We start from the raw sequence: 130,550 nt of genomic DNA on the forward strand, positions 1-130,550 counted from the left end.
AAAATTTTGATGTCACCATCATGTTCAGCATACTTTTTCTGTTAACTGTGCCAAATTTTGTCGAAAACAAATACCAATTTGGCCTGAAACGTCATTTAGATGACTTGCCAGTACTTAGGGAGTTTGGGTACGAAGTTTAAATCTGTGACGTTGCAATTGACCATTTGGGACAGGGTTAGTTAGTCAGTTATACCAATGCTATCCTCCTCTCAAATGAACGTGAAATCCCAGGGTCGATATTTTCTCAAAAAATGCTCCTAAAGAAAAAAACGACGGTTTTAAAGAATTTCATACGCCTTCGGGCGCGGAAATTCAATAAGGTAGATGTAAAAAAAAAATAAACAAATCTTGCTCTTTCTTCGATTAAAGTACAAACATGACATTTTCAGAAAAATACTTAAGTTTTAAATTAAAACCAACATATATTTTTCTTTTTAATTCTTGTTGTTATAAATGTGAAAGAAAAAGAGAGAAAAACGAAAGTTTCGTCGAAGTGTGTACTTAATTCATAACATCCAAATTTTTTTTCATTTTTTTAATGTAAATTTTGACATAAAAACCGAGGAGTCTGATAAAAGATTGCAACATATGCAAAGAAATGTTGCAACATTATGTTCTAACTTTTGACAACTTTCACAAACTTTCCTTATACGATTCCCCGTTGGAAACACAAGCAATACTTCATAGATCAAACGTAAGTCAAAATTATTCCAAATTTTATTAACAAAAACAAGGCCGTCAATATGATGCTAAAACTGGGGTGGGAGGGAGGAGGGGGCATATTTTAGTGACGAAGGAACTCCCTAACCATCGTGATTGGTTTCGACGCACATGCAAAAGGGCTTATATTTCACATTTTTAAATACCTCAAATGAACTCTCCCAACCCATTTCATGCAACTTTAATTAAGTATAGAGTGTTTATTTTTGACCAAAAGAGTAAGGAATGTATGTTTCAAATTATTACACACAAATCATATGAGTCATATTCAGTGTACTGAATGTATACCAACTAAACATTTATCAAACTCTTATTTTTATGTTTAAGCTTGAAAACAATATGTTACCAAGAGTATTTAATAATATGTTTCGGAAGATACAACATAAATATCCATCCAGATTTTCAATTAACAGTTTTTTTCAACCTAGGATTAATTATACAATCACAAAGTTCTCTATAACTAGCAGAGGACCTAAATTGTGGAATACATTTCTTGATAACGACATAAAAACTATTACATCACTTAACGAATTCAAACATAAACTAAAACATAAACTATTGACTACTGACAATCTATATTTATTTTAGAACACATGACAGTTACAACGTACGACACATATAACACAACTTCTCATCATCTTCAATGCTAACCTTTATATAGGTTGGGGGCTTGGTGATAAGGCTATTATAGCCTTCTTCTCGCTCCTGCCTTTTTCTCCCTCTCTAGCTAATATTTTTGGCATATGCAATCCTATCTTTAGATTATACGATATAATAGCTTAAGATTTGTATTTTATTCTTACTAAAAACTGTAAATTCTTCAACGGCGAAATAAAAAAATAAAAAATGAGCTATACACTTTTTTAATAACAAAACGTAAACTATTCAGAGAACAATATATTTACTTCCTTGTAGCTACATTTTGTATTTTACAATCATCTGTAGTAATTCGCAAAAATTGTTCAACTTGTTCATTGTGTTTCGATACAAACTTATTCCCCACTTGACTCATAACTAATTCGTCAGTTAACTTTTCATACGTAAATAAAAAATTATGACGTCACTTAAAGTATATCCGCCATTCCTATTTTTTTGTTAAAAAATACATTATATGGCAAAAAATTGTGTGCCTATGTTTATTTGGGAAATCGTACAGTTGAGGTGGGGAATATGACGCTAGGTCGCAAATGTTTTTGCTGCGGTCAAAATACTGACCGCGTTTCTTGATTGGTTACTTCTTTTTCTTTCCTCGCTTGGTCATTATCGGGAAATTTTTGTTTTGAGTACGAATGACCTTACTCACCTGAACAAATTTAATTAATTCCAGTACTATTAAGAGAGTAAGATGCGACCACACTGACTTTGTGGTCATTGGTTAATTTTAATTTGCGGTATGGTTTGAGAAATTTGAAATTTAGGGATTTGATCTGACATATTAGCTTGCGTCTATGCTTTTGTTTGAGTGAAAGATAATTTAATATCCGTAAAGAAAGTTTAGTTAACTAGGCGAAACTTCGATATCTGGCAAAGTTGAAAGTTTTGAGCAAAATACTTATTTTTTCTTAATCAACTTGAGTAAATTTAAATAATTCGAACACGGTTTCTTTTAACTAAAAATTTATGTTTGTAAGATCTGCCAGTGAGCATATCTGCCACCACTGCATAGAGGTCTCACTTTCTTAACATGGCTCTTATAACTAATAATAACTAATGTGGACTAGGTTTTAAATGTGAGGGGTGGGCGGAAGCCTCTATTTGGTCTAATTCGGTTACTTACCAACCTATTAATTACCATTTAGCGAAAAAGTGGCTGGGTTGTTGGTGTCGTAGACCCGGATTCAATGTCTATATTCGTTGTCAATGCTGTTATTCATTATTTTGCCTTCTCTTCTAGAGAATGATGCGAGCCCTCCATGCCCCCCATTCTTTTTTATAAACAAATAACAAGTTAATAAGAGATGAATTAAGACGGCACGGGCTTTCATCATAGGCTTACGTCACATACCGAAAGTTTAACCCAAAAGTGGTATACAAGCAAACGGTTGAAAAACACATGAAATTTACAAAGTAAAAGGTATATTGTTATACTCCAAACAAATATGGATAATATCTACATGATTTTTTTGATACGTGGGGTAAGTTTTAATGATGGTTAAGTATAGTTATTCACAGTTCTTTTAAATACTTTTTAGCGGCTCGCCTGCTAATTTTGTTCTTTTAACCATTCCAGAGAGTTTTTGGCATTTTAATTAAGGCCTAAATACACGACGCGACACAAAGTACCTGCAGTCTGTTTGACTATGCATAACGTTTTGTAGGCACGTGTGAGAGCAGGGGTGTTGCATTTTTTAAGACGGGGCAAAGTATTTGTGAATTTTGAAATGTGTTGACTTTTTAATGTACAATCATTTTAAGCTGCTGCATTTCTTACATAAATATATATTACGTATGCATGTTGCTCGTCAATTGGTTTCCAAGAGTTTGCTAAGGAATTATATGGGTAATACAGACGAGATTTGAAGAAAGTATTAAAGGTGGCAATATCCCCAAAAAGTACTTCCTTATTCATTTAATTTTCCTTATCCTATTAATATGCGGTCTAAGAAAGAAAAAAAAATACAATTATTTTTTCCAAAAAGTTCTTGTTGCCATGGTTACGGGCAACTAAAGGGAAAAATACATACCTTGTCCCGGCAGAAAAATCTAAAGATGGAATGGACAAAACTCCTTGAAATTTGCTACAAAGACAAATTAATAGTAGTTTTACACACTAAACTAAAAACATTTAATATAAATTTTCTAAAACAAAATGGCGGAGGTTTATATAAGAGCGAAATGTTTGTAAGACTTTTCAATAAAGCAAAAAAAATGTTTCTAATCTATATCTTTTAGTTAGGTGTATAGGACTTTCAGCCAAAAAGATGGTAACTTAAAAAACCTGTTTTGAGAAAAACGCGTTAAAAGATCAGTGATTATTAATCCAGCGGATTGGCGTCATTATATTTTTCTTTACCTCATACATCTTTAAATGCAATATTCTACAAACGTATGTAAGTTTAATGACATAAGCGTCAATATTTCAGGAAAAACAAAATCTATTTATCTGGTATCATTAAAAACTTTCTTGCGGTTGTGATGTCTTTGTTGATACCAATGCTGTCATTAAAACAAATTCTTTTCAATGTCCAATCATGTTTTGGTACACAGTCCTCGTGTCTACCAAGAATGAAGGCTGCAGCATCAGTAACACGTGATAAATTAAAGTATATTTGAAACTGAGGAAAATGGCCTATCTTATGTATGCGAGACGCCACTTCTGTTCCTCATGACTTGATTAGATAATTTTTTACCTGGAATAAGTTTGTATTGAGAAATTAGTAAACGGATAACTAAATTTAAAAAATCTGGTTCACAATTTCGCATCCATAGTCAGTATAATTTTTTCTGTTTTTGCGAATAATAAATAGAATGAAGGAGTAATGTATAAGAATGTATTTTTATCTACAGTTTTTTGTCCACTTAATTTACACACATACATACACATAAAGGTTTCCCAAAGTTATTACTAAAAACATTGGATCCTTGTTTGGCTGGAAGACGATATTCCATATATTCAAAAATGTAGGAATTTTTTGATGTTCATGGAAGGGAAGTGTTTAACACTTGAAAAAGAAGACTTTCGAACAGAAGAAACTTTATCAGGGGAAATAAAAAAAAAAAAATTACCAAACTTGCGTCTCAGACATTTTTTTTCAGCTGTTTTTAAGTCATTTAGCATGAAAGTTCTAAATGAAATAGCTTATTAACTTTCTCAGTGTCGATCCTACTGCTTTAATGTTAGAATAATATCTCCTATTATCTACTTTTCCCTGTACAGACAAAGAGACGAGAGTAAAGTATTATTATATGAGACTAGTTGTTATCCCACAGAAAGTATGCGTAGATTTTTTGGCTGTCTAGCATACATTATTTTGCTTTGATGTTTTGGCGCATCCTGAGTAAAACGTATTGACTTAAAAGCAATTTTGTAGAACATTAACAATAACTATTGTATATCTTAATCTTGTACAGAGATATTATTAATCCACCAGAATGCTTTGAAGATAGTTAGGACGTTTAAACGTGTGAATATTTTTGTCACTCGCTGCTGACTTTTGTATTAGATCTACTGACAACTACTTAGCTACAGCATATAATACTTTTATTTTTAAAACAGCTAATCCATATGCCATATGAAAAAAATCAATCCATAGTTTTTCACACAACGTGATGTTTTTAGTAGATTAGTCAAAAGCACTGATGTTGGAATGCTATTGTGGAGTATCTGTTAATAAGAATCTTAATTGAGAACTCCTATCTTTATTATAAGAATATTTTTATATGTACATTATTAGGACGTCATTTTAACACGAAGAACTAGCATCTCAATATTTTTTCTGAGGGCCATGCAATACGTCGTTCAGTCTGTCTATCTACCTGTGGAAAGTAGACAAATCTTTAGCAATTGAGACAGATAAACGTTAAAAGAGTTATAACAATTAACGCAACAATAGCGCTGCACTTACAATCTTGAGGTGACAACTTTTTCCTGCGTGGTAAAATAGGACATCCGAGACTTAAACCTGGGAGATCCACCAGTTTTATAAACCAAAAAACCTATAAACCTATCTTGTTTGTTAAAAGCACATGGTTCTTTATATTAGCTTTATGCTAATACCATTTTCACTTTATGGGGCGCAAAATCCATAACGATTAAGGTAAAGTATGGCTAACGGGGGTATTTCTGTAGTGTCACGTTTTTTGTTACAAACCTCCGTACAGCTTTAAAAAGAGGTGGGATCAAACTTAGCTGTGTAAACCAACCGATACATATTTTATTCAATCAACGTGTCTTTACCTTTCCCCGGGGGTCATTGTTGTTGCCTGACGGCCACGGTCCCAAGCAAGTGACGTTGAGGCCATTTCGAAAAAATGCAGTTGGACGTTATTTTGCTCAAAGTACAGGGAATAAAAAATTTATCCTCTGTACTTTGTATTCTAAACTTTTTTTCTAAACTGTTTTACAAGAATACCCAAACTCTAACCAGCCTGACCAGTATTCATATTTCTCTATTCTTCTAAGCAACAACAGACCTATTATTTTTACCTGAAATCTTAAAAAGAGTGTGAGCGTTGTTATTTTTGTTTTTAGGTTATGGTAATTTTACCATTATGTGTGGATAGACAGCTATGTGTATACAGAAGAGTCAGCATACTTGACGAGTACAAGAGATTGGCGCGTTACGTGTGTGTTTCAGTTTTTTACTTTAGTTTAACGTAATGAAAGTGATTTTAGTTTGAATTACATATTTAAATAACTATCATTTTTTGTTTTGCGTTCTTTGGCTTTTCATTATGCAGTCGCGCAATTTGTAAAACCGCAAATTAGCAGTCGTGAAAAAATTACGATAAAATTTTTTTTATTGCCTTTTAGAATCATTTTTGATGAAGTCAGCATAATAAAAACCATTACACCTCGTAAACCATGCTTATAGTCAGCTATCACAACCTCGTCCCAATCTGTGCTTTCTAAAGTTTTTAATTGTCAAATAAAAACAAAGTTGTGTTCTAGTATACCTAAGAATATTTTCCACAATTTTAGCGATTTGTTCGTCAACTGCAACAAGTTATCCTCTTAAAGTTAAAATATTTGTTATAAGATCGTGTCGACCTTACACCAGCTATGTTGTCTGCTGCCATTGTTGAAACTTAACAATCCTTCACCTTCGACTATTAGTACAGTTTTGGAAATTGAGTACCTTGTTGTTTTATGGACGTACCTTCATTTCCTCAATTTTGACTCGTACAATATTATTGCGTCGTACTTATTGAAGAAATTTGATTTCAACACAGGATAATTTTAACTATTTCGATTTCCCTGTGATAAGAAAAATCAAGCTGGGTCTTCTAGATAAACAAGACTTTGCAGATAAAACTGTATATCCAAAAATTCCCATATTCATTATGTTACAAAATATTTCTTGATATTTTATGTAGTCACCAGTCCTATAATAAACATAAGTTTTTAATATTATACAAGTAAAAATTTGAAAGTAAATCAGATAAAACAATTCTTTATTTATGGATCAATGGAAACAATATTTTTGTAGGAATGAAGACACCGTGCAAACGCATAACTTGAAATACAACGGAAGGCAAAATTTTTTTATTACATTGAGAAGGCAAGAACGGCTACACCAACACACTTGATGGACCGTGTGAAAAACAGTCAATAGAAACTCGTCTTTATTTAACCATTAATCCTCTAAATTAAAAGTTCTAAAGGCATCAACTTTTTTTGATTAATATAAAAGTAGGAAGTGTAGTGCATGTTCGAATCAAACATATATTTTAGCAATGTTTGCAGTTTTTTATATTTGCAGCGAACTCATCTAAAGAGAAGGTTGGTTTGAAAGGTTCAAACGTATGTTGTTAATGATGACTTAAATGATGTATACATGACGCAACGACTTAATAATCGTAAATGAGTTGAAAAATCTTGGGGTGATACGCAGTTTAGGAGAAGTTTCAAGATGTGTTTTTATGACACACAAGTTTGTACAAAACAGAAATAAGCATATGGATGAGGTACTCTGTATAATAATACGCTAAACTGGTCTTAGGCTTAAAATTTGGAAGTGGATGGCATTAAAATTTATATCCGTTGAAAGCACACGAACCTTTACCTTATCCCGATCAACGTTTTATGCTGTGCGCAATGGAGGGATCGGGTTAACAAAATTATGTGTATACAAGTCATTGATGGCGTCATTGTACTACATCAATGCAAATGTTTGCTTCTTTAATCAAGTGGATTTTCGAAGTAGAAATATCTATAATTATCTCATATATACATATAAATTTTGACGGCTGTATAAATGTGGTTCAAACTACGGCATTAGTTTCATGTTTGCTACCTGTCAATATCTTTTGACATTTTTCTTAACTGCTGACATCGTTATAAGCGGAACTAAAAAGGATGACATAACTGCGGTTAATATCATTATAAGGCATATATTGATCAAGATTGATGTTTTCTTTTCATGTGCATGACGATCTTATGCACGTCATTTTCTCTCTTTTGTTTTAATTAGCTCGTACCAATCAGTGTTGCGTTTTAAAAGGAGAAAACTGCTTAATTGTTGAAAAAGATATTTCTTGTTCGCCTTTATGGATGAAAGTGCATCGTGATTTATCCTATGTTAGCATACAGTATAATACTTAATTAGCTACCTTAACCAGGATATAACTCTAATATGTTTCTTTTAGTTGTAGTTAATCATTCAAAATGGAACTTGAGAAATTTATTCCCAATCCGAAGGTTTCTTATGTCAGATTCAATACTCCAAAAAGCAAGAAAACCCTGCGTATTCGAATTGGTATTGTTTTGTTTTTACTTTTGATAATAGCTGCTGTATTGTTGGCATTCCTTTTGCATAAAAGTAATGGTAAGTCAAACGAAATTAAAAGTCACGGCAATAAAACAATTGAAGACGATGGTCACAATGGAACAAAAATACACGAAGGCGATGGTCATAGTGGAAAGACAAAAGACAAAGAGGATGGTCACAGTGACACAAAAACTGATAAAGGCGATGGTCACAGTGGAAAAAAACACCATAAAGGCGATGGTCACAGTGGAAAAAAAACTGATAAAGGCGATAGTCACAGTGGAAAAAAAACTGATAAAGGCGATAGTCACAGTGGCAAGAAAACCCATAAAGGCGATAGTCACAGTGGAAAGAAAAAAGACAAAGAAGATGGTGACAGTGACACAAAAACTGATAAAGGCGATGGTCGTAGTGGCAAGAAAACACATAAAGGAGATGGTAATAAAAATTTCTGTAACACCACCATATGTAAACATGTGACATCACACTTCCTATCAGCTCTTGATAAATCTGTAAATCCATGCGATGACTTCTACCAATACGCATGTGGTGGATGGTTGTCAAAAAATCCAATCCCAAATGGAAAATCAGAAATTTCAACCATCACACAACTTCAAGAAAGGCTTTTCAAAATTGAGAAATCAATTTTAGAGAACAAGAAAATTGCAACGTTAGACAGCGAGGCAAAGAAAAATATGTTTCGATTATTTGAGAGTTGCATGGATGTAAAAGGAAAAAATAAATTGGGTACAACACCGATGGCAACATTATTAACAAAGTTAGGTGGATTTAAAACAGTTACATACAGCACCTATGATTATCAAAAGACAAGCAAAATCAATACATTAGCAAAAAAAGTCTTTAAAGAAGCAAGCATTTCTCCATTGTTTACATTTACTGTTGGTCCTGATCTAAAACGTTCGACCGAAAACATTATACAAGTAAGTAGATTGTATATTATAGGATGTTTTAAAGCATAAGCCTTTTAATGCATTTCAAAGTTATTTTTTTCCACGAAAAATATAAATTTCTTCAGAAATCACAAATAGACATTAATTGATATTACCAAAGTCCATCCCCCTTGCTTAGGAACCTTATAAATTCTTTTCTATATAATGAACTCTTGATACAGCGTACTTTCGATTTAACCAATTTAACGAGTCTAAATTTCATCACCCGAACTCAAACAACCTTGATAACAAATTCAAAGTACTAAATGCTGCAGAAAATAATAAAAAAATATGATCCATAAAATTTCTACCGTTATGATAACAGGGAATTCATCTTGTATAAGCATCTTGTAGATCACATTCAAAGCCATGTTAACAAAAGAACGTGTGAGCAAACAAAACAACTCAATGCTTATGAAGGCGTTGCACATTTTCGAGTTCATTATCATTTTGCTTTTAAACAGGATCTCACCTTTCGCTACAACGAACTCTCGATATAACGAAACCTTTTCTATTACCCTTGGGAAATTATATAGAGATTCCAGTGTACTTTTAACAATACAAATAACGTAGGCTTCTTTAAATGTAGTTTTACCACCCAGCTTGAAGACTTTTAACAAACTTATGTAGCAGGTGAGCAACACGCTTAATGGTTCCACAACTGTTTTTACCCTTAGCATTAAGAATGTAAAAAAGCAAGTTATAATCCTTGTTTTTAATGGATTAATTTGATCATTAGTGAAAAGTAAACAAGAGAATGTTGACAGTAAGGTTTTTGATTAAGCTTGCACAGTAACGTATTAAAATGAATAAAAAATTCTTCTTTAGTTCGGAAATCCTGGAAGTGTGTTTTTCGAGAAGGAAACGCTCAAAAGAGTTTCACATGAAGAAATCATGAGGATGTACAAAGACTTAATGCAAAAACTGGTGAAAGCATTTTCAGATGACATGACATATATGGAAAGCAGATTAATTGCTTCTGATATATACAATTTCGAACTGAGTCTTCAGCAGGTAAATCAAGAGTTTGTAATTCTTGATTTGTGTAAGAGCTTATTATATTAATATCCGCTGTTTGTCTTTGTGTAATTCTACAGTCCAGAAACTCAAACAAGGCGAGAAGAAAGACGGGCAAACCCGTATCCATGGCTTAACGATTAGTTATGGGTTGCGATGCGTGGGATTCACATTAAAGAATTATGTTTGACTTTTTAGTTAATATAAAAACTGTATTGGAAAAATAAATTGTTAAAAGTTGGATGTGTAAGCTTATGTGTGAAAGAGTTTTATCTGAAACATCAAAAATAGCAATAAATAATTTGTTTCTTTTTGCGCAAGGTACAAATGCTTTGGTTAAGGGCTTCGATGCCGTTGTAATGCTTGTTAAGGACAACTAATTATTATATACCATCAACCTGTGTTTATTGGGTAATTTTAGAAAATACAGACTACAAAATCATCCGTGTCTTACTACGCGACAACTGTTTCGTCATTGTCATCGTACATGTCAACTGTAAGTAGTGTAATAATTGAATAAAAAATTGGTGAGTTAGTTAAAATATTTCTTTTTTTGTGTGCTATGATGATGTATGCAAGGATTGTTTTAACATCAGTATCCAAAGATGTTCGTTTAATTTAGATTAATTGGTTGGACTTCTTAAATTCTGCATTTCAAGGCACTGGCAACAGAATTACATCACGAGAGAAAGTAGTTATAATAAATAGAGAATACTTCAAGACACTGGATTCTCTATTCAGAATAAAATCTTACAAGTAAGAAAAATTTTTTTTAAAACGCACACTTTCTGTCGCTAACTGAATTTAAAACATTTGGAAAGTAATGAGTACTTTTGTTGATGTAAAATTGTAGTACTGTAACGTATACTATCATCCACACTCAATATACATTGTTATATTCCTAATAAGTGTGGTTCACCAGCTTTGCCTGCAAGCTGTTCAACAGTTAATTTGTGAGTATTAATGAACAGTCCGATCACTGTTTCTCCCAGCTGTATTAAGTTGCAAGAGAACCATATCTTTTTTTGATCTGAAGATTCAGCTAAGAGACCATGGAGAGACTTGCTGAAGCGAAATAATTATGGTGCACAAGCGTGTGGGTAAATAATCGTGATTTGAAAAGTTGAAAATACTTTTTTTTAGATGTTGACGTTGAGGGCAGGACTGACATTTACCTTTGAATTTTTAAGTCATCCCATGATAGAAAATACTGATAATACTTTTAATCAGTAATAAAAATTAATTGCAACTTTTATAGCACAATCCATAATTATATGCTGATAAAAGTTGTTCTGCATTACTTGGATGCTTTACCCGATAATATTGTGAAGTTATTTACAAAGCTAACGACAGCAATAAGTGGTCCATTAAAACCTCGTCCTCAATGGCAAACATGCATATCAGTGACAGATAAGCATCTTGGATTAGCACTTGGGGCTGCGTTCGTCCAGAAAGTACACTTTTCAAAAGAAAGTCACGATGAAGTGAGTTTTTGTTCGTCGCCTTTTTTTTCGGCTTAAAGATTATTTCCATGTCTTTCTATACTTTTTTGTATGTCTATTCCTTTCTTTATTCGTTCAATATTAATTTTCATAAAATAGATCTCCTGTTGGTGTCAATTTTTATATATTTAGTTTTATATTTAATGAGGAGTAACCCATAAATGTCAATGATAATTTTAATAATATTAATAAAAGTTTCTATTTCGAAATACAGTGCTTTAATGCATGAATGAGGATTCACAATTTTCTACTACCTGGACTAATATTTCTTCCTGTTTGATATTAGCATATTTAAATTTCATGCATATGCATAGGCAAATAGAATGGTTGGTGATCTACGAAAAGCATTTAAAGAGATTTTACCCTCACTTACCTGGCTTGACAGTACAACACGAGAAGCTGCTAGTGAAAAGATTGACGCAATTGTTCAACAAATTGGCTACCCTCCGTATATTTTAAATCCACAAAAATTAGACAAAAAGTACAACGGGGTAAGTGCAGATATAAATAATAGAAATAATGTAACAGTAGCTAAGGAAGAAATTCTTAATTTTCAAGTTTTCACCATAAAGATATTATAAATATCTATATTTTTTTACTAATATTTAATAATTAATAAAACTGTAAATTGTGGGGCAAATCAATGTATTAACATTGTATATATTTTTCAAACTAACCAGCAAAGACAAAGGTTATATTCTTTTTTATTTTTTAAATATTTTTAAATATTGTTTCTGTTTTTTATATCTTATTTTTGTTATTGCCTTGTTTTTCAAATGGATGCCGCATGGATGTATAAATTTTTCCAACATTTTTTTAAACATGTAGCTACAGGAAATAAAAACGATGAAAATATTAAAACACAATGATACTAAGAAATATATGAGCTGTCTCTGTATTGTTATTTAGACTGCGAAAACGCATGTTGAAATCCAACTCAATCTTTAACTTAATGCAAATATCTCTATACAGATTTTTTTGCTTTCTTTTTTGGTGGATCTCTCATAACTGCTTGTGTGTTCTTATTGCTGTTATCCTTTAAGGCTGTAAGCCTTTTAAAAATTTAAAATTTATTTTTTACATAATTAGTTATGGGGGGTTATTCTCGGACTATATATCTATATTTTTTCTGTTAAAACACACTTGTCAAACAAATATTCAGCTTCGACAATTTAGTAGTGAAGTCAATAGTGAATAATCAATTCATTTTGACAGCGGCTGGATGCAGCATGATATGCTAGTAAGATTTCTTTCTTTCAAGTTTTCTTATAAAAAAAACCAAAAAACAAAAGTTTTCCGCACACCCTTTAAAATGACCAACCCAAGGTTTGTTTTCAAACAGAAGTCAATGGAAAATCATAAGGTAGTAAAAAATTGGAGCTCGTGAAAGCCACTTCCTTTCTTCTTAAATTAAAAAATTAAACAAAACTGCTTCTATGTGGCTGAAGGCTATGAAATAACAAAAAAAATTGTATAGATTATTTGGATTTGCAAGTATATGTGTAAACACGCGCTTAGAAAAACGCATGTACCAAGTGCTAACGCTTAATAATACGATTTGTATTATGACGTTATGCTAATATTGTATATCTAAATCCTTGAAATGTAATACTTCAATTAGCTGAAGATTGTTAGTTCGAGTTATTTTGACCACATTCTGTATCTGAATCGCTACAAAGTACTCAGTATGTTAAAGAACCTTGGGAAACCTGTCAATCGAAATACTTGGCTTCAAACCCCAGCGACAATTAATGCATACTACAACCCTCGAAGTAATCATATAGGTAATGAACCAATTATTTAGGACTATGACCACGAATCTACCTCCATGCTACGACCTATATTAAAATGTAGTTAATCTTCAATGATTCTAGCTAAAGGAAGTTTACGTCCATATTGATTTTACTAAACGATATAAAAACAGTAAAAGAGTAAGGAATAAAGCGCTATCTTTGCATTCTATATTTTCTTTTTCAGCCTTTCCTGCTGCTATTCTTCAACCACCTTATTTTGAGACAGACTACCCGAAAGCAGTAAATTATGGTTGCATAGGATCTGTTATTGGACATGAGATGACACATGGCTTTGATAACACAGGTGAGGGTAAAAGCTTAACATTGAGTTAAAATATACACCCAAATCAATAGGGAATTCCAGATCTATGGCAATGCTTCTTTTTACCATAATGTTACCTTATGTTATTATGCTCCATAAAAATATTCTTGTGTTAGGTCGATGGTTTGACAAGTATGGTAATCTTCGTGGCAGATACAATTCATGGTGGACTTACTCCTCTGTTGCGAATTTTGTTGACAGGAGTAAATGTTTCGTTAATCAATATTCTGCTGTGGAAGTAGCAGGTGATTATGTAAGTAGACTTGATATTTCAACCTGAACAAGAACTGTAAAGCATTATTAAGAGTAACAATTATGTTGCAACTAATGCCGTTATGCTATATTAATTCCATAAAAAAATATAGCAGAAGTTTTTTCCTGTGAAGGGTGAATTTGCTCATCATGTAAAGTGTCCCAAATTCCAACATTCGGGTGCAGATTAACTTTTTTTTAAATGAAAATATTTATTTCTACTAAAAAAATGAAACTGTTTTTAGAAAAGTTAATTAGGCTTAGATTTAGCTAAAATTTCCAATCATGATCATACTAGAGTAGTTTAACCAACAAACACGAGAATATCCCAAAAAAACCCAGCGTAATGGTAAGAAACCATCGCAAAATCGGAGAACTAATTTAATTTTAAAAATCCCTAAGATAAGCTTTCTTAACTAGGCTAACAAGAGAAAGAAAAATGCACTGAAAAAGTTGGAAAGTGTTCATTCACCTTTTTCAGGAATAACCAAAAAGTGGCACAAAACAAAAGCTTACTTGCATTTGTTCTTTGTGTTGTTTCCGTTTGTATTATTTACCCTGCGTTCCAGGGTCCTACCCTCTAGGTACACTGGAGCCCAGGTCCCACTTTTGACGTACGTTTTATTTTAAACTCACTAATTGCAGATTAAAGGAAAACAAACACTTGGGGAAAACATTGCAGATAACGGAGGAATTCAAATTGCATACAAGGTAAGTAATTATTTAATTCTTATCCTTTAAAAAATGTTATTCGAAATTAATATACACACATTCACATATAAAACAACCTTTTTTATCTACAATCTACAAATCTTCAGTTCAACAAAATGTAGATAGCGTTAAAGTTATAACTTCGCAGTTTAAACATAAACTTGCAGAAAAATGTTTTGATCGTATTGTTGACTCGTACTTTCTTTTTAATGATATTATTCTCGAAGTTTTCCCAATATTACTTATTGTTGTACTAAATATTTAGCATTTCTGTATGTGTATTATTCTTGCCGGAATATAGCCGTTGTTACATTTTTATAGGCTTATAAAGATTGGGAAAAAGAAAATGGGACACCGCCATTGCTAAAAGGAGTTGCAGATTCCAATGACCAATTATTTTTTCTTTCATATGCACAGGTAAGGAAAATTGAGAGTTGATCTGTACATATCCATAAACACCCATTGCAGCTATAACAATGCATTCATCAAAATTCTACATTCTTTCTTTAGTTTTTCTGTTCAGCTAAAACAGACAAAGCACTACTCAATCAACTTAAAACTGATGTACACAGTCCAAACATGGAAAGGTAAAAAAAATAATATTAAGCATTATAAAGTCTGAAATTATTCTTTGCGAATTGCAAGCCAGAGATTCCGAAAATATTTATATTGTTTTTTTAATAACTTATAGGGTTAGAGGAACAATACAAAACAATCCCGAGTTTGCAAAAGCATTTAACTGTCCTCGTGGTAGCAAAATGAATCCTTACAGAAAGTGCAAGCTGTGGTGAAGATCAATTAACACAGATTCATTACCACCTCAAAGTCAGAAGGCACGAAAATCCTACACAATAACAGTAGTTCTAACTTAACACAATTATTACATTTTTTACGATATAGTAAAGTTTGCATTAGGTATTAAAGCTATCATAGACAATATTACAATGTTAGAATGTTTGAAGTTGAGGTTATTAACTATGAGGATTATTTATCACTGCGGTGTGATGCAACATAGAGCTGCAGGGGAATATCTTAAAGGTCGTTGGACAAGCAATACACTCATTGTTCTCATTATTCCGAGGAGTTGTATATGCGTGTCTAAAAAAGGTATTTGTTTACATCCATTATCAAAACAAATTATTTACTGACATTTTGTTGGCAGTATTTTTTGAATTTTAGAACATAAAATGCACCGTTGTGGATAGGACCGTAATGCGGACATGCTGGAGACACTATTTAAACTGTGTATCTGCAAAATAAAGTTTTTTACAACCTTTTGAACAGTATTTAACTTTATTTAACCCCTGTATCAACCCACAAATATTTATAGTTGGTTTTATTTTAACACTTCTTTAGCTGTAATTATTCATTTAACATATTTTATATTTTTGTTATTTTAGTTGTAATCATAGCACGTGCTTTGTAAACCGTGATGTAATAAATATATACGGGGGTTGCGGGGCGGAGGACAAGACCCCTAGGTTCACAAGCGAAAAATTTTAGCTGTCAGTTTTGGTAGGAACCTATAAAAACCAAGTTCCCACTTGTTCTATTTGGTCCAATCAAACAATTTCTTCTTCGCCAAAACGAAAAAGGTTTGATTTGAAGTAATATGTACCGGGGCTTGTTAGAAAAATTTATTTAGAACCTGACGTATCAGAAACTGCTAAAAAATGTTGAACGAAGCAAGAATGCTATCCAGCATTGTTATACGGTTTCTTTAACCGGGAAATTATTTGTTTATATGATGGAAAATTATGACACCAGTTATTTTGATTAAATCCCCAAAATAAATGCGATATATATATTCTTTCTGTATGTGTTGACGATTACATAAAATCCGCTGGTCAGAATTTGAAAAGCCTCAGTAATTTTTTTAATTTTTTTTTTGCCAAATCCAATGGTCGAGGTTAGAAATTGCGGAAACCATACTAATCTACAAACACCTGAAAAAAAAAACTGGTTTCCTGACCGAAAATAATTTCAAAATTATTTTGCCGATATACAAAATGTTTTCAGATATAAAATAGTTCGGTCAAGTCACCTGTTATTGTGAAAAAATGTAATAGTTATTTGGCTTTTGTAGTCTTGTATACGGACTGTGCTAATTGTGTCTGTTGGTGAGTGTACGAATAACAAAAGGGAATTGCTAAAGTGGAAAACAGTATTTGATCAAAGTATAATAACTAACCTTAAGGCAAGGAAAATGTTGCTTCCTGTCAACCACTACCATTTCGCCTGTTTTCGCTTCCCTAATACCAATCGTAACTTCGTTTCGTTTGGAATGTGTAAAGGGAGTTAAACATGAAAGAGACAATGAACTTTGTGGCTTCCACATCCAAGAGACAGGATTTGTGTTAAGTACAATGTGGGAATCGACCTTCAGTAAGCTTGGATATGATCAACCTGGCCCTCAAAGGGAACCGTTTTGACAAGAGATTTATTTTAAATGAGCAATCAATTTCCATATTAACGTTTTGAAATCTTAAGTACGTTTCACCTATCACCATATGGTTCAATTTTCTTAAACATCTCCTATAAAAATGTTCTGCATTTTATTAGAGCTTTGCATAAGATCTTAATTGGTTAATTGCTTTGTTATAAATTACTGTACGGGTAAAGTCATGGGCAGACAACGTTGTTATATTGTGGATTCCTTTACAGGTTTTCGCTTAAAACGTTTTTTTTTCAGCCTATTTAATGAAATTATCAAAAAACACCTTTTTGTAATAAAAAGTGGATTCTTTCACAGGATTAGATAACTAGTTAGTTATAATAGTACTTAGCTCCTTGTTGCTGCAGCAATCTCAACCATATAATATTTTCTATAAATGTGTGACTACAAAAACAGCCAGTAATTCCTACTAGCATTTTAAGAGAGATACTATTAGTCAGGAGTTAGTCACTTCTCTGTTGTTTTGATAACGTTTTATTAGCTGCAAACACCCTAGCTAGTAACTCACATTTTCCCGCACGTCTATAAACATCTCAACCACAACTTTCTCTTTAACTCGAGTACTGTAATCCTCTCTATCATTTTAAACTCCATACTTATCTAACAACACCAACTAGCTACGTCTTCCACAAACATTTAATTCCAACTTTCTTTTCTTCATCTCTCTTCTCACAAGGAACTTCGCTTACTTAAGGTTTTCAGTCATGATGGTCTTGACGACCGATTGATGTGGACCGGTAATGCTTGTGGTCAACAGAAAAAGTAGCTTAAAATTTAAATAAGGAAAAAAACAAATTTCAAGAAGCATTAGAAAAACTTATACCTTATTGGTATAAAATTTGGCCCGTATAAATTTTACATGGTCTATATTAAAAGGTGAGATATCCAGTTTTATAAAAAATACTAAATGCAGGATGACCAATTTACGACAACCTCTCCTTTATTTCAAGACATAATCTTTGAGCGTTTTGGTTACCAAGGTAACATAAAAATCACTCATGTTATCCTTGGTTTTAGCTAATAGTTAAACTCTAGTTGCACATTCAACTTTACACACTCACCTGTTTAGAAGTATCAAATCTCTAAGCATTACGATTAGTTTATGAACTAATTTTACAGAGACTTTCGAATTTTACATACAATGTTTTTGTTTTTGTATTCAATTGTTTAGAATAGAATAATTGTTTAGAATAAAAATGTGTTTGTTTATGCACTGCTGCCATCAACAGAACTTCTATAACAATTAATTGTACTTCTGCTTATCGACTAGTCTCTTATAATAATACAAAACCTTTGTCTGCCCGTCTTAAACCACATAGAATGTCTTATTTGTTAGCTGTCTAGATGCTACGGAAGCACGTCAGTTTATTTAGACTGCCGTCAATAGCATTTTTGAAATTAGCGAAGCCATTGCACTGCAGTTTTAAGTTTAAGGCTTAATAACTTGGAAACGGGTGGAAATAACTGACGTCATCTCCTGCGTGGATGGCAATGCACCACCTAAGACCAAAGTAGTAACAATCTACTAAAGCTGGTTCAACCCAACTGTTTCGGAACACACGATGAGATCATGAACCTTTAAACCCTAATATCTCAGCAACCGTTTGTAAAAAAATATGATCCTATACATTTTTTGATCAGTATTTCAAGTTCTTAGCAATAGACGCAACAGGTAAACAAATTAACAAATTTCTAAAAAACTTTTTTTGTGTACATTGGTAGGTTTTTGCTGACATTGGCACACTTTGAAATCTTTATATCTCATTAAACGTTGGTTAAAAATGCACGATCTTATGTATTATTTTGATCCAAGTTTCAAGCTCTTCACAATAAATGCAAAATATTGACAGTTGTTTAATACACTGGCGACGAATGAACTGTGCGGCGACGAATGAACTGTGGTAGGGATGAATAGACTGTGGGGGCGACGAATGAACTGTGGGGGCGACGAATGAACTGTGGGGGGGGGCGACGAATGAACTGTGGGGGGGGGCGACGAATGAACTGTGGGAGCGACGAATGAACTGTGGGGGCGACGAATGAACTGTGGGAGCGACTACAACTATTGTTTAAATATAAAAAAAAAAGCATGAACGTATGATATGGAAAAAGTTGTGAGAAATTTTTAATCCTGCCTGGGACTAGGCGAACTCCTGTAGATTTTCACCCATAAATTATAGGAAATTACTTTTATTTGCTTATGCAATCTTACTTAAACGTGGTTTCAAATAATCTTTCGTGAAAAAATTAAAAAAATGACGACATCAACATGATGTTCAAGGTCTTCTAATTAACATCTTTATCTGGCGTTGCAATGATTATTCTCACTTTATCAATACTTATCACAGCTCGCAAATGTGAAACCTGTGACGTGTGTATTTCACGGACCAGATGTCGTCACTACGATTTTAATTATAATGTAATTCAATGATGGATTGATTTATGGTGTTCATAGTCTGCACGATACATGTACCAAAGACAGCAAATTTTGAAATAATATAGAATTTATTTACTCAAGCTTACATAAGTAACGGAATTGCTCTAGATGTCTATTTTCAATTTTTGCGATTATACACACCTTAGTGCGACTAAATAAGTTAGTTATGTTTTTTCTATACGCTACAAAGTGTCAATACCAAAAATATATTTGACGCATCGACATTCCTTAAACTCCAAACTGATGACTCCTTTTGCCCAATCTTGCTCTTCTCATAGATGTGCCTCCACCAACCTCAATAAGGTAAGGGCAACCAGGAACTAACGTTTGGCCATAGTATATATACACATTGTAGTTACCATCACGATACGGAAAAAACTTAATATCTCGGTTTAAAGGACTCACATGCTCCACATATGCAGTAACGCGTTCTCCAGCTGGACCAGTTACGATACAGGATAAAGCATTCTCGTAATTTTTAACCAGTCGTAACGAACTTAAATCCACAAATAAGTCTGCCATATTTTATAATTTGGGAACAAATCCCAAAGTTTTTTTAAGTACTCAGAATGTTGCTGTGGTGTATTTCAGATTTTTTATGTTGTTGCTTTCTTAAAGTAGAATTTTTATATTGTTATGAAAGTTGAGATGATAGCCTATTTATTAAATTTATGCTCAAGGGTATTACGACTCTATTGTTCTTGTCGATTATCTCTGACTATCAACTTTATGACACTTTGTGCTCAATTTAAATACAGCTCGAAAAAGATAATTAAATTTTTGTGTAACAGAAGTCATCGATTTCTTTGTCCGTGTAAAATCCACTAACAAAAAAATTCAATTTTATTGCTCTTTTTATCATAGAACGGTTTGTTGTTTATTTTGTCAGATAGGTGAGAACAAAAAAAAAAAAAAAATACAAAAAAAAATACAATGTTTACTGTCTATAACTGCCTATACATTTATTTACGTTATCAGCGGTAACGTTTTTAGGAAAAGTGACGGAATCTTTATTGAGTAATGGAAATATTTTCTGGTCAATAAGAATTTGCCCAAAGAGCGTGTTGATAGCTTCTAAAATCAGACGAAGGAATATCTTTCCTTGGTTTTGCATTCCCTGATCAAAAGATTAAACCATTGGCAAAAAAATATCAAACGCAGTAACGAATGATTGAATCAGAGAGGATTTAAGAATGAAAAAGCAATTGCAATCTTCCTCAAACGCTAGGCCACCGGTGCGATCTTTTTGTGTGCATGCAATGTGATTTTGTTGCATAAAACGCGTGTGTAGATAAATGCATGCAACAATATTTAATAAGTCTCTAAAGGAAGAATTATGGCTGTTTTGATATGCCTGAAGATGTGTAGATATATATTTCATGGAACATATTATAGTACACAGTGCCGTTTGTTATTTTGTTAGATAAATAAATTGAAAAAGAGAGTTGTCAATTCGCTCATAACTACATTAAAGAAAAAATGTGTGTAATTCTTTTTTCATGATCTTAGGATTAGTAAAGATCTTTAAGCTACGGGGACACGGCAACAATTTTCATGCGATTGCAACAAAAACAATTTTGTTGCAATTGCATGTAAAATTGTTTCCGTGTCGCATGACTTCCAGCACATGAAACAAAATTTATGAAAGTGAAACCAAAACATGTGACAGTGATTAATGATGGCCGTCGCAGTTGATCGAAGTATAATAATCGCTTCTATTGCACTTCTTCTTGATGAAGAAGAAACAAAGAAAAAACAATCCAAACGATCTATTTGGACACAGCCATGGTTACAACGACTTGTTTTCGGTATAAAATTTAATAAGTTCATTTTTTCTTCTTCCGAAAGTTTTTGCTTCGCTTGATCTTTCGCCATGTGGAAGTCTTGCCTAGTCTTGTCTAACTTGTTTTGATTGAAAAACTTTTGTTTTGATTTGTTTTTGAACAAATTTGATTGGTTAAAGTAAAAAATGTTGCAAAAATTCTCCTCAAAGTGCGGGGACACGAGAAATTTCCTGATCCTCATTTGCAACATGAAAATTTTGTTGCAGCAACAAAAAAAAATTGATTTGAATTTTTTTTGTTGTTGCAGCAATAAAAATTTTGAGCGAAAAATGTTGCAGAATGAGGATATTTGATGTGGGGACACAGTAAAACATTTTCATGCGATTGCAACAAAACAATTTTTTTGCTGCAATCGCATGGAAATTGTTGCCGTGTCCCCGTAGCTTTAAGGACGAGAATTTTAACGGAGTAACAGCACATAGTACCACCAATCAAACTTAAATGTTGTATTTAACTGTAACCTGTCTTATAAATCTTTTTGTAATAAAGGTCTGGTACCTAAGAACATCGTGAAAAAGTACCCGTACTGTTCTCCTTTGATTCGTTTGTCAAATTGTAGCACAGGACAAAGACGAAAGGTAAGATAGCTGATTCAGTACAAAATTCAGCAGTTTTACAAGTTTATGCAAAACACGTGACAGGACGCAAAATAAACAGCTAATTCAGTTTCTGACGTGACAAAAATGATCCTCTTTAAACACAGTAGAAGCTACTCAATCCAGTAAAGTCCGTTCCGGAGTGGTCAGCAAACCCCTCTCATTTGGCTTCAAAAATTACAATCAATAAGAACTACAAAAAATATCTACCAAAATGCAAATATAACATGCTAAACGAGGAATTTCCACTAGAAGAACTTAAAAATGCTTTTAAAAATCTAAGAGGTGAAGCTCTAGGTTATGACAACATTAGTATTGATATACATCAGACATTGTTTTACATCGATTAAACACATTATATATCATATTTTTCAGCAATCATTATCACAAGGCATATTTCCAGAGCTACCTAAAACTGCCAAGGTAGATCCAATACACAAATGATGTAATGCTGAGTTTGTATGAAATTACCGATCATTCTTAATATTTCCAGTGTTTTTAAAACTGTTGGAACAAATTATGTATAACTGAGTCTTTAATTAATTCACTAAAAACGAACTTTTCCACGACAACGATTTGCCTTCTGTAAGGAGCACTTGACAAAACATGCTGTTATGCAACTTGGGGAAGATATAAAAATAATTCATTTTTAAACGGAAAGTATGCCCAGGTGTAATTATCGACCTTTCGAAAGCTTTTGACAGGGTTAATCATAACATTTAAATAGACATACTATATGCTTATGGCATAAACGGAATTACACTAAAATGGTTAAAAGTTATCTTAAACAACAACAGTTTGTCGATGTCGAGAATGGAGAAAGAAGCAATAAACAGCTGATTAAATGTGGGGTTCCACAAGGCTCTATACAATATACTCTATACTTGATCCTCTCTGGTTTTTGATTTACATTAACGTTCTTAACGATTCCTAACCTTGTTTACCAAAAATATATCTATCTGTATATTTCCAAAAAATGATTCACACGACGCTTAAAGAGACTTTTATCTTCCTTTACACGCGAAAGGTCAATAAATTTGTAATTATAACGACAATTTTAAAAATAAAAAGACAAAAAATCACCAAGAGATATATTTTTTTCATGTCAACAACTCCTAAGATAATGACTACTTTGACAGACATCTTTTCTGAATTTTCTCATTGCATATCTTTTATTGGAAGAATAAATCAAAACCACCATAATATTTTAATTTATTGTTTCGATGTAACAATTTATGACTATGGCATTGTTTATGATAAACTTATGAATGTCTGGTTGTGATAAAAACTTTGGAAAGCCCCACCCTTTATCTCCGGACCTTTTAGTAGGTCTTTTTCCCCAGGTATCGTCATTAGCCGTGGATCTATCCAGACTATGAACGCGTTTTTCATTATCCATGCTGCAGCATTCAAATGAAACTTTCATGTTAAAAGGCCAAACAAGGTCATCGTCTCTTTCACCAACAAGAAGACCAAAAAATAATCCAAATTGTGTTTTATCTTTGCCGGTCCATTCGGCGTGAAGTAAACAGTTATATCCGTTCAACGTTACAAAAGGACAGCTCCCAATTCTTCCTTTAGAACATTTACGGGAATAATCTGTTATGTTCCATTGATAGTAGCCAACCAATTTCGTTTTAGTTGGAGATTTCAAAGATATGATCTGACCATTTAAATTTGCAATCAAGCGATACGAATCTTGCATTTGATTCTCACATATGCTCAATCTTTCAGTTAATTGGTTTACCAGTGATTCCAACTTTTTGATTTTGAGCTCTTGATTGACTCCCTGATTAGAAAAAAGATTAAAAGAAACATAAATATATTTCAGCTTAATGCCAGCATCATCACTTTGATAAAGACATAAATATTTATTTCGTTTAGGGTCGTTCACGAACAACATCCGTAGAGACGAACTTTTGTGAGTAGAAATATTTAAGCGATTTTTTAACACGCTATAGTCTTGATTTTCCAAATATTAGCCCAAATAAACTTTTTTTGTGAATACAAAATCCGCATTAGTATGTAGTTTGTAGACCTAAAAATAACTAAATATAACAAATATTAAAATTTCTACGATTTTTCGTTTCAAAATATTTTGGGCACTCAAACATTTGCGAACAAAAGAAGTTAAATTCTAACAATTTTGATTAAAAATCGTGAAAGTTCGTTTAACTTAAAGTTTTTGATGCTAGGTTTACCTATTCCACTTCAGAACAACATCCTTACCCTTTTTGTACAAGTTTGTTCGTGCCCTTTAAGTTCGTTTCTCGTAACTTTCTCTGTGCAACCATCATTGGGACAGGCGATAAGTTGGAACAAACATTCCCTGTCCAAATGGCCCTGAAAATGAATTTCTATTAATGACATTTCGAACGAACGAACGAACCGAACGATAATACTGTTAGGAAATTTAATTACTTGTAAGCATCGCAATTCATTAATCTATTTACATCCTCTGTCAAAATGATCACACTTCACTTGTAAATCTAGAATTTTTCTTTCAATGTCTTTGTCTGGAAAAACCTGAAAAACAACTACAACCTTAATTCTCACGAACATTAACATAATACCGTCTATGTGGATGTAATCCTGAATTTGGTATACTTTGTAAATCACGCTGGATGAACTTTCACCAATGCTGAAAACATTCTTAGACGCGCAATAGTAAAAAGAAAAAGCAACGGAAAGATCTAGAACCAAAAAATATTAAAATTATTTCTGGATTTAATATGAAAGAATGCAATATTTGCGTAAGTCTGTTCCATAAGGGTAGATTTCCATAGAGCAGATTTTTACGCCTGAGCGCAAATTGTGACGAAGATTTTTATCGCTTGTGTGATTTCCATTAAGCTCATATTCTATTTTGTTTTTAAATGCTGCAAGCGAGGTGAAGGGTGATGCAATCATTTTATTTTCAAGTGATCTAATTGGATATCGCTAAAAAGCTCCCTTACAAAGTGCAAGGGAGCTTTGTCTATTGCTCATACTCATACACAAGTAAATCGTCCGGGCGCAAGTTGGTCTATGAAAATTCACCTAAAGCGAATAGATATTATTGATTTCCGCCGGCGAGGGCGGAATCTTTAAAATCGCCTGGGGAGATAGAGAGAGAGATAGATAGATAGATAGAGACAGCCCAGAGCCTGGAGCCTAAAACTTATCCGGGCTAAAGCCTAAATTCTCGTTTTGACACATTTAGTTCTGAGAACGAGGCTATATTGCGTTTTAAACCAATAGAAATATATATACAAAGGGTAATTCCCTCCCACCCAGGGAATTTATTTAGGTAGCCAGAAAGTTTCATGCTGGTGAAAAGCAGTTTGCTGATTGAATTGATTTATTGCTAAACTAGCTATATATTTGATACTGTGAATACGATATAAATACATAAATATATATATACATAAGACACCCATCGTACTTCTGTTGTTGGTGTGCAGAAATTGTCGTCGACTGCTTCGGTAAGATTATTTATTTTGATACCCAAATTCTGAAACATTACTAAATTTAGCTAGCAAGCTTAAGAAGTGGACATGCCATAGCTTTCAGAAACCAGAGAATAATGTGATGTGAGTGCTAATAAGCTGCATATACCGTAAAAAGTGCAGGTAACACCACTGTTTGCACACAAAATTTATGTCAACTTTACTTCGTCTATCAACGAGCCTTTCATCATAGTGGAAAACTGTACGACATAAAGCCTCTCATACCCCAAAAGTCCTGCACATAACTTTAACGAAAAGCATATAAAAATCTAGGGCAGTTCTTAAGATATCAAATTTCAAAAACTTGCATGAGCACATAGGAAATTGACATGTTTTTCACAGGTGTAAATATTTTTTTATAATATATTAAAGATAAAAATAGGACTATGCAACATTAATTCAAGAATAATTTCAGAGTGAAACTTTTCAAGCATGTTTTTGTGTGGTATATAAAATACATGAGTAGGAGGTCACACTCATTGCTTTTTTGCTGAGACGTTGAAAGACAGAGATCGATAGAACGTTTACACAAGCACCAGTGTCTATTTTATACGTAATCATTGTATTATTGGTTGAGAGATCGATTATCTCTTTGGTTTACGTTGAGATAAATTTGATTAGATTTTCGACATTATTTAGAAAAGTGTCGTTTACTTTCACAGGTATTGCATATTTTGCCGTTCGCTGGGCACAGAATTTGCATTTCATGATTTCTTTGCTTTTTTGACGATGGATCATCTGATTGATATCAGAATTAGCAGTTGATGACGATTGAGTTGAGTCAGGCTTGTTGTGAGAATAGACTTAGTTTGCAACTTTGATACCGCACTAGCTCTGCAGTTCTTTTTCGAATGTGATGTCGTTTTCGCAGAGTAGGCGTTCTTTAAATTTTCTGTCTCTTAAACCGATATCGAACGTGTATTCCATAGACTTTAAAGGGAAAGACTCCTGTTAGGTAGAAGACCTTATATTTAGTAAGAAGTTGGGAATTATGAAACTTTTTCGTACAAAAAATTACATTTTATAATTGAGACTTGAAAAAGAAACTTTTCGTTTTTCGGGAAGTCAGCTGTACGAAGTTTGTACCCTGGGTCCATTGAACGTTGATGGCTGGTCCGTTAAATTTTTGAATTATAAAAGATTGAAATCGATTGCCACACATTGGACACGCATGCGACTTCGTGGTTTTGGGTGGTTCTGGGTGATTCTGGTAGCTTTTATTGTACTTTCTGTTTTTTCACATTTTAGGGAACCAGTCCCAAATTGTTCTATGATACAAAACATGTAGGCACGATTTCATTGAACTAATTTTGACCCAACAATTCACAATTTCAAGCGTCATTCAAACGTGATTTGCATGTGAAGATTTGTTGACAGAAGCGGTTAAAAAAAAAGATGGAACAATGATGAAACAGAAGAGCTTGCTGATTTTCTCGATTACCACTTTTTGTTGGATGCGTATAAAATAAGAATATATTCGTTAAATACAGATTATGAATTGAAATAAAAAATACTTGTAATAGCCTAATTTGTAAAGTATTTTTATATAATTCAGATTGACTTTCGTGGTAAAAAATCTCACGATTAGGGATTGGTCTAGGCTGAAATGTCTAAAAATGTGTAAAGTGTTATCTTTTTCGTTTAACATATATATAACTGTACAATTTTTTTCATTTGCAATCAGTTGCTAGTCTAACAACAACAACAACAATAATGATAAATATTTAAAGTGTTTCTAGCCCAGAAAATCACAAAAACCTATTGTTAGTGGATTATTTCCATTGGGGTCCACTGAGTCTGAGTGAAGCTAGCTTTCTCACATTTACGTTTAGTTTTAGCAGGGTTCTAGAAAACTAATCAAGACCAACGTTAGAGGTAGCTAAGGTTACAGATCAGATGAATTATTATTTTCCTTTTAAAATTTAATTTTAGAAGTATAATATCGTTTGTTCTTTGTTTTTTAGTGTCTATTTTACATTTCTAATAGTTGTCAACCATTTTTTTTGTGAAAACGAAAGTGAAATGTATGGTGTAGAAAAGCTCAAAATTTTAGTAGTAAAAAAAGTGGCAGCTACTAACTTATACGATAGAACGCTCGATAAGGGATACATGCAAACAGAAAAAGTAATTTTTAGGCAAAACTTTGCGTCAGAATGTTCCTGTACTGGTAAATTGTGAGCTAGCCATCCGGGGTTTTGTGGACCTTGCCGTCTGTTTAGGCTGCCCCGGTTAGAAACCAAAGGCGAAATAGTAGTCTATGGTCATCCTTCTTTAGTTTTAAAATAAAAAAATGTTAAATTTTCTTTTATTTGGACACTAAAACAAGATAATAGGGAGTGAGGTCAATATCGATGACGTCATAATCTTATGCCGTAGGCGCTTTTTTAAAAACAAATTTTTGGCGCATGCGCACATTTTTTTCCCTTAAAATCGCGGTTTGAACGACCGTGTTAAAAGCAACAAAAGCAAGCACGAGGAACCTGCGTACCCACTTCTGTATCTCCAACAGACAGACCTAGGAAAAACGGAAACCTCACAAGAGCTTATGAGTGTGGCGGAAATTGTTAAAGCCGGTCGGCTTCCTATATAACCGCCAGCGAAGGCGGAATCTTTAAAATCGGCTGAGGAGATAGACAGATAGATAGAGACAGCGCGGCTAGGCTGGACGTTTAGCGAGGCTAAAATGAATTTTAAGCCAATAAGAATCCTAACAGTGCAACAAATTGTTTTATTATCCAATGAACAATACTTTATTTTAAATTTTATACTTATGCTATCGAAAGATAACGCTTGTGCAGTGTAGCATAATGAAGATCGTCTTATATCTTTGATGTTATTAACGTTTCCCTTTAATAATTACGTCATTTCCTTCTGTACAATTTTGCAAGCACGTGGACTAAAGCTATATTAAGCAGAACTAACTAATTATTCACGATTTTTAATTTAAAGAGGAATTGTTGAGACTGAATATTTTTGGTGAAAGATAATGTATTATAGCTATAAAATCGTGACAAGTGTGTTGCAAAAGAAAAAATAAGAATATGTAGTCTGATGAAAATAACCTTTCGTAACTGATTATGTAAAAAAAAATTGCTGCCACCTTGAAAGATATTTTCCAAGTTGTTTCAACCTCGTCCCCAGGCCCATTTTTCTCTTTTTGACGATCTCGGACAGCGAGAAGAAATGACCCTGGGCCACACTGGTCAGTTCTGAGACCTGATTGGTTTCTCAAGTTTCCGTTAATTATGATATAAATTAATTTATGCGTAAAAGATTGAATAATAACAGAAAAACAATAATGGCAGCTAAGTTTATGTGCGAACGGGACTCTAGAATGTTTATGTTCTGCTGGACTGAATTTATTTTTGTGAAAAATAAAATATTTGGCATTGTTAGTATAGCTTAACGTGCAAACAAAATTAAATAGCTTTTAGTTGTACCCAGAGGCTGTTAAAGTAAACTTCTGTTTTTTTTGCAGTGCAGTGGAGGAGGTAGCTACTAGACTCTAAAGCTAGCTAGGTATGCTATCTTTTGTGCACAGGGTGTAGTAAAATACATAATGAAGGTTTCTTTGAAGACATGTTTAGCAGCTATCTAGCTAGCTTAAATACAACACAAGGTATATACAGGTATACATAACTAATCCTATTTCTCCCGAACAGATCTTCTTTTACACTCTAACTAATATTCTTTCGGTGCAGAACACATAAACAAAAAAATAAAATCATATGCTGTTGATTTGGTTGAAAAAGATTAAAAAAATGGATTAAGAAGTTCAAACCATTTAATTAACTAAATAGTTATACGCTTAATTAAATCGGTTAAGGATTAAATAACAATCGATTCTACAGATTAAAAACAATTTTCTCTGACTGCATGAAATGCAACATCCTATGTTTTATGACTTTAATCTCTTGGTAAAGTAACAAACATACATTTATTGAAAAAAGTCAATTGGTTTGACCATAGTGGCCACTTAGTTGTAAATGAGTTTCCAGGGACCCGTTTCGTGAAAACAAAAACTGCAATATGATAAAAAAGAAGGATGAAAAAGAAAGATATTAAGTTAAAACTTGTTAGAAGATGCTTTTAGGCTGGTCTGATGGGATTAGCATAAAAAATAATTCTGTAATAGCTATACTTTCCGAATTTGGGGATTTAAAGCAGGGCGATAAGATTTTTAAAGACAATTATAAATTTCGACCTAACAATTGTAAAAATTTTTAGACCATACGGTTTATTTAGGTGTATATGCACGTTACAACAATAACAGACAAAAGGAGCCAGTTATTATATACGTCAAAACGTATATATCTGATCTGTATATGACTGACACATGGTTACGTTGATAACTCAATACTAGTATAATATATAGCTACACCATGCCACTATAATGCCAGCGTGATAAAGCCTCAACTTAGGTTTATAGAGGTTCATATCAGACAAAAATGGAATTAGAAAGACTGCATGTGTCTAAAAAAAATACTAAAAACTTAACTAGGTAGCCTTGTGGTAGAGCGTTTGGTTTCAGTGCAGAAGGTCTTGGGTTCAATCCCCACGGAGTCATGTCTGAGACTATAAAAGTGTGAATCTATCCTTTCTGCCTAGCGTTTAGCATGAGATAGGATTGATATCCTAGGCGGTTGTCTAGTTGAGTGATTGCTGTGCTTGCACAACTTTCGTAGCTCAAATAGCTTTAAATGTGCTAGGACTTCTTTCGCAGGACCCTTGTTGATTGCAGTACCAACAGGAACTGAAGAGGCTATCCTGGGTAAATAATTTCAATAATAAAATAATAATAGGCATCTTCAGTAATTCTAATCACAAAACCCTCTGAGAATTCTGTGGTTTAATAGCTAGCTATAGATAGCTAAAAGTACTTTCACTTTTAACTATAATATGAAATAAAGATAGCTAAAAATCATAATTAAAAAACTGTATAGTTTGCACAACCTTTGTAGCTACAAAAGTACGTCTTGGACCTTTGCTAGCTAGCTAGATGGCTGAAAACTTTAAAATAAATATATATTTAAAATTTGTTTGTAGCCAAAAAAAGCGAAGGCAACACTGCAATCATGTTTTCTTGAAGCAAAAACTCAAGACACTTTAACTAGCTTGTTTCCGATTAAAAATAAAACTCTATCCTTGATTTCGATCCAAGATTGTTTTGCATAAATTATAGGAATACGGTGTTCTCAGCGGTCCGCATTCAATTCTTAAAGGGACTGTCCGGTGAAAAATTATTTTGAAATATTATTTGTAATTTAAAATTATGACATAGAAAAAACCTTTCTTTTTTGATATTATTCACTTAATCACATATATAAACAAACCTTTTTATCGTAGATGTTGTTAAAGCATGGCTTCGTCTCGTTGCTGCAAATGCGCGTAAAACGGCCTGGGTTAAAAATTTAATATGCGTAATTATGCATGTGACGTAGAACAGTGGTGAAAAACAGACTATGTAGCGAAAGTGTGTAGCGTTTTCAGTACAAAATATGAACCCCCCTAGAAGTTAACCGTTTAGAAACTTATTTAAAAAAACTTTTAATTTTAACTCTTCTCTACAAATTATGAAATACGATTATTAATATGTCTTCGTCGAACAAAAATTTCACGGTATTAGGATTTCAGTATGAACCAGAAAGATCAGATTCCGAAATAGCTTCACAGCCTAGGCGGGTTTTTAATGATGCTTTTGATGATCAGGCAGACTTCGATCCTCAGCAAAATCCTAGATTGTGTAAGCCTGTTACTGATTGGTGTCGTTGTGGTAAATGTGAGAGGACGCCGACAGAGAAAGAGTGTGTTTGCTGTGTTGAAATCGATGCCATAAAATACTTCAATCTTAATGGTAGCGATTTATTTTTATATATTTCCAAAAATAATAAGGGGAGTTTATATTTCCAGACTTTTTTCTAACTTCATGATAATTATTTTAAGATCAGGAATGCATCACACAGCATCCACATTTTAACTACATCGTGTTGCTCTTTGATACATGTTTCGTACACTAAGTAAGTTTTTTGCTTGCATGGCTCCATGTTTCGATGTTCAATACGTTCTTGTTCTTGTTCTTCGTCTTCTCCTTCATCCATCTCTTGACTAATTGAATAATTAGGGTCACTTTTATCAGCCCTGAAATAAGGAATATGCAAAAAATAGATTCATAAATACGACTTTATGGAAGTGGTTGGAAATTTATTTTTGTTTTGTTACCTCTCAAGAGATTTGACTAGCCATTCATCATCCTCACTCTCATTGTCGCCATCGGAAATTACGTCCTCGTCCAAATCGTGTCCCTCGTGTGAAAATTCAGAAGTTGGTGGTTCAATTAAATTCGACAATCCCAGCATTTTCAATGTGTTGCTTATATTACCTGAAGTATTAAATGAAGAAAAACGATATAAACAGTTCCTTCATTAATATTTTTTTCATTGTAAATTCGTGCACGTATAAGAAAATATTTACCTTTGTGTAGGATATTAAATGTACTGTTCAGAGCTGCTGCTGCGCTTTGTAGGTTCACGTCATCCAAATCGGAATTAAATGAGCAGTACAATTTGAATCTGAAAACATATACATTCTTAAAAATTACAAAATAATTTGCCACTTCGGTTAAAGCATGAAAATGAAATAAAGTCGAAGGCCATACCGTTATATGTGTCCGTTTCATTTTCAGTTTGACAAGAAGCATGTACAACAGCTACTTGGGTTAGCGTTTGCGCATCTGCTACAGAACACGACGTTTGTGTACATGTACTTCGTACTGACGTATCTTTATATGGGGTTGCACTCGTTTGTGTTTTTGGTATGGCCTGTATTCCAATTGATAATTTGGATTCAACTTCAAATTCAACTTCATTATCGATTAAACATAATTGCTCAGAATCTTCAACCAAGGCTGACTTCACCAACTAATAACGATCGAACGAAGTAATAAAAAGGAATGGGAACGAAGATGATATACTCGAGAAATGTTAAGAACATTCAAGGCTTTGTCAATACCAATAGCAAAATACGAGGAAATTAAGAATAATTTTCAAGATTAACATTCTTATAAAAAAACGGATTTGCTTACGTCTTTAGATTGACTTCGTTTGGCTCGCGATGTGGAGGATGAACGTTCCTTAGGGGCAGTCTTATGACAAAAAATTGTCGGCACAGAATTTGGAATCAACCGCCGTTTGCAAGGACGATCTTTATAAAATAATTCATTCTGAAGTTTCCAGCTTAGGTCAAAGCAGGTTTCTTCAAAATGGTCAGAGCATAGAAATACTTTAGCTGGCAGCTTTGTTCTGTTAATTGCGGCAATCCAGGCTTTGCTAACTTCAGGATTCTTTGGCATTAGAAAGAACCTTTTATCTTTGTTTGACTTAATGTTGTTTTTACAACCGTACACCGAACAGTAGGCCATACTAACAGCAAATTTTTGATCTTTCTCCGTTCAGAGTTGTTTCACAAAAAGAAACAAAAATGTTATTTAGTTTGCTTTCGAGGGAAAATTGCGTAATGTCGCGCTGAAGCGGCCTCTTTTACATTTTGATCTTTAAATTTTATCTTCAGCGAAGCGCCTTTAGCGAATAATAACAGAACCTGTGAAATCTGATAAATTATTTATAACACATTTCCGAATATATGCTACACGGGGGTATTAACTGACTTAGAAAATAATAAACGAAAATAAAATAAGTCAATAGATTTTTTGTTCCGGTCTATCCTTTAACGGGCTAGCGCGTTTTGTTTTGATTTTCTCACCATTGTGCTACGTCAGGGGAAACATGTGTGTTTAGCCTCTCATTCATGCTGAATTATTGAAACAAAATGGCGATCCAAAGGTGATGCTTCACGAGGGAATTGAAAAAAAAGAAAACAACTTACATAAGCGTATTAATATATTATGTTTTAAAAGATGCAGATATTCTTTAGTAATAAGTACATATTAGTTGATATAATAAAACTTATTTTTTTACCGGACAGTCCCTTTAACAAAATGGCCAAATTTTGCATAAATAAAAAATTTTAACCAGCCTGGCCCAGGGTCATTTCTTCGCGCCGTCTCGGACATCACAAAGCGAAAAATTGCCCTGGGTATGAGGTTGAAGTTATTTTTCAGAGAAAAAGAGAAAATAGATAAATTTTTAGCCTTGTCGTTATTCTTATTTTGTTTTTATTGTTCATCAATTTTCAGGTTTATTATTTTTTTTAAATTGTTTTTATAAAGAAATGAAGTTTATGTAAGTTAAGTTAGCTATGATATACAGTTACAATAATAATCAAAAATTGAAATTTAAAATTTTAGAATATTCAATGATTTTGTTCCCCCATACTACTCAGTCCTCTTTAAAGTTCCGTACTTTTTCAGATTATTGCTAATGGCGGAAATCTTTACGCCGCAGGGCTTCTTGTTTCCATTGGGTCCAGCCAGAAGCGATACAAGAAGAGTATGACTCAGCCTTTTTAAATCACGTCAGCATTCGTCAATTCATGTGTTAACAGAAATTCTTAATTCAAGTCGGTAATTTTTTGCCGACGTTGTCGTTATTCAATTTGGACGTAGCTAACTTGAACATACAAAAGTTGGCTGTAATTTTCCTGCAAATTTAACTGTTTTCCGTGTACGAAAGAGTATGATCAGAAAACAAAATATAAATAGTTAAATTGAAACTGTCAAAACGTCAATGGTCTTTGTAAAAACACAAAAGGTAATACCTACTTCTTTGTCGTTCACCAATGTTCTGTCAAGTGGACATAACAATTCAGAACCACTGAAATTGAGAAAAAAACAGGAAAGGGACAAATACTATAAATAAAGAAAAAAGAATAGTTAAACACTATTCTATCTTCAAATTACCTGTTTAGCGAATGTATTTTCAGATGTTCGTAACATCTTTTGCAGAATTTGTGTCCGCACTCAATCACTTGCACAGGTTCTTTCATCACCAAAAAACAAACACCACATTTAAACAGATCGTTCACGTCTTCCACAAAATTAGCATCATACCTACTTTCATAATCAGCCACAGCTTTTTTTTCTAAACTATCATGAATATACAGGTGAAATAATTGACAAATGTTAGAAAGTTTAGTTTGACTGTTTACACAATCAACATCATTTAGTTTCCATTGATTCTCTAGTAAAGCTAAGGGGACACGAGACAATTTTTTAATACGGTAATTACTGCCGCCTAAAATGAAAACCTATGTTGCCAGAACAAGTTTTTGTTGCTTACAGTATTCTTTTGTTACTAACAACATTAATTTTGATGCCAGTAACAAGATTAAAAATCAAATCGAATTGATTTTGTATCTTGTTACTGGTAAGAAAAGCTTTACGATTTAACTTGATTGGTGTATATAGAGTGACCGAAAACAACTGGGGGCGGGGGCAAGAGTTGTGGGCCATCGCCCTGTAATGCCCTTTTTTGATCTGCTAGACCGTTTAATTTATTTTTAAGTCACAATTCTCAATTACTATTGTAAATAACCTGCAATGTTAAAATATAACTTAATAAATAAAAAATTAAAAAAGTATTTTTACATAATATTTTAAAATAACAGATAAAAATTAACTGGATTTTTTTAAACCTGATCTGGAAAATTCCAGGGTACAAATCCTGTTATGTATAAACTTGACGATTCGAATATAATAACTTCTGAACAAGTTTAATTTCAATGAACGAAGTAGTTTATTGTGCCATTACTTTAGCAATAAATACATATAAACATTTGAATACTTCAGATTTTTTGAAAATGCTGATGGTGCATGGTTTGATAACAGCTGATCTGAAAAAGAAAGTATATACGTTTTAAAAATGAGAAACGAGAATACAATCTCAAATTTGGGCAATGACTTCATTTAGCACCGGGCTAAGTGGTCCCGACACACGACGTACAACATAAGTAACAACCTTCATACTTTATCGACATAAAAAGCCGACAGACGTTCAGTCATACTTCTCCAACCAAATGGACCCGACAAATGAAACCGCATTATCCGACATCCTCTCTATATAACAAATACATATTTTTTCTGTCAATAATCCATAACCAACGTAATATCGCATAATACTGCATAATACTGCATAATACCTTCATAATTCAAAAAAAGTACATAAATTTTCTGTCGATGGCCATACCAACGTAATATCGCATAATACTGCATAATGCCTTCATAATACTCTCTATCGTTCCATAAAAAATACATATTTTTTCTGTCGATGGCCATAACCAACGTAATATCGCATAATACTGCATAATACTGCATAATACCGTCATAATTCAAAAAAAGTACATAAATTTTCTGTCGATGGCCATACCAACGTAATATCGCATAATACTGCATAATGCCTTCATAATACTCTCTATCGTTCCATAAAAAATACATATTTTTTATGTCGATGGCCATACCGACGTAATATCGCATAATACTGCATAATACCTTCATAATTCATAAAAAACACATAAATTTTCAGTCGATGGCCATACCAACATAATATCGCATAATACTGCATAATACCTTCATAATACTCTCTGTCGTTACATAAAAAATACATATTTTTTATGTCGATGGCCATACCAACGTAATATCGCATAATACTGCATAATACCTTCATAATTCAAAAAAAGTACATAAATTTTCTGTCTATGGCCATACCAACGTAAGATCGCATAATACTGCATAATGCTTTCATAATACTCTCTATCGTTCCATAAAAAATACATATTTTTTCTGTCGATGGCCATAACCAACGTAATATCGCATAATACTGCATAATACTGCATAATACCTTCATAATTCATAAAAAATACATAAATTTTCTGCCGATAGCCATACCAACGTAATATCGCATAATACTGCATAATACTGCATAATACCTTCATAATTCATAAAAAATACATAAATTTTCTGTCGATGGCCATACCAACATAATATCGCATAATACTGCATAATACTGCATAATACCTTCATAATTCGTAAAAAACACATAAATTTTCAGTCGATGGCCATACCAACGTAATATCGCATAATACTGCATAATACCTTCATAATACTCTCTGTCGTTACATAAAAAATACATATTTTTTATGTCGATGGCCATACCAACGTAATATCGCATAATACTGCATAATACTGCATAATACCTTCATAATTCAAAAAAAGTACATAAATTTTCTGTCTATGGCCATACCAACGTAATATCGCATAATACTGCATAATGCCTTCATAATACTCTCTGTCGTTCCATAAAAAATACATATTTTTTATGTCGATGGCCATACCAACGTAATATCGCATAATACTGCATAATACTGCATAATACCTTCATAATTCGTAAAAAACACATAAATTTTCAGTCGATGGCCATACCAACGTAATATCGCATAATACTGCATAATACCTTCATAATACTCTCTGTCGTTACATAAAAAATACATATTTTTTATGTCGATGGCCATACCAACGTAATATCGCATAATACTGCATAATACTGCATAATACCTTCATAATTCAAAAAAAGTACATAAATTTTCTGTCTATGGCCATACCAACGTAATATCGCATAATACTGCATAATGCCTTCATAATACTCTCTATCGTTCCATAAAAAATACATATTTTTTCTGTCGATGGCCATAACCAACGTAATATCGCATAATACTGCCTAATACTGCATAATACCTTCATAATTCATAAAAAATACATAAATTTTCTGTCGATGGCCATACCAACGTAATATCGCATAATACTGCATAATACTGCATAATACCTTCATAATTCATAAAAAACACATAAATTTTCTGTCGATGGCCATACCAACGTAATATCGCATAATACTGCATAATACTGCATAATACCTTCATAATTCAAAAAAAGTACATAAATTTTCTGTCTATGGCCATACCAACGTAATATCGCATAATACTGCATAATACCTTCATAATAATGTCTGTCGCTTCATAAAAACTACATATTTTTTCTGTCGATGGCCATAACCAACGTAATATTCCACAATATTTCGCATAACTGCCATTTACGAAAAGCTGTTTTTATAAAGTAGACAAAGTTTGAGGTTGAATACACATCCATACACACACAGAAACGATATTTCGCTCAAATATCCTTTTGCAACAAGACATAATAACGGCCCTATTGCAGGCTAAACAAAGAGGCGTTTTTGTACAATATATTGAACAGGCAGTAGTGTTCTATGCCCACCGATAGCCAATAGAAAAGATATTTTGGACTAATACCCCCCGCGAAATTACATATCACAAGTCCTAAAAAATGCCAATCTGAGGCAAGGCATTATACTATAAATTTACCGGGCTTTACTGTTATGTACTTATCCGTGCAGCAGTAGAAACAAGTGTCCTCCCTGAAAATGACGCATCAAAAGCGCTAAAGCAGGCCAATCAATCCGAAGACATTACGTGTGTTTTTATTTCAGACCATGCAAAAGTGTAAATTCTATCTCTTTTTTTCGGGGCAGTATTTCAATAGTATAGCTTGATTAGTTCTTAAACCAAATAAATCTCTTAGATGCATAAAAATTTAAATGTTCCAATGATTTTTGTCCGACTGAAAAAGCTGCTGCCGTAGAGAAGCTATATCACATTAAAGTTTAGAGCCGTTTACGATGAAATTATTTCATTGTTTGTAGTTAAAATTTCACAGGTCATAACTTTTTATCGGCAAAGGCTCTTAGGCTGAAATTCTGTAGAAGGCATGTCAGTAATATAACGTATCATTAGGAAAAAGAAAAAATACTTTTTTAACAGATATGGAAGAATTCCAAATTAAAAGTCAAAACTTCTATTTACATGGAACAAAGATGTTGCAAAAAGGCATAAGTATAAAATTTATCTCATTTAAAGAGTCTCCGTAGATTTGATATTCCATTGAAGTTAGGATCAGAGTACAAAAGCTGAAAATAGTTCTAAATAATGTAATTATTATTGGCTTTTGCTAAAAAATCATATGGTGAGTTAACAAGATCAACTTTATGAGCAACTGACCGAAAAACCAATAGACGTATGATATCGTTAGTCTTTTTAATAATAGCGGTATTTTGCCTGTTTGTCCGCGAAAAGCGCGTCCTGTTAATTAATCACGAAATTCTTATATCTGCACAAAATACCAAATGCGATATATATTTACCGACATTGTTTTATTCTCCCGCGTGTAGCATTCAATTGCAACGCCTGATTTTTTTGAAAAACCAATCCGAGATTTTGCAGCCACGACAAAGGGATGTGTAAAGCAGAGAGCAGTGTTATTACGGCTATTTTGAAAGTTGCGTAACGTTGACGTTGATAAGTCTGTCCTTGTTTTTTTATATATTTTTACATGTTAAGTTAAATATGCTGTTGGTATTATTGATCCTCTAAAATTTGCGCTGTTTATGAAATAAGTTGGGAGTTTACAGAGGCCGTGAATAACGAAAAAATTACTTTCAGGGGTGTTATAAAAATAATGGAAGCTCGATATTGTCGCCGTGTTCTAAATGAAAAATTCATGTCAGTTCCATTATTCATAGCATAGTAGTTGGGTTGAGCGTCTCACATGGATATTGATTTCCGGAAAACATGCGTAGAATGTGATGGGAAACCTAACGTGCTTTCATGTGACGGTAGGAAGAATGGGGTTCAAGAATGCATTTGTAGAACCAATAGAAATCCTGCAAGCAGACGAAGTTATTTCTTCTCGTTTTAGAAGGCTTGGCAGTTGCTTTATAACATCAAGAACTGACTATAATAGGAAATTATATCGTCCTCTTCGTAGCTTATTGTACGTACTAAAAATAGATCTCAGAAAAAAATCGAATAGGTGACGATGCATTATGTTTCCATTAGGAGCAATCACACACTTATTTGTCATTGATGTCCGTCGGTCTTTACTGCCGCTTGATATCTGATAATACCAACATAAATGAAAAAAAAAGCAATAGCGTCCGTTTTTAAACAGTTGTCCAACGATTCTTGTGTTGATACTCTTATACCATTCCGTGCAGTAAATATTATTATAGATTTGGAATTTGCATGTCAAGTAGGTAGGGGGACTCGCTCGTCTGTACTGGTATTTTGTTACCAGCAACAATTCTATCAAAAGGTTGCAGATGTAATTATTAAGTCTTCAGAATACTCTCTTAATTGTCTTCCACGCAACGATGTGATTAATTTACCTTTGTACCCTGCATATTTTGTGAAAACAATTCATTCCTTTAAAATGCAACCAGAACAGTTATTTGAAGGTTCTTACAATCCAGCTGAGTTTGGCCTTTGTTTTTTATTCTTCAAATTATGGCAAACAAATTCGGCAAGTTAGGATATTTTTTGCCGACTCCAGCAACTCAAGCAAATACAATGACGTCCCTATTGAAGTTTGTCAAAAGTCATTTTTACAAGTGAGCAAGCAAGACATGAAGTTTGTGTTCTTTTTACCCAATACATGGCCACTGCTGTGGATTTCACGTCATACCTAGTATTAAAGGCCGAAAAGATGCACCTGCTTCTTTTTATATACATCTAGAAGAGGCCCCATTAGATATGTTCTATGATCATGCGTGCATTTTAAGCGAATACGTCAAAAACAGAAAATCAAGATTCTACCAACACACGCGCTTTTTCATGATGTTTTCACGGGTACACTCATAAGTTTACCACTGCATTTTACTTAAATTCCATCCTTTTTTCGCAAGCATGGTTACGTCGATTTGTGAATAGCTTCATCCTTTAGATAAAAAGTTTAGTTAGATTGATGAGCCAAGCACATTTCTTGCTCAATCTGCAATTTTTTATTCACCAATGGAACAAATCGAAAAAATATAGTTTCAGAAAACGACACAGAATTGCGTGTCTGGGGAACGAAAACTGATTAAATCAACGGCAAGTATTTGGCAATTTTACGTAGAATTTAAAATATACGCTTCTCTACGAACTTCTGTCATTGTTTCACTCGCCTTCCTCGGTTAAATAGGAAGTGAAAAAATTTAGTTTCCTCAAAAAATTATTTTTTCCTAAATTCTAATTAAAACATCATTGAGTAAAAATATAAACTGTATGTAATGAAATAAATTTCCGTATGCCACAGCTCAGGTCAAAATCTGAATAAACTAACTTATATTTTAAGTTAAAAACATCAACGAAAAATTTTTGGTCTAAACAAAGTGCGCATTACGAATGATAATATGGTCTAGTATTCGATTCGGATCTTTTTCTTCGAAAAATTTGTTTTCAGTCTCTAAATTCAACGAAACAAGACAAACAGAGTGCGCATTACGAATGATATCACGGTGTAGTATTCGATTCGGAACTTTTTCTTCTAAATATTAGCTTTCAGTCAACGAAACAAGGCAAACGAGTGGAAAATCTCTTTTTAACCCTTAGAGTACTGTTTTTTGAAAATGCCCAACTTACAAATTAAAGCTAATCTGGTGTGTCGTAGATTACTTGTTCAATGAGAGAAATCGATCTAAAACGTATTTGAAGCGGCCTAACCTGGTGTACATGGATGGCTTCTTGATCTGGAAATTCTCTCTCTGTTTTGCAATCGCCTAGTTTGCAAATATAAGCTGCTTTCATGTGTATGGATTGCTTTTTGTCTAAAATCGGGCTAATGTCGCGTGTATGGATCTTGATTTGGAAATTTTCTCCTTAGTTTTGAAAATGCTTAATTTACAAAATTGACATCACATCTGCATGGATTAATTTCTTTCCTAAGTTTTCTTTGCAAAAGGTCAAAGTTGTTATATCAGGCTAATCTTATATGTATGGTTTGCTTTCTAATACGGGTAAATTGTCTCCTAAATGTTTTTTTCAAAGATGGAATTTCCTAAAAAAACCGAATTTAATGTGTATGGATTGCTTCGTAATACGGGTAAATTGTGTCCCCAATTCTGTTTTCAAAAATCGAATTTACTAAAACAACTGAATTTTATATGTATGGATTGCTTCTTAATACCGGTAAGTTATCTCCCTAAATGTTTTTTCTAAAGACCGAATTTACTAAAAGAACTGAATATCATGGATTGCTTGTATGGATTGCTTCTTAATGCGGGTAAATTATCTCCCCAAACGTGTTTTTTTCAAAGACCGAATTTACTGAAACAATGTGTATGGATTGCTTTTAAATACGGGAAATTCATCCCTAAGCTTTTTGTGTGGTTAATCAAAACAAGCTGAACTATGGATTTGTTCCCTTTTGGAAGCTTTTCCCAATATGCAAGAAAATATTACAAACGTTTTACAGTACGACACAATGAAAAATATTCAAAAGGAAGTCGAACGGAAAAATATTTTTAGGCCCTTATTTTTACTTGTCTATTGGACTTTAAGATTGCAAAAGCTAAGGTCTGGTTGACAAATTGTCTATCTATCAATAATTTCATATTTTAAATTTAACAGAACCACCATGAATTCGTCATGCTTGCTGTGAATCTAGGTTATCGCGACTTTGAGTTTCTTCACTAAAGATAAGATAAATAAAAATGGAACAAATCTTATTCGTTAATACAAAAAGGGTTTCTTGAGATTGATAACAACGAACATTCGAGCATTTCTCTAACATGAAAACAGTTAGTATGCTCGGACTAACCTTTACTTGTTGTAAGGATTCTTTGTTCTCTAATGCTTTCACCATCGTTTCTTTCGGCAATATCTTTTGTCTGTTCTCTATAAACCATAAAAAAAGCACAACATAGCAATTAAATTGTTATATCCAATTAATTATTTTCTGTCACGTTAATTTTTGGACTTTTTAACTGAAAGTAATAGTACGTGCAACCCACTACACAACATTACTTTCATATTTTTTTCAAATCAAACCTCAAATCAAATTTCAAATCTCAAATCAAATTTAATAAAAACTTACCATTGGCTGCCTAACCCAGTATTTTCCTTTTGGCATTACAGCATTTATCTAAACAAAATTACTTAAATGGTTATGTGAATGTTTTACAAAGATTTTCCTAAAAAAAATAAGTTTCCTCAAATAATTATTTTTTAACATAAAAATAAATGAATGATAAACATTTATCTTCTTAATTTAAACTACCACATGAAAAAACCGTCACAAAAGTATTAGCTTATGTTGGAATATCCAAAAGTAATCAAGACCATATATTTAATTATTAAGGTTGGTGCTTTGTAAATCAAAAACGCAATAACAAAAACCAATAATAATAAATATTACACAAGTTATGTATGCAGAATCATGTACATTTAGTGTAAGGTTATTTATATATATATATATATATATATATATATATATATATATATATATATATATATATATATATATATATATATATATATATATATATATATATATATATATATATATATATATATATATATATATATATATATATATATATATATATATATATATATATATATATATATATATATATATATATATATATATATATATATATATATATATATATATATATATATATATATATATATATATATATATATATATATATATATATATATATATATATATATATATATATATATATATATATATATATATATATATATATATATATATATAACAGGCAAAGTGGATATGTTCATTTTCCTTTGATCTTACCGAAATTTTCTTTGCAGTAACTGAAAAATGCATGTCTAATATGTTAAATTTTCTGACGTTACGGCGCGACGTCAATAAGACTACTTTAACGTCAATATTCTATATTAAATAAATGAAGCCATTACAGTGCACTTAAGGCTTTGAGGCCAAATAACTTGGAAACGAGGTGGTGACGTCAGTGATTTTTCACCGCGTAAGTAACTAGGGACCACCCGGGACCAATTTAGGTAAGTTTCCCAAACCTGGGTCCCTGAATCCGTTTCGGAATGGAAAGGTTGAGGACGTCATCACAAAACCTTCAAACCCCAATATCTCTCTGCAACCGTTTGTCAAAAGTCCATGTTCCTATACATTTTCTTGATCAGCATTTCAAGATCTATACGATGAATGCATCGGGTGTACGAATTTGTGAAGAAATATTTTTGGAACTTTTGGTAGGGACTTTGCTAACGTCAGCAAAATTTTTAAGCCCTTATATCTCCCTAAGCGTTTGTCAAAAACATACGATACCATACATTATTTTGGTCAACGTTTCAACCTCCACACCTTACAGACAACGAATGACTAACTTTAACCAATTTTCTTTTTGTACATGCACTGCTGACGTCAGCAAAAAAACTAAAGCAACCTATTTTTCCATTGTTCTTCTGCCTTAGTGAATTTTCCCATGGGCTTTATCGACTAGTCTTGTATAAGTAATCAGCTAAATTTACACTGAAAACACGATTCTTATTCAAGCTGGCACTTTTTTCTTCATACAACCCATCACTGCACCTAAATGAACAGGGTCACTTTAGAGAAGGATCATGCAAACATTACATGCAGTCTTTTATGAAGTTTTTTTCCAACAATTTTTTTACTTCTTTATCCACAGAGACTGTAAATACATTCTTAAACACACATAACTTACTCGTAACACACATTATATTGCCATTACAATCTATGGAAATCTATGTATAGCTAGTTAAAAAGCCTCAATGACACTGATTTCTCTTGTGTATTTAGTGTTAGCTTATTTCTTTTAATGGTTATCACTTCTGTTGTCCATCTTCTCTTTAATAATAGCCGTATTCTGTATATTCAAAATGGTTGTGCGCGGCTTTTATCAGAAAATTATGGGAAAACCCCGCAGAATCAGATTTTTACCAACGAAGGACGTCCGCAAAGAATTTCTGACAAAGTTAGCATTTAAATCATGATTTTTAATTGTCATGTGACAGATATCATCCATACCAAGTTTTATAATTTGTAACCTAACACAAGGGAAGTTATGAGGTTAGGGCACTAATTTATTGTGCTTGAGCATTTAATACTTTATTCCGCGTTTGGTTACTTTCGCAGAATATCTCTTTAGTGATGTAGCTATGAATGGGTATCCGATTTGCCTTTTTGCAAAAGTAAAGATTTACTTCAAATGGTCTGCTAGAACGTTATCTTCTTCGCGCGCGATATTTCTTAAAAGTATCTTTCTAGTGATGTATGCAAGGGTATATTCCACCTCTGCTTGTCTACTGTATCGTACATATATTTTATTTGTCTTGTTCTGCTAGGGCATCTAATATTTCAATGGAGCTTAAAATTTCTCGCAAAATTTCCTTTTCATTGACTTATGAATGGGTCCAGCATTTCTGCTTTATTACTGCCCAGAAGATGGTTTTCCTTTGAATTTATTTGCTCTTTTAAAGGATCTAAGATTCTATATTGTGTAGTGTAAAACCTTGCCTTTGATTGGTCTGGTTTCGGACCTTTGATGTGTCATTACGCAAGAAGGTATTTGTCCAGAACATCGTATCTCTTGGTGTATGGATGAGTATAGAACAATACCACTTGTTTAATGTATAGTATATCGTCTTCCCTCAGATTGTCATGTTTTAGGACATCTAATAATGTCAGTTCGAATGAACATAGAATCGCTTCTAATGAAGTATGAGTGGGTATAGCACACTGCTGTCTGTTCAATGTATTGTTTGACGACTTCCCTAAGATCGACATGCTTTGAGACTTTTAATATGTCATTTCACGAGATGGCATTTGTCTATAATATTGTTTTTGGTGTTGTATCGATGGGTACATAATACTAACTGCTGTTTAGCATCTATTATAACATCTGCTTTTAGACTGACCTGTGTTATAATCTCCACAATAACATAATACATGTTATTTTGCGGGAACTTATCTTTCTATTGGTGTATAGATATGTATTCAACCTCAGTGGTCTTATACTATAAAAATAACCGTTGATGTTGCAACCATTTTCTTTGATTGGTCTGCTTTAGGACATCTAACATGCTATTCAGAGGAGAGTAATTGTCCAAGAGATTGTTTCTATAGATAAATCAATGGGTATAAAGCACTACTGCTTGTTCAGTGTATACTATAACGTCTGTCGTCAGATTGGTCTGCCTTAAGACTTTTAATATGTTTCTTCGCGAGAGGATATTTGTCCAGAATGCAGTTTTGGTATTTTGTCAAAATATCTGTTCTATTAGTGGATGGATTTGTATCCTACCTCAATACCTCTATAGTGCAACGTGTTCCCTAAGATTGGTTTATATTGTAAAGCCTTCGCATTGATTGGTCTGCTTTAGGACTGTTGATGCGTCATTTCCAGGGAGGGTATTTCTCCAAAAAATTGTTTCTATTTGTGTATGGATGTATTTCCAGCATAAGTGTTTGTGCAGGGTAAAGTATAAAATTTTCTCCTTGATTGGTCTTTTAAAATATCTCAGATTTTATTTTGCACATACCTCAACTTCTAAAAGTGTTACCTCAAATGACGTATGGATGTGTCTCACATTTACAGACTTCTTTTAATTTTTCTGCTAGAATTTCGACCTTTACTTTCATCCACGTTGTTTTTTAGCCATGTATTGTGGAATATCCCATTTAATTACTGGTTTAGGGAGGCTTTATTTGAATGGATCTATTAGGTCATTTTTTAAATAGTCTTATCCAAGCTATCACTGTCGTCTCTATTGCATGTGCATAGGTATAGAACAAAACCGCCTTTTTAGTGCATACTATACATCTTTCCTCAAATCTAACAGCTTAAGGCTTTTACTGTGTCATTTGCGAGGGGGTATTTGTCCAGAATATTGTTTCTATTGGTGCATAGATGTGCACCCAACCTCACTGAATGTTTAATTTAAGGCGTAAAGTCTTCTCTTGATTGACGTGCTTCATCTTTTCGCGGAAGGGTATTCGTCCAAAGTATAGTGTCTATTTGTGAATGGATTGTTATCCAACATCAGTGTTGGTTTGGTTTATAATGAATAGTTTTTCCTTCGATTGGTCTGCTTTGGGACTTTTGATGTGTCATTTTCTTGGAGGGTATTTAGCCCAAATATGACTTCTATTGGTGGATGGATGTGTATCCAACCTCAATATTTGTTCAATTACAGTGTAAAGTCCACACATTGATTATTCTGCTTTAGAACTTTCATTTTTTTATATCACGGTAAGATACTTGTCCAAAATATAGTGTCACTTTGTGTATTGACGTGTATCCAACATCATTGTTTGTTTAGTTTAAAGTATAAAGTCTTCTCTTGATTGGCGTGCTTGAGGACTTTTAATGTAGGACTTTTGATGTATCATTTCGCAGAAGAGTATTTTGCCATAATATCATTTCTATTGGTAAATGGATGTATACTCAACCTCAACTGTTGTTTTTTTCAATATGTAATCACTTTGCATTAATTGATCTACTTTAGAAATTTTGATACGTCATTTCAAGGGAGAATACTTGTTTCTACTGCGGAATAATGTGGCATATTACGTTGGTTATAGCCTATCTACAAAAAAAAAGCATTTGTTATGTAGCGATAGAGAGTATTATAAGGGCAATATGCAATATTATGCGATATTACGTTGCTTATGGATTATTGACAGAAAAATATAAATTTGTTATGGAACGATTGAGAGTATTATGAAGGTATTATGCTGTATTATGTGATATTACGTTGGTATGGCCATCAACAGAAAAATTATGTACTTTTTATGAATTATGAAGGTATTATGCGGTATTATGCAGTATTATGCGATATTACGTTGGTATGGCCATCGACAGAAAAAATATGTATTTTTTATGAATTATAAAGGTATTATGCAGTATTATGCGATATTACGTTGGTATGGCCATCGACAGAAAAAATATGTATTTGTTATGTAGCGACAGAGAGTATTATGAAGGTATTATGCAGTATTATGCGATATTACGTTGGTATGGCCATCGACAGAAAATTTTTGTATTTTTTATGAATTATGAAGGTATTATGCAGTATTATGCAGTATTATGCGATATTACGTTGGTTATGGATTATTAGCAGAAAAAATATGTATTTGTTATGTAGCGACAGAGAGTATTATGAAGGTATTATGCAGTATTATGCGATATTACGTTGGTATGGCCATCGACAGAAAATTTATGTGTTTTTTATGAATTATGAAAGTATTATGCAGTATTATGCGATATTACGTTGGTATGGCCATCGACAGAAAATTTATGTACTTTTTTTGAATTATGAAGGTATTATGCAGTATTATGCAGTATTATGCGATATTACGTTGGTTATGGATTATTGACAGAAAAAATATGTATTTTTTATGTAACGATAGAGAGTATTATGAAGGCATTATGCAGTATTATGCGATATTACGTTGCTATGGCCATCGACAGAAAAAATATGTATTTTTTATGTAACGGCAGAGAGTATTATGAAGGTATTATGCAGTATTATGCGATATTACGTTGGTATGACCATCGACAGAAAAAATATGTATTTGTTATATAGAGAGGATGTCGGATAATGCGGTTTCATTTGTCGGGTCCATTTGGTTGGAGAAGTATGACCGAACGTCTGTCGGCTTTTTATGTCGATAAAGTATGAAGGTTGTTAGTTATGTTGTACGTCGTGTGTCGGGACCACTTAGCCCGGTGCTAAATGAAGTCGTTGCCCAAATTTGAATTTCTTTAGAAGCTCTGCCATATTTAAAATTACCTTAATAATTTGCAGACCAGATGCCTTTGCAAAACTGATCCCCTGTGTGACGTCAACTGTTCCATTCGGAGTATGCAGCTATACGGAGTTACGGCTCGCGTATACGGAGTATAACTTCGTATAGTATGGAGTTATATGTGGGACAATATTCGTGTATGGTTTTCGTCGCGTCGTAATGCTTTTCGTCGTGTCGTATCTTTCTTCGTCGTGTGGTTTTCTTTGCAGCGTAATGGTTTTCGTCGTGGCGTATTACTCATGTTGGTGTGATCTCATGTTTCGTCGTGTCGTATGTCACTTCGTGTGGTATTTCACTTTGGGGCGAAATAGTTATGCTTTTTTTACACGGAATTACTAATTTCATGAAGCTTTTACACAATATATTTCACTTTCTTTCTAGTGGCTTTGGTCTTTCTACTGGGTAAAGCTAGCTATTATTTTTGTCATTTTCTTTTAATAAACAATACATTCTTAGCTATAGATTTAGCTAGCTAGCTAGCTATACATTTTAAGCATGTTACACTGTATAATCTATTATCTATTTTGTAGTTTAAATGGATTCTGATGAAAATATCAAAAATCAAGTAAACTAACTACATAAACATAAATTATTACATAAAACTCTTACACAACACATAATATTTCTTCATAATCACAAATGTTAAACTAACTTAAAAATAGAATATAATTTTTAGCACTAAAATAAAGGTTTTTACTGCACTTTTTCCATGTGACTTGGATTTCTTGTAAGTGCTACACGAATTTAGTAATTTCGTGTTAAAAAAGCATGAAAATTTTCGCTACAAAGTAAAATACGCCACGAAGTGAAATACGCCGCGAAGTGAAATACGCCACGAAGTGAAATGCGCCGCGACGAACACAAATACGACTCGACGAAACGTTAAACCACCCCACAAAGAAAGATACGACGCGACAAAAACCACATCACGAAGAAAGATACGACACGACGAAAAGCATTTACGACGCGACGAAAACCATACACGAATATTGTCCCATATATAACTCCATAGTATAGCGATATATTTCTCTCCGTATAGACGGAAATATTTAGTACAAAAAACTGCGAGCGGCGCAGACAGCTTTTAGAGTATAATGCCGACACTGGTTTGGCTAGACATTAGCGCATGCAGCATGAGCGTCAAAGTCTAAACTAAGTATTCTTATTAAAAATTTACTCTGGGCTATTCCAGTTTAGAAAATCGTGAATAAAACAAGCAACCAGTTTTTGTAAGAAGAAAAAGTCTAGAATAAGAGACAAACATGCAGAGTACCAATTAGTATTAGTAGAACTTCCACCAAGCTTCGTTTTTAGCTGATAATACAACAGTCCTAATTAATTAACCTCTTCAACATTACAAAATGTTTACGATGGATAAAAAAGTAGGAAATTGATGTGCTTGTCTTTTTAACTTGTGCTTTTTGGTGATTATTTTTTATTTTTTTCGGAAATAGTTTTAAACAGTCATGTATTGCAATATTTCACTTTAGGAACATTCGTTGGCAGACTCCGTATAGCTAAACTAAACTCCGTATAGCAGCTATACGGAGTTTACTCCGTATAGAAACCACACTCCGTACGTCACATTGCCATCCACTACTTGACGGGTTTCACGCTTTATATTCGCTGTAGTCGCACAAAATTGCTCTGAAAATGAGTAAAGTAACTAAGTGGTGGGATTAAACTAAAAACAAGACGTATGATATACGCAAACAACCTCGCGAATAAAGTTTACAAAAAGCTGTCTATCAAATTGGGATTTTTGTTACGAAGTTAGACAGGACATATTTTACTATTCAGATACGCAATAATATTTGTTACACACTTATTTTTCAAAATTGATTTGTGAGACCTTCCTGAACGGAGAATTCCTCGAACTTTTAATTTTCGATGGGTCCGTCTTGGGTGAACCGACTGACAGGAAGAAGAAAGACCACAAACCCACAAACCCCAAAATTTGCGAAATTCATTAATTCAGTTAATTCTGCCTACATTCACTTTTAAAAAGTTTGGTGGAAACACCTTTATTTACTAGTTAGTTAAACAAGTGTTTTGAACACTTGTCTTATCTTTTTAAAAAAGAAAAAAGAAAAAAAAAGTAAAAATAGTTACCAAGATGAGATTCGAACACACGACAACTCCCGTGTCGGTGCTCAGAGAGGCAAAAATTTCCATTCTTGTAGGACACATTTGCGTTTTAATACAAGCTCACGAGCTTGTAATAAATGTCTTTTTTGTTATATGTAGTTTTATTTTTTTGCGCTAGTGCATACTGCATTCTTTCCTTCGCAACGAATAGTTTTTTTTGTATTTTTTTTATTCAAACACTGCGACAAATAATATAGCATTATTTCGATTAACATTATGTTCATTTCCCAAATTCTGTTTAAAATTTTGAAAAATAAATTTTATTTTGGTTGATTTTAATATAAAATTTCCCCTTCTATGAGCGAACTGTAAGCGCCATTTAAATTTCCTGAGGCCACGGCTGATTTTGGAGACTGTTATATCGTGACGTATCTTACGCTGAAGAAGCATAAGCTTGCTCCTGCTCTGACTCCTCTTTTTCTGGAAGATTCAAGTGACCCTAGTGAAACGTTAGTAACAGGATGTTACATGAATAAGCCTGAATACTCCAAAGCAGAACTTTAAAAAATGACTTATGAATCTAGTGATAGCGAAGAGAAAGACGAATTGAATTTAGGCAGATTTGAAAATTTGCATTTGGTGTACCTGTACATATTGCGTTATTTGTAATTCCTTTACTTCTGTGGAATGCAAGTGTTGCCAAGAATTTTTCAAACTATTGAATGACAAGTTGAATAATAATAAGTGCATCACGACGCACAAGGATTTTGAAATTTTATATTGAACCACACAGTGTTAGAGACAGCCAGCATACGACATCGACGATACCATAAAAATATAACAGTCTCCACATATACTAACATGTAAGTCTTTCTTCAAAAAATATGTTTCTCGTAAATATTTTCAAAGACCATATTTCTCATAGTCACATCAAAATAAACATCCTTCGTATCTTCTTATCTTCTCACTTTTTGCTTTATAATCTTACAGGTCCACCCGCCACACACCATCGCAGATTATTTAATTAAATTAAAAATAATGTCATTCCTTGAATATCAAATACAGAGGGAGAAGGGCCCTTGTGCCTCAAATAACAATTTGTTTCAAAGAAGTTTTGATGAATGAATAATTTCAATATATTTTATCCTGGTTTACACTATAACATAAACTTTGATTCCGTTGTAGGGAAATGAGGTACACCAGTTACCGACAGTACACGGCCTGGGTACATTATTATGAAAGGCTTGGAAAAGGATGTCGCGTGGTGATTTCAGCTTGTGTTGTGTGAAAAATAAGGAAAGAATTTCCTGATCCAAATGGAAAGTATACTAGTTTCAAAGAATTTGTTGATATATAAGGGGACTTAGCATTTTCAAACGAACAATAACAACAACGAAAAAGCGAAATAACGTACAACGGACTAGAGTTATCTTTTTTGGATCGTTAGGGTTGTTCACATTGTGTAAGCAACTTTAAAAAAGACGAAGAGATCAAAAAATTGAAATGAGCGTAAAATACGTCATAGATCTCCATCGCAGATAAGGTTTTGATTTTAACATGGCGATTACCGTTGTCAACTTCTATGCTAGAAAAGGGATGTAAATTCAAAGAATTTCAATTTTTTTTATGTACCATCAAAATATGTAGGGTTTGTAAAAGATATTTCTGAAGAAAAAAAATTTGGGGTTAATTCCCCAAAAAGAAGGGCAATGTTGTGTACGGTGTGGTTCCGAAAGGATGGTTGCTACATGTATAATGCAACCAATCTTTTTTAGCTACAAAAGTTTGACCGTACGTTGTGTGTGGCTTAAGGGCCTGATAACTTGTATAATATCACTGAAATTTACCTTATAATCTATATTATAAGTCTGTCTGTCTGTCTGTCTGTCTGTCTGTCTGTCTGTCTGTCTGTCTGTCTGTCTGTCTGTCTGTCTGTCTGTCTGTCTGTCTGTCTGTCTGTCTGTCTGTCTGTCTGTCTGTCTGTCTGTCTGTCTGTCTGTCTGTCTGTCTGTCTGTCTGTCTGTCTGTCTGTCTGTCTGTCTGTCTGTCTGTCTGTCTGTCTGTCTGTCTGTCTGTCTGTCTGTCTGTCTGTCTGTCTGTCTGTCTGTCTGTCTGTCTGTCTGTCTGTCTGTCTGTCTGTCTGTCTGTCTGTCTGTCTGTCTGTCTGTCTGTCTGTCTGTCTGTCTGTCTGTCTGTCTGTCTGTCTGTCTGTCTGTCACGCAAAATGGCAGCTTAGCTGCTCAATAGCGAGAAGCACGCAATGCGGTATAAAAAGGACGGGAGAACCCGTGGATTTTCCACGGGCTAACGACTAGTATCAATATAATTTCTTAAAATATGTTTAAAATATGGTTACAATCTCTTATAATATAGCTATAATATGTATAATTTCAACACTTGGCATGTGTGTCATAACCTCATAATTTGCTGTATGGTTATAATATTTGAATAAAATCAAACGAGTTTGATTTTAATAATATTGTTGGTGATCTGGTTTCGAATGCCTTTTGCTTGGGTGACAATAGATCTATTATCTCCTAGCGTTGTTGTGGCAACGATGTTATGAAATTAAATGAAATTGGAACGATGTTATAACAAATTATAAGTATATTGTAGAAAAATTATAACTGTATTATAGAATATATTTGATGATATTATACAAGTGTATCCTGGCTTATATACAGCTATAGCTTCGTTTCCATGTTTTTTGATTATTATAAAGACAACTTCATAAGGAGAACGATTGAGATAAAAGCACTCCTTTGTTTCCAGGGTTTTTTTGCAAATTCACAAACAAATTTACCGTAACTTGAGACTTTTTTTATAACAAACAATGAATTTTTCTTCTGATACCTCTGAGAGAACAGTAAAAGAAAATTTAACGAAAAGTCAAAAAAATACTTAAATACATGGAGAAAGGACCAACTTTTAAATGAAGATGGTGACTTAATAACTAGGACGCAGGACAAAGAAAACCGTTTCGTAGTTGTGTACAAAATAACTGAAAAAACAACAACAAATGAACAGATAAAAAGGAGTTCCTTTGTAAGAAAAGATGATCCAACTTTACAACACATCCAAAAGGTGAAAGATCGGACTGAAAAATGATTCACAAACGGTGAAATATCAAAGCAATAGAAAGAATATATAGTCAATGAGAATCCTTGTCCAGGAAAAAACTACGCTCTTTATAAAACTCACAAGAATGGAACTCCAGTACGATTACTTACTTCCGGTTGTAGCACTCCTATTTAGAATTTAGCTAGATTTCTTAAAGTTATATGTGCAATGTTTACTGAAAATATACGTCCCACTTATCGGACATAATTTATTCAATTAAAGAAAAAGGCATACCTGATCACACTCAATTGGTATCTTTCGATATTGTTAACATGTTCCCTAGCATTAAAAATTAATTATTAATAACGAAAAAACAGAATTGTTATTAATTAATTATAAGAATTCTGTTTTCGCAAATGAGCACTTATTACAAACGAATGGCACAGCAACAGGTGCACCTAATTCTTGTTCGTATGCAGACATAGCTGTATCTTCCATAGACGATAATGTCTTTGAGAAAATGCATTCATCCTATCCTGAAAAATTGGATTGTTGAAGTTATAGAGATGACTACCTATCTTTATGGTGTGGTAGCAAGGACAAGTTACAAGAATTCTTTGCTTTTATGAATTCTACTAACCAAGATTTGAAGTTCATAATGAAAATTGGAGGTGATAAACTCTGTTTCCTTGACCTGCAGATGTCATTGAAGGATAACAAAATCAGTACAACTGTCTACAGTAAACACACAGACGCTCTTTTATACCTTAACGCAACATCCTGTCACAATAAAAGTTCTATTAGGGGTATACCAAAAGGTGTTGCATTACGTCTTCGTCGGAGCTGTAGTAGCAATATTGATTATAACGAAAAATCAAACAAATACCGTGGTTACTTAACAGAAGAGATTGTAATGAAAGTATAGTATACTCTCGTTAAGTTAGACCCCGGACGCCCGCTAAGTAGTACATATTCCTCCGTGCCTTGAATGTCCCACTTAACGAGAGTATACTGTATCATTGAAAACATTTCAACATATAGGAGCAATATCACGCTCTGATGCTAGAAAAAAGATTAAACGCAATAATTCTGAAACTAAAGTTATCTTTTCCACAAAGTTCAACCCTAGAGGACCCAATATCAAAACCATTGTTCAGACCCACATGCCCATCATTAATAATCATCCGGAATTGTCGTTGTTGTTTCCAGAAGGCAGTATATTGGTTGCCTATAAACGAGAGGATAACGTAGGGTTTTAATATTACGTGCTGATCCTTACACTATCAAGTACGATTTATCTGACAACAATGCAGCAGGTTATGTGAAGTTTAAAAATTAAAAATATGACTCCTGCAAGAATTATGTAATCAAATCCACTTTTATAGTATCAAAAGCAACTGGCAGAAAATTTAAAATTCGTTGAGCAAGCAGTTGCAGCGCAAAGAATGTTGCATTCTGTAAATTATGTGGTAAGCAAGGTGTTGGAACCACCGTTGCTTGGAAGCCTCGCCACACCCTGTTGGTGGTTCAAGCCAACCACAACAACCCGCGAAGTCCGCGTACCCCATGTGGATACCCATGCATATTTGTTACTCCAGCTTGGGCTGCAGGCATCGTTTATGGTGAATCGTTTACTTTCTCACGTCTGATCTTCGGTTGACTCACGTTTTAAGAGCCCGTATACACGAGAGGGAAGGGTGTCAGAGGACCTTAACCTTTCATAGCGAAGCCTATATTCTTGTGTAAACATTATATCGACTGTTTGTGTTATCCATACACGCCAGCTCGATCGTCAGTCCAGTTTTCGATTTATTGAGATTGTCCTAGGTGATCGTGTTCTCGTCGCTACCACGATCCCTCTGCCTTGTTTGATATTCGCTACTCACAAACTGTATGTTACGTCACTTACCCGAGGCGCAGTGGTTCTCTCAACCAATCTTATTGGTTGGTAATTGGTTGGTGAATTGGTAGGTGAACGGCACCTGTAATGGTACAGGTGCCGTTCACCTACCAATTATAATCACCCATACAGTCACGTGTCCTCTTTAGCAATGAGAAGACACATTTTTTCCCTTTACTTATTAACCTAATTACCAAATCTGTTAAGCATGGCCAAAAAACAAATTGAGAAGAATTATATAGAGGGAAACTTTTTGTTATAAACAGACCCATTATAATGACAAACAGTTAACGCCAGGACTGGTTATTTTGATTCTATCATGAAATAATTTCACTTCCCAAGCAGGAAGCGGTATAAGAACGTCTGATAAAGCCCTTTGTTTCTTGGGTCATCCCTCAACCCACACAACATCCTTTCCCTACATACAATTCTCCGAACCTTCACTGCAGAGTAGGGACACCCAATCGGTAAACAGTGACCGGCGAATTCGGCGACAAATTAGCTGCGAATTATTTTTTGACTTTCACGTGAAACAAAAAACATGTAGCAAGTTTAAAATACTGAATGTAAGCACTCCTTTGGGTATTAACAACAAGACAGTTACTTTTAATTCTTTTCGGTAATGAGTTTTTCTAAAAATCAACAGTTGTTGAATAGGTCCTGGGGAAAACTCAAGCCACTTAGCAATTTTTTATACTTTCTAAACTATTAAACATTTACATTTTCAAAAATATATCAAAGTCTAATAGAATTTTGAGGTATTTTACCCCTACTTTCACCTATGCTTTTAAATAATGTTTTTACCGCGCAGGCGTTTAGGTCCTAATGTAAAACACGTGTTTTATTCTTATAACATAGAAAGTTTGGTTAAAGGTTGCTAAACAGAAAGTCAAGATTATCAGAAGCCCTTTCAAAATTCACCAGCGCGCACTACAATTATTTGATTTAATGTTAAGTTTTTAGCTAGATAGCCAGCCTAAATAATTATTGATAATCAGGAAAATGACGCTGTTCCATAAAATAGTATAAACAACTATTTTAGGAAACACAAAAAAAATTTACAAATTGTAAAAATCGATGTCAAAGTCGGATAATGATCTCCTGTGATTGCTTTTATTATACTACTAAAACTATTTATGGTATTTATTCTCTGGCATGACCTGGCGGAGGTTGGAAGACAAGAGTGATTAATGTTTTGTTATTTTTACTTACAATTCGTTATATTGTATTACAACGAATTTCGGAAGTTGGTCCAATAGATTTTAATTTTTGATAAAAAAAAATTTAGCATATTTTCTACATACCCACAGCTATAATTTGAAACATAATTCGGAACAAATAAATCCAAAAACTGGATAACTGGATAAACCACTACGTTGTCGCTTTGGTTCCACAAAATAATTCTTAATATATTGTTACGTGGTTTATTTTAACATCGCTATAACATTCTACACACTGCTTAATATCCAAATAACATTATTTAGTCTACTTATTATGTTGTCAAGGAAACACAAAAGAATAAAAAGCATTATTATATACCTGTCAACTCTTTTTTATATACAATAAATCAAATGTTCCGTACAACCCTGCAATAACCAGGGGCGGATGTAGAATTTTTTTCTGGTTAGGCAAAATTTCACCGATTTTTTGGCAAAGTAATATCAAGGGTTGTGGTGTTGTACGAGGTAAAGCGGGCGTTTTGTGTTTTTATTATAAAAGTAGCTAAAATATTTCCAAAAGAGAGGTTTTTAGTTATTAAAAATTTCCTAGATTAGAAACGAAAGTGTCTTTATAGCCCAATAAATAAAAGTAACCTCCGTAGTTTAACACTGGTATCCTCGCTAAAACATGCGGATGGAAAACTTCGTTTGGTAAATTAGACTCGAAACAGGGTTAGCGTTGCGACAGTTCCTTTGAATGACATACCACACTGGTATCATCTAAGCATCTTTTTTATTTTTTACGCATTTAATACGAGTACAAGTAATCGCCAAGTTACAAATTTGGGGAGTTACTTTATTTAAGTTTAATAGCTAATAATACCACAAAAAATTACATTACAAGACAATTTTAGGAATAGATAGTCAACAGCAGTGCAACGTAGAAATATTGTTTGGAAAATTACAGCCTGTGTTAACAACCAGCAAATGCAAAAACAAAAGCAGCATGTGTAAGATAGCAACGCATAATAAACGTCTACAAAAAGTATATAGTAGTTACCCCTTTATGAAGTAAATATAGTTTAATATTAAGGTTACTGGTGTAGTTTTGCACCAATTTCTATTAAGCATTAATTTTATTGTTAAAAATTTTTCACAAAAGTTAAGCAGTTTATTAATCCAGAAAAGAGTTAGAAATCAGAAAAATAACATCAAAACACATAACATGTCTGCATATTATTTACCCTCACATGCCTCTGTCAACTATGTTTAAAAAGTAGTTTAATACTTTGAAATCTTTAAGAAAGTTTTAGTAACTAGACAAATTCTGAAGATTCTCATACAAAAAGCAACATATATATATATATACAAATTCTACTCATATGCATAAGTTAACATGACATATTTATTGGCTTGCAGTCTGTAGCAGAACGTTCTTTAACATGCAATTCTTGTTTCGATCTGTATCATTTTACGTGAAAATCATTTCTATCAGTACAAGTTAATTTGATATCATATCCATCCATTTGATATATAGATATATCCATTGTTTACAGTTTTCCAATATTATAAGGATTCATAATGAATCTCCTGTATTCTTTAATTGATGGTGATTTTCATTGTCAGAAGAATATTCATCATGGCTGACATCAATATATCTATTCCTAAAACAAAATTATATATGTTGTATTGTTCAACAAAAAAAAAGAAGGAATATTAAAAACAAGCTTGGACTATTCTTAGATTAGGTATTGTTTCATTCTTTTGTTTTTAGCAATTTTATCACAATTAAAAGCAGCATGGGAAAGTTAAGGATCTCCTCGTGTTCTTAAAAGTTTTTAAAATGAGCAGTGGGATGTTGTATATAAAATCTACTGTTTAAAAGTTCCAACAAAGTCAAAGTTCTTAGGGACACTCACAATCCAAAAGTAATGGTAAACGTAAATTTTACGTTGGGACGAGGTAAAATCCTTTGAAGTTTAAGTATATCTCATACTGTAAACATCGATTTTTAAAGAACAGAAAATATTTTGAACTTGTTGTCGTCTACCTGCTTAACAGGAGCACATATCCGAGTGCGTATGATTTCAGGGACTGACAACATTCGAATATTACCTATCTGTAAATCCTCAGGGAAAGGGGATCTACAGACATTTAGCTTACACTTTTGCGTTTATGAAAAAGCTGTCCTTTAGTTATCTTACAATAATTATTCCTTTTCCACACGGACACAAAGATACACAGTTGCATAAACGGCTGCACAAAGCCTGTGACCTTAATACAATAAACAAAAAAACTAACAAAATTCCAACTAATACATGCAGCTTAGCAATACTCTATACCAAACTTAACATACACCTCCAAACATTTTTTGACCGCCAAGACAGTGTTTACATAAATTGCCTCAGTTATCTCGTTTAGCATTGGACTTTAATAAACAAACAATCCATTTAATCGAGGTCAAGTTAAAACCTTTTGTTTTGATAAGAAAGAAATTTTTTAAATCACACGTTGTGTAAAAACATCTGGTGGTTTACCACTTTTAAGAATAGTTCTTGACACAAAAGTGCCTTAAATCCAGCAGAAAAAAAAACAAAAAACTAAATATGAAATATGAAATGGAGCTAAACACAGTTTAGCTCATGTTAATTGCAGTTCCCAATACTTGATAGTTGCAATGCAGATGAATCATTTAGTTGATACTTTAGAGTAGGGGTATAGTCTGTCCATATTAGGAGGTTCTAAGTTAGCCAATCAACAATCCAGGGGCCCTCTAAATAGGAGAGAGTTACTCTGATTTAGCTTCTCACCAGTAGTAGCAATAACTTGCTTAACTGAAATAATTTTTCAGTTAACATAACAGCTGTACAGCAGGGGGATGCGGCGCTGACAGTCAGAGGTGGGGCACCAAAAGGTAATAACAGGTGTGAAATGCAAAAGAAGCTAGAGTTCATAAAGAGTAGGTTCTTGTGAGGTATGATAGAGGAAATGGAATCACAGGAGAGGAGCTCCGAATGTGATTGAGAGATTAGTTAAGCCAGAAAACGCTCCGGATGTAGTGGAGAAGAGCGAACACTACTAGTAGAAGAGCTCCGAATGTAGTGGAGAAGAGCGAACACTACTAGGAGAAGAGCTCTGGATGTAGTGGAGAAAAGCGAATTTATTGGGAACACGCACGTGAGCTTGAGACAATATCTTCTCTTCAGCCTAGCATCCTCACCCAATTCCGCCAAATTATCTTCAGTTTATTCTTACAAAATTGAAATAAATTTTCTACTCTAAGTTTGTGTTTTTATTGGAAACTACAGCAATTAAGTATTACTTACTTTAAAGCAATGTATTTATTGTCTTTTGCAGAGGCAGGATGAAGGTTTGGTTCAAGACAACAACATGGCACACGTGGCAACAATACTTCCCTCCAGCATTTCCAAGCCTTTTAATATCTTAAAGGGTTTCCAAATTCAAAACTTCTTCATTTAACTTAGCTAGCATACAATTGCTTTCATTTATTCTAGCCACTTGAGGTGCTTCCCGCAATACACCTTTACGATAATTCAATTGTACATGCGTTCCTACGGCTCTCCATCGTTTTACAATATCGGAAAAAAGGAGGTAAAAATCGTGTTTTTATAAGAGTTTGTTAGAGACGAAAGCGTGTTTTCTCCAGTTTTTTAACTTCCGTCGTATCAATTTCTTTCAAATTTTTAGGAAACTTTAATAATAATAAGATACAACTTATGTGTACTTTTCATTAAAAACAAAAGGCGGCAAGAAAAGTTATCACGAAAAAACGTGTTTTCTCCTTAATAAACTCTTATAAAAGTGTGATGTTTACCTCCTCTGATCGCAAAGTAAACTGCGATGGAGTGTTAGTTTTCCCGAATTATCGTAAAGGTGTATTGGACCTGACCCAGCTAAACCATGTTGAAAAAGAAGCATCTACTTGTCGTCCATGTAACCATACCCGTGGTCGTTTTAGGCGTTTAAACTTAAAAACCCATGGACGTTTTAGGCGTTTTTTCTTCCCATTTCAAAATTTCATTCATTGGAACTTGAAAACCCGAGGACGTTTTAGGCGTTTTTTCTTTCATCTGTGATTTTCATTCATTCGGAACTTTAAAACCCGCGGACGTTTTAGGCGAATCGACATTTTTGCCTAAGATCGCCCGGGTTTGCTTTTGAGTAAAATATCAATTATAAAAAAATCGATAAAACTCCGCATCGTCATGATGTCGAAATGAGCTGGATGCCAAAAACAAATTTACAAAAATAATTCCGTTTTTTTCTTTTTTTTATCTATAGAATGTTTTTTCTACGGCCACAAAATTAGGCTTAGGCAATTGCCTAGGCTGCCTAACCCTAGATCCGCCCCTGATAACAGACGCGATATTCCACGTTTGTTTTGGTATTTTCAATTTACAATGCAATGACTTCCGTAAAAAGTTTTCAACATCAAATCGAATTTTTTTGTTTACTATTTAAAAATGCATAGACCGTATTTTCGAATCGATTTTTAATTTTTGAGATGATCTTCGACACTGACACGACGCAAAAACGAAATCGGGATATCGTTACTCCCTTTTATGGGCCTTTTATTTGGCAAAAATGCAACAGAAAAATAAAAAATGCCTGAAAAAAGAAGAAGTTAGGTATATAATAAAACATATAATGTATGCCCGTTCGTCGAGTATCAGATTTATCCACTCTCGGTGAGGGCAATATGCCCACCTCAGGTGGATAAATCTTGATATTCAACAAACGGTCCTGCAATGTCTGCTTAATATTTATATCGTTCTTGATACATCTTTGACGTAATTTTTAACCGACTAGCTAGACATTTAGAACTTTTCATTTTGTCCTAAGAACGGACGGAAACTTTATAAGGATGTCCAACTTCATTTTCCCGATCGAAATGTCACGTCACTTTAAGTTAAAGGAAAATACGGACGTGTCACGGTCAAACTCTCACAAAAGAAGTTTGATTAAACAAGAATTATTATTATTATTTAAGAATATTTATACAGGATGTGCACTTCAATATAAAAATATTGCTATTAATATGCGTCCTGTTTAAAAGTTAAAATGTAAGAATAATCAATTAAAATTAGTTAAATATATTATACAATAAAATAAAATGAAAAGATCGTTGGTAAAAAGCATGACAAAAATTTAAAATAAAAAGAGACGGTTCGACGAAAACACTACGTAAAGAGATGTCACGGGCGTGGCAAGGCAAACAAACGAGCCACCAAGTACCATATGTTCAAAAAACATTTGCCAACGTGATGAACATAGGCCACTAAAAGAAGACTCCTGGAAAGTAATGTAAAGTCTGTCTATTACAGACAAAAATTACAATGCAAGCACCGACCTCAGATAATCGATAAGTTGTTTGTGTACAGCTTTTTCCAGTATTTTGGACAGAACAGGTAATACAGATATTGGGCGGAAATTACCACAATCTTTTGTGTCGCCTCCTTTGTAAATTGGAGTTACTTTGGCAATTTTCCATTCTGTTGGGACCGTAGCAGTTTGTAGCGATAGATTAATGATATGCGCAAGGGGGCCTGACAGAACTGTCGCTGCATCTTTCAAAATACCCGGTGGCAGATTATCCCATCCAGCAGCTTTTTTACGTTTCAACGATTGTAATTCTCTTTCTACAAACAGTTTGCTAACGTATTCAAACTTAAAGGTCTTGTCAGTTCTGCGGTCGTACTGCTTAGGTTTCTTCCAGATGAAATTTTGCAATGGAAATGCAGCTTGTTTGAGTTTTTCTGCAACAGTAGAATAGTAATAACAAAAACTTTTTGCCCTTGCAGTGTTTCTGGAACTATCGTTTGACGTAGTTTGTTGTGATTTTTTCGAATTTTTCGGAGGTAGGATTTCTTTTAAACACTTCCAGAATTTTGCAGGACTTCTACAATTCTCAGAAAGTAAATCACTATGATACTTCTGTCTAGCATATTTTATTCTGTTGTTACAACGATTTTTTAATGTTTTATATGCAGACCAGTCAGATCCCTTGTTGGATTTTCTCGCTTTACGGAGAAGCTGGTCTCGAGTGTTCATGTCTTTCTTGATGTCATTTGGTAACCAAGGGCAACGTTTACCTTTCACCCGTTTTTCAATGATTGGAGCGTGTTTATCTAACATCGGAAAAAGAATCTGTTTAAAGTAAAGCCAAGCCGCATTAACATTTGTGATCATATACAAACGGGACCAGTCACGTGATCGTAGGTCTTCCTGAAAATCTTCGTGGTTGTCTTTCGCATAATTTCTGCATTTGATAGTGCGATGTGGAATTTTATTATGATTAATTTTTCTGACACATAAAACACAATCGTGATCGCTCAAACTTAATGGGATGACGTCCGTAACTTTTACATTTGATCTTTTGTTGGTCAATATAACATCGATTAGCGTTTTGGTTTCAGCTGTAATTCGTGTGGCTTTTTCAACTATTTGATAAAATCCCTGAGACGTAATTATCTCTTTTAGTTCTTTATGAGAAGATTTAACGTTGTAATTCGCGTTTATGTCACCCAAGAGAAACGTTTCCATGGAGAGAGTATTCACTTTGATTAACATGTCCTTGAAAAACTTGTTAAAATCTTTTGGTAAGTAGTTTGATGAATCAGGGGGTCGATATATACACCCGCTAAGCAGAAAGGATAGATTCACACTTTTATTTTCTCTGGCATGACTCGGCCGTGGTTTGAACCCAAGACCTCCCGCACTGGAAGCAAGCGCTCTACCTCAAGGCTATCAGTCAGTCGCTTCACACCTACGGTTGCTATGCAAGTATTTAAATTCAAAAAAGATTACAAATCAATAATAAAAAGTGCATTCCCTTGGTGCTGAATTGTACCAATTGTGTAAATTTCACATGTATATTTCCTTTCCGTTGTTCATTAATATTCATATTGCTATTTCCATCGTTACGTGTCTCTCATAAAACTTTTAAAAACTGTAAATGGTTTGTTTATTTGTTACTGAGATATAAATTAAAGTTGAATCAGAAGCTCAGGTCAACATGAGTCTTCACAATTGGTTCTTTTGCAAGCACACAAAATTTTAAAACTTTTTTTTTGACAAGAAGGTTGTGAAGTGTACGAAGTAAAGGTAATGTTTTCGTGTTTAATTTTTTGGATGATTTTAAGTTTCGAAAAAACTGATGCATTATCAAATGTCAAAGTGATAAACCTACCAAATGGAGTTAACATGACCGCGACATATGTAAGTTTCAAGAAACACGAAAATGTCATGATATACGGAAATTCATTCAAGGGTTTGCATGTACAAAGCAAAGCTCAATGCGCGTCAGAATGTATGGCAAAAAATTGTAACAGTTTCGGTACATTCAAGAATAAACCGCCACCATTGTACTGCTGGCTGTTTAAAGGAAATCTTGACACAAATCATTATTACGCCCATGGACAAAACTTATATGAAGTTTATGAAGTGCAGGTAGGAAAATGCTTTGCTTTGTGTTTTAACAGGATGTATTTTATTGGAGCAAATAAAGTCATTTTGTTCATTCTTTGAATCATTAGCTGTTTCATATTGAGACGAACTAATCGTCTGAGATTATCTACTGTTTCATTTTCTTATTTTTACGTTGTTACATATCGTGTGTCGTTAAGTAGATAGTACCTTTTTCTTACTTCTTATTCATTGTTATTATACGCGTATGATCAATGTTACAACAACACAGTTAAATATACCGTCATTAATAAATTGTACGTTCCACCCGTATGAAATAATTTTGCTATTTTCTGCAACGCTACAAATATTACATTAAGAAATAAGAATCGAAACTGCAGCGCAGTAAAGCTTGAGTTTTTTTATAACCTGCGGCACATAACTCTTTTAATCCGTACCATTAAAAGTAGAAATGCGGAAATTAGCAAAGTAGGATAGAAATCCTGGAAGACTTTGGAATGGTTACATGCAACAAAACACCATAGAATAGTGTACAATATTATAACATAATTAAGAAACTGTATAATAAAACCAAAACTTTTAATTATCTATCGACTAGTGTTCCCTAATTAAATTTTTAAGTTTACGTAGACCGTAATAGAACGTTGTAATGTAAAGCAAATAAGAATAACCATAAAAGTAGTCATCATTAATATCACTTTTCTAAAAAATTGGAAACTTGATCATCAAGTATACTAGAGTGGAGGTGGCGATTTTAACCATCTAAAATAACGTTTAAATGACTTAAGCTATGTTAATCAAACTTCGTAGGAATGCACTATATCATAAAAAAATGGATTAACGGGGATTAAAATTTGCTAGCACAAGCTTGGAAAATATTTTTGACAACGAAATAAACATTATAGGCATAATCTTTACATTTTAGAACACGTGTACAAAGAATCCATTGATATGTGAACATGGAAGTGTGTGTATTCCAAACTTCAACAACAACACCTACTATTGTCGCTGGTGTTTTCCACCTTACTATGGTAAACATTGCAATTTGACAGGTATGTTAATTTGGGTTCATTCGTTTTTAAAAAAATCCTTTAAATCCAGAGTTGTTAGGGTTAATGTCATAATCATGCCAGATATCACGAACAGACACAAGATCATAATTAACAAGACATGTGCTAAAAATTAGGAAAACTACTAAAAATTGTTATGAATTATTCCATAATTGTTACATAGTTTTAAAGTTTCCAATTTTTACTTTTATTTTCCGCTATTTCCTTGTTAATTGAATAAACGACCACCTCAAAGAAGGCTGTCCAGGAGTAAGCTCTCTACAGGTTAACTGATGTGTTACCGTGTCTTGCTCATTGATGTACTTTTCTTATTATCTCACGTTTTTTACAGCTGAAGAAGTGCACAACAAAACCATTCCTGAAGGTAAATTTTATTACCTAAAAGCTTGTTGACGGATTTGTCAGTCATGGATTGAGACTCCACATTTGTGACAAAAACACATGAAGCGCATATATTTTTTATGGAATTCATTTTGCTTGTAGCTACTATTGATGTTTATGTTATGATATAACAGAACATATTTATTGTAGACATCCGAACTGGCAAGAATGTTTCTTGTAAAAGTTTGAGAAAAAATTTTGGTGTTAAGTCATATGGTGTTTATGATACCTATCCCTGGCGCGATTGGAGAAAGGTGACCGTTACGTGCTCGGGTAAGATATTTCTTAGTCCTGTTCGACTTCGATGTACTCATTTTTAACTAGTGCATTCCTTCCGATTAAGCTCACCTTTCGCATTCAAAGATGGTAGCTGCGAGAGGTGGCGGGTGAATTCTAATGGATTTTTTACGTGTCAATGATTAGTTAATATGTTTTTCTCTTTGTTGTTTTAGGAGGTTATACTATGATAACAAGAATATCTGCTGATGTGAACGGTACAATCAATCACACTATATCGACTATCACGCAACTTTCGGATATGCAAGGAGAGAGATTTAGATTTAGTACAACTGCATTAAATGTTCTTTATAAACTTATTCGTTATATTTTTACCTGAGCTGCAGAAATAACGGTGTCAGAAAAACTGTAATGACAAATCTTGTTACAACTGCAGCAAGAAAAAAAGTGTTAAAATATTTTATCGGGGAATCAGATCACCTGCCGGATTCTTGTACGACATTTAAAAGCGACGATGTAACTTGCGAGGAAATGGAAAATAAAAAATGGTCGAAGGAAGGTGTCCCATTTGAATCCAGAATATGCAATCAAGTTATCCGATTTGCATCAGATGTAACGAAAGGATATAGTGTGGAAGACCATCAGTATGGATGCTTTGGTCAGATAGGTGAATACAACACTGGTTTGAGTTTTGATATATGGGTCATTTAATTATAATCAGATCAGTTGAATAATATACTTGTGACAACATGTCATTGTTAGGTTATTTATATTGTTTAATCGATTGAATCGTAATTAATATGTATATATAGATAATTCTGCACATCAAGGCTGGTAACTGCAAACGCAATGTAATTTTGACAAATAAGACGAATTTTTATTGATTTTTTTCCTGACTTAAATTTACGCTAGGCAAGTGGGTAACGAACTGGACCACACGGTTTAATTTGAAGCTTCCCATTAAGTTTATTTACAAGAATGAAATAAATGTTTTTATATGCAGAACCACTGGGATCTTTCATTCAATTGATTAATTTTGAACTATGAGAGGTAAGATGAGAAGGAATATTACCACCTCTAATCAACAGGTTGCATATGTCTGAATTTGTCTCCAATAGCGAATAGTAATTCAATCAGATTTCATAATTTTTCAGCCAGCGAAAAATCAATGCGCTGAAAAATATTGATTTTTAGCATTGTCACGATGTCATTTTGATGCAAACAGAAACATTTCTTTCTGAACTTTTTTGCATATTCATTGCATGCAACAACCGATATGAATTTAGAATTAAAATAGTATCGTTTTCAATTTTTTTGGTCCTTTATTATTATTTTACCTTGAGAGCTAGTAACAATTTGTTGTAAAGTTCTTCAAAGTTTTCAAAGTTCTTTACTAATATCGTTATGTCATGGTAGTTCAGAATTAACCGACCAAAAAGGCTGAAAAAATGCTACCATCTGTAAGATTGCTGAAAATAAAGCCTACTGGTGAAGTGGACCTACTGAGACCAAACCATATCCTAACCCGTGTTACCCATTTCAGGGGCCATTCTTTCTTATGTGCGCTTGAGATGCAAAACTGCTTTCTCCATGTGTATGTGTGGTAGCTCTGCGCATTGAAAAAACATTTGTACTTTTCAAGGCCGGCTGATAGGCCGACTCAAGACGAAGTAAAAGTATGGGAACAGAGTATATATTTCCAGGAAAAGCCTAAGTTGTAGACCGAATTTTTTGCTATCCACTTGATACCAAAATCCTATTCAACCATGACTGGTTAATGGAATAACGACTCAGGCCTAAATTAATTAATGTGTGATTTACATAAAGTGACATCTTGTGTTTCATTTTCTTAGTTATTGCACTTTAGATTCTTATGACATGGGCTAGAGAAAGCTCAAACATGACTAACAGCTGCTACAGTTGTATTTTTTAGCCAATTGTTTTTTTTCCTCATTATTTAATGATCTCAGTTAAGCATGTTGTTTTGCTAAAAAAGCTCCAAAACATCAAAATAGCAAAAATGTTGAATAACATGTGACGAGCAATTTTTATTATTTTTACTACTTAACTTGCTGAACAAAGTTGTGAGCAAAGATTAAGTAAAGACTCGTAAGCAAAGATAGAGCCACCATATTGCGCGTTCGATTTGTTGTTGAATGTTTCCGGTCTGTATATTTATTCTAATTTGGTGCCATCTCATCATAACAAACTTCATCGTTCGAAACTGGTAGTATGTTGTGGAAAAGGGATTTAAAACATAAAAAAATATTATTGTTGGCCATGACAAATACTTATTTAGTTCAAAGAAGTTTAACCGAAGGTTATGACATGCTAATACTACTATAGTACGTACAATATTCTTGGTTATTAATAGTCAAAATAGTCAAAGACCTTTATTATTTTTAGTGGTAAGTACACCCAATACCCACTTATTTTGATTCCATGCAACCATGAAAAATCTGTAAAAATGATGCCAGAAGGATATATAGATACTTAGTTGTGAAATATAGTTTTTTTATTTGTTGTTATAGTAGTTACCTTATAGGATCTTTTAGGATTTAGAAATCTATATATTTATTTATTTCACTTAAAATTTATTTTCCGGATGCCACCCTAGGGTTATAGGGTTATTAAATGTCGTTATAATACACCTTTCCCGAATTTATATTTTGTAAAATATTGCGTGCATGAAAACGAGGCAAATCTTGGTAAACATTATTCGCGTTCATAAAAACATGGAGGAAGACAAAACTATGAGAGATATTTTGCTTAAAATAATTGAGGAAAATATAGATTTAGTCTTCGATGAAACTGAAGAAAAAGCGTGAGGGAAAACATGGAGGGAATGCAACCGTTCACGATAAAAGAAATTGAAATGCATCGACAAAATCGTGGTAAACAGCACGGTGTGACGATTATTAAGACTTTGGAGCGTGGCAGAAAGTTTAGGGATGAACTATACATATCTGCTGATAGCATTTTCACATTAACAACTACATTTGCTCCTAGTAAAAACAGAATTTTTAAAGACTTGGTTATGGTCAGTCCTGTAAAAAGTAATGCTGACAAAAAGGTCCATCTAACGTTATATGATCCTAGAATTAATGATAGTTTGTGTAACATAAATCCAAGAATATTAAAACTGCAAGAAGATATGCTTATGGTTGACAAACGGGTTGGTTTTACTCATTGTATTAACAGTACACGAAAGAGAGAAAACAACATTAAATATGCGAACTTTCTTGTTCGATCTACATTGTCACACCAACTACTACCGTTAGAACATACCATCAAGATTGTTACTAATATTAATATATCAAATACTTCAAATAAATCAAAACATAACGAAACACAACCCTATGAGTTTATTGATGTAAATCCTGTATTAATCCCAAAAGAATGGGGTAAATTAAATCAACATTACGGAGTCAGGAGTGAAAAACCAGGTTGTTTTTCAGTGATCTCAGCAGAATCAGATGAAGAACTTTCATATGTGCTTTCAGAATCTGTTTCGACTACTACAGGAAGTGCTCTTTTTTCGGACTTTTCAGAGCCATTGATTAATGTTTTCCGTTCACAACCAAAACCTAATTTTACACAGTGTACTTCAAAGTGGACTTCGCATACTTTTGTGTTCTTGTTTACTGTGAACAGATCACACCTCCCCTTCTACGATATCTTGAAATGATGCTTACCCATTGTATTCTCAAACTTGGATCCGATGGAAATGAAAACATTCCAATGCCTGTTTAACTCTGGGTTTATTAAGAGTAGAACTTTTGCGTAACAGTACGCAACAAGAGTTACCAGGTCGAGAGGTTGATATACCTGGATAGATTAAAGTATGATAAATTTCTTGCTGACCTTTCTGATTGCTACTCGCCATCACAAATACATATTCTTCTTTTAAAGGACAAGTATGTTTTTAAATACATTAAAAGTAGTTTCGTTAAGAAAAACCTGCAATCCTTTAGAAAAATACACAATAAAAGATCATTCACAACGCATAAAAGTATCACACTCACCAGTTGCATTTTTAGTGTTTACAAAGTTTACTAAGAAGTGCCTCGTTTTCATGCCGATGATGTAATCGATTATTTACATTCGGGAAAGGTGTATTTGTTTACCTTTGAAAAGTGCCACCAACAATAACATTTTTTCCCTATATATTTATATTACACATAATAACGGTTGTAAGTTTGTTACATTGGAAATCTTCTTTTAACAAGTTCTACATATACTTTGACAAATTTACCCTGAAGCTTATAAATCTGGTTTGTTTTATACTCTGTCACATTGCTGCTTCTATATCTGCACTAACTGGTTCATTCTTCACCTGCAATGAGAAATAGTTATGCTCATAATTTTCTTGACACAGTCATGAAGCGTTTTTTCCATCATAATAAAAAGTTTGTTAACGAGAAAAATGCTTTACTCGTCCTTCCATACCCTAGTTTTACTCAACGAACGCTCTAAGACTTAACTTGAATACACGGCCATATTCCGTGCGAATTGCGGGAAGCCGTAACAACAAATTCTCATAACTTTCTACAAAAATATAAAAAATAAGCTTTCAAAAAATGAATAAATGACGTCAACATTTAGCGTTACGGCAACTTAGCGGTAGCGAGTAAGGGGTGGATTTACTGACACTAAGTGGATTTAATAACATTTATTCCACACTTTTGCGACGCTACAAACAAAAACAAAAAAAAACTAAGTTACAAACTACGTATAGAATAACAGAAATTAAACCTAACTACAAAATTCCTGATGCTGAACGGCCAATACAATATAAAGAAGAAATAACACATACGAAAAAACATATACTTACTAAAACACAAAAATCCCAATACTTCACCTTTACAATAGCACACACACGGCAAAGATACTTCGCACTAACAAACAAGAAACTTACGCACACAAATTACGAGAATTACACTCTACCCAAGAGACAAAACACAAGAAAAACGTTGTATACAATAAACAAGGGCGAAGCGAATACATGAAATATATAACAAACACTAAGAAGGAGAACCAAGTGTTCCTTCGTAGAGTCTGAGGCCTATCCGCGCTCAATCCGGAAACATTTAGGAGTTTTTTAAAGTCTGTTAAGGGTTTTCTTTTGTAATCATACGTTTTTTCTTTTTGTGTAAAGCAGCATATAACTGCAAACATTGACAAAATACAAAGTAAGCGTGCTCTATGTAGATAAGGCGACCTATAAAATTGTGTAACTTTCTATTCGAAACGTTTTTAACGTTAAAGAATTTGAAATTACTGTCTTCTTGCATATAAAATCTAACAATTTACAGAGATCAACAAAAATAACGCCTTTTATATTTTCTTAAGATGATAGAGAATGAGATTGAACTCATTAAAGTTGTCTTTAAATTGCATTCGTTTCAGCATCCCTCTGATAGCCATGCGAGATGTGCATTCCACTGAAAAATATCACGCAATTCTTTAAATAAAGCACAAATATTACGGACGTGTCGTGCTCTAGGTGTCAATTTTGTAATTCCATCGCACTGTGTAATCCAATATTGTCACACTTTGTAATCCTATCGCAACTTTGTAACCCATTTTGTCGCACTTTATACTCCCAAACCTATCGCACTTTGTAATCTCACCTTAGCATACTTTTTAATCCCTAAATAAAACTTTTAACATTTTTTGGATCGGCTGATACACTTTCTTCTATTCCGTTGATATGATATGCCTTTTTATTTTCGTGTTCTGAATTTACAAAAACTTTTATCAATTTAAAAACTCAGCTTACAGGAGAATATCGTATATTTTCTGAGAATGTTAGAAATTGGGTTTATTTTTCTCAAAACAATCTGCATCAACAGGATGTATGTATGCAAGAATCTTTTTAAACAATTTTGGTAAGTAGTATCTCGTTCCCGGTGTGACGCCATTGCCTTAGCTTTATAGCTATTACCCTGCACCATGTTGATATCGCTGGTAATCGGTTGTCTTTCCTCGGCAGATTTGATGAAAAGCCTGGAACTTTTATACATAAGGCAACGATGTCAAGGTTTTTTAACCCCCGCCTTAAGTTTCTCTTTTTTCCTTTGTAACCTTTGTCAAAAAGAAAGTTTGGTTAGGAATAAGAACGTTAGCAGGTAGAAACCATGTTTGTGCACTTTTGTGTACGGTGTAGCAGATTATATTGACTCCCTAAAAAATGATTCGCCGAGTCATCAACCAGAGAAAAGTAAATATCTCAAAGTCATAAAAAGCTAGCATTGGAAAAACCTTTGTTCGCATGTGTACGATTCTAATCTATCCTTGTGCAATTTCAATCAATAATAAATAAGTAAATAATAGTTGACTGACTGTTAAAAAAATAGCCGAAACTTTAAATTCATCGGGATAGGATTTTGTCCCTACAAACTTATTCTATTACTTCGATTTCCTCTGTGATTTGCTAGGACCGAGTTCCTTTTAACTAAACAGTGGAGTCACAAAAAATCACTAAAGTTAGTTTTTTAAACCACGTGTTTAAGCAACTAGTCTTGCCACCTACATTGATAAGCTACTTCCTTGTATTTGTCTTGGCATTTGCAGAAGATGTTCTTTATTCCTCATTTGTTTACCGACGAATCAACTCTCGACGTTAGAACAGTAATTTTTACGTCAATAAAGTTAATAATATACTGATGTTAGTCTAACGTCGAAATGCAACTAACGCAATACACTTGTAAGTTTGAGGCCAAATAACTTGGAGATGGGTGAAAGTATCTGACGTCATCTCCCGCATGGGTAAGACGGGACCACCTGAGATTAATTTTAAGCCAATTTGAAAAAGCTAGGTCAATTTACCTGTTTCTGAATCGATGAGTTCTTCGGTTCGCATCACACTATCTCTTGTAAACTAATGAGCGAATAATGTAACAGTTTTTGTTATTGTCTATTTCGTTTAAAACATTATATTTGCCGCCTTTTTTATGAAATGAACAACACACCGTTTATGATAAAAAGCATAATGATATTTAAAACTTTCTATAGGTGAATTCTTTCACGGGTTTTATTTAAACCGAAGTTAAGATATTGTGTTTTGGGAAAGGGTATACCTGTACTAAGCGCTCAGCCCAATGTTAACGACGAACTGTTTTCTGTGTTTCTGTTTAACTGAAGTTGTCATAAAGCTTTTTTGGAAAAGGCAACAAGGACGGAGTACCATTAATTTTCGCACTTTCATCGGCAACATCTTACGGAGAAAAAAAATCTTGGTCAACGGGTCCTTTTCGGTTTATTTCCGCTAAATGTCCGGGAATCTTTGAGAAATAGATTACACCCGAAACACCATAATGTTATGTGCGCTTCACTCGATTTACGACATACTGCTACCTATATCAGCTAAAGTGCTCCACCTAAATGTGTGGCACAGTTTACGGTTTTTATTACTTGTTCCACCGGGTGTTTAACCCCGGGTAACACAGTTACTTTCGACGCAACCAGGCGCTTAGGGTGATTAATCAGGTCGATGTATCAAATGATACCGACGACGAGTAACGCATATATATCGGAGCAGCATAGACCACCTTTAAAAAAAGATTTCGAAGTCACGAGCGAGATTTGAAAACAAAGTCCCACCGCAAAAGCACTGCACTGTCAAGTTACGAATGCAGGCTTAGAGGTCAAAAGAAGCAGGTTAACGTAGTTTGAAAGGTTGTTAAAACCATAAAAGCAACAGCTAGGTTTAATTACTGTAAATTATATCTAAATGGGAATAGAACCATAATAAACTCCCTAGACAACGCACAGTTATTAATTAAAAAAAATAAATTTATTAGCAAGCGCAGACACGATAACAAATTCATGTTAATTCTTCTCAAATAAGAGTTTTCATGGAAACACGATAATGAAATTTGTTACTTTCCAACAGGATTACGTGTACCACATTTGCGATCCTTTCAAATCTGGTCGGAGCTAGTTATTTTACGACGGCATTTCCTGCTCAATTGCGTAAAATAATATTTACGTAACGGAGATATATTACTGTTTTGAACTCATTCTCCTTTAAATATTTCTGAAACAGTTAAACAACTACAATCTTTATCGTTAATCCTTTTAGTCTCCAATCTCACATATTCGAAAACATACCTGATGTCAATATCGTTTGTGTACAAGTTCTCCTTTTTTATTACAAACGCCAAGGCAACAAGATAACATGTCGGGAAAACAGACCAGAAAACCTGTTCTTCATTCATATTTTTTGTTACTCAATCTAGAAAGAAGAACTAATTGCGTTCATAATAGAAACGCATTGCTAATCTTTCACCAAAATAACGACACACAGACACGATAACAAACTCTTTAACAAGAATTAACAAGAATTTGTGGGTTGTCTAGGGAGTTTATTATGATTCTATTCCCATTTAGATATAATTTACAGTAATTAAGCCTAGCTTTTGCTTTTATGGTTTTAACAACCTTTCAAACTTCGTTAACCTGCTTGTTTTGACCTCTAAGGCTGCATTCGTAACTTGACAGTGCAGTGCTTTTGCGGTGGGACTTTGTTTTCAAATCTCGCTCGTGATTTCGAAATCTTTTTTTAAAGGTGGTCTATGCTGCTCCGATATATATGCGTTACTCGTCGTTGGTATCATTTGATACATCGAACTGGTGAATCACCTTGAGCGCCTGGTTTGAAAGACAGAAAACATTTCGTCGTTAACATTGGGCTGGGCGCTTAGTACAGGTTTACCCTTTTCCAAAACACTATATCCTAACTTCGATTTAAATAAGAACAGAGAAAAAAGCCCATTGTTACCCCGTGTTGATTCCTAAATGTGGCTATAGGATAGCTAAGCAACCCAAGAAAAACATCAAACAACGTCGCGGCTGTTCTCTTTCTTAAACATACCCGGTGGTTACTGTATAAGTACCAAATTTTATGTGTACATTCCTTGTGCATATTAGTGTAATCAAAGCATCCTGTACATTGATCGGAAAATTTTGTCACATTGACTCACTCTTTACGAAACCTATAAAACTATACTGAGATTTGCTTGTGATATATATCGGAATTAATTGTCTTTAATCTCTCTGTGGTTACTAGGCTTAATTAAATAATACCAACGAAAGATAAACTAAACACCTTTATCTCTAAACTACTTCTGTTTCGTTTACTTTCGATTAAAATCTCTCCAAACGCGCGGATTATAACAAAAATGTGTGGAGGAAAAAAAACTGTCAGGTTTAGTTTGAAAAAACACAAATTCTAGACGTTATTCAATGTTCAATGATTATTCTGGGTGCTTATTCTAACTTCTCTGTCATTTTATTACATTGAAAAAATATTGTTCAGTTTGCATGTGTTGTGTATACAGACCTTTGTTTTTCAGTTTGATTTACATTTTTAATATGACCCAATCACTTTCCTTCCATTTTTTGTCCACCAGGTGTGTATTTTGAGTGCGAACTCGATAGCACGCTTAAAATCTCCTTTTAAAAAGGTTATTTGGATGTTTTTCTCTCTCAACGCCTTTTAATGATCGAACAAATGTTTTCTCATATCAAATGTTTTCTTTTTTTCTAACAAAACCTGCTTTTTTCAAACGATAATATTTTAAGAACGTAGTCCTGGTGTTCACACAACCGTCAAGGAAACATTCGGAAAATAGCTATCAGTTCATAAATACTACATTAACTGTGTTATCAATGATGTCATCTTATCTATCTCTGCCTTAGTCATCGTAGCAATCTAACAAGGTTGATTTATGCCTCTCCTCTGAAATGTCCCGTTACACAAAGGCTAAACAGTGTATAGGACCATGAGTCTTGTACGAATCGCAGAGAAGTCCATGTGAGTGATAGAGTAGTTAATTTTTCACCCTGACTAAGACACACATTTTATAGGCATCGCAATGTTTAAATGATTTAAAAAAACAAAGCAACTTGTAAGCAACTGCAAGTCTAAAGTATTTATATGAAAAGAAGAAAAAAGCAGCTATTAAGCAGTAGTTTTTGAAAACTATATATGTTAAAGAAGTGAAGCAATTTTTATACGACGACACGTGAACGGGAGCTTGCCAACACGGGACATTTATATGGCAAGAATTAAGATAATTCTTATACCAATTTGGAGTGATTAATACCTAATTAGTCCAATTTTTTAACAAAGACGCTGCATTCTTACATCTTTGCAAATTGCCGTCTTATTTCGATCAACTTGGCATTCGAATGCTTACTTTTTAGCAGATAGAACATAAAATTAAGCATTTTTTGTGTACATATTAAAAGGGTAACAGCTTAAAACAGTCTGTAACAATCTGAAACAACCCAGACCAATCTAAAACAACCTACGATCTGCCTAGAACAAGATGGAACAACCAAATAACAATCTAGGACAAGCTAAACCAACCTGATAAATAGCTGACGACAAGCTTAAACTATCTGAAAACGTATGCAAAAAAAGGATAAACATTTTTAATTGCATCTACCAAATGTAAACGAGGTATGAAATTTCTAAATCATATGACTCTCTCTTACTTCAACCCGATTGTATATTAAATGAAAAATTAAGAAGGCTGTGTCTGCCATAACAACACTGCTGAAGTCAAGTTGAGCTGGGGATTTAAACACATGTTAAATGTCACTGCAAATTCAAGGAAAGAAAAAAAGTTTCTTAAAAATACAGTTTTTCTGATTGAGATTCAAGAAGCGTCTTTATATTTACAAGTAAGTAAAATTAGGTATAATGAGAAACTACATTCTATTATCTTACCAGATTTCTATTTCAATGATTCGTAAAATTTACAAATTATATAATTCTTAGCCAACTTATAGAAGATTCTCTACTTCAATACGACATGAAACATCCTGTTGACTTTCATAACAACATACGAACTTCCATCTTTTTCTTCAATTCTTTTGTAAAGACAAGCTGGCTTCTTTGATAAAACCAACTGGCTGCAACATATTGTAGATTCTTGTTGTGTGTTTGTTCTTCTTGTAGATAAGAACAGTCTTTTCTTGAAAGCGGAGAAAAGTGAAAAACAAAATGTACACATAATTGTTTTTTCACACGACTTGAATAACTTTTACCATGCGTGTAGAATAGCAACCAAATATCTCCAAGAGTCTCGATTTATAGATAACAGTGTCACAGTTGTGGCCAGTTTCTAGCTGCCTTATTGGAGTATTAATTATATCTTAATGACAACTACACTTTTATATCGGTTTCGTGACCCATCAACATCAATTATTTTGTTAACGCATCAATCAATCATCGCAATTTCATTCATGCAATGCTGATAGCTATTTAGCTTTTCTATTAAAGTACTTTATACATGTATGTGTTGCTAATTAAATAAGCCAAACTAATGAACGAAATTTCACTTAAGCTGAAAGTTATTATTTCGTCACATTCAATGTATAATTGCAATACAAAGCGTGTATGATCAAACATTGCACAACATTTAACCAAAACACCAAAAAATTCATTCTTTGTACAAGCCAAAAGTTTGAATTGATAAGCTATCAGGGAGACAACCTTTTAAACAATAAAAGTCAATTGATTTATAAATGCTTGCATAAAAACAAAGTTAATCTTTCTACACATGATTCAAAAGACTGGTAATGAATTTTGTAACGAACTTTATTGTAAACACTTGTTTTGCTGAGGATTTAAGTGTAAACGGCATAAAATTTTAAGTGTTCACTGTGTCTATATATACACACAGGGAAGAAACAAAGACAATTTTTCGATTCAATAGTATACTTTCATGTCATCGCAAATCCTCAGTTAATTGCAATGACATATAAACCGTAAGAAAATATAAAGTTGTCAAAAGACAATTTAATGGTATCTATATAAAAAAGTGACGTCGATCCCCCTATTCTTTAGTATAATTTAGAACCACAACTAAAATTTAACCATATCTTAGTAGAATTAATCAATAGAAGACACAATTTTCTATTGGCTAATAATATTTCTATTGACAAGAACCTCAAGTCCAGTGAGTCATTTAAAAATGACTTGTTGACAGCGCCGAGACTTTCCCTTTTTTGTTGTGCAATAATTTGAGTCCGTACATTCAATAAAATTTGGTATTTTTAAAGGAGAATATTACCATAACGAAAAGACTGGCGAGCTCTGTTATATAACTTTTTAGGCTTTATAATATAATTCTAACAACAGTCGGATCTCTAAAATAATTTAATTTTGATGTTTCGATTTTAAATCTTTTCCAACTTGGAAAAGCATGGTTCCTTTTTTAACTGTCAACCTGTAATAGTAATAGTCTTTGTTTTCGAGAAGGGAAACTGAAAAATGTATTGTAGCAAGTGGCATTATTAATGCTTTTGTGATGTTCTTTTAGTAAAGGAGGTCCGAATTTGTTCTCTAACTTCTCGTCTTATAACAGTAGACATTTAATGGCGAGAAGTTAATTAATAACTTGTAGGTGGATTCAGGTCATGATACAAAGGAAAAGCATCAACGATATGTGAAACTTAATAGATGCATAAATACTTTAAAGCTCCCCTCTAATGCAAAAGAAGACACATCACAGTGATTTCTGGAGTTGTCATAGCCGCGGTTTTAATCAAAATGCATTATTTTTTTTATTTTACTCTATTTAGGGTATAATATAAAGTTTTATCAATTATATACAAATTCCTCGTCCTCGACAGATCGAGTTATCTTTAAACAAACTGATATCACATCTTCTAATTCAAAACAAGATGGAAGTTTCTGTTCACTTTCATAACAACATGAGAACTTCCCACTTCTTCTGCAAGTCGTTTGTAAAGACATAAAGGTTTCTTTTATAAAACCAATCGACTCCAATATGTTGGCTCTTGTCGTATGTGGATTCTTCTACAACATGCAAATAACCGAAATAGCACTGAAATGCACCCCAAAATAGACTATAGATTTACTTGAAGTTGAATTTAACGAAAATATGTGTTTATATACGTTTCTAGGTCTCAATTGCGCTGGTACTAGAACAAATATTGACTATGTCGAACTGATGAATTAAAAATGATGCCACATCATTTACGTGGGAAGTCCTAGCTTTGTCGCCTATTCTCTAACCATAATTAATAATACCGTTTAAATGACATGTACATTAATTTGTGTGGGTTGATTATGTCGCTTTAAAATTCAAGCTTAGTTGTAATTGCTCACTATCACAACGATGATTCTGGTGTGCATACTTACGAGAGGAAACACGGAATAACAATAAGACTTCCTCTGCAGGTGGTCGTTCAGTTTTCACTGTCAAAACAACGTAAGCATAATGCTTTTACAAACCATAGTGGTACACAGACTTAAATTAAAGAAAAAACTACTATTGCTTTTATCAAAACAAAAGAAGAAACGGTTTTTGGATAAGAGAAATAGTCGCGAGGGATGATGGTGAAATGAGGTCTTAACATTCCCTACAAAATCAAACTTTTCAGCTACTCCTCACCACGCAATTCTGACCGCATCCTTTTCTATAAAAACCTTTTCTGCTTTATGAAATATGCAAGGAAACACCTTATTTCTTCTGCTAAAAGTTCCTCTTCTGACAGCAAAAGGGACGCATTTCTATAACCTTTTTCGGTCTGGGGTTTTTTGAAATTCCCTTCAATGGCTCGTTTTATTTCGGTATTACGCCACGTAGCGAAAATAAAAAAACCCATAAAGATTCCAATAGAAAAAAATGCTTATAACAAATAAAGAACACTTAAAACCAACTGTAGAACTTCATTCAATTCTTCATTTTATGCAGATCTGCAATAAGAATTTGAAAAGTTTCAAGGTTTTGAAGGAAAAATTGGGAATATCAGTGTTGTTACTTTTGTGTGAAGAATATTTAAATTGACTTGAGAAAAACACTGAATTCAGACGAGCTATAAGGCTCTTTTTTACCGTAATTTTATTCGCACCCGTTTAGTCATTTCTCATTGTTGTTGAATAAATCATTGAAAAATGATCATTGATGAACAGTTTTATAGTTTATTTTAGCCTTAACGAAGTGATTCACTTCTTTTAGAACCAGACGTATGTGCGACGTCGTGTGCCTATTGGGCATGGTCTGAAATCATATACAGTGGAACCTCTATTAACGGTCAACTCCATACATCGATCACCTCCTGATAAGCGGCCAGAAAGAAAATCCCTGCCGAATTCATGGTCAAACTCTTATAAAAAACCCTTCATACATCGGTCACCTTCAATCAACGGCCAAACGGCCACTTTTTATTATCCCAATTTCTAATTCCACCTCTATTAACGGTCAAAAAAAAATCTTTATGCAAGCAAATGAAAGGAGAAATAAAAACAATTGTTTTTTTATTTACAATAGGTATATTTCTTCATAATATATATGTTTGGAATTTTCTACCGAGGTCAGTAGCATGTGAAAGGATCTTTTTCGTAACTTTCTCTAGCCACTTTAACGCGTTCACATGTCCCCTTGCTTAATATGTTATCACTTAGTAAGTGCTTTGAATCTTGTCACACTACGACTTGAAGCATTTAGGCTAAAAAATGTTTCACAAAAAAAGCAACAGATTATTTGAGTAATAAGTTGTAACAAGATTGTAGATTGTACTGATAAGATACATGTATTTACTTGTGTTTATTCTGATCATGAATCATTCTTTGAGCCCCTCCCACCTCTCCCGACCAGACTTTTTGATAAAAAAAGGATATTCATATAAAACCTCCATATATCAGTCACCTCTAATGCAACGGGCACTAAGTTGGGTCCCCCAAAGTGGCCGCTATTAGAGGTTCCACTGTAACATAATTGGCACATAATCCACAAGAAAAAATTTAGAAAACAAACATAAAATAAAGGTGACTTGTATTAATTTTTCAAATAATGTTAAGAAGTGCTATTCCCTTAAAAGTAAACAAAACACCTTTTAACTTTTTCTGTTATATCGTTCTTTTAACAAACACTACATATCAGGTTTTTACCATTAGACTTTATACAAACTAGACATGCTAATTTAAAGGATAAAACACTTTGTTATGCACTCTCTTCTTACCAGCAAGTGACATGTATACCCCAACAAAAAACAAGTTCTCTGAAAGATCAAGTTGTTGATTCATTACAATAGGTTGGTTCCTCATACTCAAGATTTCCAAAAAAAAATGAAGCTTAACCAGCAGCTGTATTGAGAACAGTTAAAGTAACGAAAAAGTAAAGAAATTAAAAAACCTGTTGATGCTATGATGAAATTGTTGAAAGATGCGCTATTTTGTTTAGATGGAAATTGTAAATATGAAATGCCAAAGTATGAAAGGCAGAGTGCTGTGAACGAAACAGAGTTGAAAGGTTCTTAGACAATGGAGATGTTAAAGGACGACTTATCGTGTGTAAATGAAAATTGCGAATGTGTAAGACCAAAAAAGAAAACAACAATACGACAAAGAAGTATGCGGAAAACGCAAAATTTGATAGTTTTGTACTGAATACGATTTCGCAAAATTAGAACAGAACGTAACGATCCAGACTATGATTTTTGTCCAAACAAAATAAACAAGACTCCGCGTTCGGTTTGAAACCACACATGTCCAAAAAAATAATTTAACGCACGCGTTCCTGTCATAAATCAAAACAAGAAGACATGCGTCTTTAACATCCGCGCTTTGAGAAAAATCAAATGGTCATACGTACGCAATTCGCTGGGTCGAGAGTGCGCGGCATGTAATATAAAATTTATTATGTATTATTACGTGGAATAAATTCAAATGACGTCATGATAACTACAGTAAAATCAGGCAAAGGAAGTGTCGAATAATGCACATCATCAACATGCGCAACGCGTACATACATCAATAACAAAGTCACAACCTCAAGCATCACAAAATGAAGGGTGGAAAACATATACTCGCCCAAAAATCCTCTTAACATTAGTCAAACGCGAAAATCCAAAATCCAAGACCTAAGCAACGAGGAGGAATCAGGGGAAAACTATAATTACTGTGTCAACACGTGAGCGAAACGCACACAGTTGAAACCCGAAATGAGAAACACGATACTATACTTTTAAATTGGTTTACGAATAAAAATTCACTTAATTTAGCTCTGTTTTAGAACTTCATTTTCCTTTGCAGCGCCTTGTCGGTATGATATAACTAGACCATTAATATTTAACCAAAAGGGCTGTTCTACAGCCATGTGTTGGGTAATTTGTTTACTTCTAATTTAGTATTCTTCCTGATTGACAGTTGGAAGAGCACTAAAATAAACCTCGTTTGGAAAAACGATTCTCTATAAACCTCTGTCAATCAGGGTTTTTAAGATTTCGGATTACATCCGAGATCTTATTAAAACCGGCGGTCTTTTTCTTCTTCTTCTTCTTCTTCATCGACCGATTTTTTAACCGATTGCCGTAACGTCACGACTTTTGAAGTTCGACTTGACCCCGCGACTCAGCTCTACTCCAGCTGTGTGCGTATCTTGATATTCGTTAAATTGGGAAAAGAATTTGATCACAAATATTGTTATAGACTGTTATTTTAATATTATAATGAGCTATGCTAGATACTCCTTCAAATTTTCGTTTCCAGTTATGTTTTCAACCAGGCGGATTTTGTTCAACTAAACCGAGTTCTAGGGGTTATAAGGTACGAGTCGTTTCTTTCGAGATACAGGGTTCAAGGAGACTATATTTGTTATACTCTAAGGTCTCCACCAAGCTGCAAATCAAAATTTTTTTGAAGAGAGAGGAAAATTGTTTGGGTTAGTATAATAACTGCCTAAATTCCAGTTCTATCAACGTTTAAGATATTCTCTTCATTGTGTCTATGTTTTCACATATTAAGATGAAAATATCATCACGTTTTCTAGCCATGTGTAAATCTGAAACAAGCCGATTTCAAGATTTTAGCTAGCTCTCCAGGCATATCAATCAAATTTAATTCTTTGTTTACAACAAAAAAGAGTAATCTGAACCAGAAAAGCCGCCATTTCTAATTAACCGTGCCTGTAGAAAACTGGGTTCTAGTTTAATTACGGCCACAAAAGGATCAAAACAATGCTTCTATTGTTATAGCGCTCTCTTTTCCAGACTATCTCTTTTTCTTATGACTATGTTTCAATGCAGCATCCTGCTGATTCAGCTAGCTGTAGCTAGCCTTTTTTATTCTTATTATATTAAAGTTTGGTATTTTTATTATTATTTATTGTCATGTTGGGGTTGTAGCTCTTCTAGCTAGCCCTTTAGCTACTTCTGGCAGAAGAGTAAAAGTAGCCAAATGCAGTTTGGCTAGCTACAACAGAATTCTTAATCAATATTTCTTATGCTAAGTGCAGTTAGTAGGTAGCGACACCTTTTATTACTGTCATGAAAACTTACTCTGCAAAATAGAATTGATTGTGATTTTTTTAGCTGGACAGGGTAACGACAGGCTGTTTTTCCCGTGCTCTTATTTAAACCAAAGCTGCAATAAAGTATTTTTGAAAAGGGTATTATACCTAAAAGCATTGACGACACAGTTTACCCGTACTAAGCGCTCCCATGTTAATGATGGCTGTTTCCTGAGTTTGTGTTTATCCCAAGTTACGATAAAGTTTTTTTTCAAAAAAGGGTGTTATGCCTATATGGATATGTGTCATTGTTTGCCTGTACTAATCCCTCAGCCCGGAGTAACATTAATTTTTGAACTTTTAGCGGGAACGTTCTCTGAAAATAAAAAAAAGATGGCTAACTATTTAACAGCGTAGCGACGAGTTGTAAACTGTGTTTTTATTTTAGCTAAAGTTGTAAAAAGTTATTTTATGAAAAATATATTACACCGGAAGGACCATAATATTGTGCGCCTATTGTTTTCAAAATATATTACACCGGAAACACCATAATGTTCTGCGCCTCACTAAATTTATGACATACTATGTGTGACACAGTTTACAGTTCTTATTAATCGCTTTTTCAGGCATTCAACACCAGGTAACACAGTTACTTGTGCCTTAACCTGGCGTTTTGACTCCGGGTTCCCTGGCTAGTCTAAATGTTAATACCACGGAATCCCATTTTGGATTGAGTCTCTATTGGTAATTTAACCTTTTTGTTTCTTTCGCCTACTTCTATTTCTTTTTTTGTTTTTAAACTTGAAGGATCCAACTTTATGGTCAAATCTTAGATATCTTAAACTGGATAAAGATTTTAGTCATGTCACAGGTAAAATAAAACATTTCCAAAATATCGCTACACCAGAAGCAAATATTTAATAAATTGACATGCTAAATCATCTTCATTTCTTTCTTATGAATGTTAAGTGTAGTGCAGTATTGTATTGTTCAAGTAATAATTTTTACAAATCACTTTCTGTATATTTGTACTACATGACACATTTTGCAAGTTCAAGATAATACCACGGGATAATACCTATTTCAAATAACGGAACAACATTGTAGAAGTTCTGTACAAAACAAGCTACTGGCGACCTAGGTATAGGGAACAAAATAATACACGAACAAGAATCCGAAATCTTTTAGCCTGCAAGGGCTTTTCATTTTTATTTTGATTCGTTTATTTTCAGTCCAATGAAATCATGTGGTATGTATCTCTCATATAGTTTAAGTCCAAATAAGTTACACAAGGATTTTAAGAACGGTTCTTTGTAAAACTTTCTTTATCGAATTTTTCCATTTCTTTTATACGCAACTATTTCTGCTCTATTTTTTTCAATTTCTGGGTCATTTGACTTCCTGTAGGACCTATGCCAATGCTTCTTTATGGCTCATTTGAAAGTCTTTTATTTCTTACAGGTATGTCAGGTAAATACTGATTTTGCTTTTACTAAATTACTGCATCTCAATTTCTTTCGTTAAGATCTAATTGTTTGAAATTCCACCCTTTAGAATCCATTTTTATCTGACAAGGAGACTCCTCACGTGAAATGAAATAAATGTTTTGACTTGTCTTTTTCCTCATGTTAAAAAAGGCTTTAGTAGATAAAATTTGGCACCCTGAAGTTGAAAAAAATGAAAAATTTTTTTCTAAAAATAGACTTTAGAGCCGGGGGTTCCGTAATAAAGGAAAAATCTGAATTATAGTCTGCAGATGATAGGTTAAAATCTATTTTATTCCACTTATTTCTTCAACCTTCAATTTAATAAAAAAAATAGAAATCTTGTTATGATGAGTGTAAAAAAAACTGTTTTTTCCCAGGGGGAGGGGGGTTAAAAATTGAAAAAACTGTTTTTAAGAAAAGAAAATCAGAAATTCAAAAGATTCAAAATCTATTACACTCATAACATAGATAAAGTCAGTCAAACTACACATAACTTCAAAATTTCAAAATTTTTGGTCGGCCAAAACTGAGAATATCCAGTTTAAAAACTAAAAAATATAATATTTTGTCAAATTTTCGTGTGATTAGGCTCAAATTTTGACGGTAGGTTTCTGAAATTGACCTGACACTGATGTGATAAAGTGGAAATTTGAAACTGCTAGTAAATTCATACTATAGGGGTTGCCAATTTTGATAGACTATGCGCCCAAAAGCGTTTTTCGGTTAAATAAAGTTGCTTAAATGAAAAATGTATACTAAGACATAAAGATATATACATCACAACAACAATAAATGCCAGTTGAAATAAATTAGCTATTAAACCCATCTAGATAATTCTATCAATGACTTTTCTCATTAAAATTGTTCATCATGGGTATATCATTGTCATTGACAAATGTAATTTTCACTTTTTTGATTTTATTCTTGGTAACGACACATGCTATTTTTCTCATTTCTTCATTCGTTGGATGGCTTACATTCTGTTTGGTTAATTTTGAATTTGATTTTTTTTTGATTTAATTGAAAGAGTTATATCTTTAGGTTGATCAGACAGTCCATAGCTACCTGTCTGGTAGCTAGACTTTTGCTTCTTTGTTAGTTTGTCCTGTTTAGTCTTTTTTATAGCTCGCAGTTGTCTCCTTCTAACTCTAGCTTTTTCGAGATTCTTCATTGCTTTAAATTTAATGCGCATACTATCTTTCTTTCTCAAAGTGACAAATGTATTTCTTGATGAGACTGTTGATATGGTAGAGGATAATTCTGCCCCACTACCAGCACCATTGTATTTTTAACATTGCATTACTGTGGTGTGAATAGTATATTTTGTATAGCCAAGTACACCAACAAAGAAGTACGGAAACAGACTTATTTTGAATTTTAGAATAATTTCATCCTAATTTCATCCTTTTTAAATATATCCGGCGACAGTACATCTAATCTAATTTTATATTAACGTGCCTCACTAAGACTGTGGGTACACATTCATTTTTAAATAAAAAACAATGACGTCATTGTTGTTGTTTTGTTTTGTTTGGTTTAAAGCCTTTTAAGGACATAGCGTATCCGTGCTGGGACGTGATAAATACGGATTGAATTAAATTATGGTTTTAAGAAAACAAGTTTCAGTATAAGGCTTGGTTTCCATTGCGCGCTAATGCAGCGATAATTCTGGTGGGCATATATGCGTTAAGTAATACTTGAAAGTTTTTATAGTAAAAACGTCAAAACATACCTGCTGTAACGTTAACGCTCTGTTAGCGCTCTAAAAATATTAAGAACTTTTGATTTTGATTTTATCGTTAACGCGATTCTCTGCAAGTTCCAAAGGATGCCGATAAAAAATGTTCTGAAAATAACGAATATGTTTTAAAACATAACATGGATTGTCTCTTTAACAAAGGTTCTTGGTATAGCTGATAATATACTGAAAAAAATTTTTTTACATAGCTAATCAGAGTTAGATGCGGTATCGTAATCTCTCATCCGTGTACCCCACTCAATTGTCACACATGGCACCTTTGTCATCAATATATTTAATGTTTCTCTGGCACTTTCTTCCGATTGATGCTCAATACAAGGATACCAGTAATATCCGGGATTGGGATTATAATGATGAATCTTTGCAACTTTCATTCGACCGGAGCAACTCATACATGGTCGCCTTTTTCCATAAATGGAAAATTTCATTTCTCTCCAGGAATTCTTTTTTATCTTGTCAGCTGCGTCGCATAAAATCTCTTCAGCATGTCTTTCTTTATCATAAGAACCGTTGCAACATAGCAAGTACAATTTATTCATTTCAAAAGTGTTGTCTAAACTGTCAACAACGATTGGAGGTTGATCCAACACTTTGGCAAGAGTCTTGTTCTCTGGATTATGTATACGTGATTTCAATTTTTTACTGTATCGTTTCGAACGATGCATACTCCACCTGATGTCGCTACTGTAATTAATTTGTATTAATTCCAATACCGATTTTACCGAAGATGTATTTTCTTTAATCTTTTGAAGCGTGTCGTCATCTGTAGGATTAAAGGCTATAAAAAGCATTAAATATTTTTCGTTTTTTACCAGCATCACTTGAACTTCGGTCAAATTTATTTTCTTTCGATTGTTTAACAGATAAAACAAGAAGCCCTGGGGGCTCTAAGAATTTCCGCTCGCTACCAAAACATTTGATGGCAACCTGCTAATTCGTTGTGTTATCATGCCAAACATTCGAAGAGGTTTGTTGCATGAAGCTCTGAAGTTAAACCACACAAGTGACATTATATCTTACAACAAACGCAAACAAAACAAAACGTGTCATAATAAATTCACATTTAAAAGAAATTGCTAACAAAAAATACAGCCTATCATTCATGGTTAAAAGTCTTGCGATTGAAACGTTTATGCTCTTAAACGGCATTTAGTTGACAAAAAATCAAAATTTTGATGTGACCATCATGTTCAGCATACTTTTTTTGTTAACTGTGCCAATTTTTGTCGAAAATAAAGTAGTTTTAATTTTTAGACAAATTTTGGCTTGAAGTGACATTTACGTGAACAAAAATCCAAGTTTTGTATAGCCATCATTTTCAGCATACTTTATTTGTTAACTGTGCCAAATTTGGCTGAAAATGAAGTGGTTTTAATTTTTAGACCAATTTTGGCCTAAAATGACATTTAGGTGACACAAATCAAAATTTTGATGTCCCATCATGTTCAGCATACCTTTTTTGTTAACTTTGCTAATTTTTGTTGAAAGTGAAGTAGTTTTAATTTTTGGACCAATTTTGCCCTAAAATGACATTTAAGGTGGCAAAATCAAAATTTTAATGTCACCATCATGTTCAGCATACCTTTTTTGTTAACTGTGCTAAGTTTTGTTGAAAATAAAGTAGTTTTAATTTTTGGACCAATTTTGGCCTAAAATGACATTTAAGGTGGCAAAAATCAAAATTTTAATGTCACCATCATGTTCGGTATACTTTATTTGTTAACTATGCTAAATTTTGTTAAAAATAAAGTAGTTTTAATCTTTGGACTAATTTTGGCCTAAAATCACCATCATGTTCAGCAAACTTTTTTTTTAACTGTACCAAATTTTGTCAAAAATAAATTAGTTTTAATTTTTGGACTAATTTTGGCCTAAAATTACATTTAGGTGACAAAAATAATGTCACCATTATGTTCAGCATACTTTTTTTGTTAACTGTGTCAAATTTTCTCGAAAACAAAAACCAACTTGGCCTGAAACGTCATTTGGATGACTTCCAAGTACTTAGGAAGTTTGGGTACGAAGTTTAAATCTGTAACGTTACAATTGACCATTTGGGACAGGGTTAGTTAGTTAGTCAGTTATTCCAATACTATCCTCTCAGAGGAACGTGAAATCCCAGGGTCGATTTTTTCTCAAAAAATGTTCCGAAAGAAAAAAACGACGGTTTTAAAGAATTTCCTACGCCATCGGGCGCGGAAATTCAATAACTGAGTAGCTATCTGTCGAAGTATCTGCGCTCTACTATTTGGTGGCGCGCTTTTCTCTCGCAAAATGTGACACCCTGCTCTTGCCTTCGCTTCGCGTCCACTCGGATGTGAAACAGAAGGTAATGACAAGGCTTTACCCCAGCAGAGTCTTTCATCTTTACTAGCCAGGGATATATGTTTAAGATTCAAACTGAGCTTCTTAATTGCTGACAAAAGACTTTCCCTTTGACCATTACTAAGTATATTGATATTTGTTTTTTGCAGAACAAACAATGCTAACTCGAGTTGTTTGTGCTGTATTAAGTGATACAACGCGGATCCTTTATTTGTATAGTTTGTCGGTGGGACATCTTTATCATAAAAAAATTCTTTGTACAATTTCCTAAATTCCTTAGGCGTTACTTCATCATTCGGTATTCTAAAATTTGTTAGGATTGACAAAACATCCTCTCCATATGCGCTGATACTATACTTCAAGTCATTATTGAAATAGTCTTCAGTTATAAGATCTCGTATTCCGTGAAAGATGTAAAATATTGTATCAATGGGAGAATAAAAGGCAGTATATAAAAGTATATTATTATAAACTTCATCTTGAAAAAAGGCAGGATGCAACAAAAGTTCCGCAATTAATCTATTATTTTCTGTCTCTTTAAAGTCGTTACCCGATTTTAAAAGATATTTCACAAATAATCCGACTTGCTTTTCCTCTTTTTGAAATAATGAAACTAATCGCGAAACATCTTCTTTAACAACATATTTCTCCAGTACATCTTCTAGGTAATTCTGTCTCATATGTTTATACAAAATGGCTACAGCATTTATGTTTTTTTTTCTTAACGGCTATTCCTAAAGCTGATGTACCATTTGAGTATAGAGGAAGTACTTTCATCTCCAATGCCAGGTGTTTTAACACATTCACGTCCTCATTTAAGATTGCAGAATCATAAATATCAACACCATTATTACTTTGTGTGTTTGCAATGTCCTGACCGTCACATTTATCCATTAGCATTTCAAACTCATCCAAAGTTGCCCATTTAGCTGCAATCGACAAAATATTTTCATTGTTCCAGGTGAAATTGTCAAGTATTTCTTTTACGGGATGGGCATCTAACATTGTCAAAAATGTTGCGTCATTCTGGCAACTATTTTTATTATGGTTTAATTTATGACAATTCAAGTCGAAGCATATTGAACGAATATCCATTTTCTTTTGTAACCTGAAAGAGAGTATACAAGCGTTATGGCCTAAACCTGACATAGGAATACACATATTGCAGTGAATACCCTGTTTAAAAGAGGTAGTTACCACACAGAGGCACTATAATGCATTGTGTAAAAAATCTTCAGTCCTAAATCCTTCATTGTATTTCTATAATAATAGCTGTATTTTGTTTGTTTAAAATAGTTGCACTGCAGATTTATTTCTAACTCCCCGAGCAGTAATTTATCACTTAATGCTTACAAACAGACAACGATGGAGGTAATAGCGGTGCAAAAAATCTGCATGACCATTTTTACATTGCAACTGCCGTTAAAGTCATGCTACAGACACATTAAATCGATTTATAATGGACTGACTTCCAACAACATCAGAAGCTTTCAACAGAATGGCAAAATTCGATCTAGCATTGAAGTAAAGGGGTTTTTAGCAGATTTGCACAAATTTGGAGCGTCTGATGACGTCACAGAAAAAAATTGTTATAAGCAAACGTGTATTGCTACCCTTTTGTTTCTTTCATGACATACTATAACTTTGCCAAGTGTAATGAATACATTATTAATCATATTCTTTTGACGCTGATAAGATAACTGTTTTCTTATACTACCTTTTATGAAAAAAGCAATAAAGTCAAAATGCAACAAACATTTATTTATCGCTATGTGATCTTCTTCTTACCTCAAAAATTTTTTTTATTTAACTTTACCGTATTTACAAACTAAAACTGCATATCTCATATATATTTTCACCATACGGGGGTGATCATTATGGTGTATAAATAATATGATGTATAGATTAACTTTTTTTAACATCTTAAAACTTAATTCTTCTCCATGTAAACATATCGGTTTCAAAGAGACAAAGAAATTGTTTTTAGTTTTAAGAGTCTTAAAACCATTTTATTGTCCGTGTGAACACAGCTTTAAAGCGATCTAAGATATGTTTTAAAAGAATTACCCCCGTTAACTACTGCATGTTTAATTTACAGTTCCTAGAAAAATAAAAACACGATGAATCATGTGACTTTGAGTGAATCGTACATTCACCGCGTCTCCCAACAAGTTTTAACAAGAAAACACTCGTTCCCAGTGAATTTTTGATCAACGTCGTTACCAGGGCATACTGCTTTTTTATTTAGCGTTAGGTAATAACTGCTCAGGGACCAAGAGAATATAAAGGATATGCAAGACAAATGTTTTTTCGGAGTTTTTCTTAAATTTGCAAACTTTAAAAAACTTTCATGGATACCGATTCTGTTGATGCGCAGGAAATTTCTTGTTACGCACATTGTAACAAGCTGAAACTGAAAGTGTAAACAAACAAACATCTTTTGCGAAGAAAAAACACAATCCTGAGAATTTATTATTTGATTATTTATTTATTTATTTATTATTTATTATTTCAACATATTACAACGCAATAGCGTGAGCGTTTACAAGCTCGTTTTGTAAGTTTTGGTGACATTAATAGCCTGGGTATATTCCGAAAATTTTCTCAATTTTTGGCTGATTACGAATGTGGCGCATGGCCTTGTGGTTACAACGTTCTTTTCGTAATCACAGGGTGCGTGATTCGGTCCACAGCGCGGGCATGTTTAGCAAGTGTTTATATAATTGCAGAGGATCGAAATTCATAAAAAATAACCAATCAGAAACAAGCTGATAATAACAATGTTTGTGATTGGTAAATCGAAGAAACCAAGGTGCTTCAAAAATGTAACATCCCTACCCTGCAGGTACAGAGCGCAGAAGAAGAGTTGGATGGACAGCTCTCTTTTTGAAGAGTGGGTGCGAGAAATCAATGCAATGTTTCTAAAAGAAGGTCGAAAGATAGTCTTGATCATCGATAATTGTCCCGCTCACCCTGATGTCGGTGGACTGTCCAACATTAAATTGATTTTCTTACCTCCAAATACAACTTCTGTGTCACAACCGATGGACCAAGGTGTCATAAGATGTCTTAAGTCTCTTTATCGCCAAAAATTGGTCAACATGATGATTCAAAACCTAGAAAAAGGCAAAGATCTTCCAAAAGTTTCAATTCTGCGTGCTCTTCAAATACTTGTTTCGTCGTGGGACAAAGTGAAGAAAGAAACCATCGTAAATTGCTTCAAGAAATCAAAGATTTCCAAGAAAGCTCAACAGAATGCAACTGATGATATTGATGATCCATTTAAACAACTGGAGAAAGATCTCACACAACTGCGTGCCATTGACAATACCATTATTCCTGCTGATCTCTCGGCCCGTGATGTTGTCGATATTGACCAAGATTTGACCACAATCGAAAATCCCGTGACTGATGAAGAAATCCTTGAGTCGGTACGGCCAAGTACAGATGAGAATGACGAGGAGCATGATGAAAATGCCGATGTCATCGAGGTGTTTGATGAGCCAGTGAGCAAGCCAACAAAATCAGAAATAAACACTGCAGTGGAGACTTTACAAAATGCTTGTCTATTCACTGATGATGGAAATGACATGCAACGCCTCCTGCTTCGCTTTGAAGATTTGTTTCTTAAAAGTGAAATGAAAAACAAGAAGCAAACTAGTATTTTGAGCTTTTTCGATCAAAAATAATGTATGTAATTGTAATCAACAATAAGTATACATGTACGCAAAATGCTGTTTTCTTTATTATCCATTTCCCTTTCTTGACCAAACAGTTCCTTCAAGTACCCTTAATTCAGGTGAATTTTAATTTTAAAAGCTTGCCCACAGATACTTATGACCGAACTACTGACCCTTGCCCTTTTCTGAAAATTTCAAAAAATTTCGAAAAACTCGTTATCTCGAACTTTTCATGAAATACGCTCGTTATGTCGAACCTCCGCTATCTCGAACGCTTGCTATCTCGAACTTTTCTTTCGGTCCTTCGGGAGTTCGAGATAACGAGCGTCGACTGTAAACAGAAAAAATCCCACAAAAAGTGCATATGTAGGAAGGCTTTATTTATATTTTTATATCAGAACAATAACAACAAGTATATAAAATATATTAAAAATCAACAAAAAGGTTATATCTATACTATATGTAAGTGTCACGTACAATTCGTCAAAAATAAGTCTAAAAAATAGCAAGTCAAACAATGTTTCTACATGGTCCAGTTATGGCTATGGTTGTAATGGATATAAAAACACGACTGGTGTCAACACATGTCAGCAGTATACTCTCTTAACATAATATCTCAAAATTCTTGCCATTTTAACTGCCAAATAAAACCATGGCTCTTTCTTATCCGAATTGTATCAATTTAGCACCATTCACGGGAACTATTTTGACGTTACGCTAGAGTTTTAAAACCAAAACATCATAAAGTCTTGTCAAAGGCTCTCTCCTAAATCTGGTACTCTCTTTATTATTCTCATTTCATGTTGATAAACAATCATCATCGTCATCATCACTAACATTCGGGAAGCGTCTATTGCCAGAAGCTTTGAATGTACAAAAGTAAACGTACAAGGCTGTGGTGAACGTTGACAAGTTGGTCACTTTTTTTCAGCCACAAAAAGTAACCAGCGGCTAGCTATTCCACTTATTCCCTGTTATTATAAAATGTCTTGCTTACTCAAATAAAAAACAAAACTTAGGCGATAACAAAGTTTTTTTAAATTTATGGACACTTTATCCAGGTACAACAATACCATATAATACAATTGGCTGTGTGTTTTTTACTCTAAAATTAATGGAATTAAAAATAAACGCCGTATCTTATGGCGTAGTTATTGCGTTCATTCAGTCAAAGCCACACGATTGCTTTTTTCTGCACTTACAAGCGACATGCAGGCCTCTGTAAATAATTGAGTGTAAATGGCTATGACATTCTTACATGGACATATGTGCATATGTAAGAAAATGTCATAGCCACACAACTTGAATACATGTAATGTTGGATATGAGCAGAATGGTGAAAATATAGTATATCACATCAAACGTAGTGGGTGCAAATGACCCGTTCTCTCATAGATACAACCATAGGCTCTTTTTACTTGTCACGGCCACCTCGCCGTGGAGAGGAGGTTAGATAATAGTTTAAACTTAAAAATTACTTCCCTTGTGGTGTATTTTGTAAAAAGATAACATCCAATAAAAACAATGGCGGATGAATTCATTCAATAATATTTAAAACTGCTGTTTTTTTTTAAGAAACTTTTCCATAGTTTAAAGAATCTTTTTAGCAACTCAAGTATGAGTTCAAAATTCAAGTTGCTCATAAAAAAATCCTTGTGAAGATTTAGAACCTGGTCTTTTAAAAATCTAGAACAGAAAGTTTTAAATTTAATAGAATTCACAAACGAGTAATGAGAGATGACGAGGAATTACAATAAATTCTACTAATATTTAAGAGGATTAAACATTCACGATCACATGAGCGTGGTTAGCCGGACTGGCTCGGTTTGCCGGGTTGGAATCAGCTCGCTATCAAATAAAATTTCCGGCTTGGGCTAACAAATAGTTACATAAAAAGTGTGAATTTTTCAACAAGTTTTGTACATAAATGTATTGTTCTTAATGTATAAAAAATATGTTTTAAATATTTTTATTACTGTACAGAAGACATGTAATTTCTTCAATTGAAAAAGCCTTATCATGCACAAAAATAGAATAGTCAGCTCGGTTTGCCTGGCTGGAGCTATCGCATAGATTTTTCCGCCCGCTTTGCCGGGATCGCTTTGACAAAGCGGGATCCCGGTTAGCCGGGCCAGTTCGCTTCTCATATGATAACAAGTTGTGTTTTATAAGAGTTAATGAAGATGAGATCTCGGTCAATCCAGCTAGCCCAGCTAAAGACTCGTTTCGTTTATCCGAGTCATTTCTGTTAAAAGCATAATCATAATTCAAGCCCTCGGGCAAATACTTTTATAATTCATGTAAATACTTTCATAATTCATGTTATGTGTTATATCAGTAAAATCAGTGAAAATAGCATCTTGAATGACTCAAGATTATCAATTTGCCACATGTGTTACGTCAAAATAGCGAAATTAATAAGCAAGCAATTTTCGATAAAAATCGGGGCTGCCCATTCGGGGATAATATTTAAATAATTAACAATAGCAGTGTTGAATAAAAATCTCCTGACTGGAAAAGTTTCCAAAAAGTGATAATGCGCGGTGGGTGTATGCTGGGTGGTTTTGGGGGAAACACTACTGAAGAGTAACTATTCTTTTTCTGTTAACATATGCTCTTGCTCTATTGAATTAAAAAATTGAGCACGCAGTGTTGTTATTTGATATTGCTACGCGCAGACATTTTTAACATATCGTATACAGGTATTAATATAAGAGATTTAATAACCAATCATATAACGATGTCGATTTTTCATTAGAAAATAGTGATCGCACCATACTTTAAATTCCAACCAACGCACATGAGAGATGAATGTCAAGAAAAACTTAAAAGATGTTTCTCCTTCTCTATTCTCTCATATCGGTATTTCGCGCATCCTTTTCACACACTTACTACTCGAATAGCAAAAGTGTTAACTTCAGTGTTACTTGGATTGGCTTTCGTGTCGTCAGAAATTTTGCATTAAGAATTAGAACATACCAATAAAACCATTCATGGCGAATCATCTTAACTCTAATGATCGTAATAATCCTTCATAATGACTAACACAGCATATTCTAGAAAAACTAAATACTTTTTATCATTGATGATATGTTTTTGGTAGTGTATACAACGGTTAATCACGGATTTTTTTATCTGTTTTCCTTATCTGATTCTAAGCGTTGAACTTCAGGATTTTAGTGCCTTCGTTTAGCTTAATTCATAGAGCATTGTCATGCAGTATCTATAACCTTGGAGGAAAGAAAGCTATAACTAATTCGTTCAAGTAAAAAGTACCGGAAACTAGCCTTTACATGAAAAGTAATTATTTTAGTATTACCAATACTATTAAGTCACTTAATCGCGTCTTATTAATTTTAGCAGTTTTTTAATTAACTCTCAAAGAAGGAAGGGTAATGCGCTAATATATATATATTTTGATAAGGTTAGCAGTTTTTACATTTGTGGTGATATCATCTAAGAAGTAGGTTGGTTTTTGTTTAGGAATTTAAGTATATTGTTGCCAAAAATTGAATACATATGCGCACATACACAAAGGTTGAGTTCATGTTTTTATAATTTGGATAATAATAGTGTGTTTGCTTTGCTTTGATTTTTAAGTTGTTTACTTCGTCTATTGTAGCAAGAATTGCTACATAGCGAGACATCGTCTGCAGTTATGAAAACGTGTAAGTTAGCCTAAACTAAGGTGAATAAGCCTAACATTTAGCTGGGTGTCTATCTTGTTGTTTTACCATTTATTTCAAGATCTATTTTTACACCTTTCCAGAATTTCATAAATTATAATAATTATGGCGTCATTCAAAATTTTATAACGGTTCTGTGCTCTTCAAATAAGGATATTGAGATAGAATATTTAATTATCATGACAGAAATAAAGTTTCTAGAGAGATATAATATTCTGGTCGAATTTTATTTAGATTTGAAGAAAATAATTCTTTTAAAAACAGGCTATTCTTAGAAAGTTCGGCTATTTGAAGGGTTTGACCGTAACCAGAAATATTTACAAAATTAGGTATTTGTTCTACCTTTTGCTAAGGAAATTAGGGATAAGAATTAATTTTTGGAATCGTCCTCTTTAATTGAGTCAATAATTAGGAAAATTCGGGAAAGGTCTCTTGCATATCCTTTTTACTCGTTGTGATCTTTTAGCTGCTCTGTAAATTTCTGCTAATTGTCCCTTTGTATTGCATTCCTGATAAATGAATTTTGTATAAGGACACACGCTAGCACGGCAATCTGTATTTCCTCATCGATAACATGAAATGTTTTCTGCGATGGAGTACTTGGTTAATCTTTTAAACCACTTTTGTGTCCAGTTTTTCAAGAAAGAGTTTCGTTCGACATAATTAAACTCTGTGTGTGTGCTTTATCAAACGAAGTAGCTTTTTGGATAGCCCTATGCAAATCCCATTTCCTTTTAGATAATGAACGTTTTTTATGCTTTAACTCTGTTTACCACACACCAATTTGTCTCTATAAAATGATTTAGGAACGTTCCGAAATCACAGTGCTCAGACAATTTTCGAAGGGTAAATATTAAAAGTGATCTCTTCTTGTTGTCTTTGATAAAACTTGTACCGTTCAGCTATGACGATATATTTCGGATTTAAGTGTTTATTTACTGTATCAATCAACTCTATATAGTAGAATTGGATTAAGGATTTTTTGTGTCAATAATTTTATAATAAACTGTTCGTCTTTGAGCCTATAATTGTCAAAAATACTGCGGCTTTTTTCGTTTTATCATGAATGTCATTTACTACGAAGTATTGTTTTATTCTTTCGGCATATTCTAGCCAATCATTTACTTAGGAATCAAAGCGTTGCCATGATACCAATACTTACTTATCCTTTATTTGGAATAATAAAATAATTATAATTAACTTTTTATCACTGACAAAACTCTCGTCGCCAGTGCTTAAAAATCTCTGTGGACTCTTTTAATCATTTTCCAACATATTATTTAAATGGGTGGGAGGGATTTAGCCCAGCCCCCGATGTTATAGGGCCTGACGTTTTTTAACTAGGCAGCCGTGCATAACCCAATCTGGAGTTTTAATATAAAGTAAAATTGGTGAGTATAACACAACGAGAGAATAATTTGGCTAGGGATAAAGTAAATTTTGGTACAAACCTAATTCGTCCTCACAGAGGATATGTCAAATTACGAACGATTATTGTTAACAACTAAGCAGTTAGGTATTCGAGTCATAAAATTTATCACATATAGTGGTGTATTTTTATCACGTGACGAATCCAGAGCTACTATCCAGGTTTATAATAAAGCCTAGTTCCCACCAAATGCGTTTATTATTAAACATATGTTTGTTACTTCCTTATATCCATTGTCAGCTCTTTCATAGACACAGCTCAGACAGTGACCTTTCTACTAATATTCTTATTTTAGATTTCACCACGTATTATTATTTTCCTTTTTATGTCACTGTCGTTTTTTCAACTCGTGCAATGCTCTCGTAAAAGTCACTCTCACTTGGTGCATTGGCGGTAAAAAAAAAAATCTTAAATGTAGAATAAACTCGTGTTAAACGCATGATTTTAATATCAAAACTTTTTGATATTAAACGCATGCATAAACATATGTTTATTGCATGTAAAATCGTCATGCGTTCATTTTTAGCTTTCCCAGCTATCAACTTTATCTTTTAAAATAGCATATGTTTATCAATACACGCATTGGTGGAAACCAGGCTTTAAGAGCTCTGGGGATGAGAACCGCCATTTTGTTGATTAGATAAATAAAAAGAACTGTGAAATCAACAGACAGGGGTAGCTAAGTATAAACAATGAAATAAATCTTAGTTATGCAGCATAAGTGGAAGGGTAATTAATTTCATTTAATTAAAAATTTATATTTCTTGTTGATAGGAGTGTTTTATACGACAACATCAATGCTCCCTTAGCTTTATTAAAGGGTTTATTATACAATGATAAGCTAGTTTCAGTTGTGAAACTGGGAAGGTTAAACTCGCACACATGATTTAACTGGTATGAGAAAGAAGGTATGAAACCAAAAATATTTGCTGCTCTTTTGATACGACACATTATGGTAAAGTTAAGTTGGTATAGTAATAACATCGTTTCGAGGGCTATTTGGGATTAATAAGCTTGAGCTTGATTTAAAAATTGCTCGAACGTGGTGAACCTAATTCACAAATGATACAAGAGCTCATTAACGCAAAATAGCACGAGAAATGTTACAGAGAATGTTACAGTCGACTCCCTCTAATTTGAATCTCTATAATTCGAACAAGTGCCCAGTTACTGTCAATTTTCTTAAGAAACTCTTATAAAAAACTTTCTACAATTCAAATTTCTCTAATTCGAACTTTTCTATAATTCGAATAGTTTTTCAGTCCCTTCAGCACGAATTCTGCCCTAATTCAAATTTTAGAGTGTAAACAGGGCTTTAACAAATTCAATTTGTCGACCTGAGAAAAGCACTTGGTGATGCAACTCGTATTGTCTCCAATGTGAAATATTCAAATATTCAACAGTTTTTCAAATAGGGTTTCTTTTTTGTGTAAACTATGAAAATAAGGATTGAATGAAACTTGAATAGTGTTTTTTTGATTTTTAAATAACGTATAGATAGAATATTAAATTATTATGACAAAACTGAAGTTTTTAGAGCAATATAATATTGTGGTTGGATTTTATTTAGATTTGAAGAAAATAATTATTTTGAAAACGAGGCTATTCTTGAAAAGCTCGGCTATATGAAGGGTTTGAGCGTAACTTTCAGCTCGGAATTGAGGCACTTAACGAACAGAAATATTTACGAAATTAGGTATTTTGTTCCACCTTTTGCTAAGGAACTTAGGGATACAAATCATTTTTAGTATCGACCTCTCTAATTGAATTTGACATAATTAGGAAATTCGGGAAAAGTCTATTACAACCCGGTCTATTTCAAATTTGAAATATACTGATTAGAGATTTAAAATTGACCACGTTATCACCGGAGCGGTTTCACTGTCGTAATTTTTAGTCCTATAATAAAAACTTTAACCGTATTGAACATGGCCACGGTGCAGCGCTTGTGCTGTCCGTATATTGTTAAAATATGAAAACGTTGCTTTAACGTACAAATGTACATACAGTATGGATAGGACAGTAAAAATATTCTTTGTTTATGTACAAGAAAGTTTCAAACGACATTGAGCATAAAAGGCTGCTTTTAGATCCAAATGAGTATCTTCTTTTTCTCGCTATTTTCCACGAAAAATCGCCTTATACTTTATTCACTTTGTTTTATTGTGTAAAAAATGCTTGTACTTTACGCAAGGGCTACCAATACTTTTAATTACAATAGTTTTAATTACGGCTCCTTTATTCCACAACAAATAACGTTACTGGAACATAATATATGTAATTACGCAAAACTCCTGTAACAGGCTATAAATATATTCTAATCTATCTAAATGGTTAAACTTAATACTCTCAGCGATGGAGAGGACGTTCGGCGAAATAAAAAAGTAACTTTTCAAAAATCTGGATTTAAACAGGTAAATAAAAGGTAAAGGTAAAAAAATGAAGATTTTAGGTTATGATTTTAACACTATAGGGATTTCTCCTTAAAAGTAATTTGTGTCCGATTTTATGACGTTTGATAATTTGTTAACAATGAAAGTTTCTGTCTGCAATTTTTTCTTCATACTGTTTTTTTTGTCCGCGAAAGTGCATGCATATTGCATTATTTTTTATCATCTGTAAAAGTACAAATTTTTCAAATATTTTGGCTTTCACGAAAACTTTTTAAAATTATTATGAATAAAGATAAGTTTTCCTTTTTGGTGATTTGCCCCTATTCGTAAAATCATGTCTCGCAAAATTTACAAAAAATAAATTCTGCAACAAGAGGAGAATGTATTTTTCCAATATGATATGTTTGTTTGATAAATACTTTACTTTACCGTAAAAAATATATAGATAAAAATAAAAACATTTTCATGTCATCAGTTCTCTTTATGAAAAGATTCAAACTGTAATTTTTTATAAAATACATTCTGTTTGCAAACATTAATTTTGTATTTTCTCAAGGCATCCCAATCACAAAAATTGTGACGTCGGATATTGACAATTAAGATAAGCAGTGTGTTTGTAATGACAAATGCTTTTTTTTGATTTAGCTTGCAACGTACATGCTCTTTCTTTTGCAACCTAGCACTGCTTCGCCAAAGTGATATTATATGAATCGAGTCAGCCCACCTATTCAACTCATCCTGCGTTAAAAAAAAGAGCCAGCCTGCTTTAGCAAAGCTGACTCGCTTCATATGTCTGCCTGTATGATTAGTAGCCTCCCGGTTAAGCTCATGATTAAATATATAAGCTAATGATAAAAAACAGCAATATAATAAAGAAATAGTTAGCTAGTTAGTGTGCTAAATTTGTATGTGTTAGTTTCGCTTAGCCAGCTAGCTACAATCCAGGACTTAATTTATTGCAAAAAAGGGCCGAATTTCATAGTTCTTCCTAATAAAAAAGACAAAGGCATTACGAACTTGTCAATGATCGCACCGAATTTTAGCACCTTAGCGGGCCGTCGTGTGGATTGGTCCGAAATGCAGACACGGCTGAAACTGCCAGTAGCGCATTTTCGACGCTATTTACCTGGCCTACGCATCTCCCAAAGCGAAGCTTTTTGCAGCCTGCCGGCTGCAGAGTTTTGACAAGGCGATTCCATTTGGCCAGTTCGAGAAATAATCAACCTTTTCCAATAATATTATGTCCAAGATTGTAGTTATAGCTACGTAGGTGAGTTTCAAAATTACATAAACATTACAAAATTTAAACAAATTATTTGGATTTAAATTTCTTCCAGAATCTTTCCTCTGTCGCATCAGACTCGCCTTCTCAAACCGCACTAAATCATGAATCCAATCAAGTTTCCCACCAACAATAAGTAAAATTAAAAACGGCTAGTTTGCAAAGACAGCATCAGGTTATCGATTCACAAAAATGCCCCACATATGGCTATTTATAAATCTAAATAGCGTATTATTACACAAGATCAGTTGATTGGCCAGTGAAAAACCAGTCATTGATCGTTAAACGTTCGGCCAAGCTTTGGGAATTGAGCCAATCTTTGTTTGAGATGGTGCCCAGTCAGTCACGCGGAATGAAACAATTGACGTTATCACCCGTTTTCAAGTTATCTAGTGATTTAGTAACAGGCGATGACGTTATTTAACTAAAGAAGAAGGAAAGCTAAGTTCTTTAGCTAAGAAACTTTATTTTAACTAAATACTATAGGTCGATTAAAAATTTCAACTGAAGCTTGCAATTGATTTTCAAGTTCCTATGACACATATGACATTCAACTACTTGAAAGCTGCAATTTTTTATACTAATATGCCATAACAATAAAGATTTTTGAAAGCATATTTGTTTTAATTCCCTTTATGAACTGCTATTATAGAGAAATTTATGTTTGATATGCAAATTCTTAATTAAAATCAGCTTTTTTATTTTCTTTGTACTATCTCACTTGATAAGTAGTTCTTTTGTACTCCTGACAAAAAATAGATCGAGTTTTTTTACTTTTTGACTTTTGCAAGCCGACGTCCGTAATTGTGATGATACACAGTTTTTTTATCAGCAACAAAGACATTTGTTGATTATTAACCCTCTAATAGCCGCATATTTTGTATTAAACTTATAGATTATATAGAGGTATCTTTGGAAAGTATTTTTGTTTTATTATTCCTGTTTATCCCCTTTCCCAACACATACAGTACCAGTACTGTACCATTTAGTGTTTTGCAGTCTTACCATAGAATAAAATTTAATCTATTATTGCTTTTTGACTATTGCAGGAAGGAAATAAACGTTAAAGCAAAAGTCGTTTTGCTTAACACTTAGCATCGTCTTGTCACATTTTTCATGAGTTGTTTTGAACTTTTGTATTTTTTTGTACTATATACTTTTGTCCACACACACAATTAAAAGTATTAAAGTACGAAATAGCTCGTATGTGATTTGTTTATTACATACATTAACAAATATTCTTTTATAATCATAGTAATTATTGAAAAAGTGGTCGAGAATTTGGGTTGCTTAAAATATGGTTCCATACGTGAAATTTAACAATCCTCACGGCAGGAAAGGCGTTATTATCCGAATAGCAGTGGTTGCAGTTGTTTTTCTTACCATTGCGGTGGGTATATTTGTGTCAGTTTATTTACACCATGGCAAAGACGATGATCACAAAGAAAGAAATTACTGCAACACCACCATATGTAAACATGTGAGATCACATTTCCTATCAGCTCTTGATAAATCTGTAAATCCATGCGATGACTTCTACAAATACGCATGTGGTGGATGGTTGTCAAAAAATCCAATCCCAAATGGAAAATCAGAAATATCAACCATCACACAACTTCAGGAGAGACTCTACAAAATCGAGAAATCAATTTTTCAGAACAAGGAGAATGCACCGTTAGACAGCGAAGCAAAGAAAAATATGTTTCGATTATTTGAGAGTTGCATGGATGTAAACGGAAAGAATAAATTGGGTAGAACACCGATGGAAACATTATTAACAAAGTTAGGTGGATTCAAAACAGTTGCATACAGCACCTATGATTATCTAAAGACAAGCAAAATCAATACATTAGCAAAAAAAGTCTTTAGAGAAGCTAAAATTTCTCCATTGTTTGCATTTACTGTTGGTCCTGATTTGAAACATTCTACCAAAAACGTTATACAAGTAAGCAGATTGAATATTTACCACTTGCTTACAAACATCTTGCCGAATTGATCTAGCAGGGGTCTATGAATAAAATAATGTTAAAAGTGCCAGTCCCATGCACAAGACTAATCACTTTTATCGACTATATTTTACCAACATAGTCACCATTTTTTTACTACTTCTAAAATGGATAGAAAGCAAAATACATTACAAAGGAATTTAACCTGTTTCCTTTTTTGAATAACAATTTCAAATCAAAATTTAAACTGGAAATACCCAACCCTTGTATCCTACATTATTTTGAGTTTTTTTAGCAAGAATCGGTAAAAAGCCTTGATGGCAAAAAAATAAAATCGATCGATTAATATAGTTGGGGGAATAAATTGGTTGGTAAGGAAATATTATTCACTGAGACAAAATTTGGTGACTTCTTTCCAACTCTTTTACCGATAAGGTACGTTGATGCATTAAGAATGCCTTTTTTATTATGTCAAATATATATACAGTTGTTGTGATAAAAAAATGTTCATGACTTAAACAAGAGCTAGCAACTTTCACATGGTTAAAGAAATTATACTCAATGAAATAGTAATTATATACACTGCAGTTAAATTCTTGGGCAAACACTCTTAATCAAGAAATAATATCATATCTCTATTATAATAGCCGTATTCCGTCCGTCTGTCTCTACGCGGACCCCCCACTGAGTTAGAAAATGATGCTACGGAAACACGAATATTAAATGCGATATATTTTCATCCACTTTGTTGCGACGGGTAAATTTAAAGAACAGGCGAACTCGTGGATTTTTCCACGGGTTAACAACTAGTCTTCATAATAATAGCCATGTTTTGTTCAAAATGGCAGATGAATAAAACATTTGTGCAACGGACGCAGGAATTGATTTGGCGATGCCTGGGATTTTTACGACGAGTAAAAACGCCCGGATTATCTATGACGAGTAAGAACTATTGACCGAAATATGTACGACGAGCGAATACGTGGATTTTTCTCACATGTTAACGACTAGTTATTTACAAGAACACTTCTTTAAAGTAAACAGTGCGATAATGTAAGGTTCTAAATCCATTACGATTAAAAAATGTACATTCTTGTTGCATTTGTTCTTATAAAAATTATGTTACCGCAGCTTTTTTTGTTGGTAGAAACATTTGCAGCACTAAATGCACGCAAATATATGCAGTGAACACCCTGTTTTTTTGTGTCTAGTCCTCATCCCAGTAGCTATTATTCTTATTAGTCGATAAAGCCTGTGGAAAAATCAACTTCGGCCGGATTACATCCTGCCCTTTACCAAAAAAATATTTATGACGTAGGGTTCGTTACATATGTACGTTTGAAAGTCAGCCGCTAAATAGTTCAGGATTAGTCGTTTTTATCACGTAACATAAATAAAGTAAACACACGGTCTTCTTTCTGGCAAAACGGACAAACCTTTTTCAGCAACTTCAAAAAAAAAAAAAAAAAAGAATACATTCACTGGCATCATAGACAATTCGTATCATTATAAGAGATGAGTGAATTTTAGGTGCTCTATCTATGTAGTCTAAAATTTTATCTTTTTAGTTTGGAAATCCCAAGAGCGCATTCTTGAAAGAAGAAAATCTCAAAAAAGCAATATCAAAAACAGAAGTTCGGAGGCTGTATAAAGAGTTGATGCAAAAACTGGTGGAAGAATTCTCGGGTGGACTGGCATACATGGAAAGTAAAACAATTGCTTCAGACATTTATCAGTTTGAGCTGAGTCTTCAAGAGGTAAGTATGAATATTCTGGCTAAATATTCGGAATGATAATAATAATAGACTTTACAAAGAAGTGACTTAGTGGTAAAATTATATTTTTGAAATAATTAATTTTGTAGAAAATAAGCGAAACTAAATCATCTGCTTCATACTACGCGACAACTGTGGCATCACTGTCAACCTACATGTCAACTGTAAGTATACTAGAAAATTGGCCAGAATAAAGTGGATTTTACCACTAGCCTGGACCGCTTTCTTGAGGTGAAGTGTGTAATGCGCTTAATATTTTAAGTTTATATTCTCGATATTGCAGATTTTGTTTTTTCCATATTTCGTACCAACAATTTTTTAAGACTTATAGCTTGCTTTCAAGCTTTTTTTAGTATTGAGTTTTTGGGCGTAAAAAGGGCGTCAAAGGGCGCAGAAGGGCGCAGAAACGCCACAAAGTAAAAAAAAAAATTACACGATCATTCAGTGGTCAAATAAGCAGAATTGTATACGTTATTTCAAAGAAGGAGAAGAACTGTCGACAAAAAAAATGTTACTTTTCTACTTCAAATGGTTCTGTTTTGCACTGTAGCAATTTCTGTCAAAATGGGATACTACTTATAAAAATGTTGAAAAAAAAAATTAAATCCGTGATTGTGAATTATGATTTTTCGGAAATAGAATACATAATTGAAAAAAGAAAAAAATTAAAACCAATGTGCAAACCTCTAGAAGAAAATCTCATTTTTATAGTTAAGTGACTTAACTTATCATTTATTTATCTAGATACTAACTTGCTAAGATAACAATTTAATTTATTGAACAATTTAGGTAGGGTATTAACGTTACAGATATTATTCAACTTAGATTAGCTGGCTGGATTTCCTGAACTCCGCTTTTGAAGACACTGGTAAGAAAATTTCAGCACAAGAGAAAGTGGTTATAACGAATCGCGAATATTTCCGCCAGCTTGATAGCCTGTTTGAAGACACGTCTTACAAGTAAGAAATATTTCTTTTTGGAAAAATTTTGAAAAGTAACAAAAAGTTATTCAGGACATTCTGTGAAGTGAAAAGACAGACACTAATTCGTTTGTCTGGGTTTGTGAAGACAAAATGTATTTATCTAGAAAGGTGAAATATTTTTGAAATTTTTCATCCTCTTGGTTGCAGCCATACTGTTTCAGTATCCATTGTCAGGTAGTTTTTCGTCCTAAGAATTTTACACCCTCCACAAATTTTAATTTGCGCCGTGTGTAGTGCATACTTAAATAAACGAGGAGCTTGTGGAGACCCTATAATTTAGAAAACAAGACGAATAAGTTATAATGGCATTGGCGATAATCTTTTTGGTAGAAAAATAAAGAAGAACTTCGCAGTTTTAACACACTTTTCGTGTCGAATATAAATATCTTAAACGCGAAACACATGCGAGACAAATGCAGAACGAATACGAGGCGAATGCGAGAAGAATACGAATGTTCAGCACTTTTTTTCTCGAATTCTTACATCTTAAGTCACTATCTTTAAAAGTCTTCCAAATGCTCTGATACTGATTTGTTCAGCGAATCAAAACACCAAATTTTAAACACCTGCAAGAGCAGACCATAATTTTTTTTAACTTTAAATGTTGTGGCTTCATAGGCAAATTACAAACTATTAGTCACTTAGTAATGAAAGGTGTCTTTGACCTATCAATCTAGGTGTTCTGTATAGCTGATCCTACCATTAACGCTATAATATAATTGCTAAGTACCTAACATATTACAGTCTTTTGTAATCCCATATTATAGCACAATCCATAATTATATGCTGATAAAAGTTGTGATGCATTACTGGGATGCTTTACCCGATAATATTGTGAAGATATTTACAAAGCTAACGACAGCAATAAGTGGTCCAGTAAAACCTCTTCCTCAATGGCAAACATGCATATCAGTGACAGATAAGCATCTTGGATTAGCACTTGGAGCTGCGTTCGTCCAGAAAGTAAATTTCTCGAAAGAAAGTCACAATGAAGTGAGTTTTTAAAAATTTAATCTCCATATATACCTCGTTATTTTCTATGGATATGGTATATCAGAATGTAAAAGGAAAGGCAATTGCTTTATCAGAAAAATGAAAGCAATGCGTTCTGTGTATCCCTTCATTAAAATCCGTTTTCTACTTAGGCGAATAAAATGGTTGGTGATCTACGAAAAGCATTTAAAGAGATTCTACCATCACTTAACTGGCTTGACAGTTTAACAAGAGAAGCTGCTAGTGAAAAAATTGACGCAATTGTTCAACAAATCGGTTATCCTCCTTATATTTTGAATCCTAAAAAATTAGATGAAAAATACACTGGGGTAAGTATAGCCAAATCGGTACATCTTTTCCAAAATAGATAAACCATTCTCCCTGCAAGCTGATATGCAAAATGTATTCAACTAACGAACGATTCTGCAGGGAGGTATTCGCCATATCTATCAGGGAGGACCTAAACCGAAACAAATGTAATCGAAATGTTTAAAATTCCTTACTCCTCCTTTGGTGCTATTTCAATTAGTTGGTGATTAACGGTTCGAACTATTTTGACAACATCTTGTACTTAAATCATTACGCGGTAATCGGTGCATTAAAAAAGCATGGGGAACCCGTGAATCGAAATACTTGGCTTCAGACCCCAGCGACAATCAATGCATACTACAATCCTCGAAGTAATCATATAGGTGAGACGCGAAATAAATTTCTCATTCATTTTTATATTGGAAAAATCTTGTTTACAATCTTGTGAAGTTAATAAATGTACTGTCGAATTAGACGCTGTTCTCATTTATCTATTTTATAATACCCGTACACATCTGCCTGTCTGTCACGCAAAATGGTAACTGTAGTAGCGAGACACGAAATGCGGTAAATTAAGGACGGGCGAATTTCAATGTATTTTCTCTTTGCTATCATTTTTTTTCAGCATTTCCTGCTGCTATTCTTCAACCACCCTATTTCGAGACAGACTACCCGAAGGCAGTAAATTTTGGTTGCATAGGATCTGTTATTGGACATGAGATGACACATGGCTTTGATAACACAGGTGCACGCAACCTTGACTTTCTTGTTGATGAAAAAGGATTATTGAAGTAAACACTTGCAATGCTTTTGTGGCAACTGAAAACGTTGTTTTGTGAGCAACATGATTCTTGAAAATCGGAAATTCTTTGTCCTGCGAACTTCATAAAAAGAAAAATGTGAATACAAGTTTGATATAGATTGTCACATCAGCCTATCTGAGCAGCGAACACATTTATTTAGCCATCCAGAGTAGCTAGTTGTAGTGTATCACTTTGTAATCCCGTCGCACTTTCTAATCATTTCGCACTTTGTAATCCGTCGACCTTTCACACGTTGTAATCCAACCCACTCACACTTTTCAATACATTTAAAATGATGAGTATCAGATTTTTTTTATCAAACGAATGTAAATACTTTTTGTTCAAACATTTTTAACCTGTTGAAGTGTCAAATATTGGCTGTTTCGTGCCTATGAGGGAGAAGATTCTCTGTTTTAACTTTTAATATCACATTTTTCTCTGCAGGTAACACTTATCTGATATTCTTTTTTGGCACTGTGTTTTCTGTCCCATCTTTGTTTTTACATGTGTTGCACATCTGTTCTAAGCTTTCCAGTAGTTTCTTATGAATAACCCAAATAATGTAAATGTTACTTATCACAATTTCTTCTACGTGTTGTGTAAACTGAAAAGATGTATCACTGTAACTGTCATCTGTTTCCCTTTATTTAAGACCTTACTTAACAAAAACAATTGCATAAATATAGGAGAGGAGTATTTCTTCGCAAAAATATAGGGGATTACGAAGTGTGACAGGGCGAGATTACAAGGTGTGATACTAGGTTAATAAAAGAGCCATAGGCTTAGGATTACAAAGTGCGATAAAATTGGTTACAAAATGCGATAAAATTGGATTATATAGTGCGATGGGATTACAAATTACAACGGGATTACGGCATTTTTTCATGCAAACTATGTAAAAACCGGAAACTATGTGAAATATCTTTTATTTAACTATCAAAAACTTCAACCAGAATGTGAAATTTCGCTCTAGAATTAAAGTATAGTGGTAATAGTGGTATTTTAGAGGAATACAAAGCTGCCGGTAACGTCACAGAAAAAGTGCTGACATAAGCATAAATTTATTGCTGTCATTTTGTTTTTGAGATAGTTTGTTAATCTTTTCTCACTGTATGCATATTTCATAGGTCGCTGGTTTGACAAGTATGGTAACCTTCGTGAGAAAGACAATTCATGGTGGACGTCTTCTTCTGTTACGAATTTTGATGACAGAAGTAAATGTTTTATTAATCAATATTCTGCTGTAGAAGTAGCAGGTGATTATGTAAGTACATTTGATATCGCTTGTGTTTAGAATGGTTTGATGCAATGTTTGCAGAAAAACACATATAGCGCTAATTCCATAGATAATATTTTGAATTAAATATTTTTGCTGAAAAATAATTTGAATAATAAATTCCAAAAAAGCGCGCTTTTTCTTATTCGTTAAAAACAAAAAAAATTTCAGTAGAGGACAACCTGTGCGCCCCATTTTCTTAACTGTTGTCATCGAAAAGGAATTCAACGGGAAAATTCAGTAATACCATGCACGTGTCTATTGTCCACTATTGTCTATTTTATTCCCGCCTTTTAAATGATTAACAATTTGATGTTCTTTTTTCCCGTTTTAACGAAATAAACAAATTTTTTGTGACAAGAATGGCAATAAATTTTATGTTTTATTTTGTTTATTTTGTTCATTTTTTGTTTTATTTCTCTTTATTCAAGTTATTGCACTTTCTGAATCTTTCGCAGTAGACATTTCGCAGTAGTGAGCAAACGCAATCTTTTACGAATTGTTTTTTCATCATTGCCCTATCAACAATTTCTACGCATTATAATTGGACAAGAAATATTGTCGAACAGGCAAAAAAAAATAATTAGATAATACTAATGCGTGAGCTCAGAAATTTTTTTCTCGAACTTTTTTAGGAGAACGTTGCATGGAATTAGCCTGATATAAACAAATTCTTCTATATATTTATATATATCTGATAAATTATAAAATTATAACTAGATAAAGGGAAAACAAACACTTGGGGAAAACATCGCAGACAATGGAGGAATTCAAATTGCATACAAGGTAAGTAATGTATAATTTTTTAATGTTACTGACAGTTGCAGTATACTTCTTTCATTAGGTCTGTGAGGCCTGAAGGGAAACTATTAAATAAAAATATATTCAGGCATTTAAAGATTGGGAAAAGAAGCATGGGAAACAGCCATTGTTAAAAGATGTCGCAGACTCAAATGAAAAATTGTTTTTCATTTCATTTGCTCAGGTAAAGAAAGATTCTTAGCATTGCATCAGTGCCGCAAGTCACAATGTCCATTCATACCCAATTTCCCTTTTTTCTTTAGTTTTTCTGCTCAGCTAAAACAGATAAAGCACTTCAAAGTCAACTTAAAACTGATGTGCACAGTCCAAACATGGAAAGGTAAGAACTATCTTTTGTTAAAGAGTTTTATTGCCTGTTGGGTGAGTTGGTGAGTTGGTAAGTTGGTAAGTTGGTAAAATGTTGGAGCAATACTATCGCCATGTTTTTTGTAACTTATAGAGTTCGAGGAACATTGCAAAACAATCGGGACTTTGCAAATGCATTTAACTGTCCAGCTGGTAGCAAAATGAATCCCTACACAAAATGCAAGTTGTGGTAACGGTGGATCATGCAAGCCAAACGGGCTGAAGAAAATTTTATCGTAAATTTACGACATTTAATGTCACACGGATCGCCATAAACTAGATGGGTTTTATAATAATTTTGAGAGATAAGCAGTTAGATATATAGGTTTCTGAATTAGTATTTTAATACCATTTCAACATGTCAAAATACCTCATTAATAAATGTGATTCAAAGTTAGTATAATGTCCAGTTACATTTTGCGTTACATTTTTTCTCATTAAATTATAGGCAAATGGTTAATATTATAGCACTTTATTCTTTTTATTAAGCATTTATTAGACGGCCCTACATACTTTTAGCAGATAAATCTTTTGCTATTTACGAGAAACAAACTTCACGAAAAAAATCAAGAACTTTTCAGAACACGAAATACTAATTATGTATGTTAGTTTTCCAAGATCTTTTAATTTGTACATAAATCTTTTCAGTTTTGTTTACAATTCTCAAAATTTATTTAAAGGGAACGTAGAAAAATCGACTTGCAAAATTCAGTCTCTCGTAATTTGAAGTTCTAATAACGCGCATATGATGCATATATTTTTGCTATCGTTTTTGATAATTAGTTGTTTGTGAGTAAATTTGTGAGATGGTGTAGTAGTAGTGCATTCGACTAGTAATCATAAGGTTTCAGGTTCCAGACCCCACTCCGGTGAACTAAAAATGTAGTTTTGTCAGCCCATTTGGTACATCTACTGACCGCTAAAGGGATTGTGTAGCAAGCAAGAAAGTTAGAGCAATGCTATACGTATCTCTAGCGGTAATGTGACATAGTTACAATCGGAGGGGAGGAAGAGCCAGCCGTTAGGATGGAATCCCCAAGGACATTAAAACTTCCTGTTACTTACTTACTTATTAAATTTTCGTTAAACAAGTTTTTATTACCATGCTCCGAGTGGAAGGGAATTTATTTGTGAATTAAGAAAATTTTGCTCTATGGGACATGAACTTACTAAACCCCCGCTGGACATCATCCACAATATCTATCGTCTGAAAGCAGAATAACCATAATAAAACTAAACTCATATCTTTTGATATTATAATTTATTTGTTCAAATTTTGTTACCTTTCATAAAGCTCGTTACTTAGGTTCGCAAACAATTTAGATTAAATTGGATATTTTATAAAGTCGGTTTTAAAAAGACGCCCCAAAAACACCTTTAACTATATTAGGGACATACATTTGGGACGACGTATGGTCCTGCAAAGAATTGGAATTGGTTAACAGCATACTAGCTATGCCTGTGTTTGCTGTGCCAAAACATTCAACTCGAAGCATGAATGTAGATTTATTGTAGACACAATATTCTGCTTTGATGTGAAATAAAGGTACATTCTCTGATACCCAATCTTCTATTATAATAATACAGAGACTGTGTCTGTCCGTGACAGGGAAAGTGGATGTGTTCATTTTCCTTTGTTGTTGCCGAAAAAGTTATGTCTTATATGTTAAATTTTCTGACGTTACGGCGCGACATCACGAACACTACTTTAACGTCATCATCCTATATTATAAAGTAAGTTGGGTAAGTTTCCTAAATCTGGGTCCCCAGATCCGTTTCGGAATGGACGGATTGATGACGTCATCAAAAAACATTCAAACCTTAATATCTCTGCAACCGTTTCGCAAAAGTATATAATCCTATACATTTTCTTGATCAGCGTTTCAAGATCTATACGATGAAGGCAACAGGTACACAAATTTCTGAAAAAATAATTTTAAGGCTTTGAAAGGCTATTGCTGACGTCAGCAAAATTTTTAAACCACCATATCTTTTTAGGCGTACATCAAAAGCACATGATCATATACATTTTCGTGATCAGCAGTTTCAGCTCTACACAATAGAGGCAACGAGGAAATAAGCTTCTGAATTATTTTTTTCTGAATGTGTTGCTGACGTCATCAAAATTCAAATAACCCTTCTTTTTCATTTTTATCCTGCCTTAGTGGATTTTTCCACGGGCTTTATCGACTAGTATTTCAATAATGTTATACAAGTTATCTTATTTGTAAATTTATTGGGCCGAATAATACATTTAGCTGATGTTTTACGCCATCTTAGCAATCACTAAACTTGGTAGAGATCTGCCTATTGTAATCTATTTTAGTAACATTTAGATTGAATTTATAATCTGCCGGCAAAAAATAAACTTGATGGTCCATATTATTTGGCGAAACATTTCTATAAAATTTTTCACATGTTATTACTCTTGCAGTTGTTAGACGAGTTTAATAATCCATATACATAAACCTATTGTGTATCAATTCACTGTTGAAGGTACTGGAAATTTATATTTTTTATGAACGAAATTACCAACTGAATTCCCCAAAATGATACTGACTTATAAACCATAACGTAGCTTAGGAAATTATTTTTTTTAATACATAACTTGTTTTAAGACAATTAAACAAATTAAACGGAAAAGTTTTTAGGCATTTTCTCACATTCATTTGACTATAAAGATGAGACTCTTCTACTTCTTGATCGTAAACCATACACAAATGTATCAAAAAATGAATTGGACAAAGCGATGCAGTAACACCAAGGATCAATAAATGTTTGAGTCAACGTTGTGCTCCCTGTTATCATAATTCCAATATTGTTTAACCCAGCAGGTAAATAACAACAACAATATACTAAAAATGTCAACAAGGCTATATTGGCTGCGTACTTATAACGAGGTAGACGTGAAGTTGTGTTTCGTCGGAGATAGGAGCGGACTTTATGCTGGGAATATGCCAGGAAGCACAGTATCAAAAGGCCATATACTGTAGCTATGGTTTTGTATACCTTAAAAAGACCTGGAAATATATAGTATGTTAAAAGTGGCAATACCACGCAAACTGTCCATACAGCGATTGTGCATCGAATTAAAAATTTGCGTTTCGCTTTGACTGAGTTCACAAATGGTTTGTCAATTGAAAAATACACTTCCAGCGTGATACATGCTATGACAGTGATTGACATCGTTGCAATCGTGTACGTTGACAAGGATCTTACATGTAATAAATTACAATATGGGCTTCCTGTAATAAAACCAACTGATAGCATAATGTAAATCGGTAATAAAACCAGACCGGATAATAGATCTGAGAATGATAATAATATGTAAAGGTTGTTTGCATGGTGTGTTCTCCTTTCTCGCTTGTTCCATCCTATTTCAGCGAATATGAACCATAAGTTGACTATGATTGCCAGAAATGCGCATACCGCAGTACTGCAAGAAACTATCACAAAGTTTATTCTGGCATAGTGAGATGATGACAACTGGTAGGAATGTGATCCACAGTCAGTGTAATCAGAGGCGTTAATAGACATAGTAATGTCTGCTGTGGTGCAAAAGGTAAAGCACCTCTTACGATTAACTGAAAGGTAAAACAAACATGTTTCTGTTTATACGAACTTTTAGTTTTATACCAAAACATTTCATAGGGGTTGTTATTGCAACACATCTGGAGTATTTTCTCAGACTGTCGGTGCTTTTTTATTTTGGAAAAAAAAGACGTAATATAAAAAAGTATTAAGGTGCAAATACTATGCTCAAGGGTGTTACAATCTAGTCCTTGTACAAAGACATTCTTTTGTAGGAAGATTGCAAAAATATCCTTTTGTTTTAGCACTCGGATTTCAATCTAATATCTCTATGCTGTGTGAAATTAATGTTATCAATTGTCCCTTTCCTTCCTTTCCCTATTAATTAGGTGTATAAAGATTTAAATAATTTATTTGTTGATTTTAAAGTAGCGGTGTTTTTTAAAAAGACATTTTCGACGGCAATTTTCACCAGTAATAGCCGTACCATAAATATTTTACGCTTGCTATGAAAATGCTACAACCTTACTCATTCTTTCTTAAACAACAAAAACTGAAGGAAATATATAGTCGAAGTTTATAGTTTCCATCTAAACATAGAAGAGATGTGCATACATTCTTTGCTTGAACATGCTATACTAGAATGAAAAGCAAAATTATTGGTAATGGCACATATTGCCAGTGTGTAATTTTAAACTTAACTAAATTTTACCAAAAAGTATCGACGTCGGTGTTGTGGAATAAATTGAGCCTGCTTTATGGATACAGTAGCTATCACTAAGTTTTCATTTTCATGTCGATCAACGAAGCGAGGCTATTCTTTCGCTAAATTTTCAAACTATTAATTTTTGTTGATATTTTGAAATTTGCAATACCTTTTAAATTTGTAAACTACGGATCAAGTAAATTAAAATAACGGAAACTTTACCACTAAATAGCGCAACACAACAAAATTCAGTCGTTAAAAAATTTCACCCTATTTTGCTTTGCACAAAACATTATGGAATGCATAACAGACATGCAAAATAGGAAATCTTGACTTAGTTCATATGTTTCCTATGCTTGCATGAATTACAAAAACAGAAGAAATTTTTGGAGACCATGAGAAACTAAGATAAATACTGAAGCGCTTATTTTATATAATGTTGAAAATCTTGCATAGTACATTCCATTTTGTAAATATGTATGCATATGGCGTAAGGTAAGCTGATTAAGCTCGTTGTGTCACTATTTTTACTAAAGGAGAACGAACATCTAAAAATTTTCTTAATCATTTTGATTCAAGAACGCAATACCATCTTATTTTTGTCGTAATTAATCTCAAAATTAATTACAGCCATTAAGAATTCCATATATCTTGTTATTTTTGTTTCAACGGTGTTCGCCATTTGCGTTTAAAAGCTGGACTAAATATCATGGTTTTTCACAAAAACATTCAATTTTGTGACGTAACTCTTGCGAGATTGTGAGGAAGTTGTAATTCATGACTGCTACAAACCACAAAAAGTTTTGATGAGGTAGTCGAAGAATTACAATATTATACACACTCGTCGGCTTGTCGTTTTTCTCAATATATTGAAGAGATAGAACTAATTTATTTCAAAAATTTTCTAAATATTTGGATTTTACAGTCTCAATTTATTAATTATTCATAAGTTGTATATTTCATCCATTTCTGTTGAATGACTCTCCTTTATTGTTTCTTTTATTGTATAATAACTAATATTAAAAACAAATAAGCCTCACAGTTGGAGAGCGATCAACTGTCTGTACTTGGTCTACATTTGAATGCAATGCTACTTTTGTGAATAAAATATGTGCACAAAATTCATATTCAAATAAAATTTTTGAACTGAAGGACAGAAACTGCAGGTAGCAGACAAGGGCACGAGGAATAAATAAATATACCGCCTACGTAAATGTCGTACCACAAACACGCAAAAATTCAGTGTTCATGTTAGGATGTGTTCATGTCGTTTTACAGTTTATTTCACACAAATAAGAAGATAATTCATTTACATTTTCATAACTACAAAAACGTTATATCAGCATGATGATGCTGAATATGCATTTGGACGTCTTTATATTTGTTGATGGAAATTCACCACGACCAATGCTCTTTCAAATTATAAAGAATGTTAAATATTTTATTTTATAAATACCAATTTTATAAATAGCAATGATAACAAATTTTAGCTCATTCTCTAAATGGACAAACAACATCACTTGACCAGTTTTACTTTAGACGTTGTGTAAGCCGAGTAACCAACGTCGAAAGGGCGCTAGCTACGTATTTTGAAATGTCCGGATCATGGAACAATCCGCTCCACGACCTGGAAAGGTTAACAATATGGTCGAATTGAGGCTGACGTCAGCAAAAGTTAGTACCGTTTTTTTGGATCTAAGATTATAACCTAAGATCTTAAATCCTATGTCCTCTGTGAACGTCGACAAGTTCGGAGTGCGTGTCATTTAATTACTTCTGGCTGCAACCCGCCCTCTTTCGCAATATTTTATGTCCAGGGTTGGTCTTATTTTATGGTAAGAAGATATATATACAAAGATCTAATACAACCCCATTTCGTCGTAAAGTTTCTTTCTTTTTGACTTCCTAAAGTAATTCCTCTCCTTCTATCTTTCCACATAGAAGTGCTTTTTTATCATCATTTTACAAAATTAAAGTTATTTGCACTTTTACAACATTTTTAAAGGATAAAGATAAAAACCATATAGGAGATAGGATTTTCGTTATTTTAGCTGTCGTACCAGTTTTGTCAAATTTAATTTTGTTTGTATGTTTTGTGAGTAGTTCCGTCACTGCAGATGCATCAATAATTCTCTACATATCTTTTGCGCGGATTTTGCTTGTAATCAAATTAATTGCCGTGATCATTTCACTTTCTGAATTAAATTGATCGAAGCCTGTAAAATAAAATGTGACAGTTACTACGACTTATATGAACATACCTGAAATGGGAATGTTATGCCCATATCCTGTATCTTAATGGTGGGAGCTAGCCTTAACTCCACATCACGGAATTGTTGTGAATTTAGAACAAGCTTTAATTGAATTATGACCTACCTTACACGTTCATGATAATGTTCTCTCTGCGAAGTTCTATAAAAAACAGGAACAAGCCAAAAATGAGATAATCATTTGGACAAATGACATCGAGAATTTCTTTTACTGATGTATTAGAATTCTACAGATCGCGAAATACGTGAATTACTAGTGGTCCTTTTTCTCTATTTTGTTCTCTTATAAAATTTTAGCACCTGACACCGTTTATAAGAGGTTAGGTGCACTGTACATAAAATGATTATACCTGCAGCAAATGCATACCAAATGGAATATGTTCCCAATAATGATGACGCTTAACACGGCTGCTACAATAACTGCAAATTTAGTGATGTAATGTGGCCAATCATCTTTCTTGAAATACATATAAGCTGAAAGTAAATAAATAAATTTTAGGTGTATGTTTTCACAAAAAATGACTTTTCAGTGTATGGAGGACCGAATGCATTACAATTTTCTTCTTTGTTGTCAAGCGCGATTTAAAATTATATATCCTGAATTAAAAAACTCTTTACAGGATGAGTTTACAGAATGACGATATAAACTATTACATATCTTTCTTGCACCCTGGCCTTTTGAGTGGTCCCTTTATTGCACGCTATTCTTTGGAATGTGCGGGGATTAAGCATATTGAATGGTCTCGTAGCCCCTTTTAAGTTTTGTTGTTAATTTTGAAATATTTGATTCACAAACAGTAATCTATTTCCTCTTTTTTTTTAGTTTTTTAGAAGATGAAAAAACGTGTATTGGATTTAGTGAAATCGGATATCGAGCTTATTTAGTCTGGCTTTGATACTATTCGACTCAGCTGCGGTTCGTCAAATATATCAAGCTTGACTGCGTAATTTTCGATATTTGATACCACCTCATCCAATATCTGTTATATTCGAAAAAGCAATTTGATTACAGGTGGATCATAGTAAAAATTCTGAAACAAAAGTTACCTGCTATTCCTCCTTCAACAAGTATACTGAAAATAATTAAAATAATCATGCATTTTTGAGAACAACACATTGTTTTTAACTATTTGAGCTTCACACCAAAGTTTGTTGAATCATGTTTTCTCGTCAAAATCATTGATTAAGTTTGTTAAATACTTCATATGTGAAATATAAATTCATAATAAACTCGAGAAAGTTGAATATACTTTTTATTAATTTAACATGCAAATACGTCATATTGAATGAACGTATACAAAAATTTTCTCTAATTTTCAGCTTATTGATAAGTAAATATTACCATTACACTTTTTAAGATACTCGCTTCAAATTTGTATGTTACCATTTCATTCAAAGCCCACATGGTGCATAGGTTTTTTATGTTATCCAACAATTTTATAAGTGAATAAATATACATCTTAAAAGCGAACTAAATATTTTAAATACATAAACTGGTCACTATGAGAAACTTTGATTGAAATAACTATACCTAAACTGCCAATTTATCCCTTTACCTTTTCTTAGAAAAAAAGGAAAGAAAACAACTAAATGTTTAAAACAGTTTTTTTTTACGTTGGATGCTGTTAATAATATTTCAATATTTCAAAGGAAAATCGAGTTTCATTTTCTGCGTGCTCTTTCTTAAAAAACCTATTGCGTTGATTTTTTTATTCCATATTTGCTTTTTATACAACTTTGAATGTTTAGAGCCTAAGAGTTAAATTGTAACTAGTGTAATAGTTGATGAAAACATAGCAAGTTGACGATATTACCTCTTTTTTATCCTTCTAACTTGTACGTATGAATTCAACAAAATTCAGCGAAAATAATCAACTTTTTTTAAACAAAACTGCTAAACGTCTTCTTGTTGTTTCGCTTAAAAATAAAACCACTGAAATCTTTCCGAACATTTGCATCTATCATCGTTGTAGATTGTTTTCACACTCGACCAATCTATTGTGGCAATTTTCTACAATATTTCTCAATTATCTGCAATATATTGCTGTAAATGGTAAAGAGCCTTAAAAACCTTTGTTTAATATAAAAAAATGATATAAAGAAGTCACAGGTAATTTTTTTTTACTCAGTACATTTGCTTTGTTGTAAATAAGTACTATTACACACTTTTTCACACATTTGGTCGAAATGTGTGATTGGTTTCTTTTGCGTTCGTCATAATAACAAAACGGTAACAAAAAACGCCATTTTTTGTCTACCGGTGCATTCACAAATTTAAAATGGTGATTTTAAGCGGCAGCCACTCTCGTGTCGTTGAACTGACACCTCTTTGCTTTCTAAAGCAGGAAATTAACAAATTCACCAGCACCACCAAACAGCACCAAACCAATTGCACTGGTTAACCACAAAATTACCATTGGAAATACTCAAACGTAGGTGATACTTGTCATGGGCAGCGCCACTAGGGGGCTGGTGGGGGCTTCAGTTTTCTTCAACATTTTTTTTTCCGCCAATAAATATCTCTTCGACGATCTAGAGCCTTTTGAATTTAATGTTTTTTCTGGCTCATTTCATTTTTTCTGAAAACGGGGAATAACCTTTTCAAGTTCTTTCAAGCATGGAAAGAGACTATGTCGTAGTTGAAAGAGGAGAAAAACAAAGCTTTTCTGATGTCCAAGGTATATCCGTTTTGTATAGCCGTTTTGCGTGTTTTAGAACTTTAAAAATGCTGCACCCCAGCTGTTTCGACAATTTGCTTCGCTCGTTGATTGTCACTAAAATTTCAAAATCTTCCACTATGCCATTTTTAAAAAAAAGGCACAAAAAAACGAGATGTTTACATTCACATTCTTGATAAAATTCACAAAAATGACCCATTCCAAGTCGTTAACTAACGTTCACAATGTCTCATATGAAAGCCTTTTTCCCATTGCAATCTAAATTTGATATATTAGGTTATTTAAATCTCATCAAATCCACACCGGCACCAGAAGTATTTAAAAGTGCTTCAAACCAGCTAGACTGTCCCTTTTTTAGTATGGTATCTAAATCGTACAGCCAAAAAACCAGAAAAGGACGTTCACCTAGCGCCTTTTGTATGCTTAATGCTGCGCCTAAATCCTGTCCTGCTTTTTGGTGGCTTGGTAGCTGCGATCCACCAAAAATGTCACGTTTCAGCCTACTTCATTGACCCCTAACGTTTAAAGTTAGAAGAACATCTTACTCTGCATTTTCCACATTCCAGGATACTTTATTTTGGCGTACTGACAACTAGTTTTTAATTCTCCGCCATCTTGTAATGATCCCAACGTGTAATCCAATAGGATTGGTTTTTTTATTCATAATAATATAAGCCGAGTTTTCAGGTTAAGAACAATAGGTCTAAAACAGTAACTTAGAAGAAAAAAGAAATAAAAATAATGACCAAGCTGGTTAGATTTTTAATATTCTTATAAAATACAGCGTGTAATGTGTGTCTTTTTCGTTTAAAACGTTTCACATATCCCTTATAAATAACGTAATTGTGTCACCATTATACCTTGAAAAGAAAAAACAAAAACAAATATACAAGTTCTAAAATTGATTTTCCCATGGGTAGAAAAAAAATTGTAGCTTTGTAGCGAAACGTTAATAAAGGCTACAGGAATATGACACAGAAAAATTCCAGAAAAAAAATTTGATTAGTTCTCCACAGCTGTGTGTATTCTACACAATAACGTAAAGAAATTTTGAACTTGAATCAACATTTGATTGTAATGTTGTTATTGAAAGGAAATTGCAAGCAAATACTGAAACAGCTGTTTTAGTAACGACAGTAAATAGAAAGAAAATTCAGAGAATATCGGTTCTACAAGCTCAATTTTCACGCAAGTTATTTTTACAAAAATTAGTTTTCTCCTTTTGTAATCCGAGTTGATGAAAGTACTTTAATGTCAGAAATCTTCGCCCAAAAAATTATCCTACAGAAGTACTTTATGGCATTTCACGGAATTTGTTTTTGCGACCCAAAACTTTTTAAAATTACTTTTCTCGGTTGGCAAAAAACTTGATAATCCGCGAAATTTGAAGAACAATTGTAGGCCACCGCCTTCGCATGGTTTTTGATGCTCTTCGAATGCTACGCCAGGTAAATTAACGAATTTATTTTATTTAATAGGCTATTATCTACAACTCATACATATCAGATTTACATAATCTCCATAAATATTTGACAGGAAAAAGGGAACAAAGGAGTTAACTAAGAGCCGTCCAACTGAATCCAATTGAGTCCACCTTTGATCAAGAATTCCAGGAAGAGTTACTTTTAATTACTGAATTCATTAAAGATATTCCATAGATGATTGGAAAACAGAGAAGTTTTTTTCCCTCCCTGTAGTTCTATGGTCATCTGAGACTTCAAATTTCTTTCCATTCAAAAGTTAATGAAAAAAAATTATAAGGATATCAAGACTTGCTGCCTAACCTGTCAAATACTCCAAAAAATCTGTTTTTTTACTGAAAACTAAAACCGTTTAAAATTATTTAATAATCGTGGTAATTTTTATTTGATAAATTAAATCAGTTCTATTCTTGCTGCGGTTATATCTTCCTTTTCCCATGACTTCATGATGCTTCTTGATTACCAATGTTTCCACAAGTCAGCAGTTTAAAAACCTCCTTTCGTACTAATCTTGTTCTCAACCCATAAACAAACGTATCCAATAAAACATTTGAGAACGCTAATAAAACACACCAACGACTTATAAAAGTATCCACCGTTGCAGAAGGAAATAAAAACTGATTAAGGTTGCTTATCAGCCCCAATGAATTACAAAAAGTAAAAACAATAATAATTTGAAGAGCAACTTTGGCGGCCTTTTTCTTCTGTGCACTACAAGTGTTTATATTCTGTCGAATGTAAAATTGAATTTTCTTTTGGCAATACATTAGTGTAACAAATGTTATTGAACCGTAAACAGTCATGATCGTGTCTAGCTGTCTTGTGGCTGTTGGGAAGATTGACAAACAAAGCAAGGGTAGCCATGATATGATTAAAACTTTTATGAGAACATTCTTTTTTTTCCACATTTGATACACAAATGGGTTAAAAACAGCAATATACAACTCCACTGTGATAACGCCAATTGCTGTAAATCCCATTGTTGTGAAGTCAACAGCTAAAATTGTCCAAGCAGTGATTATGTAACATGGTGGGCTATTCGTGATGAAGCCATTTAGCAGACAGCAAAAAACAGGTAACATTGATAGTCCGTAACACATATCAATCAAGGAGAGTAGAATGTATAAGTCATTTTTTGATTTTCTCAACGTTTTGTTTTTCCATACAGCAATAACATAACTGGCATTTAAAATTATTGTTAGTGCACTTAGTAAAATCGTTACTCCACATAAAATGATCAGATTTATTTTACCTGGTTGTGTTACTAAAAATTTTACATCATACTCTACGCACCAAATATTTTTACTTTTACTCGTGTTATGACTTGTCTCATTCATCTTGTTGCGCTCTGTATAGATATTTTGGCGTCCAAAACACTTTTCACGTTCAACCTTTTTTAAATTTACAATGACCTAACCAAAAATCGTTTTTATGAGTGGGATGCTTAATTTAAAGTCTTGTGATAACAATAAAGCAAATTTCATGAAATTAAAATAATATTTTTATGTTTTGTTTATTGTGTAGATTTTAAATATTTCATCGTTTATTACTTTATCCATCTTTTTTTCATGTTATATTATTTTCTGAATTGTATATAAAATTTACGCTGTGCTCTTCTTTGGCGGAAATTCTTTGCTTAGAAAGTATTTTTTTTTTTTTTTTTTTGAAAAAAGGGCTGATTTCTTTTACCAAGAAATAATATCATTTTTCTAATGTATTTATTCTAGACATCAGACACAGCTGCTCACATATAAAGCAGATAGGCGAGCGGGATATGAATGTATTAAGATTGATTATCAGGGTCAGATACATGGTATTATTTGTCGTAATACGAGTATGCGACAAATCGTGTCGTTTAAACACCTAAAATCGCACAAAAAACAGTCAGTCACGAGAAGGTGCGACAATGTTTGAACATGTCTAAATTATACGAACTTCGCCAATCAGCGCGAAAAAGTTAATTTCGACAAGTGCAGAAAATCGTTTTTTCAGTACATAAACTTTTAATAATAATACAAAATTGATATAAGCCTAAATTATAAAAATAGATCTCAGCGATTACATCGATTATAAAGTCTTAAGCGTAGTTCCCACTTGTGAAAAATAAGTTTGTCGCAAATAAACTCATAGATTTGTCGCTTATTTGGTTTTAAAGGAAATTTTAAGCGAGAGAAAAAAAATGAATAGATTTCTAAATCCTAAAATCTACAAGACGACTATGTAATAACAAATAAATAAATATTTCACAAAGTATCTTTCTAGTATCTTTCCAGCAACATTTTTTCAGAATTTTTATTGCTGTATGGGTGAAAATAAGTAGGTTTTGAATGTACATACCAGTAATATCAAAAAAAGATCTTTTGGCTTGAGATAACTTCGTCATGACCAACAACAATATTTTCTTTATGTATTGTGTTTCTTTTCCGCAACATACTACCAACTTCGAACGATGAAGTTTGTTATGATGAGATGGCGCCAAATTTGAAAAATATACAGACCGGAAACATTTTACAACAGATGGAACGCACAATATGGCGGCTTCATTCGAATCTTCACTTCTTCTTCTATTTTTACTGTGTTTATTAAGCTCAGTAGTACAGAATAACAAAAATATTTTCGTCACATGTTGATCCACATTTTTGCTATTTTGATCTTCAACTTTTTCTTGTTTAATTATTTTGTGTGTTTTTATCTATGGACTATGGTATTGATCGTTGACCATTCCAATAAAGAGAAATATATTCCATTGTATTTTAATTTTAGCTGCTTGTTAGGGCTAATGTGTAAAAATACTAAATTATAAATAATCAAGCACTCACAAAGATGTAAACAAAACTGGTATTTGCAACAGACTGTTTTATATTTTGGATCTAGTGTGTTATCGTTGTCGTCTGCAAAGTTTTAGGTGAAAATTTATCTTTTTTTTATGTGAAAAACATCAATTTCTTATACATATCTGCGAATATTTTTAATATGCAGTACTTATCGCATAGTGCTGAGAAAAGTATCAGTATTTATGATTGACTGTTAGTTTGTTTCGTAACGTAAAGTAATGACCGACAAGTTCTCGTTTTCCAAGAAAGCCATAACTTTACACAGCGAGTGATTATAACCAAGCAGGAAAAAATATCAGCTTTTTACGCAATTTCAGCCAATCAGAGAAAAAATATCAGCGTTTTGCACTGTAGAATTTAAAAAATAAGTAAAAATTGCACTCGCTTCTCGGTAGAAAACAAAAATATAGCATTTATTCCGTATAGATTAGCCAATTACAGTGCGAGAAAAACTCTAACTATATGATAACAAAACATTAGTCTTTGTTGGAATTTTTCTTGTCATGGTAGCTGTAACATGTAAAATTGATTTAAAGTAAGAACATTTTTATGGAGCAGACCAAGCCAGTCGGTCTGTTCTTCAGAATCAACACAGTCATCATGAAATTTAATTCAGCAACCGTGCTGCAGCGCAGTTCACTTCTTCTTTAAAAGGGGGTTTTCACGAAGTTAATTGAAAAAAATACATAGAGCTTCCATAACATCTGCCCTCATATTATTGCATTGGTACGTAGATTTGTCGCCTGTAAAAGGCCTGCGTGTTCTGCGAAGTAGACAGGATTTTCATTTTCCTTATCAGCAGAGCTAGTCTGCTTCGTGATTCGCTAATCGTGTGTCGCATTGTTTAATAAAGAAAGTTATAGACATTTTTCGGAAAAATCAGATCAGTCATGTTTGCTTTACGCTTATATAATCCTTATATAATCTTATATAATTTATAATTACACAATGTGATTTTCCCCATCAATTTCTGCATAGTTTCAAATGTTATTAGAAAATACTTTTCTCAGTTTTGCACCAACCGTCGCAAAAAAGTGTATATAATACTTATAATACAATATTTACATTACGCCCTTTTACATTTTTAGAGAGGTTTTAAGGCGTTTTCTAATTCTCATTGGGGCATCAAATTCACCAAGCATTGAAAGCTGACAATCCGAAATCTTCAACCAGCAGGGCTTTTCTGCTTTAAACAAATTAGGAATGAGATCGTTAACTTAGAATGTTAATTTTAAATTATTTTTTTTGTGTGTGCTTTTGGTTTTATTATACCGAATATGTATAATCTTTTCTTTTTATTTTTCCACAACGTCATTTTTCAACATGACCTTTTGTACATGTTAACAGTTTCAAAACTTCTTTCCTTACCATCCTTGTTCTCAATCCATAAATATACGTGTCCCATAAGGTATTCGAAAAAGCTATTAATATAAGCCAACGATTTATAAATGTATCCACAACTGCAGAAGAAAAAATTATTTGATTTAAATTGCTCACAAGTCCCAGAGCATTGCAAGAAAAGAAAACGATAATGATTTGAAGAGCAACCTTGGCTGACTTCTTTTTTTGTTCACTGCACCTGTTTTTGTTCTGATGGATGTAGGAGTGGATTCTCTTTTGACAATATACCAGTATAACAAATGTCACAATTCCAAAAACATTCATGATCGATTTAAGTTGCCTTGGATCTGCTGAAAAGACTGATAAGGCAAGCAAAGGTAACCATATAATAATTTGAATTTTCATAAGCACCTTTTTCCGTTTCCACCTTTGATAAACAAAGGGCTTAAAAACAGCCAAGTATAGTTCTACTGTAATAAAGTTGACTGCTATGAACCCTATCGTTGTAAAGTCCACTCCTATAATTGTCCATACTGTTATTAGATAACATGCAGGTACGTTCGTGATGAAGCTTTTTAGCAGATAGCAAAAAACAGGCAACATCGATAGTCCGTAACACATATCAATCAAGGAGAGTAAAATGTATAAATCATTCTTTGATTTCCTCAACACTTTGTTTTTCCACACTGCCATAATGTAACTGGCATTTAAAATTATTGTAAATGCGCTTAGTAAAATCGTTACTCCGCATAAAATGATCAGATTTATTCTTCCTGGTTGTGTTAATAGAAAATTAATATCATAACTTTCACACCAAATGTTATTTCTACTTGTGGTGTTATTTGTTTCATTGATGGTTGCCATTTTTTGTATCCTGGAAAAGGTCCCTTCAAGCTGCTTTTAAGGCAAATGGAACCAAGTGGTTTTTCAAGTTCCGTGTTGTCGATAAAACGGAATAGTTATAATAAATAGCAATAACGTTTAAAAAAACCTATTGCAAAACATTTCAATCACATTTGTTGTTCTTTGTTTTATTGAATTTCATTTTTTATTTTGTTAGTTTTATTTTTACTTCCAGTTTTTCAATATCTATTTTTCTATTTGAATGTCTTGTGTAACATTCTTTTTTTTATTGATATCATTGTTGTTTCCTCTTTCTTGTTATGAAGTGATTTCATCATTTTATCACTTGGTGAGGTTGAGCAGTCTCAGAAAAACATTTCTGCAATAAAAACTCTCCCTCCTTTCCCTCTCTCTTGCACCAACTAACGCAAAATTTCTAATCTTACACCAATTGCTTTAGATGCAACTTGTGGAATGTAAAACGAATACACAGAAATTAATACCGGAAAAATTATCATAAAATCTATTTCTTCGAGTCAATCCAGCTGGCATGAGAGGTAATCCTTTTAACTTTTTCGTCAATGTACATGTCACAGACCATGGTTTTCAACAAGCTTTAACTTTTGTGTTTTTTTAAATTATTAAAAACACTAATTGATGAAGGAAGTGATAATACACTTTTCAATACACCGCGTTTTTGCTTAGTTACAATATATGTTCAGGGAATTTTCTATTCTCAGAAATATTTCTTTTTTTATAGGCTTTTACCAACCTTAATACAGGTCTCCCAAGATTAATTTCTTTTGTGTGCCAAAGCTGTTTCTTCAGTTAATTATGAAGCATTGTAAGTGCCTTAAACTTAATAAATTTTCAAATTTTCAAATCCTTTTGGATATAAGCAACTTTTGCACTGATTATTAAATTATTTTCGACGTCTTATAAAAAGTTGAAACGAGATTTGAAAAGGTTTCAAATTTACAAATGTCAGACAAAAGTGACAAAACTTTCCTTAGGTGACGAAAGTTTAGTCTAACAAAAAATTAATGTCAGTCTACAATTAAAAAAATTGAATAAACTTAAAGTAACAAAAAAAAAGTTCAAGAGATTTTTAAAAAGACACGGCATTTTAGATTTATGCGAGTACAACAAATATAACAAAAGAGCAGACATATTAGTGTCACTTTTGTAATGTGGTTTTCAACCTTTCCCAAAACCGTGATTGCATTGGTTAGACCTTCTGTCATTTCTACACTATCGAATCCATTTATTATTATACAGATGTTTCTATAGATCATTAACTAAAGGTACTTGCAATGGTTCCAAGTGAGATAATTTTGATGTCTGCTGGATCAATTCCTTCTTTGAACTCGTCTGATATCTCATTCGCAAACCCATCGTTTTATTTATTCTGTATATCCTTGTTCAGCTTTGTTTATGCTAATATGCAAAGGTTGAAATTTATTTGTGAGATTATGCGGTACAATTACAATTTCACAGTTGTGTTTTAAAACACAGTTCTTTTAACGTATCGTTGTCGCGACCTTTAAATGTATCCATTATAATCAATCCATGCTGCTCTTTCGAAAGATAATTTCTTCTCTAACTCTCTGAAGATACGGAAAATTCTATTAACCTGTTGGTGTTTAACCAGTGCTTTTGAAGTTTGGCAGACAGCGCGTAGATTTCCCCCCAAAAATCAGTTGAACTGGAAAGAATTTGTACTTCCTAGGTAAACCTAAATGATGTATAATCCAGGTTCACCACAAGGGAAGTAGGAAAGTCACATTCGAAAACAACATTTATTATCACTCTTTGCGCAGAATTGTTCATTCATAGAATCTAATATAACTCTGGCCCATCGATCTGTCAACTCAAGTGTTCCACCAACCTCTTCAGAGAACTTGGTTTGTTAGCCTCGAACACGCCTCGAACACGCTATATTAAACCCGGGATTTTTTTGTTAGCTGTAGCACCGGAACAGCGCCCGCGGCCACATTTTTCTTGATTGTTCACGAACATCAAATGATTTTCCTATCAAACATTATACACTGATAATTCATTACAATGGGAATATGGCTGAGTTTGGTATAATTACGTAATTGCCACCTGTTGTGACGTAATCAAAGAAAATCTAAGTTAGGAAAAGTCACAAAATTTCAGGGCGTAACAGTGAGAACAAAAAAGATATTTTTAAAAAAAAGCAGCTGTCACTTTTTCCTTAGACTATTTTCGGTTGTTTAACAGATTTTTTGATTCCGTATTCGACAATAGAAATTTCAGCATTTAAAATATTTTCTGTTGCGGAAGAAATAATCTTATGAATGAGATTTAAGTGAAAGAAAATGTCTTTAAATGATGACATTTAAAGAAAGTTTCTCTTTCCTGAAATACTTAAAACACTGTAATATATTCATTTTTTCTCTGCCGTGACTAGTGTTTGGTGTTTTTGTTGGAAAAAGGAAAAAAATCTCCCGCGACTTGATCTTATCGGAAAATCGAACGATTTACACTACGATTCGCACTACGAAAATCGATGAAGCTACACGATATACAGAAAATCGAGGATAGTGAGGTGGTAATATTAAATAAGGGAAAGTCAGCGGAAAAGATTTAATTGAGAACAGTGAGGACCAGTTGAAGGTGGTTGTTAAAGTGTAGATTTTTTAATTTAAAAAGTTAAATGAATTGTGTCTTTTTTGCGTCTATTTATAACCTTTTCGTATGATAAAAGTGACGACCTTCTTCTAGGTGACGAAAATTGGTCCGATAACATGTGACCGTGACAGAAATGCGCAAAACCGTTACTTTTTAAGAAGAAATCGAGTTGAAAATTTATACATATTTTAAATTTAACCTGAAGACGATTTCACATAAAAGCAAAAGAAAATTAACGATAAAAATAAGTTTTTTTTAATCTCGTATTTATCTTTTCTTTTATTCATATTCATACTCTTTGTTTAGGAATTTTTTGATTGAGTTTAGAACAATTACTTTTAATCTTTTGACCAAAAGAAAAGAACAGAATTCACCAATCATTCCATATAAACAACCTGCGTTTCTTAACATGCGCGCAAATACAAAGTCAAGTCAGAAAAATTAGGACCAATAATTCTCTAATTTGATTTTTAAATATAATTATTGAATTATATTATTATTATTATTTTAAATATATTGTAAAAGAATTAGTGGTCACGAGCATATTTTATCAAGAAGTTGAATAAAACCGAATTTTATATTTTAAATTATTTTTTGTATTAAAGAGCACAAGTTGGTAAAATAATAAAAAAGGCCGATTAGCTTCGTGCAGGCATTTTTTCTAAAAAATTGTTTATAGACAAGTTTTTAAGATCTTTAGAATGTTTAAGCAAGAACGTACGAGCGAATTTTTATACAAGCAACGACGCGACATTTAACATAGTGAATTTTTTTTTCTGTTTTCTGTTTTCAATTAATCATCTCATTAACTAAAATTTATTGCGCTCCTCACCACCATATTTGTTGTCAGTTTCTTTGGCGGGATAATTAATACGTTCCAAAGAAATTGACAAAGAACAGTACTGAAAAATACTGCGATTTTTTTAGTGCGCTTATTTATAATAGAGCAGATGCACTCATTGTCATTTGATTCTTTAAAATCTAGAGAAAATTTTTTAGCTGATAAAATCGTGTTTTGTTTAATTCTATTACAATTTCTGTTAACGACAGAACACAAAGGATTTCTTATAAGCGCTGTTTTAAAAAATGTATAATGTATGCCTTCGTCTTTTAATGTAAGGGACACACACTCACATAGTAAACGTATTATTACAGACGACGGAACTGGTTTTTTTTGTTTGTTTCCTGAATTAATTTTCTGCTTCAGCCAGATCAATCAATTTTGGGTTAACTGGTAATTTTCTCTCATCATTTTTTGATTATTCCTAAAAAATAATATAGTATGGCTTTTAGTAAGTAAACTTAGCTCAGTGATGTGACCTTGCTTGCTTAGCTCACTAAAAAATAATAATAAATCGCTCAAGCAGTAAATTAACAGTGTTCCAAGGTTAAAAAAAAATCAGTTTAACGACCCAGGAAAACACGAAAACGCCAAAAGAACGTTATTGATTTCCCACTATTTTTATTTTTTTTTATTATTTTTTTGAAGTGGTGTAATATGTTCCGCCAAGATTAGACATTATAAATGGTAAATCCATACATGTTATTTTTCTGGTTAATCTTTGAAGCATTTCAGTATGCAATTTTCTATTAAAAACTCAATACTGCTTAAGCCTAAGCTGATTTAAGTGTACCGTGTTGTCTGGCTGTTGCTTAGAAATGAATTCGAAGCAAAAACAGTTTGAAGAAGAATTGAAAAAAAATGTCGACTCTTCTGGAAATTTAAACCATGAGTTAATCTTTTTGTAGAAATATTAAAATTTTGAATTGACAAAATTCCAAAACCTCAGACAAAAGATTTGAACAGTTATTCAAATTTCGTTCAGTCTAGTGTTGCTGTCCAAATGATTTTTATGTGAGAGATAAGTTCGTCTTTAATGCTAAATTTATTAGCGTTTACTGACACAATTTGCAAGCAATTAATGACAAAAAGGGAAAATACGTTCAAAGTGTTATGAAAGATTTTTGTTTATTTTTTTGCTTTTGTTTATATACAACAAGTTGATAAGGAATGAGACTGAGATTCTCATCAAAATTTCAGCAACTGTTAAACAACTGACCAAGTTGCAAATGTGAAAATTTAAGAAAGGATTTAACCTTAATTTCACAACCAACCTACATTGCAATTCATAAAATCGATTAAGGCTCTCTCTTCAAATAAATTGTAA

At 33.2% G+C, this 130,550-nt stretch overlaps 9 protein-coding genes and 2 long non-coding RNA genes across 14 annotated transcripts; 5 read left to right on the forward strand and 6 right to left on the reverse strand.

Annotated features, from left to right (window-relative positions):
- The first annotated feature begins 7,746 nt into the window (after positions 1-7,746).
- On the forward strand, positions 7,747-16,194 carry LOC130636265 (endothelin-converting enzyme homolog). Of its 2 annotated transcripts, XR_008982249.1 has the most exons (14): positions 7,747-9,091; positions 9,929-10,114; positions 10,539-10,613; positions 10,740-10,873; positions 11,376-11,601; positions 11,934-12,110; positions 13,241-13,403; positions 13,597-13,716; positions 13,851-13,987; positions 14,632-14,697; positions 15,019-15,114; positions 15,208-15,284; positions 15,389-15,804; positions 15,877-16,194. XR_008982249.1 is itself a non-coding variant. In XM_057445924.1 (13 exons), exons 1-13 carry the CDS (start codon positions 8,048-8,050, stop codon positions 15,486-15,488), a joined length of 2,601 nt encoding a protein of 866 aa, XP_057301907.1. In that variant the 5' UTR covers positions 7,747-8,047; the 3' UTR covers positions 15,489-16,194. The 2 variants fall into 2 exon arrangements, 1 of the variants encoding a protein (XP_057301907.1); XM_057445924.1 differs by having other exon boundaries at positions 15,389-16,194.
- A 6,728-nt stretch (positions 16,195-22,922) lies between these two features.
- On the reverse strand, positions 22,923-24,939 carry LOC130636953 (uncharacterized). Its single transcript, XM_057446804.1, has 4 exons — positions 24,829-24,939; positions 24,451-24,474; positions 24,259-24,372; positions 22,923-23,818 (listed from the first exon to the last, which is right to left on the reverse strand). The coding sequence occupies exons 1-4, from the start codon at positions 24,937-24,939 to the stop codon at positions 23,237-23,239; spliced, it is 831 nt and encodes a 276-aa protein (XP_057302787.1). The 3' UTR covers positions 22,923-23,236.
- A 346-nt stretch (positions 24,940-25,285) lies between these two features.
- LOC130636280 (uncharacterized) lies at positions 25,286-27,457 on the forward strand. Its single transcript, XR_008982254.1, has 2 exons — positions 25,286-25,493; positions 26,766-27,457. It is a non-coding gene; the product is annotated as an uncharacterized LOC130636280 (long non-coding RNA).
- Positions 27,458-31,450: 3,993 nt separating this feature from the next.
- LOC130636954 (uncharacterized) lies at positions 31,451-32,934 on the reverse strand. The gene is made up of 5 exons (XM_057446805.1): positions 32,599-32,934; positions 32,219-32,434; positions 31,989-32,103; positions 31,737-31,896; positions 31,451-31,655 (listed from the first exon to the last, which is right to left on the reverse strand). Exons 1-5 carry the CDS (start codon positions 32,932-32,934, stop codon positions 31,451-31,453), a joined length of 1,032 nt encoding a protein of 343 aa, XP_057302788.1.
- An 8,732-nt stretch (positions 32,935-41,666) lies between these two features.
- On the reverse strand, positions 41,667-60,234 carry LOC130636281 (uncharacterized). Of its 2 annotated transcripts, XR_008982256.1 has the most exons (6): positions 59,670-60,234; positions 56,488-58,007; positions 53,578-53,622; positions 42,391-42,438; positions 42,115-42,191; positions 41,667-41,986 (listed from the first exon to the last, which is right to left on the reverse strand). It is a non-coding gene; the product is annotated as an uncharacterized LOC130636281 (long non-coding RNA). The 2 variants fall into 2 exon arrangements; XR_008982255.1 differs by lacking the exon at positions 53,578-53,622 and having other exon boundaries at positions 41,668-41,986.
- Positions 60,235-61,695: 1,461 nt separating this feature from the next.
- Positions 61,696-62,934, reverse strand: LOC130636955 (uncharacterized). Its single transcript, XM_057446806.1, has one exon. It carries the CDS (start codon positions 62,932-62,934, stop codon positions 61,696-61,698), a length of 1,239 nt encoding a protein of 412 aa, XP_057302789.1.
- Positions 62,250-66,351, forward strand: LOC130636282 (uncharacterized). The gene is made up of 5 exons (XM_057445949.1): positions 62,250-63,813; positions 64,715-64,841; positions 65,191-65,223; positions 65,391-65,513; positions 65,693-66,351. Exons 1-5 carry the CDS (start codon positions 63,472-63,474, stop codon positions 65,854-65,856), a joined length of 789 nt encoding a protein of 262 aa, XP_057301932.1. The 5' UTR covers positions 62,250-63,471; the 3' UTR covers positions 65,857-66,351.
- An 18,623-nt stretch (positions 66,352-84,974) lies between these two features.
- On the reverse strand, positions 84,975-90,197 carry LOC130636283 (uncharacterized). The gene is made up of 2 exons (XM_057445950.1): positions 90,039-90,197; positions 84,975-89,429 (listed from the first exon to the last, which is right to left on the reverse strand). Exon 2 carries the CDS (start codon positions 88,999-89,001, stop codon positions 88,132-88,134), a length of 870 nt encoding a protein of 289 aa, XP_057301933.1. The 5' UTR covers positions 89,002-89,429; positions 90,039-90,197; the 3' UTR covers positions 84,975-88,131.
- Positions 90,198-91,101: 904 nt separating this feature from the next.
- Positions 91,102-92,010, forward strand: LOC130636956 (tigger transposable element-derived protein 6-like). The gene has a single exon (XM_057446807.1). The coding sequence runs from the start codon at positions 91,102-91,104 to the stop codon at positions 92,008-92,010; it is 909 nt and encodes a 302-aa protein (XP_057302790.1).
- A 3,408-nt stretch (positions 92,011-95,418) lies between these two features.
- Positions 95,419-110,440, forward strand: LOC130636284 (neprilysin-4-like). Of its 2 annotated transcripts, none has more exons than XM_057445951.1 (14): positions 95,419-95,464; positions 102,047-102,736; positions 104,306-104,494; positions 104,602-104,676; positions 105,338-105,471; positions 106,263-106,488; positions 106,641-106,817; positions 107,018-107,180; positions 107,423-107,542; positions 108,728-108,864; positions 109,597-109,662; positions 109,766-109,861; positions 109,941-110,017; positions 110,138-110,440. In XM_057445951.1, the coding sequence occupies exons 2-14, from the start codon at positions 102,089-102,091 to the stop codon at positions 110,235-110,237; spliced, it is 2,208 nt and encodes a 735-aa protein (XP_057301934.1). In that variant the 5' UTR covers positions 95,419-95,464; positions 102,047-102,088; the 3' UTR covers positions 110,238-110,440. The 2 variants fall into 2 exon arrangements, with proteins under 2 accessions (XP_057301934.1, XP_057301935.1); XM_057445952.1 differs by lacking the exon at positions 95,419-95,464 and adding an exon at positions 97,894-98,024.
- A 2,276-nt stretch (positions 110,441-112,716) lies between these two features.
- LOC130636957 (uncharacterized) lies at positions 112,717-113,580 on the reverse strand. The gene has a single exon (XM_057446809.1). The coding sequence runs from the start codon at positions 113,578-113,580 to the stop codon at positions 112,717-112,719; it is 864 nt and encodes a 287-aa protein (XP_057302792.1).
- Between the last annotated feature and the right edge of the window lie 16,970 nt (positions 113,581-130,550).

Source organism: Hydractinia symbiolongicarpus, chromosome 3, assembly GCF_029227915.1.
Source record: "Hydractinia symbiolongicarpus strain clone_291-10 chromosome 3, HSymV2.1, whole genome shotgun sequence".
Classification (NCBI taxonomy): domain Eukaryota; kingdom Metazoa; phylum Cnidaria; class Hydrozoa; order Anthoathecata; family Hydractiniidae; genus Hydractinia; species Hydractinia symbiolongicarpus.

What these genes read in the sequence shown, in the direction of transcription:
- LOC130636265 (XM_057445924.1), top strand. Translation starts at nt 8,048, where the DNA reads ATGGAACTTGAGAAATTTATTCCCAATCCGAAGGTTTCTTATGTCAGA. An exon ending in CGACCGAAAACATTATACAA is followed by an intron (nt 9,092 to 9,928) that starts GTAAGTAGATTG and finishes ATTCTTCTTTAG; the next exon opens with TTCGGAAATCCTGGAAGTGT. An exon ending in TGGAAGTAGCAGGTGATTAT is followed by an intron (nt 13,988 to 14,631) that starts GTAAGTAGACTT and finishes CACTAATTGCAG; the next exon opens with ATTAAAGGAAAACAAACACT.
- LOC130636953 (XM_057446804.1), bottom strand. Translation starts at nt 24,939, where the DNA reads ATGATTGCATCACCCTTCACCTCGCTTGCAGCATTTAAAAACAAAATA. An exon ending in GTCACAATTTGCGCTCAGGC is followed by an intron (nt 24,475 to 24,828) that starts GTAAAAATCTGC and finishes GGATGTAAATAG; the next exon opens with ATTAATGAATTGCGATGCTT. An exon ending in AACAAACTTGTACAAAAAGG is followed by an intron (nt 23,819 to 24,258) that starts GTAAGGATGTTG and finishes TTTTCTAATCAG; the next exon opens with GGAGTCAATCAAGAGCTCAA.
- LOC130636954 (XM_057446805.1), bottom strand. Translation starts at nt 32,934, where the DNA reads ATGGCCTACTGTTCGGTGTACGGTTGTAAAAACAACATTAAGTCAAAC. An exon ending in CGCTAACCCAAGTAGCTGTT is followed by an intron (nt 32,104 to 32,218) that starts GTACATGCTTCT and finishes GTAATTTTTAAG; the next exon opens with AATGTATATGTTTTCAGATT. An exon ending in ATTTAATATCCTACACAAAG is followed by an intron (nt 31,897 to 31,988) that starts GTAAATATTTTC and finishes TTAATACTTCAG; the next exon opens with GTAATATAAGCAACACATTG.
- LOC130636955 (XM_057446806.1), bottom strand. Translation starts at nt 62,934, where the DNA reads ATGTTAATCAAAGTGAATACTCTCTCCATGGAAACGTTTCTCTTGGGT.
- LOC130636282 (XM_057445949.1), top strand. Translation starts at nt 63,472, where the DNA reads ATGTTTTCGTGTTTAATTTTTTGGATGATTTTAAGTTTCGAAAAAACT. An exon ending in ATGAAGTTTATGAAGTGCAG is followed by an intron (nt 63,814 to 64,714) that starts GTAGGAAAATGC and finishes TTTACATTTTAG; the next exon opens with AACACGTGTACAAAGAATCC. An exon ending in GGTGACCGTTACGTGCTCGG is followed by an intron (nt 65,514 to 65,692) that starts GTAAGATATTTC and finishes TTGTTGTTTTAG; the next exon opens with GAGGTTATACTATGATAACA.
- LOC130636283 (XM_057445950.1), bottom strand. Translation starts at nt 89,001, where the DNA reads ATGAGACAGAATTACCTAGAAGATGTACTGGAGAAATATGTTGTTAAA.
- LOC130636956 (XM_057446807.1), top strand. Translation starts at nt 91,102, where the DNA reads ATGTTTGTGATTGGTAAATCGAAGAAACCAAGGTGCTTCAAAAATGTA.
- LOC130636284 (XM_057445951.1), top strand. Translation starts at nt 102,089, where the DNA reads ATGGTTCCATACGTGAAATTTAACAATCCTCACGGCAGGAAAGGCGTT. An exon ending in CTACCAAAAACGTTATACAA is followed by an intron (nt 102,737 to 104,305) that starts GTAAGCAGATTG and finishes TTATCTTTTTAG; the next exon opens with TTTGGAAATCCCAAGAGCGC. An exon ending in ACATGGCTTTGATAACACAG is followed by an intron (nt 107,543 to 108,727) that starts GTGCACGCAACC and finishes CATATTTCATAG; the next exon opens with GTCGCTGGTTTGACAAGTAT.
- LOC130636957 (XM_057446809.1), bottom strand. Translation starts at nt 113,580, where the DNA reads ATGTCTATTAACGCCTCTGATTACACTGACTGTGGATCACATTCCTAC.